At 42.3% G+C, this 144179-nt stretch overlaps 2 protein-coding genes across 3 annotated transcripts in view; both read right to left on the bottom strand.

The window, feature by feature from the left end:
- Nucleotides 1–17622, bottom strand: part of NMT2 (N-myristoyltransferase 2) — a 71322-nt gene extending 53700 nt beyond the window's left edge. For both annotated transcript variants that reach the window (XM_063452477.1, XM_063452478.1), the window contains exon 1: nt 17492–17622. In XM_063452477.1, coding sequence (XP_063308547.1) covers nt 17492–17601 — 110 coding nt within the window. In that variant the 5' untranslated portion in view covers nt 17602–17622. The remainder of the gene's footprint in view (nt 1–17491) is intronic.
- A 26030-nt stretch (nt 17623–43652) lies between these two features.
- Nucleotides 43653–140585, bottom strand: FAM171A1 (family with sequence similarity 171 member A1). The gene is made up of 8 exons (XM_063452475.1): nt 140270–140585; nt 93627–93854; nt 90351–90443; nt 82005–82163; nt 78994–79170; nt 49161–49277; nt 47229–47343; nt 43653–45865 (listed from the first exon to the last, which is right to left on the bottom strand). Exons 1-8 carry the CDS (start codon nt 140367–140369, stop codon nt 44254–44256), a joined length of 2601 nt encoding a protein of 866 aa, XP_063308545.1. The 5' UTR covers nt 140370–140585; the 3' UTR covers nt 43653–44253.
- Between the last annotated feature and the right edge of the window lie 3594 nt (nt 140586–144179).

Genomic DNA, 144179 nt, shown 5'->3' with positions numbered 1-144179 from the left:
TTTGTTTAGATTTGGGGAGTGGTTAAATTTAGGGTTAGGGGAAAAGGGGTGTGTATGGTGCATTTGTGTGGAGTTTAAAGGGTTATTTGCAAAGTATTCACCCTCCTCTGATTGATAGAGCTGCATGAGCTGGTATACAGCTCACCCTTAGAAAAAATAGGATATACCTAAACCTATAAAACAAAAGAAAATGCGCTCATAGGGGATTAACGTCAAAACATAAATTGCCCCTTGTTAATATGTTTCACTCACAAGATTGAAGTGATTTTCAGGCACATCAGATAAGTAAATCTTCACGACTTTCTCACAGTTGGAATGATGAGTGTATCATGAAAAAGATAAAAGATTGGCATAGTATAGCACTGTATTAAAGTATAAACTAGCTTTTAATGTTTGCACTTACAATATAAAAGGTATAAAAAGGCCCATCAGTACAAATCTGTTTGTCCCATCGCTGTGGAGTATGGTAACCCTCAAAGAAATATCCAGCAGGAGAAAAACAGGTATATAATAAAATAAAATAAATAAAATACAGTAACAAATAAACAGCTCACTCTACGCGTTTCGTCTGTCTTCCAGACTTCCTCATGAGTGATGAGATGCTTCCTCATCACTCCTGAGGAAGTCTGGAAGACAGACGAAACGCGTAGAGTGAGCTGTTTATTTGTTACTGTATTTTATTTATTTTATTTTATTATATACCTGTTTTTCTCCTGCTGGATATTTCTTTGAGGGTTACCATACTCCACAGCGATGGGACAAACAGATTTGTACTGATGGGCCTTTTTATACCTTTTATATTGTAAGTGCAAACATTAAAAGCTAATTTATACTTTAATACAGTGCTATACTATGCCAATTTTTTATCTTTTTCATGATACACTCATCATTCCAACTGTGAGAAAGTCGTGAAGATCTACTTATCTGATGTGCCTGAAAATCACTTCAATCTTGTGAGTGAAACATATTAACAAGGGGCAATTTATGTTTTGACGTTAATCCCCTATGAGCGCATTTTCTTTTGTTTTATAGGTTTAGGTATATCCTATTTTTTCTAAAGTTGTATTGAGGATTGAGAGGAATCCTTTTGCTATATCTTCACCTAACAAAAAGGAAGTAATTGTTTTATTTACTTTATATACTGCACCTGGGTGGTCTAAAACTTGTATTTTCATACAGCTCACCCTCCAAGTCATTTCCTGTGTGAGAGGCTGTTAGTGGCAGACAGGAAGTGATCCCTTCCACTTCCTGTCCAGCCTCACACACAGATACTGGAGGATCTGGCACAGCACTGAGTTTTACACCCTCTATAACTGTTACTAGTGCTCTGATATCAAGTATAGAATGCTGACTGAACTTCAGAGGATACTTTTCAAAATCCCTAGTCCTTTACTTTCTCCACCTAAGCTCAAAAAGGCACATTATAAGTGCTGTAAAAATGCCCTGCTATAGGACATGTGCCTGTAGCCAGGTACCTAATCTGCTAATGCGAAATGCAGCAGAAAAAAAAGAATGTCTAACAATTATACAGAAATCATATGACTGTCTTTCCCCACATTGTCACTGGCTGGATTCAATCAGCAAAACAAAGTGAAGCAATGATAGCATCACAGAGACCAATAATGGAGTCTTCCATTGGTCTTTAATAAAAAATTTTATTGTAAAATAATTTCAATGTATTTATTTAGTTAAACCCAGGGAGTTTATCTAAATGACAAAATATATTAATTTTAAAATGATTTTACAATATAATTTTAAAATCCTATATTCTATGTTCCTGTGTTACATATGAACTTTCTTTCTGGTGTAGATATGTGACGATTCTTGATGCTTGCTAAATCCATTGTACTCCCTGTCACACCATCAGTCACAGAAGAAATAAACATTTGAGGTATAAAGGATGTCTGTTCAGAGCCTCTTAGAATGTAATTTATAATTAATGAACAATAAACCAAACAACTTCGCTTATGCCGTTTCACTCCACTGGTCATAGATAAAATTACTTGTGTAGTGTCTTTTTAAACAAACACCCACAGTCGATGTTTGGCACTGCAATGCAGCGTGTCTACCTGGCTCAACGAGAGACACCTTAACAACGGAACATGCAGTCATAGAACCCGGGGTAAATAACAGTCCAACATCAATATCAAATTGAGGTTTTTTTTTTTAACTTCAGTGATCATGATCCAAAAATGTTACAAACTTTTTTTTTTTTTTTTTTTACTAACATTACTGCCAACATTAGAACAGTTACCACTGAAAAATTAATTTTATTCATCATTGTTATAAAGGAACACTCCAAGTAATAATTTATTTATTTATTATTGCCATTTATATAGCGCCAACAGATTCCGTAGCGCTTTACAATATTATGAGAGGGGGATTTAACTATAAATAGGACAATTACAAATAAACTTACAGGAACAATAGGTTGAAGAGGACCCTGCTCAAACGAGCTTACATTCTATAGGAGGTGGGGTGTAAAACACATTAGGACAGGAATTTGCAATCAAATAAGGTGGGCTGCCCTTTAGGAGAGGGCAAGAGACAGGTATGTGAGGTAAGGGTTAGTCTTGGAGGCCATAAGCTTTCCTAAAGAGATGGGTTTTAAGGCACTTCTTAAAAGATGCAAGACTAGGGGAGAGTCTGATGGCGGTAGGCAGGCTATTCCATAGGAAGGGAGCCGCCCGCAAGAAGTCCTGCAAGCGCGAGTTGGCCGTACGAGTGCGGACAACAGACAGGAGGTGGTCACGGGCAGAACGGAGAGACCGAGAAGGGACATACCTATGGATCTGTGAGGAGATATAAGAGGGGCTAGAGTTGTTCAGTGCTTTATAGGTGTGAGTTAGTACCTTGAATTGACTCCTATAGCATACAGGAAGCCAATGTAAGGACTGGCAGAGGGGTGAGGTGTGAGAGAAACGACTAGAGAGGAAAATCAATCTAGCAGCAGCATTCATTACGGACTGTAAGGGTGCAGTACGGCTATTGGGAAGACCAATCAGGAGAGGGTTACAATAATCCATGCGGGAAATTACTAGAGCATGGACAAGCTCCTTGGTAGTATCTGGTGCAAGAAAGGGGCGGATGCGGGCTATGTTTTTAAGATGGAATCTACAGGATTTGGCAACATGCTGGATGTGAGGCTCAAAGGTGAGACCAGAGTCAAGTATGACGCCAAGACAGCGCGCTTGCAAGGATGGACTAATGTTGGTACCACAAACTTGGAGGGAGAGCGAAAGATGAGGATCAGTATTAGGAGAAGGAAAGACAAGGAGCTCAGTTTTTGAGAGATTGAGTTTCAGAAAGCGGGAGGACATCCAGTCAGAGATGGAAGAAAGGCAAGCAGTGACACGTTGCAGGACGGCAGGGGAGAGGTCCGGGGAGGAGAGATATAGCTGGGTGTCATCAGCGTACAGGTGGTAGTGAAATCCAAAAGAGGTAATAAGTTTGCCAAGAGAGGCAGTATAAAGAGAAAATAGAAGGGGACCAAGGACGGAGCCTTGGGGAACGCCAACTGAGACAGGGCAAGGGGAGGAGGTATCATTAGAAAAGGAGACACTGAATGAGCGTTGGGAGAGATAAGAGGAAAACCATGAGAGGACAGAGTCACAGAGACCAAGCGATTGAAGAGTTTGAAGAAGGAGAGCATGATCAACGGTGTCAAAGGCCGCTGAGAGGTCAAATTTAGTGATTATTGTGCCAGGAGCGCCCTGCCGTCCACTGAGTACTGATCCTCGCCTTAACTGTCATAAATAAGAGCTGGAAGCTCCTTCTTAGAGCTTCCGTTAGCTCTCCTGAGCCAAGTCCTGCAGTGCAAGACCAATTCATTGGCTGAGAGTGCTGTAGTAATTATGGTGTTTGGAGTGTTTTTTTTTTTTTTTTTTTTTTTTTTTTTTTTTTTTTTAATATTTCGTTTTTATTGTGTGTTTCAGCACTTGTGTCACATTGCTTTCAAAGCGGAATGAATAACAGATAAACATTATAAACATTTTAAACATCCTTCCATGGTATAGTTTAACCAGATGTTACAGAGAGTGCAGCTTTACGGCCATATCTTGGTTTGCAAGTCACATATAAAGGGAGTAGGAACATTGGATGGCAGCAGGTGTCTTATCGCTGTCGTCTGGTGGGTATATAGGCAAGCCAAATCTGGCTATTTTGGATACCGTATGTGAGTACTAGGAAGGGTTTAAAAATAAAAATATGATACGAAAGGGAGGGGGTAACTAGTGTTGGGAGGGGAAGGGAATGTGAGTGGGGGGAGGAGTTTGGAATGCTGCATCACCATCTAGAGTGCTATCTCAGAGCGTTGTTCCAACTCACACTCTTAGTTCGCACAGGTTCTGCTCAGCCGCCATTGCCTTCTTCGTGAGATTTGAGGGAGCCATGTTGAGTGCTCAGTCTCGCATTGCCCTGACTACTGGGACGGGGTGGCTGATGGACCTACAAGTGTGTTGGGGCCAGGTTCAGCTAACCTGACCATTTGGACCATATTTGGTTATAACGTGTTAAGGCACCTTTGATTGTGTGTGATACTTTCTCTAGTTGCTGTGTTTGATTCACCTTGTTAACCACCTGCTGTATTCCCGGTGCCATAGTTGATTTCCAGAGGGAGGCTATGCAATGTTTGGCCGCTAATGTAATGTGGGTGGTTAGCGCCGCCTCAGAGTGCGAGAGAGTTGCGGGCAGCATGTGTAGTAGGTAGGTCTCCGGAGTAAGCGGGAGCTTCTTCCGTAGACTTGTTTCTATGAGCGATTGTACCTGGCTCCAGAAGGTGGTCAGCACAGGACATTGCCAGAATATGTGGCACATGGTACCCACCTGCCTGCAGCAGCGCCAACATGTCTGCTGCGCACCTGGGTATATCAGAGCCAATCGCTGGGGGGTGAGATACCATCTCATCCAGAGTTTGTAGGCAGCTTCCACATGGTCTAGGCAGTGCGAGGACTTTTTTACCAATGCCATTGCTGCTAACCACTTGTTCACATCTAGTGTGCAGTTAAGCTCGTTTTCCCATTGCACCATGTATCTTAGCTTATCTAGTTTGTCCACCTCTAGGAGTTTTCGGTAGCAGAGGGAGAGCGGCTTTGCTGGGGTTTTGAGGTTGCAGCATAGGGAGTCAAACATGTTAGGCACTCGGGTGTCAGATGCCGCGTGGGCGACGCCCTGCAGTATGTGCTTCACACGGAGGTAGGTAAAAAGTTCCCTACCAGGGAGGAGGAACGTCTGCTGAAGTTCGGGGAATTGCTTTATTCCCGTTTGCTCCAAAATTTGGGATACCCTTACTATCCCCCTCTCTGTCCATTTGTCTAGGGTCAGGTCTTGTGTGAGGTATTGTAGACTTGTTAGGGGGGCATATAAAATCATAGGGCGAGTTAGCAGCTTTGGAGCCCACCGCCGCCAAATGTGAAGGGCTGTGCTAGTAGTGGATAGCAGGCCAGAGTGTCGGGGTTGAGATTTGAGTGGGACCCATAGGAGGTCCAATAGAGTGTGAGGTGCGATAGTTGCGGTTTCCAGGTGGTACCACAGGGGGCGTGTTGGGGCCCTCAGTAAGCGTGCTATTTGGGATAGGACTGTAGCTAAATAGTATTTGGGAATGTTGGGTACTCCCACTCCTCCACCACCCATGGGTAGGGTTATGCTCGCTAAGGAAACCCTTGGCGGTTTCTTTTTCCAAATATACGCGTTGAGCATGCGCTGAAATCGTTGCAGTAGCCGCTTTGGGAGCTCAATAGTGAGGGCTCGGAAGAGGAAAAGGATTTGTGGGAGAATGATCATTTTGGCGGCATTGACTCGGCCCAGCCAAGAGGTGTTTTTGGCCCCCCAGCTCTCCAGCTGCGCCTCTGCTTTAGTTAGTAACTTTTCATGATTGTGTCGTATGAGGCAGTGCCGCGAAGGTGCCAGATGTGTACCTAAATAGGAGAGAGTGTCCTTCCTCCAGTCAAAGGGGTGTAGGGCTTGTAGGGCAGTGAGGTGGGAGGTGGCGACGTTCATAGGTAGCACCTGTGTTTTTGCCACATTATTTTTATAGTAGGATACTCGGCCATATTCTTGGAGTAGGGACAGGAGATGGTCCAGGGAGACTGTCGGGTTGGTCAGGAATAGGAGGATGTCATCGGCAAAGGCGGCTATTTTTTGGGGACCTATTGGCGAGGGGACTCCTGCAATGTTCCGGGCCATTTTAATTTTGTGTAGCAGGGGTTCTAAAGCTAGGATAAATATGAGGGGTGATAATGGACACCCCTGCCTCGTACCGTTCGTTAGGGCAAAGCGACGGGATATGAAGCCGGAGCTCATGACCGTAGCTGTCGGGGAGGAGTACAATGACAGGAGGCCTCCGAGAAATTTTTCAGGAAATCCGAATCTGCGAAGGACCTCCGTCATGTAGCCCCAGTGAAGCCTGTCGAAGGCTTTTTCTGCGTCCAGAGCCATCAACAGTCCTTGCGTTTTATTTTTGGACATGAGCTCCAGTACATCTAATGCCCTCCTGGTGTTGTCCTCCACCTGGCGATCTGGGACAAAGCCCGACTGCTCTGGGGAGACAAGCGTGCATAAAAGGGGGCGTATTCTGTTAGCTAATACCTTGGCAAACAGTTTTGTGTCGGCATTGAGTAATGAAATAGGGCGGTAATTTGCGCAGAGGTCCGTGGGTTTGCCTGGTTTGGGGATAGTGATTATGGTGGCCTCCAGCATTTCGGGGGGTATGCAGCCTGTCTCCATGATGTTGTTGAACAGGGAGGTCAGGTGTGGGAGCAGTAGGTCTTCAAAGACTCGATAGTAGTGGGTGGTAAATCCGTCTGGGCCAGGGGCTTTATGTCTAGGAGTGTCCTTCAGTGCTCTAGAGATTTCCTCGGGGGTGATAGGGTTGTTAAGGGGCGAGGCTTGGTCGCTAGAGAGCTGGGGGAGTCCCACCCCGTCCAGGTAGGTGGTTAGTTCCTGCGGAGTCGGTTGGTGTTGGAGAGGGTCTAAGGCAAGGTTGTAGAGTGCCCCGTAAAACGTCGCAAACTCATCCACTATTGTTTTGGGGTTCGTCAGTTTTGTTCCCGCGTTATCCACTAAGTGTGCTATCCGCATCTGGGATGCTTTTTCGCGTAGCTGAGCGGCTAATAGCTTCCCTGCCCTGTTCCCTTGTCTGTAGTAATCACACTTGAGTTTGCGGAGTGCCCTCTCCACTCGCTGAAGTTGCTGGGTTTCTAGGGCCGCCCTGATCTTATTAACTTCCCTTCTGTGTGTGTCTGTGGGTGAGGATTTGTGGAGATCCTCAGCTATCTTCAGGTCCCTAAGTAGTGCGGTACTGGTTTCCGCAATTTTGCGTCTCAATGACGCTCCCTTTTTAATCAGTACCCCTCGTATCACTGCCTTATGGGCTAGCCATGTCACTGTCTCGGGCGTGTCTTGACACTGGTTTTCCGCAAAGTAGTGCACTATGGTTTTCCTCACCTCTACATTATTTTCAGCTTGATCTATAAGCGACTCATTGAGGCGCCATGTTCCTCGTCCCCTGACTGGGTGCAGTGTGGTGAAGGAGGACAGCAGGGGGGCATGGTCCGACCATGTGATAGAGTCGATAGTGACCTTGGCCAGTGTGTCCAGGGTTTTTAAGTCTACTAGGCACATATCTATACGAGAGTATTGGTCGTGGACCATCGAGTAGTATGTGTAGTCCCTAGTTGCTGGGTACAATGAGCGCCACGTGTCATATAGGCCATGGGAGTGTATGAGGGCAGAGAGTTTTTCGCCGAGAGAGGTGGAGCGAGGGTGGGAGCCCGGCTTGTCCGATCTGTCGAGATCAGGGTCTAGGACACAATTAAAGTCTCCGCATACGTATGTCTGGCCCTGTCGTAGTCTATCCAGCTTTTTCAGAGATTTCCTAATGAAGGCATATTGGTTGGTATTGGGGGCATACAGGTTCGCTATCGTCACAGGGACACCATTGAGCATGCCAACTAAAATCAGCAGTCTACCCTCAGCACATTTATACTCCGTGGAGCAAGTAAAGTTCCAATCTGAGTGGAATAGGATACTAACTCCTCTTGTTTTGTTGGGCGCCAGGGCATGGTAGGAGGCGGGGTATCTGGCAGAGGAGAATTTCGGGGGGTTTGTGATAGAGAAATGGGTCTCCTGTATACAGGCTACTGCGGCTTGCAGCGCATGGAGCTGGGAGAGGGCGAGCCTGCGCTTCTGTGGTGTGTTCAGGCCACGGGCGTTTAAGGAGAGAACATTAAACTGGTGAAGGGGGGTCATCTGAGAAGGCTGGGGGGACCCTGTGTGGTGCCCAGGCGACAGCGCCTTTCCCGACTCCCTGTTTGCTGTGGCGGCTGTAAGGGGGAGGGATCTCCGCTATGTGCGTAACCTGAGGTGTTCAGCATCTCCAGAGGGGTGGGGGGGCTAGGGTAAAACATAACAGATAACTGAGGGGGGAAACAGTGAACAAAACAAAAGTATATACATCTCATAAAGCATAACAGCATTATGTCGAGGCTGACCCGCGGATGCACGAACCCCACTGCACTGGGGATGTAACACCGCAGGTGCGAGTCTCAGCGGGAGGCGGGGTAACGATCCAGGTTCAGAAGTGGCCTACATGGTCATGGAGGATACTTCTAGCGGGCATGAGGGGGACCCCAAAGATCGTTCATTCTCTCGTCGCTGTCCATGGCATGCGCACAATGTTCTGTGCAGGGGTACCACAGGTATTGGAACCAGATGGGTTGGAAAGCATGTGGGCAGCTCCGGGCCATATGGGGACTCATCTGTACATGGTCACTTGTGACAGCAGAGAGGGGGAAACAGCCCTAAGGGTGGGGTGTATTGCCCAGGGCATGGGGTCATAACATATAATGTTTAGGGCAGCTGCAGCCCATCCATGTGGGGTTATGGGGTGGCAGACAGTACTTTGCTTACTCACGCGGTGAAATACTTAATCGCCTCCAGACTCGGTCCCTCTCCTGCAGGCAAATTAAGGGGGTCAAGTTCATCATGTAGGGTCTCATGAGGGGCCCGGCAGGTGAGATTGTGAAATCCGTAGCAGGGGGAGGTGCGCAGCGGTCCAGTCATTTCTTTTTTGGAACTTTGGTCCACTCCTGGGCCACTCTTTTCGGGGATGCGGGGGTGCCGGTAGGCGCTCGGTCCGGGAATAGGCCCCAGGCTTTCAGCTTGTTCATTCCCTGGTCCGGGTCATCCAGTTTCGTTAGAGATCCATTTCTCCAGATTAATAGTTTCGTAGGGAAGCCCCAGCGGTAGGGGATCTTGTGATTGCGGAGGCATTTTGTAACGTTTACAAAGTCCCTTCGTCTAGCCATTGTCATGGGAGATAGGTCAGCATACAATGAGATATTAGTATATCCTGGGGGCATTGCCGTGGCTTGGCGTTGCGCTGTGAGTATAGCCTCTTTGGCGCTAAAGTAATGAAGCCTTGTGACAATGTCTCTGGGTATATCTTGGGCCAAGTTCACAGGTTTAGGTACTCTGTGTGCCCTGTCCAGTCGGAGGTCCGCCAGGTCCATGGTCGGCTGTATGGCTTTAAAGAGTTGTTGGAGGTATCCTGGGAGGTCAGCTCCTAATATAGTTTCAGGAACCCCACGCACCCTGATGTTATTTCGGCGCGACCTGTCCTCTAGGTCCGCCAATTTGACCTTTAAACGTGTTTGCTCTTCTTCTAATTTGTGGACTCTCTCCAGAATGCCATCATTGGCAAGGCAGAGATCGTCAGTTTTTTCCTCTAAAGCGTTTAAACGGCTGCCCACCTCATGTACCTCTCGGCGGATGTCATTAACCGCCAGTTGTAGATCCTCCTTCATAGAGGAGCGGAGCTCCTGTAGCATAGCCGCCATTCTTTTCTCCGACATGGAGATCTCCCCAGGGGGAGGCTGTGTGGTCTCTGTGTCTGATCCTTGGTCTGAGGCAGGCGTTGGTGAGTGGGAGCCGCCGCCATCTTGTTCCGGCCGCGTCTTATCTCGTCTGCCTTGGCGGAAGAAATCTGATGCACGCTGTGCTTTTGGGGGTGCCATCGTGTAGGGTGAGGTCTCCCCAAGTTAGTGCTGCTGTGACAAGTAGGTAGTTATCCGAAAGCCGCGTTTTTTTGTCGGTTTGGGCCACTATCATCACGGAGCTTTCACACCATGCGACCGTTCCGTGGGACCGGAAGTCCCGCCCCCTGGAGTGTTCTTTTAAGCACAATCTCGAGATTGATACTCCACGATTGTAAAATTAACATGAAATGCATATTTATGTGTAATTAACCTGTAACTCTATAATTACTACAGGGGCAATCCCAGAGTACGGAGACATATCAGTTTTGAGTGGTTTAAAACAAACTGAAGATTCCCCAGGTTTCTGTGGACATGCCTCTCACTCTCCATGTTGCCAATACAGAAGCTATAATTTTGCATTAGCAATGTAATTTCCATCCAAATTTGAATGGCATTGATTGGCTAGGAATGGTTATGGTGTTTTCAGTTGTTTATTAAGTATGTCCTTTTCTGGTGTTGGATTTGATTCTAAACATCTGATGGTTGCACTAATGTGTTAACGCTCTATTCAGAAGGATCGCAAACACATAAGCATAACTGTTTAAGGTACATGGGCCCCTTTTCACTGAACTGGTAGGTTGCGTGTCATTGAAAAGTATTGTGATGCTAAGATTGCGATAGCTATGACATTATTAAAGGGTTACTCCAACACTGGTTGTGGTTTGAGTAGCCCTTGCTCTGCTTGTCAACGGAATCCCCAAATTAAAATAATAGGGAGAGGCATGGTGCCATTGGCTGTCTGGCGTGTTGTACGTGAGACACCAAATTTGCACAAGATTCGCATTAGTCACCCTTTACTCTTGTCTTGGCTGAGGACAACCAAACAACGCAGCCAGTAGTGGAGTTAAACCTCCGGCAACAAAATGGTTAAACTCTGTGTGTGCGACGTTTCATAGTTAAAATACTGCATTTAGAGACTCCAGGCACCATGAGCACATTACACTCTGGAGAAATTCTGACTCTGGAGAAATTCTGATTGCCTATTTGTCTGTGGTTAATACCACAACAGCAGTTTAAAAACACGTGCTGCATTTTCCTAAACACCCAACAAAAAGTTAAATTGTCATTTGATGGGAATACCCAATCTATAGCCACCCATAAAACTTTTAATGCACACATAGGCTTTCAATGCACACACTCTACATTATTAGGTAGTTCGAAGATACATTTACAGCAGTAGAAAGCAGTGAGCTAATGTTTTAACTGCAATGTGAAAACGAGGAATAGAGATGTCGCGAACATAAAATATTCTGTTCGCAAACGCGAACTTCCGCAAATGTTCGCGAACGGGCGAACCGCCATAGACTTCAATAGGCAGGCGAATTTTAAAACCCACAGGGACTCTTTCTGGCCACAATAGTGATGGAAAAGTTGTTTCAAGGGGACTAACACCTGGACTGTGGCATGCTGGAGGGGGATCCATGGCAAAACTCCCATGGAAAATTACATAGTTGATGCAGAGTCTGGTTTTAATCCATAAAGGGCATAAATCACCTAACATTCCTAAATTGTTCAGAATAACGTGCTTTAAAACATCAGGTATGATGTTGTATGACGAATAGGGGGCGGACCGAACATCGCATATGTTCGCCATCCGTGGCGAACAAGCTATGTTAGCCAGCAAACTGTTCGGGACATCACTAACAAGGAATCTGGTTTGCTGCTGAGAAAACATGCTCTTAATAATTACATACATAAACACATTACAGCAAGGCAATAACTAGCTCTCATTTATAGTCGAACTTTTGTTGAATTCTCACGTATGCATCGCCTACCCATTGTACAGTGCTGTGGAAAACGTTTTAAATATGAATACACACACATTACTTGTCATTGAGGGTTTGGGAGTTAGGTCATATACCAAACCAGCTCAGTGTATAACCTTAACTTAGATCGGACGTGCCAAAAGGTAGATCCCCAGATGTTTTCAAACTACAGCTTCCATGATGCTTTGTCATTCTGAAGGCATTCCAAAGGCATGCAAAGCATCATGGTAGTTGTAGTTCTACAACATCTGGGGCTCTACCTTTTGGGCCCCCCTGACTTAAATTAAACATATAGTATAGATCTGTTCAGAATATTATTTCAAACGTATTTATATATAGTCACTTCTAGAAACACAGAATTTGTTACAACTAAACAATAAAAAAGTGTGTGTTTTGGAAACCTGTCAGAGTTTATTGAATAATCAGTGCTTTTACTTTACGACTTAAACTTGCACACACACAAAAAGAGGAAGGCAAGCACAGAGGCATCCCTGATGTGATGGGGATTAAACATACAGACTCTTGTGGTTAATAAAATTCACTGTGCTTAACCTCAACAAAGCACAAAGAATCATTAGGCAGGCTTCAAGGTTCTGGCTGTCAGATCGAGGGTGCTATGCAGGCAGAACCAGAATGCAAGCCCTATTCTAAGGGCAGCAAAATATCTGGTGTGCGACTTCCCACACAACAGAGCCGAGTGTTGTGACCACAACTGCCAATGACGCATGCTGAAACTGCAGTGAATCCCCTATCTGCAATACAATAAGTAAAGGAGACCAAATGACAGGCTAGCGGGGGTGTACATGACAGAAAGGGCACATTTCTCAACATGTGAGCTGATGGGGTTTCAAGTTGAATCATTCAGCGTTCACACTGAGCACCCTCTTCTTGAATTAAGGGTTAGAAGCATTCTCATTAGCATAGTTAATGCATTAGTGCTCTTTTAATTACCTTATACCAGTCCTATCTGATGGCATTCATCAACTTATATTTTCTGCATGCCTAAACCATTCATCATTCATCTTCAATTGGCTGTTTACTCATTAAAAAAACACTGCGTTCATGCTTTACAAACAACACAATAAAAAATATGGAGATAGCCAAAATCAGGATATATATGGCAGGCCTTTAATTGGCACCGGTTGTAAGAGTAGGGAAACCTTAACCTTTCCTCGACCGTTGAAATAGGGATCATTATGCAGAGAAAACGTATTTCTGATTTACATGGAGTATACTGCAATAATAAACATGTTACGAGCCTGTAATATATCACAGAAGTACTTAATTTGCTGTGTGGCTATATACGGTAGGTTATTACTAGCCAGCAAAGAGCTGGACATTTTTTTTATCAAAGTGATTGTTTCAGGACAATGTAGCAATTATTGTACAGAACTAAAACAAGATGAAGGTAATAATGAACAGAATTCTTGTAAAGATGCTAAGACAGATGCAGAGGCCTAGCATGGAAGACGGGAGGGATTTCTTGACTAGACCAGGATACAACAAGGCTAACAGGGGGATTGCAAATGATAGGCCGGAATAAATAGCTAAGCTGTTGAGGTTTTTCCCCAATTTGGCTACTTCAGTCTAATGCAACTCTTGTAAATTTTCGGAATATTCCTCGTTCAGTGGACGAACTCCAATGCAACAGATATGACACCATTATACAGATCCTGTGTTTGAAAAGTACAAATGTGTCGATAATTTTTTGATAGTTACAACAATGAAAGCGGCACATGGGAATTTCTGAAGCAATATAATAAAATGCAGACACTGGAAGCGGGATCGGTGGGGGAACGGATCAGAGGTCAAAGTACCAAAAGACACACACTATACGTATTTTAAAGTAAATAAAAACAAGCATAATGACGTGCGCAGCAAGTGTGTCCCAACGTATAATGAATGCTCGTAATTATCAGGCTGGATATGTATAATAACGCTATTAGATTAAATAAGGGATCATTAGAGGGTTGTGCCAGCAAATTAACATTTCCTGCTGCTGCCAATGTAACCCTTTCAATTGTCAGCAGTGATGGTGTCGGCCCCCCTGCACTTAATACCAAATAGTAAATAATAATTGCAGCTTAAAAACAAACTCTGAAGCAGATCAAAAATATATATACACATGGCTCAAAATTTCTACTCGCCACTAGCGATTGGCAAGTGAAAATTCCCCCTGGTGAGCCTGCCATTGAGCCTCCAAACTTGCAGTGGCAACTTTTAAGGCCCGGCTACTAGTGTATGACTCAAAATTGTAAGCCCTGAATACAAAAATGTGCCCCAAGACTAAAATGATCGGGTTATAGGAAACGTAATCCTCTATTTGGCCAAGACAAGTGATGGCTAAATTCTGGCACTGTAGATCCTGGAAAATATATTTCTTCTGATGTTCAGATAGTCACTCAACTTCATAACTCCTGCTGCTGGCTAAAAATAATGAGCAAGGTAGTCCTGGACTGCTGGAGAGCCATTGCTTCTTACAAGGAATAAAAAGGGCCAAAGAGTAATACAGATGGGCTGTATTCACCAGACTTTGTCAGGCAAACATGCCTCTGGGAATTACTAGTAGGAAAAGCAAGATGACACGTAGAAGGGGAACCAGACCTATAGCATGAGATGAGCAAGGGGTGATCATAAGAACACACACTACCGGTCACACACACAAAATATTAATAGAACAAAATTAAATTTAAAATCAAAATTAAGATCTTAACCATGCTTAGAATAACTGGTTCAATGAGGGGAAAAACATTGTTAAATTAACTGCATACCACCAGCATAATCTGGGCTTTAACCCATTCTACAATACTGTAATACATTGCCACATTGTTACTGAATTAAATGAAACAAAAACATAGGAAGGTGGGCAGTGTATTATATTCACAGTAATTGTGATGGCTCTCCAGGGTAGGTAGCTGCAAGGCCTGGCTTGCATTAATGGGAGCTGTGGGTTTGTAGTGATGGGAATTGTGGGTTTGCAGTCCCCAGGCCTGGCAGTGGTGAGAATTGTGGGTTTGCAGTCCCCAGCCCTGGCAGTGATGGGAGTTGTGGGTGTGAAGTCTCAGCCCTAGCAGTGATGGGAGTTGTGGGTGTGCAGTCCCTAGCCCAGGCAGTGATGGGAGTTGTGGGTGTGCAGTCCCTAGCCCAGGCAGTGATGGGAGTTGTGGGTTTGCAGTCCCCAGCCCTGGCAGTGATGGGAATTGTGGGTGTGCAGTCCCCAGCCCTGGCAGTGATGGGAATTGTGGGTGTGCAGTCCCCAGGCCTGGCAGTGATGGGAATTGTGGGTGTGCAGTCCCCAGGCCTGGCAGTGATGGGAGTTGTGGGTGTGCAGTCCCCAGGCCTGGCAGTGATGGGAATTGTGGGTTTGCAGTCCCCAGCCCTGGCAGTGATGGGAATTGTGGGTTTGCAGTCCCCAGCCCTGGCAGTGATGGGAATTGTGGGTTTGCAGTCCCCAGCCCTGGCAGTGATGGGAATTGTGGGTTTGCAGTCCCCAGCCCTGGCAGTGATGGGAATTGTGGGTGTGCAGTCCCCAGGCCTGGCAGTGATGGGAATTGTGGGTGTGCAGTCCCCAGCCCTGGCAGTGATGGGAATTGTGGGTGTGAAGTCTCAGCCCTAGCAGTGATGGGAGTTGTGGGTGTGCAGTCTCAGCCCTAGCAGTGATGGGAGTTGTGGGTGTGCAGTCCCCAGCCCAGGCAGTGATGGGAACTGTGGGTGTGCAGTCCCCAGCCCTGGCAGTGATGGGAACTGTGGGTGTGCAGTCCCCAGGCCTGGCAGTGATGGGAATTGTGGGTGTGCAGTCCCCAGGCCTGGCAGTGATGGGAGTTGTGGGTGTGCAGTCCCCAGCCCTGGCAGTGATGGGAATTGTGGGTTTGCAGTCCCAAGCCCTGGCAGTGATGGGAATTGTGGGTGTGCAGTCCCCAGCCCTGGCAGTGATGGGAATTGTGGGTGTGCAGTCCCCAGCCCTGGCAGTGATGGGAATTGTGGGTGTGCAGTCCCCAGCCCTGGCAGTGATGGGAATTGTGGGTGTGCAGTCCCCAGCCCTGGCAGTGATGGGAATTGTGGGTTTGCAGTCCCCAGCCCTGGCAGTGATGGGAATTGTGGGTTTGCAGTCCCCAGCCCTGGCAGTGATGGGAATTGTGGGTTTGCAGTCCCCAGCCCTGGCAGTGATGGGAATTGTGGGTGTGCAGTCCCCAGCCCTGGCAGTGATGGGAATTGTGGGTGTGCAGTCCCCAGGCCTGGCAGTGATGGGAATTGTGGGTGTGCAGTCCCCAGGCCTGGCAGTGATGGGAATTGTGGGTGTGCAGTCCCCAGGCCTGGCAGTGATGGGAATTGTGGGTGTGCAGTCCCCAGGCCTGGCAGTGATGGGAATTGTGGGTGTGCAGTCCCCAGGCCTGGCAGTGATGGGAATTGTGGGTGTGCAGTCCCCAGCCCTGGCAGTGATGGGAATTGTGGGTTTGCAGTCCCCAGCCCTGGCAGTGATGGGAATTGTGGGTTTGCAGTCCCCAGCCCTGGCAGTGATGGGAATTGTGGGTGTGCAGTCCCCAGCCCTGGCAGTGATGGGAATTGTGGGTGTGCAGTCCCCAGCCCTGGCAGTGATGGGAATTGTGGGTTTGCAGTCCCCAGCCCTGGCAGTGATGGGAATTGTGGGTTTGCAGTCCCCAGCCCTGGCAGTGATGGGAATTGTGGGTTTGCAGTCCCCAGCCCTGGCAGTGATGGGAATTGTGGGTGTGCAGTCCCCAGCCCTGGCAGTGATGGGAATTGTGGGTGTGCAGTCCCCAGCCCTGGCAGTGATGGGAATTGTGGGTTTGCAGTCCCCAGCCCTGGCAGTGATGGGAATTGTGGGTTTGCAGTCCCCAGCCCTGGCAGTGATGGGAATTGTGGGTTTGCAGTCCGAGCCCTGGCAGTGATGGGAATTGTGGGTTTGCAGTCCCCAGCCCTGGCAGTGATGGGAATTGTGGGTTTGCAGTCCCCAGCCCTGGCAGTGATGGGAATTGTGGGTTTGCAGTCCCTATCCCTGGCAGTGATGGGAATTGTGGGTTTGCAGTCCCTATCCCTGGCAGTGATGGGAATTGTGGGTTTGCAGTCCCTAGCCCTGGCAGTGATGGGAATTGTAGGTTTGCAGTCCCTATCCCTGGCAGTGATGGGAATTGTGGGTTTGCAGTCCCCAGCCCTGGCAGTGATGGGAGTTGTGGGTTTGCAGTCCCCAGTCCTGGCAGTGATGGTAATTGTGGGTTTGCAGTCCCCAGCCCTGGCAGTGATGGGAATTGTGGATTTGCAGTCCCCAGCTCCGGCAGTGATGGGAGTTGTGGGTTTGAAGTCTCCAGGCCTGGCAGTGATGGGAGTTGTGGGTGTGCAGTCCCCAGGCCTGGCAGTGATGGGAGTTGTGGGTTTGCAGTCCCCAGGCCTGGCAGTGATGGGAGTTGTGGGTTTGCAGTCTCAGCCCTGGCAGGTTTAATAAATAATCATGGTGTGCTGTGAGCCATACTGGCTGCACATGGAGCTATGTAGGAGAGCCCCAGACAATGCCAGGCAGGGGCCCAGATGCATTGTGGGCCAGGTTCCTGGGGCCCCTCGCAGTGCCCATGGTGTGATGGACACAATGCCTGTGCCCCCTCCCCGGGCAATGCAGCCACACTGCCAGGCAGCCATGCCACCCACCCAGCCAGCCAGCACTCCCCGCGGCCTCCTCACCCCTTCGCATGCTCCACCTCGTCCTCGTTGTCGCCGTCGATGCCGCAGGTGTCCTGGTCGTCCAGATCCAGGCTCTGCTGGCTCGCCGCGGACTCGCTGTCCTCCGCCATCACGGTCCAGACACACAGAGAGGGACTGCCAGAGAGCGCACCTCCAATACAATGCACCGGGGGCAGCGCCCTCTGCCGGCCACGGGAAGGACCTGCACACGGCGCCTCCTCCACTACAGTACCTTCTACTGGCAGAGCTGGGGAACAGCTGGCTGGGACTGTCTGTCAGTATACCCAACCTGGGACTGTCTGTCAGTATACCCATCCCTGGGACTGTCTGTCAGTATACCCCACCTGGGACTGTCTGTCAGTATACCCATCCAGGGACTGTCTGTCAGTATTCCCATCCCTGGGACTGTCTGTCAGTATACCCCACCTGGGACTGTCTGTCAGTATTCCCATCCCTGGGACTGTCTGTCAGTATTCCCATCCCTGGGACTGTCTGCCAGTATACCCAACATGGGACTGTCTGTCAGTATACCCAACCTGGGACTGTCTGTACCTCATCTGTCAGTATACCCAACATGGGACTGTCTGTACCTAATCTGCTAGTATACCCAACCCATCCCTGTGACTGTCTGTCAGTATTCCCATCCCTGTGACTGTCTGTCAGTATACCCAACCTGGGGGGGGGACTGTCTGTCAGTATACCCCACCTGGGACTGTCTGTCAGTATACCCATCCCTGGGACTGTCTGTCAGTATACCCATCCCTGGGACTGTCTGTCAGTATACCCATCCCTGGGACTGTCTGTCAGTATATCCATCCCTGGGACTGTCTGTCAGTATACCCAACCTGGGACTGTCTGTCAGTATACCCAACCTGGGACTGTCTGTCAGTATACCCATCCCTGGGACTGTCTGTCAGTATACCCAACCTGGGACTGTCTGTCAGATTACCCAACCTGGGACTTTCTGTCAGTATACCCAACCTGGGACTGTCTGTCAGTATTCCCATCCCTGGGACTGTCTGTCAGTATTCCCATCCCTGGGACTGTCTGTCAGTATACCCAACCTGGGACTGTCTGTCAGTATACCCAACCTGGGACTGTCTGTCAGTATACCCATCCCTGACCCTGGGACTGTCTGTCAGTATTCCCATAGCTGGGGCTGTCTGTCAGTATACCCATCCTGGGACTGTCTGTCAGTATTCCCATCCCTGGGACTGTCTGTCAGTATACCCATCCCTGGGACTGTCTGTCAGTATTCCCATCCCTGGGACTGTCTGTCAGTATACCCATCCCTGGGACTGTCTGTCAGTATACCCATCCCTGGGACTGTCTGTCAGTATACCCATCCCTGGGACTGCCTGTCAGTATACCCATCACTGGGACTGTCTGTCAGTATACCCATCACTGGGACTGTCTGTCAGTATACCCAACCTGGGACTGTCTGTCAGTATACCCATCACTGGGACTGTCTGTCAGTATATCCAACCTGGGACTGTCTGTCAGTATACCCATCACTGGGACTGTCTGTCAGTATACTCAACCTTGGACTGTCTGTCAGTATACCCAACCTGGGACTGTCTGTCAGTATACCCAACCTGGGACTGTCAGTATACCCATCACTGGGACTGTCTGTCAGTATACCCCACCTGGGACTGTCTGTCAGTATACCCAACCTGGGGGGGACTGTCTGTCAGTATACCCCACCTGGGACTGTCTGTCAGTATACCCATCCAGGGACTGTCTGTCAGTATTCCCATCCCTGGGACTGTCTGTCAGTATACCCCACCTGGGACTGTCTGTCAGTATTCCCATCCCTTGGACTGTCTGTCAGTATTCCCATCCCTGGGACTGTCTGCCAGTATACCCAACATGGGACTGTCTGTCAGTATACCCAACCTGGGACTGTCTGTACCTCATCTGTCAGTATACCCAACATGGGACTGTCTGTACCTAATCTGCTAGTATACCCAACCCATCCCTGTGACTGTCTGTCAGTATTCCCATCCCTGGGACTGTCTGTCAGTATTCCCATCCCTGGGACTGTCTGTCAGTATTCCCATCTCTGGGACTGTCTGTCAGTATACCCATCCTGGGACTGTCTGTCAGTATACCCAACCTGGGGGGGGGGGACTGTCTGTCAGTATACCCCACCTGGGACTGTCTGTCAGTATACCCATCCCTGGGACTGTCTGTCAGTATACCCATCCCTGGGACTGTCTGTCAGTATACCCATCCCTGGGACTGTCTGTCAGTATATCCATCCCTGGGACTGTCTGTCAGTATACCCAACCTGGGACTGTCTGTCAGTATACCCAACCTGGGACTGTCTGTCAGTATACCCATCCCTGGGACTGTCTGTCAGTATACCCAACCTGGGACTGTCTGTCAGATTACCCAACCTGGGACTTTCTGTCAGTATACCCAACCTGGGACTGTCTGTCAGTATTCCCATCCCTGGGACTGTCTGTCAGTATTCCCATCCCTGGGACTGTCTGTCAGTATACCCAACCTGGGACTGTCTGTCAGTATACCCAACCTGGGACTGTCTGTCAGTATACCCATCCCTGACCCTGGGACTGTCTGTCAGTATTCCCATAGCTGGGGCTGTCTGTCAGTATACCCATCCTGGGACTGTCTGTCAGTATTCCCATCCCTGGGACTGTCTGTCAGTATACCCATCCCTGGGACTGTCTGTCAGTATTCCCATCCCTGGGACTGTCTGTCAGTATACCCATCCCTGGGACTGTCTGTCAGTATACCCATCCCTGGGACTGTCTGTCAGTATACCCATCCCTGGGACTGTCTGTCAGTATACCCATCACTGGGACTGTCTGTCAGTATACCCATCACTGGGACTGTCTGTCAGTATACCCAACCTGGGACTGTCTGTCAGTATACCCATCACTGGGACTGTCTGTCAGTATATCCAACCTGGGACTGTCTGTCAGTATACCCATCACTGGGACTGTCTGTCAGTATACTCAACCTGGGACTGTCTGTCAGTATACCCAACCTGGGACTGTCTGTCAGTATACCCAACCTGGGACTGTCAGTATACCCATCACTGGGACTGTCTGTCAGTATACCCATCACTGGGACTGTCTGTCAGTATACCCATCACTGGGACTGTCTGTCAGTATACCCAACCTGGGACTGTCTGTCAGTATACCCAACCTGGGACTGTCTGTACCTCATCTGTCAGTATACCCAACCTGGGACTGTCTGTCAGTATACCCAACCCTGGGACTGTCTGTCAGTATACCCATCACTGGGACTGTCTGTCAGTATACCCATCACTGGGACTGTCTGTCAGTATACCCAACCTGGGACTGTCTGTCAGTATACCCATCACTGGGACTGTTAGTATATCCAACCTGGGACTGTCTGTCAGTATACTCAACCTGGGACTGTCTGTCAGTATACCCAACCTGGGACTGTCTGTCAGTATACCCAACCTGGGACTGTCAGTATACCCATCACTGGGACTGTCTGTCAGTATACCCATCACTGGGACTGGCTGTCAGTATACCCATCACTGGGACTGTCTGTCAGTATACCCAACCTGGGACTGTCTGTCAGTATACCCAACCTGGGACTGTCTGTACCTCATCTGTCAGTATACCCAACCTGGGACTGTCTGTCAGTATACCCAACCCTGGGACTGTCTGTCAGTATTCCCAACATGGGACTGTCTGTCAGTATACCCATCCCTGGGACTGTCTGTCAGTATACCCATCCCTGGGACTGTCTGTCAGTATACCCAACCTGGGACTGTCTGCCAGTATACCCATCCCTGGGACTGTCTGTCAGTATACCCATCACTGGGACTGTCTGTCAGTATACCCATCACTGGGACTGTCTGTCAGTATACCCATCACTGGGACTGTCTGTCAGTATACCCATCACTGGGACTGTCTGTCAGTATACCCAACGTGGGACTGTCTGTCAGTATACCCATCCCTGACCCTGGGACTGTCTGTCAGTATTCCCATAGCTGGGACTGTCTGTCAGTATACCCATCCTGGGACTGTCTGTCAGTATTCCCATCCCTGGGACTGTCTGTCAGTATTCCCATCCCTGGGACTGTCTGTCAGTATACCCATCCCTGGGACTGTCTGTCAGTATACCCATCCCTGGGACTGTCTGTCAGTATACCCATCACTGGGACTGTCTGTCAGTATACCCATCACTGGGACTGTCTGTCAGTATACCCAACCTGGGACTGTCTGTCAGTATACCCATCACTGGGACTGTTAGTATATCCAACCTGGGACTGTCTGTCAGTATACTCAACCTGGGACTGTCTGTCAGTATACCCAACCTGGGACTTTCTGTCAGTATACCCAACCTGGGACTGTCTGTACCTCATCTGTCAGTATACCCAACCTGGGACTGTCTGTCAGTATACCCAACCCTGGGACTGTCTGTCAGTATTCCCAACATGGGACTGTCTGTCAGTATACCCATCCCTGGGACTGTCTGTCAGTATACCCATCCCTGGGACTGTCTGTCAGTATGCCCAACCTGGGACTGTCTGCCAGTATACCCATCCCTGGGACTGTCTGTCAGTATACCCATCACTGGGACTGTCTGTCAGTATACCCATCACTGGGACTGTCTGTCAGTATTCCCAACATGGGACTGTCTGTCAGTATTCCCAACATGGGACTGTCTGTCAGTATACCCATCCCTGGGACTGTCTGTCAGTATACCCATCCCTGGGACTGTCTGTCAGTATGCCCAACCTGGGACTGTCTGCCAGTATACCCATCCCTGGGACTGTCTGTCAGTATACCCATCACTGGGACTGTCTGTCAGTATACCCAACCCTGGGACTGTCTGTCAGTATTCCCAACATGGGACTGTCTGTCAGTATACCCATCCCTGGGACTGTCTGTCAGTATACCCATCCCTGGGACTGTCTGTCAGTATGCCCAACCTGGGACTGTCTGCCAGTATACCCATCCCTGGGACTGTCTGTCAGTATACCCATCACTGGGACTGTCTGTCAGTATACCCATCACTGGGACTGTCTGTCAGTATACCCAACCTGGGACTGTCTGTCAGTATACCCATCACTGGGACTGTTAGTATATCCAACCTGGGACTGTCTGTCAGTATACTCAACCTGGGACTGTCTGTCAGTATACCCAACCTGGGACTGTCTGTCAGTATACCCAACCTGGGACTGTCAGTATACCCATCACTGGGACTGTCTGTCAGTATACCCATCACTGGGACTGTCTGTCAGTATACCCAACCTGGGACTGTCTGTACCTCATCTGTCAGTATACCCAACCTGGGACTGTCTGTCAGTATACCCAACCCTGGGACTGTCTGTCAGTATTCCCAACATGGGACTGTCTGTCAGTATACCCATCCCTGGGACTGTCTGTCAGTATACCCATCCCTGGGACTGTCTGTCAGTATACCCATCCCTGGGACTGTCTGTCAGTATACCCAACCTGGGACTGTCTGCCAGTATACCCAACCTGGGACTGTCTGCCAGTATACCCATCCCTGGGACTGTCTGCCAGTATACCCATCCCTGGGACTGTCTGCCAGTATACCCATCCCTGGGACTGTGTCAGTATACCCAACCTGGGACTGTCTTGTCAGTATACCCAACCTGGGACTGTCTGTCAGTATACCCAACCTGGGACTGTCTGCCAGTATACCCAACATGGGACTGTCTGTCAGTATACCCAACCTGGGACTGTCTGTACCTCATCTGTCAGTATACCCAACCTGGGACTGTCTGTACCTAATCTGCTAGTATACCCAACCCCAGGACTGTCTGTATCTCATCTGGCTTACCAATAATAATGTATGCAACTAAAATGCAATTTAGACCAAGAACAGTGTATCTTATTTACACAAAATGATTTCTATACAAATTTATTGCAGTTTAAAGACACATTACTGTGAGTATTATTGCTGTGGCACTCTGTTATACACTTAGACACACCAACAATATTGAGCTCCTAGAAAAGAGGGACAGAGGGATGAGCCCAAAATTGGGACTGTCACCCCTAAATAGTGACAGTTAGAAGGTATGCTACATTAAGCAATAGCTTTGGTGCTTAGAGTGTCACTTTATTTATTATTTCCATTTATATAGCGCAAACAGATTCCGTAGCGCTTTACAATATTGTGAGAGGATGGATTTAACTATAAATAGGACAATTACAAGAAAACTTACAGGAACAATAGGTTGAAGAGGACCCTGCTAAAACGAGCTTACAGTCTATAGGAGGTGGGGTTAGGGGCATATCTAGAGCATTTGGCACCTAAGGCGGGTCCCAACTTTAAAATACAACCGCAGTTTGTTTTACTGTATTTAGCACTAAGCAGTGTTTATGTTTTTGAATGTAGGCATGTTTTTGTTTGGAGTATGTGTAAGTGAATGTAGGGTGTGTGTTTGTATGTGGTGTTGGCATTTGAATGCAGGCATGCATTTTTATGTAGTATGGTTTTTGAATGCAGTGGTGTGGTTATATATAATGGTGGGGTTTGTGTGTAGTGTTGACGTTGAAATGCAGGGGTGTATGTTTGTGTAGTGTTGGCGAGATTCTGAGATGTATGCACATATGCACACTGACACACATGCACATACATAGACACACAGATACACAGCCACACATATAGACACAGAGGCGACTCTAAGAACAATATATAGGGGCGGGGCACATAAGATGCCACAGTCAAAACTGGGAGGGGGGGAGCGGCGTACTAAAACGTTTCACTAGGGGATGGGGTAATGTGCTGCCATTGGCTGCCTGATGCCAGCATGCTGTGCTCTGCATGCTGGTATCAGTCAACAAATTTGCATATAATCCACCCAGATTTCTTGCTGTGGGCTGGCTACCTCTTAACTTTGATCTTTGTTTATCAGATAACTCCCCTATTTGCTATCCTTATGTGGGATTGCCATATTTAAGGACATCACATAAGGGAGCTATCTGCTAAACAGCACCCTAATTTGGTATGTTTAAATATGGAAATCTCACGTAAGGGCGACCAATTTAGGGAATTATCTGTTAAACAGCTAAAAGATCACATTTTTAAAAAGCCCTTTTCTTAATTTCAGTTATTTAGTAGATAACTCCCTTATTTGTTATTGTTATGTCGGATTGCAATATTTAAGGACACCAAATAAGGGAGCTATCTACCAAACACATACATATTTATATACACACACAATAACACAATAGGTGTATGTCTGTGTGTGTGTTTATATACACAGACACTTAACAACAGAGATACACACACAAAAACACAGACATACATAAAAACAATCACATACACAGATATTTAGATATACACACACAAACATCACATACATACACACATTTAATAATTAAGAGGTCCACCCGCCTCCCTACCTTGCTCTGGGAGGGCTGGAGTGGATCCTCAGTCCTTGATGGTCAGTGGTTGCTACTGGGATCTCTGTGCTCTTCCTGCACAGGTCCCTTGCGCACCCTGTAATGACGCTGATGCTGGGATGATGTTATATGCCGGCTCACTGCAGGGAGAAGACAGTCAGGCATAGTCAGATGCACACAGTTATACACATATACTGCCAAATACAGCCACATGCACACAGTCCTAGGCACATAGTCACTCGCACACAGTTACAGACAGGCAGTCACACGCACACAGCTACAGGCAGACACATGCATAATTACTGTCAGACTGTAACACAGTTACAGGCAGCATTACACAGTCACACACACTCAGTGACATGCAGGCAGTCACACACAGTCACAGGCATACAGTCACAGGCAGTCACACACACTCAGTGACATGCAGACAGTCACACACAGTCACACATAGAGTAACAGGCTGACAGTCATACACAGTAACAGGTAAACAGTCTCACACACACAGTCACAGAAAGTCAGTCACACACACTGTTACCGGCAGACAGTCACACACAGTCCCAGGTAGACAGTCACTGGCATACATTTACACACACAGGCAGACAGTCACACATGCAGTCACAGGCAGACATTCACACACACAGGCGCAGGAAAACAGTCAAAAGCAGACAGTCACAGGCAGACAGTCACACACAGTCACAGGCAGTCACATACACAGTTACAGACAAACAATCACACACACAGTCACAGGCAGACAGTCACACACAAAGTCACAGACAGTCACATGCAGACAGTCACACAGAGTCACAGGTAGAGAGTCACACATACAGTCACAGTCAGACACAATCACAGTTATACACACACACACACTGGCACTCTCTCACTTACTGATGGAGTAGTGGAGTCACTGAAGTCCCTGGTGTGTTGTAGTTGTGGAAGCAGGGACTCCTTCCTGCTTCCCCTCAGTTTGCTGCTGTAAGAGCAGCGAGTGGAGACTACCTGTAGCTCCGCCCCTGCACCTGGTTTGGCTCCGCGCCAACTCTTCGTGCTGTATTCCTGCTGTATTTCCTGACCGGCCCCTGCGTGTGTGAGCTGTGTCGGCTGCCTGGTGCCTCTACTGCCATGGCGCCCTGTGCAGCTACACAGCACACATAACCCCAAGCCTGGCCAGCCCTGGTGGCACCCCCATACTTGGTGGCACCCAGAGAGGACCGCCCTCCCACCCCACCATTACCTCAGTACGCCACTGGGTGGGGTATAAAACACATTAGGACAAGAAATAGCAATCAAATAAGGTTGGAGTGAAGCAGAGCTGGAGAAGAGAGTAGTAGTGCTGCCCTTTAGGAGGGGAGAGTCTGATGGCGGTAGGCTGGCTATTCCATGGGAAGGGAGATGCCCGCGAGAAAACCTGCAAATGTGAGTTGGCTGTACGGGTGCGAGCAGAGGACAGGAGGTCATGGGCAGAGTGGAGAGACCAAGAAGGAGCATACCTATGAATCTGTGAAGAGATGTAGGAGGGGCTAGAATTGTTCAATGCTTTATAGGTATGGGTTACGGGGTTAGTACTTTGAATTGACTCATATAGGGTACAGGAGGCCAATGTAAGGACTGACAGAGGGGTGAGGTGTGAAAGGACCGACTATAGAGAAAAATCAGTCTGGCGGCAGCATTCATTACAGACTGTAGTGGGGCACTACGGCTCCTTAGTAGCATCTTGCGTTAGAAAGGGGCGGATGCGGACTATATTTTTAAGATGGAATCTACAGGATTTGGCAACATACTGGATGTGAGGCTCAAAGGTGAGGCCAGAATGAAGTATGACGCCAAGAGAGCACGCTTGCAAGGATGGGACCACTAACTTGAAGGGAGAGCGAAAGAAGAGGATCAGTATTAGGAGGAGGAAAGACAAGAAGCTCAGTTTTAGAGAGATTGAGTTTCAGAAAGCGGGGGGACGTCCAGTCAGAGATGGAACAAAGGCAAGCAGTGACATGCTGCATGATGGCAGGGGAGAGGTCCGGGAGAAGAGATATATCTGGGTGTCATCGGCATACAAGTGTTATTGGAATCCAAATGAATAGAAGGGGACCAAGGACAGAGCCTTGGGGGACTCCAACCAAAAACAGGATGAGGGGAGGAGGTATCATTAGAAAAGGAGACACTAAATGAGCGTTGTGAAAGATAAGAGGAAATCCATGAGAGGACAGAGTCACAGTTAAGTTGTTAGTAATTTGATAAGAGCGGTCTCAGTAGAGTGAAGAGGGCGGAAACCAGATTGAAGAAAGTCAAGGAGAGAGTTGGAACTGAGGAAGTGAGACATACGGGTAAATACAAGTCTTTCCAGAAGCTTTGAGGAAAAAGGGAGCAGGGATATGGGTCGATAGAGGGGAGGGCAGGTCGAGAGATGTTTTTTTCAGGATAGGTACTACAGTGGCATGTTTAAGGTCAGCAGGGGCAATGCCAGAAGAGAGAGCAGTTAAAGATGTGTGTTAAGGAAGGCACAAGACAAGGGGAGAGAGAAAGTTGAGATGGGACAGGATCAAGCGGGCAAGTGGTGGGGCGAGAGGAAAGGAAAAGCGCAGCCATCTCTTGTTCAGTAGCCAGGGAGAAAGTCTGAAGGGTAGAAAAGGCATGAGCTACCTGTGGTTGAGAAAGAGAACAGCAAGGTATGAGAATTCTTTCCTTAGCTGTTCAATCTTGTCGGTAAAGTAGTATGCAAAGCTATCGGCTGTAAGGTTAGTTTGGGGGTGGCCACAGCAGGGCAAAGAAGAGAGTTAAAGGTGTCAAAGAGACACCTGGGATTGCAGGAGCATGAAGTAATGAGAGAGGAAAAGTATGACTGTTTGGCGAGGGTATAAACACAATATATATGAACACAATATGAATCTATAATGGAGAAAGTCTGCCTGGGTGCGGGACTTCCTCCAGGAGCGTTCAGCACAATGGGAGCATCTTTGCAGGTAGCATGTTGATTTAGTATGCCACGGTTGGGGGCGTGTCCTCCTCGAAGTGCATGTTTGGAGCAGGGCTGCAGTGCTCAAGGCAGAGGTGAGGGTTATATGTGGAGATGGCCAGTGAGTGACAAGAGAGGGAAGGGATGGATAGCAGTTGTGAATCAATATCAGCTGACAGCTGCTGGAGGTTGTGGTGGGACCGCTGCCTGTTCGTGAATTGCTAGGAGATATTCCCAGTGTTTTCCCCTGTATTGTGTTGTATTCATGTGTTTTACCTGCTCCCTGTTCGGGAGGGCTCAATGCGAATGGGTACCACCAAGAAACTTAATTTAGAATGTTGTCTTAGAATGCTCACACCTCGTAACGAGGTGTCAAAACCACAAACCGCAAGGGAAGCCTCGGCGCATGTCGACTCTAGGTGGCGGCCCATTCGTTAGATGAACGCCATCTAGGGGGAGCATTCGTTGATTGGTTCCCGAACGGGGACCTCCCCGGTGTCCCTTGGAGTATTCACACCAATCAATTAGAACACTGGCAACTTGCAACATAGGTGTGAAACCGCAAGGGAAGTAATTGAGTGCTTCCCTGGGTGGCCGCCGTTCGTATAGACTAGCGGCAGCCAGGGGGAGCATTCGTATCCCGAAAAGAGGCACTTCCCTCGCCTGGTTTCACCCAGGGACCCAACGAGCAGAGGCAGTTACCTTTCTGGGGGTCTCTGAGATTGGTGGGGATACTCTCTTGGGGACAATGGTGGTTTGACAGGGTTCCTGTGGCTGGGTGTCACAGAGGCTCATGGGATGAAAACCCCCCTGGTCACCGGAGGTAAGAAACCCTGAGGATGGGTGGCGGGAACAGAGGACAAAGGGATTGGTTCCGGTTCCGTAAGCGACCCCTGGGAGGGGACATTGTCATTCTATGTGATCCACCATTTGCATGGGGAAAGTATAAAGCAGAGTGTGGTCAATAAAGTTCTTATTGTATCCCCAGGACTGTGTGTTGTCCGGTTACTGGGTGGGAAATGGGTCTCTACGTACTAGGACTGATTCCCTTCCAGGGACCAGATGTGGCTGAACAAGGACAACCAGGCGAATGGTCAGCAGGCCCGCTACAGCGGTCAGTAGAATTAAGGTTCCTCCTGAGTTGAGGGGGTTTAGGCAGAGGTTGTTGGATGAGGGGGTACTCGAGAGCAAATTAAAAGGTGTAGTTCAGAGAGAGGAAATGGAGTGTTGTAGATATTAGATACTGTACATACTTACAAGAAAATGAGGTCCAGGGTATTTAAAGGAACTGTATGGGCACCAAAACACCTTTATTAAAATAGGGTGTTACAGTGCTCAGAACTGTCTGGAGCTTCCTTACCTGAAGGTTGCTCTCCAGTACCAGATCTCCCTTTCCCCAGCGACATCCAGCTTCTTCAATTTAGTTTCAGGAGGGCTGCCAGGCAGGGATGTTACAGATTGCCTACAGTGGTCATCTGAGCTCTAACAGTTTAACCCCTTCAAGTGAAAAAGAGCCAGATATCTCTGGGCATTTTAATTGTTATGGTGTCCATAGTTTGTTTTAAAGCATAAAATGCTGAATGATGCACAGACTGGCAATCTCTACAAACCCCATGGCAACATTGAATTCTCAGTTTATTTTGTTTTGGTAGCTCTATACAGCCCTCCTGTATTTCCTTGACTGGGTCATTCTATTTTGGAATAGGATCCTTAAAATGTACTATTATAACGGCAGGCCGTTATTTGTCCTTAAGAAGTTAATCAGACTTTGGCTTATTTTCTGTTCAGTATTAACTCATAGTCTGTGTACACACCTGAAAATAGAATGATTCTCTACCTGCTCATAGCACATTCCACCTCTACAGTCTTATAGATTTTAACTCAAACAGGATGTTTTGTTTGAACCAAGGTCCAGGATTGAAGTAATTTAAAGCAACTCTACCAAATGTAAATAGTAGATCAGACCTATAACATATAAACAACATTTATTGAACAGGAAAGAGATCCAGACAGGCTTTATCGAACTTGGATAATTAACATCTTTGAAAGCAGAGAAAGTTTGTGTTTTTTTTTTTTTTTTTTTGCATCAAGGCCAGATGGCTGTGATTTATGACTGTAGTGTAATAAATCTGTTGTACACCCCTTGCCTAAACCACACAATATCCACCTGACAATCATGAGTAATAGTTTTTAGTGTTAAATAAGGATCTGGTTTAGAAATTACACTTTTTGGAGGTTTATCAGGCGTCAGCAGGATGAAGTTGGCAAAAAGAATTCCTGGATGTAGTCCCCCCTTTCATTCCCGTGTGGAATAGGCTAGCCAGCTGAGGAGTAAGAAAACCAAAAACTGTTTTGGTAATGCATCAAAAACTGCAAGCTTATTGGATGGAAGGGTTTTAACCCCTTAATGACACATGACGTGTGACATGTCATGATTCCCTTTTATTCCAGAAGTTTGGTCCTTAAAGGACCACTATAGGCACCCAGACCCCCCCATCAAGGTGACTAGGGGTCCCAAGCCCCTAGTCTAACCCCCCCCCCCAAAAATATTCTATCCCCTACCTACCCCCCTCACCCTAAAAATAGTGAGGGGGGAATAAAATAACTAACCTGTAAAAAAAAAAAAAAAATTAAACTTACCATTTGACGTCTTCTTTTTTCTAAATTCTTCTTTCTTCAGCCCCCAAAAAGGCCAAATAAAAATCCATCATACCCGTCGCACATAAAAAAAAATAAATAAAAAAAAAAAACGAGCGCAAAAAAAAAATGAATCCATGTTCACCCATAGAGGGCACGCCGCGTACTGAGCTCTGCAGGGCGGCCCCGCCCTGCAATTAGGCTTAGAATGCTGATTGGTTGGTTTAAGACAATCAGAGTGCTGTGTCATTTTACACAGCGTGGGAAAATTCAATAGAACTTTCCCACACTGTGTAAAATGACACAGAGCACTGTGATTGGATGGTTTTCAAGCCATCCAATCACAGTGCTCTGTGTCATTTTACACAGCGTGGGAAAATTCAATAGAACTTTCCCACACTGTGTAAAATGACACAGAGCACTGTGATTGGATGGTTTTCAAGCCATCCAATCACAGTGCTCTGTGTCATTTTACAAGCGTGGGAAAATTCCAAAGAACTTTCCCACGCTTGTAAAATGACACAGAGCACTGTGATTGGATGGCTTGAAATCCATCCAATCACAGTGCTCTGTGTCATTTTACACAGTGCGCTCTGATTGGGTGGCTTTCAAGCCACCCAATCACAGTGCTCTGTGTCATTTTACACAGCGTGGGAAAGTTCTTTGGAATTTTACCACGCTGTGTAAAATGACACAGAGTACTCTGATTGGCTTAAACCAACCAGAGTGTTCTAAGCCTAATTGCAGGGCGGGGCAAGGCTTTATAAGCCTTGACCCGCCCTGCGGAGCTCAGTATGCGGCGTGCCCTCCATGGGGGAGCATGGATTAATTTTTTTTGCGCTCGTTTTTTTTTTTTTTTTTTTTGAAAAGTGCGACGGGTATGATGGATTTTTATTTGGCCTTTTTGGGGGCTGAAGAAAGAAGAATTTAGAAAAAAGAAGACGTCAAATGGTAAGTTTAATTTTTTTTTTTTTTTTCAGGTTAGTTATTTTATTCCCAGGGGTGTGGAGGACAGTAGGGTCCCCCCCCTTATTGTTTTATTAGGGCCCCCCACCCACTGTGCAGGGGTGGGGGCCAGGGGGGAGAACAGTAGGCCCCCCCTATCTTTATTTAGAGCCCCCACCCACCGCTCAGGGGTGGGGGCCGGGGGGAGGACAGTAGGTCCCCCCCTATCTTTATTTAGGGTCCCCACCCACCGCTCAGGGGTGGGGGCCAGGGGGGAGGACAGTAGGTCCCCCCCCTTATTATTTTATTAGGGCCCCCACCCACCGCGCAGGGGTGGGGGCCATGGGGAGGAAAGTAGGTCCCCCCCTTATTATTTTATTAGGGCCCCCACCCACCGCGCAGGGGTGGGGGCCAGGGGGGAGTACAGTAGGTCATCCCCCCCCCCTTATTACCATTTTTTTTTTTTTTACAGTGAGCAGCCACAGGCTGCTCACTGTTTAGTGGACATGCCCCTACTCGCGGTATAGCGAGTAGGGGCATTGGGGAGATTTTAATCTCCCTTGTGCTATTATGGGGGTCATATTGACCCCCATAGAGTGAGGGGGGACCTGGGAGGCTTATGAAGTGGTGGGGAGCACTGCTCCCTGCCGCTTCTATATAGTTACATATTACAAGGAGAGAGCTGCATGCCGGTAGCTCCCTCCTTGTAATAAACTGAACGAACACCGATACTCAGTGTTAGTTTGTTCATCTGATTTTTTTTCCTATTCATTCGTCTATCTGATGAATGAATGAATAGGTGAAATTCCCGTTCGCATGTCCAGGTGTTTTACTGGGCATGTGCGGGAATCTCACAGTCTGTCTAGTGTGGGTAGATGACGTGTCCCACAGGGACTTCACCTACCCATACAAAGATGGCGGCGCCCTGAATAAAGATCGGGGCAGAAGATAAAGAATAAAAAAAAAAGTAATATGGGGGGCTTAGGGGCATTTGGGGGTGACTAGGGGGTCAATTGGATGTAGTGGAGCCGGGAGGGGGGGTTAAAACAAAAAACGGGATTCGGCATGACAGTGCCGCTTTAAAAACCCTGGTTCCTGTAAAATAATGATAGTTGTTTGCACCAAGAAGAAGCTTGTTTGTCTCTCCCTTGAAGTCTCACAGCTATATAGCTATTTAATGTCCTCTATAGAGTATTGCAAAATGACCAGATCGATAAAATACCCTGTATAACTGGAGATACAGGACCGTATAACCTGCATTGGCAGTGGATAAAGCAACTCAAAGCCTGAATCATAGCACTTGGTTTAGCAATCAGCTGTGCAAGTTAACGTTAAGTGCCTACGGACGATGTTAAGCCTGTCGTATTTTATTCAGAATGGGGTTGGTTTAATCTTTTTAGTAGCCACTTAATCACACACACGGGCCACAGTTCAGATTTGGTTTTTGCCTTTAAAAAATTAAAAACTGCCCTTTCACCAATGATACAAATGTCACTATACGTTTTACTGCTCTAAAAACACTCATGTGGTGAGCGATGTCTCACACAACCTACCATGTACATGTTTTAGGGGGGGTTCTGGAAAGTTACAAGGTCAAATATACAGCTTGCAAAAACAAATATGAACATAGAATAAAAATGTGTTATTTTTTTACATAGTTCTGTGGTTTTATAATTTACATGTTGGTGGATCTGCCTAACAACCCAGGCAGTTCCCCTGCAGTCAGTTTTGCAATCTGGCCAATATGACATGTGATCGTTGTGCTATTGCCATCACATGACTTATAGCAGTAGGATTGGGTGCTGGGGGATTGCCTCAGGCTGGTCTAGCCGATTGAATTCGGCGAGGAGGAGGAGTAAGAAAACTGCAGGGAGGGCGCAAACATTAGGACGTGATATACCGCCCCAACTGTGTTAAAGCCCTGCTTTAGTAGGACAGCATAGCACACCCTAATGTTGGGAAGGGGTTAGTGTTAGTCTAAATTCTCATGCAGGTACACGTAACATCTCGCGTTGTTGGGGGGTGAAGAGTCCTTCCTATATTATTCAGGTCATGGAGATCTATGACTTTAGTTTGTTTACAGTGAGCTTGTATGGTGTTTCTCTCTCTCTCCCCCCCCCCCCCCCTAGGAGTTGTGTTAAAGGTAGTGTGGTGGAATCTTAGTAAAAATAAATTTACTAGGACAAGATTGCCATGTGGCATATGTGTAAATGTTGGTGTATCAGTTACACGTAGCTAAGATACAATCAACACTGTATTGAGCAAATGCAGGAATGTAGAAACTGAAAACACTTCCCCTCCTCCATTGTTCTGGGTGAGCCATGTGGTCTAACAGGTAAGGGAAGTTAGGCTTTGTTCAGCTGATTGTGGGTAGAGTTAACTATAGGAGGAGCTATATGTCTATATCATGCATTTACACAGTCAGTTCTGGGCTCAGATCTTGTTGTATTTTGGTGACATAAGTCCCTCTGAGCCCCGGTCGGTGAATCGAATAAAGAATCTCTTCCTTCCTGAAGAAACCTGTGTCCACTTCTCTGTGCTTGGCTTCCGTCAGTTTCTCAGGTATCATTTGGTGCATTGGGCCGGGAAGCTCATCGTTCAACGGTAGCTGAGAAGCAGAGGCGTGAGACGGTCTATCTTTGCCCACGTTCTCTACGGCTGCACCCCTGAACTTCTGCGTGGACCTCCCTTCGTCTCGGCGCCACTGGTCTGTTGTCCAGGAGATCATCGGCCTCTACGTAGTAAGTGCTGGGGTGTCCCCGTCGATGAGTGTGAACCCAGGTTCAGGAACGAGGAGGTAAGACGACTGCTGTTTTAGACGGCGGACCCACTAGGGGTATACCGATTGTGCGGTAGGCCCATAAGGGGTTAATCTGTGTATGGAATCTGCCCCCTCTGTCGGAGGGAAGGAGCGAAGGCGCACCGCTCAATTGAACGCTCTTTAGTAAGACCGTTTAATTTGGTTTGGAGTCAGGCGGGGTTCTGTGTAAATAGCCCTAGCCGGACACCGGTGTCTTGTCTAGACTAGCGTTCTAGGGTGTACATTTTGTTCGCTAGGTCGGAGGGACCGGGAGACTAAGCGGCGTCTGTGTAAATTCGGTCCGCTAGCTCTCAACCTATCTTGGCTAAGTGGGAAGGCGTGTAAATTTGGAACCCACTAGACTTTTGATAGAGTAGATAGACTAAAAGGGTTCTGTTGTAAATTCCGCCCTCTAGTTCGCTATATGTGGTGCTTGGGCAGTGTGGCTAACCAAAACGGATGTAGATAGTTTTAGGTAGTCCATCAAGGTACTGTCCAATAGATTAGTTGGGAATTGTATATGTGATAAAGATTGTTTAGTAACGTGTATATCTTGCTAGATAGCGTGAGCTCTGCCGTCTAGCGAGAGTGTGAATAGTGTGTAACTGTATTATAGCGCACGGTACCATAACCATGTATAATAACTACTGATATTGTAAATAACTACTAATAACTGTTGTCTATGTTGTATGTTTAACACCATAACCACTACTAATTGAACTGTGACTTTAAATTGTACTCTAACCAATGCTAACCGTACTATAACTACTGTTTGTAAAGACGATGTTACTGGGGTATGTTATAGACGGGTAATTCAGATATAGGGAATTATAGCGTCGGTGACTGTATAGTTTCGCCAAAGGGCACAGTATTAGTTATTTACTGACTGGTGTAACAGCTGTGTGTGTACGGGAATTCCCTGTATGTTTTGTTGTATGAGTTTGACCTAGTAACTGTGCCAAATGGTGCTGTTGCCAGGGAAACGAGTGTGACTGTTAGAGGTGTGTTTGTTGTGTTTCTTTGAATTAGACGCTCCGTTGCTAATTATGGCAGCACCGGAATTTAAAGATTGTTGATCCTTTAGAATGTATGCTAAATAACTTTAAAAAGGGATATAATGTGTGTGATTTTGGGGACTACCTTATGTAGTAGAGAATGACCAGTTTTTGACTGTTAACACAGTTTGTGTTACTAGATGGTTACTAAAAACTGGTTTGTCCATCCTCAATGGAATCTGACCCATCTGACCATCCCTCAACTAAATTCTTTATCAAAAACTGGTGCAGCTGGTATGTCCCCCTGTGCTCTAATTGTCTCTGGCTCTCAGATGCCTGTCCCCTCCTATTTCTGTGCCTACCTACCCCCCCAACTGGTTCTTTGTATTCAGTTTTATTATTAGCAGTCAAAATTGTGAGGAGAATTCTTAATAACAGTAACTGAATCCACTGAAATCAGATAATTCTCAGCAATTACAAAACACCATAACCACTGATAATACCATAACCACTGATAATACCATAACCACTGATAATACCATAACCACTGAAAACACCATAACCACTGATAATACCATAACCACTGAAAACACCATAACTTCTGAAAACACCATAACCACTGATAATACCATAACCACTGATAATACCATAATCACTGAAAACACCATAACCACTGACATAACACTATAATTACTGAGCCTTGTGTGCCTTTAGTAACAGTAAATTAGTTTTGAAATACAACTGGATGAAATGGTCAATGGTATAGGACGCTGGAATACACTTTTACCATTTTTGGTTACTGGTCAGGCTCCTCCTAGCCCTGTCCGAAACATTTTGTTAACTAAGTTACTGACCAGTAAAATTAATTTATCAATTTCCACCTACCTCACCACTCCCCGACCGGAACCTATGACTAAACAACCCTATCTAAGTCCCACCCTAACCTGACAAATGACCGGTGCCCTCCAACTTTGACATTTACAAATGCCACTGCAGCTTACCCCTGGTCCCCCACACATTGATATTAATGGTCAATTACAGTTGGCAGACCCTGTATTTGTTTATGTCCCGTTCACCATGACTGATCTGTTTAATTGGAAGACCCATAATTCCTTTTCGAAAGCAGACGAGTCACCTAGTGCTTTCTATGAGAGATTGCTGGAGTCATATAGATTATATACTCCTTTTAATCCAGAGGCCCCTGAGAACTCTCGAATGAACAACTCAGCATTTGTCAGCCAGATCCAAGGTGATATCAAAAGAAAATTGCTAAAGTTAAAGGGATTTGTAGGAATGTCCATATCACAGTTCAGGTGTATATGAACAGGGAGATTGAAGCAAAGCAGGAGGAAGAACGTAAAATGAGGATGAAGGCAGATATGCTAGCTGTAGCTATCATAAGTGTAGAGAGACAGGGAAGGGAGGTGAATAGAGGAGTTGAGAATAGCCTGAGTAAGGGAGGAAGTAGGAATCACTGTGCGTATTGTAGAGAGGAAGGATATTGGAAAAGTGACTGCCCACAGAGGGAATATAAAGCAAGTTATAGATAAGACAAGAGAGAAGGTTACGAGATGGTTACAGAGGTGGCTATAGAGAAAGTCTTTGAGGGAATGACAGTAGTAACAGAGGAGGTGTTCAGGGAAGTAGATACTATTCCCCTACCTAGAGATTAAGGGATAGAGAAGATAGAGATTTTGTCGGTCTGGCTGACACTGTCATGGAAGACTATTGATACCGACTGGGCTCCATCCCCCTTTAGCCGAGTGCAGCCTATGGTCGATGTATCAATAGAGGGAAAGAGGAGCTCTTTCATGATTGACACTGGTGCTGAGTACTCTGTGGTAACTAACCTAGTTGCTCCTCCTTCAGGAAGACTATAATTATGATAGGAGCTACTGGGAAAAGCGCTGCTAGACCAATTCTCAGGAGTCATACTTGTATTCTAGGAGGCCATTTTGTTAAGCACCAGTTCCTATATATGCTGGAGTGTCCAGTTCAGCTTCTAGGACGAGATCTATTATTAAAGCTTCAAGCCCAGATAACTTTTAAACCCAACGGATCAACGTCTCTGAAGTTTAATAGATCACCAGGCATAATATCAGTATCGGTGCAAAGGGAAGAAGAAAGGCACTTCTACTCTATAATAAAAAATACAGACCCTAAGAGTGATGAATCCTTATTTGACATTTCAAGAATATGGACAGAGAATAATCCTCCAGGACTTGCTCGCAATATTCCACCAATACACATTGAATTAAAGCTTGGAGCGTATCCTGTTAGCCTTAGTTAGTACCATATATTATAGAGGGCTAAGGAAAATATACAAACCTATGTGGATAAGTGTGTAAAGTACCTGTGAATATTTATCCACCTGTTCATTCTTACCATCCAGGGGATCAAGTGTGGATAAAAGAATGGAACACTGTTCCATTAGGTTCCAAGTGGAGAGGTCCCTATGTTGTTCTTTTATCTACCCCAACAGTTGTAAAGGTTGTAGAAGTGACTCCGTGGATTCATCACTCTAGGGTAAAAAAAAACAGCGGCAGATTCCTGACAAGCTACCATAGATCCAGAGAATCCTTGCAAGATCCAGTTGAAGCGTGTGACCGAGTTGGATTAAAAGTGTTTTTTGCGAAGATAATATTGTTAAAAGGGAACATCAACAAAGATCTACAAGTGAGTGTTTTTGACGGCCATAATAAAGCCTGACCACTCACCCACGTATTATAGCCAGGGTGTCTCGAAGGGACCTCTGTGAAGAAGAGCAGAACTCCATTCCCTGCAGCCCTTACATCCTGGAAGCTGAGGTGCCATCGCACGGACGAAGACTGAGGATGAAGACGTCGAAAGAAGTGCTTTTGATAATGTATATTTTTGTGTCTTTTTATATTCAGGAAGGTAGAGGTACCGACACTCCTAGCTGTGAGGTTTGCATTAAGACTACTAAGACAGGTAATCATATTTCCCAGACCCTAATTTGGCATTCACAATATGAGTGGAAAGGTGATGTGTGTAGGTGTATATATCTAGGTATAGAATATAGTGTATGCCATTTAGGAGTAGGAGAACCTAAGTGCTTCAATCCGGAGTATCAACCCCGTACAATTTGGTTGACCCTCAGGAATGGAGATCCACAGGGGACCTTAATAAATAAAACTGTATTAGAAACCATACATTCTTCGGGTGTTCTGCTATTTGATGCATGTAAAGCAATATCAAGTGGTAGAAAGCCGTGGAATGTATGTGGGGATCTTAAGTGGGAGAGAACGTATGGGTCTAATGATAAATATATTTGTCCCAGTAGTAAGAACAAGTACGTAAGTCCAAAATGCCCAGATAGGGAATATAACTTTTGCCCATATTAGTCTCGTGTGGGGTGGGCAACTTGGGGACAGACAGCAGATAAGGATATGATTGTTACTAAGTTGCCTACCAAGCCATATTGTAAGTCTAGGGAGTGTAACCCAGTCCATATACTTATCAATGACCCAGAACGATTCATAGATAGGTTTGGGAACTTATTTGGGTTCCAGATATATGGAACAGGTTTGGATCCTGGGACAATATTATTTATATGAATAGAGACCGATACCGTAGCATCCCAAACTCATCAGGTTTTCCATTCTTTTTATGAAGAGATGAGTGTAGAAAATTAGATCCCCCCATAATGCTAAGAACTTGTTTATAGATTTAGCTGAGAGTATTGCTGGTAGTCTTAATGTAACCAACTGCTATGTGTGTGGAGGTACTAACATGGGAGACCAATGGCCATGGGAAGCAAAGGAGGTAATGTATTCCGGTTCTGAGACAGTTGAACAGTTAATATCTTCTCAAGCCGATTATCAAATGAGTGTTAGAGGTAAATTTGAGTGGCGATTAAAGACCTCCATTATAGGTTATGTTTGCATAGCAAGAAAAGGAATAATGTTTAACACATCTGTAGGAGAACTAACTTGTCTAGGGCAAAAAGCTTATAATGATAGTACAAAAGATACAACTTGGTGGTCAGCTTCAAATGTCTCAGAACCACCTAACCCGTTTGCAATTTATACCAATTTAAAGGATGTGTGGTTTGACCTATCTGCTACATCTAGTTGGAAAGCCCCAGCAAATTTGTACTGGATCTGTGGTAAGAAAGCCTATTTGGAGTTGCCACAGGACTGGGAAGGGGCATGTGTATTAGGTATGCTCAAACCATCCTTCTTCTTGTTGCCAATTGAAACAGGAGAGACCTTGAGAGTTAAAGTGTATGATGTGAATCATAAAAAGAAGCTAGCATCCTTGAATGTAGGTAGCTGGGAAGATAATGAGTGGCACTGGCTACCTTAGCGCGCTTCATTGCCAATAGGAGGGGTGTAATATGTGAGGGAACTGGTTAACAGCCAAACTGTATGCCCATGAAGTGTTATTGTATTCTAATACAGGGATTCAAGCCTCATTTTACCATCAGGCAATTATGGATTCCTCTGTAAAGCACATAGCCTTCTTACCAGGTAAACCAGTTGGGCTGTTGATAAAGTCCTCCATTCACTTCCAGTGCAAATAGAAGGAGGTGTATGTGGAAAGTTCAATCTCAGCAACTGTTGTCTGCACATAGATGATGAAGGGCAGGCAGTGGCTGATCTCACAAGCCACATGGCTAAACTGACGCATGTACCGACTTAAGCCTGGAACAGGTACAATTCTAGTAGTTGGTTTGGAAGTAGGTACGAGCAGCTTGGAGGGATCAAGACATTGGTAGGAGGAGTCATGTTGATTATAGTGTGTCTCTTTCTACCATGTTTGGTTCCATTGGTAATTAGGTCCATACAGAGTGTCATAGAGAGCACGACAGAAAGGAAACCAGCTGCGCATGTAATGGCTGTTTGCAAGTATGAACCCTTAGCCCAGAGAGAATATATTCAGAATGAGGAGTGCTGAAGGAATTTGTAATGATGCTAAGATGCTTACGAGGTCTGTTCTGATTCATGGCAACCTGAGGTGTAAGCAAACTATGGTTAAGTGATGCATCTGGAATTGTGAAATATCAGAAGCATCAAAGGGGGGAATGTGGTGGAATCTTAGTAAAAATAAATTTACTAGGACAAGATTGCCATGTGGCATATGTGTAAATGTTGGTGTATCAGTTACACGTAGCTAAGATACAATCAACACTGTATTGAGCAAATGCAGGAATGTAGAAACTGAAAACACTTCCCCTCCTCCATTGTTCTGGGTGAGCCATGTGGTCTAACAGGTAAGGGAAGTTAGGCTTTGTTCAGCTGATTGTGGGTAGAGTTAACTATAGGAGGAGCTATAAGTCTATATCATGCATTTACACAGTCAGTTCTGGGCTCAGATCTTGTTGTATTTTGGTGACATAAGTCCCTCTGACCCCCGGTCAGTGAATCGAATAAAGAATCTCTTCCTTCCTGAAGAAACCTGTGTCCACTTCTCTGTGCTTGGCTTCCATCAGTTTCTCCGGTATCAGTAGAGCTATTCAATATGAGATCTAAAACAAAGTCAATGTTCTACAAATAACTGACTTACCCTTTCACACTAAAAGGATCACTTTAGTGTCAGGAAAACAAACTTGTTTTCCTGACACTATAGCATCCTTAGGACCCTTCCACCCTAAGGGTCCCCCTCCCTTGGCGCTGAAGAGGTTAAAGCCCCTTCAGCTACTTACATTTATACAGCGCCGGTGATCTCTCCTCCCCCACAGACATCAGCTCCCAAGTGGAGCGGAATGCGCATGCGCGGCAGGAGCCGCGCGCGCTTAAACAGTCAAAAGGAAAGCATTTCTCAATGCTTTCCTATGGACGTTCTGCACGCTGGATGCGAATTTCGCATTCCATGGTCGCAGATGCGCCTCTAGCGGCTGTCAGGAAGACAGCCACTAGAGGTTGGCTTAACCCTGCTATGTAAAACATAGCAGTTTCTCTGAAACAGCTATGTTTAAATCTGAAGGGTTAAAACCTGGGGGACCTGGCACCCAGACCACTTCATTGAGCTGAAGTAGTCTGGGTGACTATAGTGTCCCTTTAAATAAGAAACGAAAGAAAAATATTATTTTCATCTACATTTTGGGAAATATACATTACATCTTACATTCAGTTCTTTTTTGTGGAATCATCTAACATTCTAGAATACTGTGAACACTTGAGCTGGATAACAGTATTTGCACATGTTCCACAGCCAGTTCTTAAATGAACTTCAATTTAGGGTAAGCGCTATCCATCCATAAATCTTTCCATCTCCTGTGCCACGTGGCTGCTTCTCACTTATAAATCTCTAACAAACTTAATTCAAGTGTAGCCCTGTAGTAAAGCCTAGGGCAGCATGCTTTTGTGAACATTCTTCGGTAATGTCTTAGCCAATTTAGCAGACAATTTGTTTTACATTTGGATTCTGGATAGGCAGCCTGTCCAATCAAGGTTGGAGATCATTACCTCCAGAGTGCATGGAAAGCATTTAGAAAGAAAATGGTTTAATGCTATATTGTATATTATACATACACATGTGAATGGGAGGAGGTCAACCAGCTCCACTGTGCTTAAAGCGGCTCTGCAAAGATCCCAACGGCGACTGCTACCGGGGTGCAGAGGATGGTGAGCTTTACTTATCTTATCTAAACCTGTCCTTAGTGGCTGTTGCCATGCTCTTCTTGCTGGACTTCTTGAACTCCAGGCGCCCAGGTTAGTGTTGTACTCTAGCACAAAAGCAAAACATTGAGGTCTATGGTGGACTTCCATAGACTGAGCTTTTTCTGCTACAGTCGTCACTCGAAACAGCTGGGGAAAATGACAACTTGACAAAATTTAACTCTGCCTTTTGTCAATCGTAGGAAAAATACTAAGACAGTAGTCATTACTTTGTCTTTGTATATCTTGACTGCGTTGAAATTTCAATGATATTCGAGATAGTGGTCTGGTTGACTATAGCGTGCTTTTAAAGTGGCAATTAAGGGGTCCCGATGCAGTGGCCCTTTACTTTTTACCATGAAATGTTGAATTTATTTTTTTCAAATAAACTGATATGTCTACATCGCAGTGTTAAAACCACCGCTAGTGCACTTCCTCCTCCAGACAGAGTAAAACGCTTCCTGGGAATCAAATGCTGAGGACATCATCATTTGATTGGAGGAGCACACAGATGTTCATTTCCAATCCATTGTTTATTTTTGAGAAGCAATGGATTGAAGGACATTGCTGGTGATGTCAGATAAGGACAACACCGGAGGCAGAGCTGGAGGCTGCAGTGGAGAGGGTCACAGCGCTAGAAAAATAGGTGAGTGAACTCTTTTAAACATTCATTTTACTAGCGAGGGGGATTGGACAGAAGGGTACCAATTGTCATGAAATACTGATTACTTTTTAGGGACTGTGGGTTACCTTTAATTATGGGGTGTAAACGTATATTATGTAAATTTTGCTATTTTGGTATAAATTTCATATTGGATTTCTGGAAAATCTCACTTTGGTGAATAACCCTGAACATTTTTACACATTTAAACCTAATATTTTGTAAAACTATTTTCTGACAAATACTGTCAAAAGATATTTGCTTTTTCCTGATTATTTTCCCTGATAAATTGCTGTGGCTTCAAAAATTTACATCTAGAAAAATAACGGAGGTCTTTTTGAAAAGGTCTACGAAGGCAACAGAGGCCAGATATTGCAATAAAATAGATATATTTTATTATTGCAATAAAATAAAATTTCTACAGAAAAATAACCACTTCCTAAGATAATAGGGAAGTAAATCCATTAATCTGAAACAAACAGTACAAACAATTACAGTAACAGAAAAAATAAAAAAGATTAAAAAAAAACAAAAAAAAAACACACACCTGAGCCCCCCCAATTTTTTAAAGTTTTATTATAATTCTTGTATAACCAAGCAGTTCTTTAAAGAGAATGCACAGAGAGTCATTCTAGCACTTCAGAAAGTGGCAGAATAAAGTTTTCACTTTTTCTGCCCATGTATTCAGTTCATGATAAAAGAACATTTTAATCAACTTCAAAAGCAACAGAAACTGTATTTACACAACATATGTTTTACGGTATGAGGCTCTTTACATGTGTTCTAGTTTATCAGCTAAATGTAATCTATAGTACACAATGATATCTATAGCATACATCCTATGGAAATGAGAAATGCAAAGCAGAAAATGACTCACGGTGCATGCAAAAATAAAAATTTTAATTAAAAAAAAAAAAAGGGTACAAAACAAAAGAAATCAGAACTCCATGATTTAGACATTTAAGGAGTAATTTGAACTGTAAAAAAGGCACTTTGAGAATAGGGACCAGACTTCTATGGATGCAAAGCAGACAATACTTTGTTTGGTTTTTTCGAAAGTTCAAAACTAAAATCTCTAATAACGCAAGTTTCTACCATCAGCTTTTGTTTAGAAATATAAAAAAATGAAAGATGGGGAGAAAGGAAAAAAAAAAAAAGCATAAAAAAAAAAAAAAAAAAACAAACAAAAAAAAAAACCACACCAGAACGAAATATGAGAAACAAAACGTTTTTACAGCTATATAATAAAATAAAAAACGAAGCAATGCCTAGGCAAAATGTCACTTTGTGTAAAAGCAGCAATGCATAGCCTGTTTTTAGAGAATGAGTACTTCATGACAGCATCCTGTATAACATGTACAGTAAACAGGAGGTTTGTATTTTATCCAAACTAAAAACACACAGAGCCATTGGCTCCCAGTACTGGAAGGTTAGTGGTCAGAACCTAGCAAAATAAAAATTGTCCTGTAGCCTTCAAATTCATTATGGCCATTAAAATCCCAAAATTAAAAAGATTAAAAAAGGTCTGAAACCTTGGAATCACATTTGTTTTCCTTTCCTTCCTATCCGTAAAATCCATTCTGTTTTTGTTTCTTTTTCCTTGTCTTCAGTCAAAAGAGCAAAAACATTTTTCAAAATACAGATCAGCTTCACTTTTTACAACAGTTTTTGTTTACTTGCAGAGCTCAGGATCTCCCCAAAAGTAAGCATTTCCAATGAAAGAATATTTGGCAATTTACCAATCCACTCTGCAGTGAACATACTTCAAGTCATTTCATATTAAAAGCCAGAAGTGGTCTTTCTTCTCGTTTTTGCCAAGGACTTTTTTTATTTTCCCCTTGGTCTTCAGCACAATCATCATCATCATCATCATCATGCATGGACAATTCATGCTCCGGGCTGTTTAATGGCACTGGTGAAGAATCCACAGTTCTTTTAATAGTCTCTTCTTGAAGGCTTGGTAACTGTCCACCACTTCTCCTTCCTGGTACCTCAGTGAAAGTTTTATTATCCTCGGGGCTACAGACCGCTGTTCCACATTCACTGACACTTTGGTTCAGGTCATCTAAATAGACAAGTTTAGTGTAGGTAGGACTGTTGGAAAGAGTCGCCTCGTTATGCTGGTGCTCTGGTACAGTTGGATGCTGCTTAGACTGGTGACGTTGCAGCATTGAAAACTTGTCACTTCTTCCTTTTCTGCCAATTTTGGGTTCATTCATGTCAACACCTGAATCCAAGCTTGCATCGTTACTACCATTTTTCCCAGCCCTTTGAAGATCAATGTACGAATGTCTAATATGTGCATTTGACCGTCCATCTAAAGACACAAACCAGGCACGTGGATGCGGCATAGGCCGACCCCCACCAAGCTCCATCAAAGCCTTTTCTGTTAAAAGCTGCACTTCTCCATTCATTTGAGCTATGGCGGCATCATTTAAAGATGCAGGGATAGACACAGACTCCGACAGAACAGTGTTTTGTCCACTCCACTCAATACCGTCTCCATCCTGCAGATGTTGTTGTGATATCGCTTGAGAGCCCAACTGTGCATTTTGCATCTGCTGAGGTGCTTGCTGTGCATGAGAAGAAAGCTCAGCTTGTATCCTTTCTATTTCAAATTGCTGTTCAGCAGAGATGATCATCTGTTGGCTTACAAAAGGATGTTCTCCAGATAGCTTCATGTAGTGAGCTGGAATTACCAGCGTGGGCAACACATTGCGGTAAACATTATCATTCACTTGATCAACAGAATTGTAGCATATGAGTTGACCTGGCCGAGGAAAAGAAGTTGGCCTTTCAAGGTGATCCACAGATCGGGACATACATTCAGTTGGCCGTCGGTCTAACATCTGCTCTGTATCAGTAGCAGATTGAACGGGGTGTGTTTGTTCCTGAATACTTGGTTTACTTCCTGTCATAATGCGATTGGAAGAGGATTTATGGTCTTTCTCCTTGTTGTCAAATAAAGACTGACAGATTACTGAATTGTAACTCCTTCGATATTCATCTTTTCCGGGAGAACCGTATCCATCTGATATTTCTGCAGATTTCCTTGATTTTAACAGGAACTGATCCAGTGACTTATTGTACACCTGTCTTAACGTCCCACCTGAAGTTAGGTTATCAAAAGACATTCTACTTTTTTCTTCCTGATGAGAAAGCAGCTCCTCTCTTGAGCTAAATTCCCGTGAGGTATTATAAGAAGGTTTAAGCATTGGAGTATGTATATCTGCCTCACCACTAGAAGACATCATTTCCATGTGGCCTGGGCTAATTAGATTGATGTGGGACATAGAGGTGGCCTGGTCCTTCTTAGAACAATCCAAAGCTGTGGTAAGTTGGAGTTTCCTGTGATGCTGACGTGGTTTCAAGCACTTTCGCCTGAGGAAGAGAAAAAGAAAGAAGGAAAGGAAATTAAATTCTATCAATGTTGTCAAGAATCAAACATCTATATACTCGTGGTTATGAAACTTGCAAAATTCTAGTGTACAAAACAGCTGCAAAATATCCGCTCCAGCAGGTGAAAGAGAAACACATAAACACAAGCAATATAAAAACTCTATAAATTTGGAAGAGATAACGAGTTAAACAAAAACAATACAATAAGTATTCCCTCATATAGGTGACAAGCAATACAAAAATATACCACATACTGCTCTACAGAAGTGGAAGTGATAAAGACCTAAACAAACAAGAAGAGATCATATGCGTTTAATGGTTTTTTAGCCTTATGTATTTTCAGTTTATCTAATCACAGTGTATTTAAGAGCTCTGTGTGTACACCGATTCAGGTTTTCAATGTGTTGTATGCAGTAAATAACATAATTGGTAATTTAGGTACCTCTAGTGCATTGTATACTCATACTTGTTTGAATGTATAGAATATATACATATACATATACATATATCTCCTGCCAGTCACCTATAGCCACTAGCAAAACCTTGTATTAAATTTAATAGTTAATATTATTCATTTGTGGGACCACCGGTGTCAGGAACCAAAACGTCTAGTTCTATATGGACTTCACATCTAGTAAAAAGATTTGTGATATTATATATATTTCAAATAGCGATATTAGATTTTTAAAGGTCAAACATGCACATAAACTAGCCAGTGTAACATAACAATAAAAGCGCATTTTTGTACACTGCCACATGTTGGGAATGGACTAAGAATCTTTAACCACTTGCAATCAGGATATTAATGTGCTTAGACGGGAAGAAAGGAGATTTAATCTAAGGCAAAGGAAAGTTGTTTTTTTTACTGTAAGAACAATAGGGATGTGGAATTCTCTGCCTGAATAAGTGGTTTTATCAGAGTCTGTACAGATATTTAAAACAGCAACTAGATGCTTACTTTTACAACCTAATGTTCAAGGATATAATTTTTCAACTGTAGGGTAATCGCTTCTTGATCCAAGGATAAATCTGACTGCTATTCTGGGTTCAAGAAGGATTTTTTTCCTAGTTTGTTGCAAAATTGAAAGTGGATCAACAGCAAAAACCAGTTGTGAAAAAGGCGGAAATTGGACACGTCTCTTTTCAGGCTATGTAACCATGCAATGGGGATTGTAAATATGAATGTCCCTAAATAGGAACTTTTATACACAGTCACAATACATACATTAAATATTAAGTGATTTTTCAGGAACGGGTTTTGCTCAAATAATTTTCTTCTTTTTTTTCCCTCCTTCCTATTCCTACAGCTTATAAACAAAGAGCAAAATGTTGACCAAACATTTACCTGCAGTAGTAAAGCAGTAGGCATAGCAGAACCAGCAATATGAAAGCCATCCCACCGAGTATTGCCAAAAGAAACACAGTGTGATACGTAGCAATGTCTTGGGTTACCACGGGATCTAAAAACCAAAAGGAGATAGAAGATAAGAATGATTTTTGAATGATCCATTTAATTGAAATACGCGTTTGACATCTAAAGACACCCTGGCGTTGAGAGGTCTACCATGTACATTGCCAATGCTACCTGAAAAAGGACTGGGGACTATTCTTCCCATTTATTTGTCTATAAGGATCCAAAATTGGTTACATTCTTCAGGCTAGTTGTGACTAATCCGGGCATGCAGAATACAATTTTCAGAAACCACTCCAATAAATAGGAATAGACTATTAGTATATTTAAATTTTGTTGAGGGAGGAACATACTTGCAATTGCAATATACTTAAAGAAAATCAAATAGGGTGTCTAAAATACCCGAAAGAACGGCAACATAATGGAACTAGATGCCCAAAGAGACACAACATGAATCTCGAATATCAGTTTATTGGAAATATTTAAAGGAACACTAAAGTCACCAAAACACCTTAAGCTTAATGAAGCAGTTTTGGTGTACAGCAGTCTCACTGCTCAATTCTGTCATTTAGGAGCTAAATCAACTATTGTGTCTGTCCATGCAGCTCTAGCCACACCTTCCCTGGCTGTGATTCGCACATCCTAAATGAAAAAAAAGTTTCATTTTCAGATGTTAATTTACTTTAGACATTTTAATATCCTGCACTGTAAACTGAACTTTAATTACACAAGAAATTCGTAATTAAACAATTTGCAATAACGAAGTTTAAACAGTAGATCTCACTTTACAGGAAGTGTTTAGAAAGCTGTGCAAGTCACATGCAGGGAGGTGTAAGTAGGACTATATAGACAGAGTGATTAACTCCTAAAGGACAGACTTTAGCATTGAGACTACAGGGGCATGATCTATACAACAAAGTTGTTTTGGTGCCTATAAAGTCCCTTAACGCTGCTAAAGTGGCTGCTTCCTGCGGGAAAGCTCTTAATACAGGCCCTAGCAAAAAAAACAAAAAAAGACCATAATATACATCACACATACACGGAGCAGGGCAGTTATAAGGTTTGTTTATGAAATGTTTCCTATAAAAAGCATTTTACATTGATTTAAGCTTTTTTTTATATTGAATAAACAAACATTTACGAAGAAATAATATGGTTCCATTGTAACAGGAAGCTCTGTAGGATGAGCAACTGGCCTATTGCAACCATGGGTTTGCTACACCACAAATGTAACAGAAGGTGGCGTGTTGGAATCAAATTATAATTGTCAAAGAGAAAATCATGTGTTTAGTCATTGAGAGGAGAAATTCTGGAAAATGAGAAAATTATACAGACATCCCAGCAGTTAAAGGGATACTATAATGCTAGGCTGTACAGCTCACTCTGCCTCCCCCCCCACATTGTAAGGGTTAAAAAGTCCTTGCTAAACTCCCCCGATTTCAGCACTGATCTCCCTCCCCATAGAAAGCATTGCTGTAGCGTTTTTCTATGGCGTTATTACGAGCGCTGGAGAATGAGGACACCCAGCGTCAGTAAGGTGACCAAAAGTTGCCTAGCAAGCAGGAAGTGCCTCTAATGGCTGCCTGATTGACAGCCACTAGAGACAGTCTTAACCCTGCAATGTAATTATTGAGTTTATCAGAAACTGCAATAATTAATATTGCAGGGTTAAGGGGACACTGCACCCAGAGTTCAATGAGATGAAGTGGTCTGGGTGCTTATAGTGTCCCTTTAAGAGAGATTTATAGACTGCACAAGCTAGAAACACTTTTTTCTCCTCTCTTTTTTTTAGATCTAATTCTCATAAGTAACTGGAATTTTTAACTCCACAATTCAACGTATGTCCACATATGCAAAGTCTCTTACCCGGACTAGAAGGAGACATGGCTGCAACCCAATAACCCATCTGTGGGGCGATGTACGTCCAGGTCAGTTGGTTCCCCTCTTGCTGAATGATCCCAAGGCTACTTTTCAACCACGTTCCTGTTGAATAAGGAGTAAAGAGAAATTGTTGAAACTATTCAAAATATTCATGTGTACAATTATTGGTTTTAAAAACAAAAAAATTATTACAAAAATAAGCCACAGGTGTAGACAGATTTGACATTTTTGTAAATATAGTTCCATATGTTACCCATAGTATTGAGTACAATATGGATCTATCTATAGATCAGACATTTTAAAATAAATTTTAAGCAATTTGAGGAAAAAACGTGCAGATACACTCAGGTTTTAAGTGGATTATAATCACAAAACAATGAAGGGGAAATGAATGTTACCCAGAAAACCACAGATCAAGGCCTTTTGTCTTCACATTGACTTTTGACACACCACACACACTCACAACACTTTCTCTGCAGTAAACAAAGTGCAGTTTGTGTGCATACTAAATCACCACTAGGTGGAGCAGCTGGCAAGGACATTAATTAGTAAAATACATGATGTAATGATATCAGAAATGTTTTGGTGTAATACCAAGTACCAGAAGGGTAGAAAGTTCAACTTGTTAGTCATTTATTTTACTGGACAAGTGGGCGCTTCTGCAGAATATTTAAAAAGCATTGTTATGAAATCGGCAACAGATTGATTCAAACAGAGTGCTTACTAATGGAAGTAAAGGTAAATTATTAATAAATCAGAGCACCTAGAGTTTCACCACATTAATTAGAACCATGTATCATTTGATTATCGATTATAGTGTCTGAAGCAGTGTGTTCGTGTTCAGTACGATTATTGATACAGAGTAACGCAAGAGTTTTGAAACTGCAATAGATTTTACTACAAAACTTGACTGGCATAGGTTTACAGTACCGGCCTCAATTCAACCAACTTACCAACAATCTCTGTCGCAAACAAAAAATACCAAGGGCAACTAAAATATCTGCGACCGTGGAAAATTATGTTAGAAATTATCTTTTAATGGACACTCTGGAGCTCTAAACCACTTTAGCTTGTTGAATGGCTTTATTTGCCAAGAGTGTCCTTGTTTTTCCATTTTATAAAACGTGCAGATTTAAGTAGAGGCAGCAATTGCCCAGGACACATGCCGCGCAAGGCCTGATTGAATAGCCACAGAAAGGGGGTAGCTTACAAATGCTGCAGATAAGAGATCAGTAGCTTTTGCAAGCTGTTCAATATACCCTCAATAAAATAATGAATACGTAAATGCTTCATTGGGGTATATCTGCTAAACAGTTTATTTTGTATTTGGGCGGTGGAGCGTCCCTTTAACTATGCAATAATCCACAAAACGTCACTTTAGTGAGATGGTTTTCTATTAAAGGGAAACTTCTGCACCACTCTCCAAGGCCTCTGGTTCCAATCACAGCCCCAGATGTCACTGAAGCATTTAAATACTGCAAAGTGTGCACACTGCACTAAAATATAAAAAATTCACCAAGTCAAAATATACCACTAGTAGCAAGTTTCACGTTCTTTCTGGTCAAATGAACCACAGTAGTTGAAGAAGGGCACTTCAGGTCAGCGCAAAATAACAAATCCATTGAGTTGTTTTTAGAAAAATACACACACAGGTCCCAGCACTCAATGAGCGGTTACACACACACATTATATATATATAATATATATATACACACACACACACACACACAAACAAACACCAAACACATATATATATACACACACACACACACACTTAATTGGGAATAAAAACTTTTGTTTTCAGTGATTGGAGAGCACACACATACTTGAAGACTTGCACAAAGTCAAAGTAAGTCTGAAGGTTACCAATACAGAAATATAAGTGATATTGGATACATTGTGCTATTCCCCTACTGGAGTATTGGACTAGCTGAGATCATTAGTACTGGTGATCGGAACAGAGTAGTGGTGGCCACTAAGAAAGGCATTCCAGGAGACTACAGGTAAGTAAAACTTCTTTATTTATCTAAACAGTCCCTAGATCACTTTGACATTTGGAATACATGTTTGTACTCCTAACAGTATTCCTTTGCTATAGGGGCTAAAGGAGCTGAAGTTCTAGGTCAGGGGTAGGCAACCTTTTAGCAGCACTGTGCCGATATAGGAATGTGATGTCCCGTAGCGTGCCGGTCTTATTATTTTTTTTTTAATCGAGGTGTGTATGCTGCCGTATTCTGCTTGTGTTATTTTTACTGTAATGGCTTTGTATCGTTGTATTTGTGCGTATATGCAGGGCCGTCTTTAATAGTAACTGGACCCTGGGCAAAGCATTTGCTTGGGGCCCCCTGGACCTTGTCCTCCCTCCCCGGGCATGCAATCACATCCTCCACCTCAACGCAGTGGCGGACCTAAAGTAGAGAGGTGCAAGAATTTTTAGGGGTCTCCCTGTTGCCGGGTGATTAAAGAGGTAGATCCCCATCTGTCGTGCAACTCCAGAAATGCATTGACAGCTGGGGCTCTATCATTTACCCATGTTTGCAGCTCTGTATTTAGCACTAAGCAGTTTTTGTTTTTGAATGTAAACAGGTTTTTGTATGGAATATGTTTGTATGTGGTGTTGGCGTGATTGCAAGCATGTATTTGCGTAGTGTTGGTTTTTGAATGCAGGGGTGTATTAACATATAATTCTGGTGTGTAACACAGACATGTGTTTGTACATAGTGTTGAAATTTGAATGCAGGGGTGTATTTGTGTGTAGTGTTAGTGTGTGAATGCTGAGATGTATGCACATATACACACACACAGAGATATATATACACACTGAAATTTACACACAGATACACACACAGACATACTGACACACACACACAGACATGCTGACATATACAAAGATATACTGACACACACAAAGACATACTGACACACACAGATGACACACAAACTGACAGACATACTGACACAGACATACACTTTAAAACCCACCCTCCAGTTTCCTACCTTTCCTGCTGGTGGCTGAAGGTGTTGGGAGTTGGGGTCTAGCGCTCTTGGCCAGCCCCCCTCCAATCTGCCTACTCTTCTTTCCCGTGCGCTCCTCTCTTTGTGGGAGGAAGTGATGCGCGGCCATCACTTCCTCCCAGCCTGCTGCCGAAAAGCAAAGGGCCCGCTTGCGCTGTTAAAGTGCCTCAGTGTGCAACCGGGCCCCTGCTGACAGAAGCCCACCGGGTGGTCCTTTGTGCATGGGCCACCCGGTGGGCCTCCTTAGTGTGCGGATTACCGGCCAGAGGGTTGGAAATAGTTGAGGCCAGCAGAGCTCACGGAGCAGCTGGCCAGTTTGCCCCGCGTTAAAGACGGCCCTGCGTATATGAGCTATTATATTGTATATGTTCATGAGTAGTTTATGGTATTGTGTATGATACATATGAATGTGGGCTGTGTATGGGTGCTGCTTGTGGCATTGTGTGTGTGTGTGTGTGTGTGTGTGTGGATGGATATGTCACAGTGTGTGTTTGGTAGTGTGTGGGGGCTGTTTGAGGTATTGCATGTGAGAGACTGCATGTGGGGTTGTGTGCATGTATGTGGATTGTTAGTGGTGTTTCGTTTGTGCGGATTGTGTGTATGTTTGTGTGTTTGTGTGTGGGCTGTCCGTATTATTTGTATGAGGGGAGGGTTATTCTGCATTTCTGTGTATATCTAGCAGTGTGTGTGGCTTCCAGTGGAGACTAGGCCAGCCAGGTACATGTCAAGGACAGGAGCTGCAACAGCAACTGCGAGCTGCTCTACTACAGTGTGGCTTCCTATTCACAAGTGCTGTGAGGAAGTGATCTGAGGTCCCTTCCTCTATGTGCTGCAATGCATAAACTGAGGATTGTCCTTCACTACCTTTTCGGATTAGCAGATATCTGAAGTTTTACTAGGACTCCTGATAGGCCAGAGCCTGTTTGGCTCTAGCAGCCTTGAGTGCCGTGCAAAGACACCTCGAGTGCCGTGCATGGCACTAGTGCCGTAGGTTGCCTACCCCTGTTCTAGGTCAAAGTATTGCAATGGGTCTAACCAACCAGATTATTTTTTTTCTTGTGATCTGTTGCTGCCCTGAAATGCTAGGTGTCCTATTCTGTGCGTGGCCAGGGAGACATATCTTCGTGGCCTCCCAAAGCCTCAACAACTAGAGGTAGCTGGTACTGTCCAAACTAGTCTGATTCTTCCATTTCCTTTGATTAATGGGCCCTAGGCCCATTGCGATAGATTCTCTGTGCCCCTTGTATCACTTTTTCCAGCAAAGTTTTCTGTGCTTAACTTCTTTGTGAATCTAGAAGTCATATGTAGGACATGTCCAGTTTATAAACGCATGTTGGCTTTCTTTTATGTACATTGCTGCCAAATCTAGTTGTAGATGGAGGTCAGGCACATAATGGCAAACACACAATTTACATTTAAAAAAAAAAAAAAAAAAAATATATATATATATTTTTTTAATTTTATTTAGGCCAGTTCAATTTTCAGCTTCAGACTCATGAAGTCCTTAAGTCAACACTTGTTCACCGAGATGTTCATAACAAAATATAACTTTACTTCATTGCAAGGAGCCTTCACTGAAGTGTAAACAGACATCTTGAATGTGATGTGTCCTAACAAACGTGGAAAATTCGTCCAGAACTAGAGTTGACTTTATACAGAGAACATAGACTTTAACCTACTCTTTTACACCAGTGGGATTCAAACTCTGTCTGTTGCAGACACTTTGCAGAGCCCAGGGTTAGCATATTCTCTGACCCCACAGAAAATATTTTATCCACTTCCTGATCTCTTTATACATCACGTCTTCCTGCTGGCAAGAGCCTTTTAACCCACTTTGATTAGTGCGCGGAAAAGGTGGAGTTCACATTTGTACATGGATCAATGGTCATCTCCATTGCACAGATGACAGATCTGGCTTCTTATAGTTAAAAGAACAATAGGTATTTCTGTAATTCTAATGAGTCTTTCAAAGAGTCAAAGGCTGAAGCAGCCGAGCCCCCCCCCCCCCCCCCCCCCCCCCCCCCCCCCTGACCTAGTCTGGTTCACCCACCTGCTTCCAAAACCCCCATCCCATATATTTGCTTAACATCATTAGAGCAGAGAAATCCTTAGCAGGAATGTGATTTATTAAAATTGCCTATTCCTTATTCTGTGTACATCATCGGAAAGGTTTCATTATTGTAAAATGTTTTTATCATCAAAATTCCCAAGCAGAGTACTTATAGAAGAATTTTGCAATTCTGAATATTTAATAATCCAGAACCAGAGGACATGCTCTCCTTTGACACAACAAATGTCCCTTTGTGTTCTTCAATCACACCCGTGTGCCATCTGATATGTTCCATATTATTTTGCTAATATAATATTAAGCGCAAAATGACACCGGCATGCATTTTTCTTACTTTGTAGATATATCAAAATGTCGAACATGAGAAGAGAGAAAGAAAATAAATAAATAGAATAGTGTTAAAGATTTTGTATTTAAAAAAAAAATAAAAAATAAAATAGCTTTAGCGTTTTCACTTGGAAAAGAAAGTAACTGTAAGTGGCACGGCTTTGTAGTATAAATGAGGACAAAGATTAAGGGAAAACAGCAACAGATTTTTCTAAAAAAAAAGAACGTCATTTGTAGCAATGTTGCACAGTTCATTTTGGATTAATAATTCAGCATTCTGTGCTAACGTACAAAAGACATTAGAAATAACATTGACGCCTGACAGGCTTCCTAAAAAAAAAAAAAAATATATATATATATATATATGTGCTCACCGTACACCAGAATTCTTAAACTATAAAACCATGACAACAAAAAGGGACCACTATTTAAAGCACAACTGTCAACAGAATCCTTTTTTTTTTTTTAAATAGGAATCCTTGCAGCATGTAATGAAGGGCATTTAAACAAAAAAAATAAAAATACCAGAAAATCTTTAACAGAACACTAGATCCCTCAGCCATATTCATACACGTTCCATCGGACGGAGTTCGAATTCCACAGTTGGGCTCCTGCTTCACTCCCTGCAAAACCGGTGACATCAGCCGTCTGCCTGGTCCACATTACAATCGATTCTGAAACATTGGTTCTGATTCCCGTTATTCTGAACTCATCTAAACCAATCGATAGCACTGGAATCAGATGTCCCTTGGCGCTGGTCGCAGCTCTGCCCCACCTTCATCCCACGGTTAGTGGGCACTAATGTGCTTGCGCGACTAATGTCGCCCGCATTAGACCTCCCCATAGGAAAGCATTAAACCAATGCTTTTCTATGAGGGAAATCTGACGCTCGTTGCCTACATGCAGAACACAGGGACGTCAAGTGTCAGATAACCCAGGAAGCGCCCCTAGTGGCTGTCTGGTAGACAGCCACTGGAGGCAGACTCCGTGCTGCAATGTAAACATTGCAGTTTCTCTAAATGCAAAAGGGACATTGCATCCAGACCACTTCAATGAGCTGAGGTGGTCTGGGTGCCTATAGTGTCTCTTTAAGATATTTGTGATCTTCGCAGACTTGCAAGATCTATGGACTTACACAACAAATTAAGGAGTGCCTGTTTCTTTTGATTCACCCATAATATTTGAAAGTGGATTGGGTGGGGAGTGGGGGAACAGTGACTATTCTCTTTTAAGTATTTAATAAGATATATTCCTCATCTATTTTAGTGTAATGAGCCTATAAGTTAATTATGTGGTGTAATTTTTCAGCATTTCCAGGGTTCAGAATGTTTTTGCTTTCATGATATAACCATGATAAAAATTCAGGTACGAGCCTGTCGCTGGTAACGCCCTGTCTCCCATCCAGTTTTGGGAGGTATGGCTACTGGGTTACAGTTTGGGGTACAACACAGTAGTGACATGCTCTATTATAAAGGCACCATGACTATTCGGCACAGATATGAATTCAGTTTCATTATATAATCTCCGTATACGTATGCTCGACACTCCAAAGTAAATTTTCATGCAAGGTTTCACCCCTTTCAATCAGTTCGCTTCAAACGGTTAACTGATTTGGTTAAATTACTGGATCAATAATATGATAATGATGCGAAAGATCCTAATATTTCAAATAAAGGAGAAGAACCCATTTAGATTTAACAATTTGTTATGTAAAAAAAGGACCTCAAATCTACAATTCCCTAGTTAATTTCAGATGTTTTCAGGTTACTGAATGACTCTCACAATGTATCTATCACGCCAGTAATCTGAGATCCCCATTGTGCTACATAGAACAAGCAAAACAAACATTTTGCAATTGTTTAACAAGCCTTGAATGTAATTGTGATGCCATCCAATCCTTATTGAACTAGTAAACATTTAAGAAAACCAAATCTAAAATAAATCTAAAAGTAAAAGAATGAAAAAAAAAAAAAAAGAGAAAAAGGGTTTCTCTTCTCAAATTAATTTAGTATTACGTTGACATATCATTGTTCTCCAACCTGGTGACACATGTACAGTGTTGGAGCACTGCCCAGGAGAGCCAAAAGGACAGTTCTCTCTAATACTGTGGTTTAAAAGTTAACATTTGTAAAGTGCCAAAAATTCTGCAGTGCTGTACAACAGGTGGACTAACAAACAAGTAGCTGCAACAAGACAAATTGGACATACACCAATAGAAGGTGCCTGCTTAAACAAACTTAAATTCCAAGGGTACTGATTATTAGCTACACAAAAGCTAAAGGTTGTACTACTGAAGTCTTGATCTGGTGGGCAGAAACACCAACAGGTACTTTTATGACCACATTTCCCTTAACATATGTTTTTTGTTTTCCTCTGCATTTGGATAAGTGTATATGGAGCCATTGCTCTGAAGGTTGATTCTTATAGATGCACCAGAAACAAAATCATAAGCCCTAAACTTAAGCAGGCACTTAAGATGGGGGGACTCCCTCAGTACCCCAAAAAAGAAAAGCCATAAAACAGACCGTGTCTAATGATGTACAAGTAATAAATATGTTCAGAAAATTATGAAAAAGCCCAAGGGACATAATCCCCAAAATTCCACTTACTGGGAGATATTTCTGTGGCACATATTTATGCAATTGTTTTCTCTTACTACCTGGCCCAGACTGGCCATCGGGAAATGCCCGTTGGGCCACGACCGGCAGGGGAGTTCACAGGATCTCCCCAGCTGGTCCATGCAGGGCCAGCACTATCCGAGTGCCGGCTCTGCTGTGTGCTGCCTTCATGGGCCGGTGGGGAGATCAGAGATCTCCCTCACCAGCCCACAGGCACGGATTTGCAGCCTCTTGCTGGGGAGGGAGGCAAGAGGACCTATGGAACCGTTACCACAGCAACGCTTAGATCTCGCGAAAGTGAACTCTAGCCTCACCAAGACCACAAGGGATGGCAGCACAGTTCCCTCCCTTCCAGGCTAAAAGGTAAGAAGGGAGGGGAAGGGGAGGGGGACTGAACTGTGCCACTACACACATTACGCTCCAGATACACGTTAGATCCCTTACACTATATACATTCTGAACACACACAAACACTCTCCTATATAAACTCTGGGTCCTTTACACACTAGATCCCCTACACACACTGCACCACCTATACACACACTACATTACTGATACAAACTCTGGAACCCCTATGCACACACAACATTCCTTGTAAGCAAACACATACTACATTCTCTAAACGCACACTCTCTACAAGCAGGCTCCAAACACATGCACCACGCGCTCTCCTGGCCCTGTTGTCCTCTGGTATCCCACTTATGGAGACACCAGAGACAATTTAAAAGCAAACACAGCGCAAGCATGTTATTAAATTTGCTTGCGCTGCGCAGAACAAATACAGGGCAATTTTCTCATGCTAGAGCTCTTCAGTGGGGCTCTGCACATTGAGCCAACATGCTCACTTTGAGAGGGGGCGTGATGGTCATTAGTAATGACAAAACACACCCTCTCTAGCCAGCCCCCTTCTCAGGGGGTCACTGTGATTGAAAAATGCCAGGGCCAATTTTTTCTCAGTCCGGCCCTGCTTACTACTGTATATCTCTACCACTGAACATCACTAAGACTACAAAAGGAGCATAAACATATAAGTGAGGATACCACTACATACTATATATACTATAACTAGTTGTGAAGCTCCTTAATACGAGGATGGGCACTTCTACACCTATATGTTGTACGTCTTTCACATATCAAGAAATACACTATTGGTTCTTTTTTTATCCCATTTTCTTTTATGTACCCATGGAAATATCACCCAGCTCTATAAGACAAGTTGTCCTTGCAAAAAGTGGAAAAGAATTGGGACTGTGTTCCTTGGACTTTCTGATAAAGTTTCTAAATATATTTATGACTAGTAGTTAGGCACAACCTGTTTTTTATTGTTTGTCTGATATTTAGGTTATCCCAATAAAGCAATGTTTGTGGTTTCTTTTTACATGTGTTTTGTCAGCTATCCAAGTCCTGTTTGTCCCTCAAGATCCAGTTCCTATATTTTCCTCATCCATGGCCTCTTGTGTGTATCAATGGGATTTCCTCCAGTGTATATATTCTAGTGTGATGTAAAACTATCTTTATGCCAAGCTTTAGGTTGGAAGATCCCAGATTTAAGGGAACACTATAGTCACCCAAACAACTTTAGCTTAATGAAGCAGTTTTAGTGTATAGATCATGTCTCAGGTTTTACTGCTCAATCCTCTGCCATTTAGGAGTTAAAGCAATGTGTATGAACCCTAGTCACACCTCCCTGCATGTGACAGCCTTCCTAAACACTTCCTGTAAAGAGTCATCTACAGTTTATCCTTCCTTTATTGCAAGTTCTGTTTAATTTAGATTTTCTTGTCCCCTGCTTTGTTAATAGCTTGCTAGATCTCTGTAAGAGCCTCCTGTATGTGATTAAAGTTAAATTTACAGAGAAAGAGATACAATTGTTTAAGGTAAAATACATCTGATGCAAAGTGAAACCAGGTTGTTTTTTTTTGCAGGCTGTGTCAATCATAGCCAGGGGAGGTCTGGCGAGAGCTTCATAAACAGAAACAAAAAGTGAGGCTGCAGTGGCATGATCTATACACCAAAACGGCTTCCTTAAGCTAAAGTTGTTTTGGTGACTATATAGTGTCCCTTTAACTACGGCTGTACAATTGTAAATATCCATCACATCTCTATTCATGCTGCTAATTTTCCTTTTCTCTTTTACCAAATCTCACAGTTTGAACGCGTATGCCTCTGTCAAAACTTGTGAAATTATTGATTATGCTGTGCAATTTTGGGCTCTAGATGCATGCTTGCAAAAATATTCAGTTATATAAAATTTAAAATGTAGGGTAATAGCTCATTGATCAAAGGATAAATCTGACTGCAATTATGGCGTCATGAGGGAGTTTTCCCCCTTAGTTTGTTGCAACATTGGAAGTGCTTCAAACCGGGGTTTTTGCCTTCAAAAACGGTTACATTGGCTGAAAAGAGACATGTGTCCATCAAGTTCAGCCTTCCTCACATGTATGTAACTATATGCTGGAAACAATGTTTTTTTCTGGCAAATGGACACCAGAGGAGAATTTTTTTACTGCACTTTAAAACAATGTTCATAAAAAAACAAAAATAAACTGTACATGTATTATGGTTTAGATAAAATAAGACATTTCCAACTAGACAGGAAGGGGGTGGGGGGTGTCTACATAAAATATTTTTGACCAGAAAATTACTCGGATTGTCTAGTGGTATATTGTTCTATATTTTGCCATTAATACAGTGTTGACAGAGATAAAAAAAAATAAATAAAAAAACAACCCATCAATAATAATTTACTGGCAATAGTCAACATCACGTGGGTTCTAAGCTAACATTTTAATATGACACACTTTACACTGCCTGGAAAAAGCACATCTCTGTATTAAATCAGCATATACCCAGCCCACCATCGTATGATTCATGATGAGCCAAGACTGACGTGGTTAACTGTTAGAGATTAGTAACCACTATGTACAGGACACAAGGTTATATCCCACACAGAAAGGACTAGTTGTCAATGCATATCAAGTATCCAATTGTAGCCACATTACACAAGGGCAGGGGTGCTGAACCTTCGGCCCTCCAGATGTTGTGGACTACATCTCCCTTGATGCTTTGCAAGTGTTATGGCTGTATTCCCTGCATTAGGGAATGTAGAATGTTTACCCTCCATCAGAACAGATTACGCTTGTCTATTGCCTCACCCCACCCAAAAAATTATTATTTTTTTTAAATAAAGTGGGTGGAGGAGAAGAATGTTAAAGACATTTAGGAAACGTTTTGGAGTTCTTCAAATTAATTTTAAAAAGTAAGTAAAAATGTTAGATTTTAGTTTTATACATTTCACAACCATTACATCTATTGGTGCCACTATGCCATTCATCAAGTGGTGTGAAAGTTGTTTTTTTTATGAATTTTTTTTTAAATTCTTTATTTTTGCATAAACGGAAAGGCATTTAGACGACAGTGAAGACTTTTGCGGAAGCCGAATCACAATGCAAGTCTTGTGCGTTTTACAGAAAGGAAACGTAGTTGGTTAGTGCAAATTAAAAACAGAACTTTATATCAAGCACGTTCTTATCCCCAGCTATTTGCTTAGTTTTAGCAATTATCACTTACAGGGGCTTGACTGTCGATCTGTCGCTAATGGTCGTCATGTTGCTTCAGTTTATGTATTGGTTACATAAAGGTAAATTAAAAACCAATAGAGAACTAAAACTCAAGATAAGGTAACAGTGAGTTAATAAACCATGACTTCGGTAAGGAACACTATCCACACTCTTCTATGACCTCTTCACTAGATCTCTTCCCTGGTCAGCTTCCTTCCTCTTCTAAGTACTGCTCCCACAGCTCCCAAACCCTGCTGAATTTTTTGGTGGCGTGTTGGACCATGGAGGTGAGCTTGTCCATAAGGTAGTTATCCTTTATTTTGTCCGTAACTAGTGCAAGAGGGGGTACCTCTGGGCATGACCATTTTTGAGCTAAGGCCCTGTGGGCCGGAAGATATATCATAATTAGTAATTGCTGTTTGGGTCGTGTGAGGCCCTCTGTTGGTCTGGAGAGGAGACAGGCCTAGGGGTCTAATTGTAGCTGTCTCTGCATTATATTAGAGCTAAGTTGTGTTATGTTGGACCAACAGGCCTGTACTGAGGGGCAGGTCCACCACATTTGTATATACTCGAGTATAAGTCGACCCGAATACAAGTCGAGACCCCTAATTTTACCCCCCAAAAACTGAGAAAACTTATTGACTAGAGTATAAGAATAGGGTGGGAAATGCAGCAGCTAGTGGTAAATATCTAAATAAAATTATATCCCCCCAAAATTATATGAATTGAATATTTATTTACAGTGTGTATATAATGTGTGTGTGTGTGTGTGTGTGTGTGTGTGAGTGAGAGATGCAGAGTGTGTGTGTGTGTGAGTGAGAGATGCAGAGTGTGTGTGTGTGTGAGTGAGAGATGCAGAGTGTGTGTGTGTGTGAGTGAGAGATGCAGAGTGTGTGTGTGTGTGAGTGAGAGATGCAGAGTGTGTGTGTGTGTGAGTGAGAGATGCAGAGTGTGTGTGTGTGTGAGATGCAGAGTGTGTGTGTGTGTGAGATGCAGAGTGTGTGTGTGTGAGATGCAGAGTGTGTGTGTGTGAGATGCAGAGTGTGTGTGTGTGAGATGCAGAGTGTGTGTGTGTGTGTGTGTGTGAGATGCAGAGTGTGTGTGTGTGTGTGTGTGTGAGATGCAGAGTGTGTGTGTGTGTGTGTGAGATGCAGAGAGTGTGTGTGTGTGTGTGTGAGATGCAGAGAGTGTGTGTGTGTGTGTGAGATGCAGAGAGTGTGTGTGTGTGTGTGTGAGATGCAGAGAGTGTGTGTGTGTGTGTGAGATGCAGAGAGTGTGTGTGTGTGTGTGAGATGCAGAGAGTGTGTGTGTGTGTGAGATGCAGAGTGTGTGTGTGTGTGTGAGATGCAGAGTGTGTGTGTGTGTGTGTGTGTGAGATGCAGAGTGTGTGTGTGTGTGTGAGATGCAGAGTGTGTGTGTGTGTGTGTGTGTGAGATGCAGAGTGTGTGTGTGTGTGTGTGTGAGATGCAGAGTGTGTGTGTGTGTGTGTGAGATGCAGAGTGTGTGTGTGTGTGTGTGAGATGCAGAGAGTGTGTGTGTGTGTGTGAGATGCAGAGAGTGTGTGTGTGTGTGAGATGCAGAGAGTGTGTGTGTGTGTGTGTGATGCAGAGAGTGTGTGTGTGTGTGTGTGATGCAGAGAGTGTGTGTGTGTGTGAGATGCAGAGTGTGTGTGTGTGTGTGTGTGTGTGTGTGTGAGATGCAGAGTGTGTGTGTGTGTGAGATGCAGAGTGTGTGTGTGTGTGTGTGTGTGTGTGTGAGATGCAGAGTGTGTGTGTGTGTGAGATGCAGAGTGTGTGTGTGTGTGTGTGTGAGATGCAGAGTGTGTGTGTGTGTGTGTGAGATGCAGAGTGTGTGTGTGTGTGTGTGAGATGCAGAGTGTGTGTGTGTGTGTGTGAGATGCAGAGTGTGTGTGTGTGTGTGTGTGAGATGCAGAGTGTGTGTGTGTGTGTGTGTGAGATGCAGAGTGTGTGTGTGTGTGTGTGTGAGATGCAGAGTGTGTGTGTGTGTGTGAGATGCAGAGTGTGTGTGTGTGTGTGTGTGTGTGTGTGATGCAGAGTGTGTGTGTGTGTGTGTGATGCAGAGTGTGTGTGTGATGCAGAGTGTGTGTGTGATGCAGAGTGTGTGTGTGTGTGTGATGCAGAGTGTGTGTGTGTGTGATGCAGAGTGTGTGTGTGTGTGTGATGCAGAGTGTGTGTGTGTGTGTGAGATGCAGAGTGTGTGTGTGTGTGTGTGTGAGATGCAGAGTGTGTGTGTGTGTGTGTGTGTGTGTGTGTGTGTGTGTGTGTGTGTGTGAGATGCAGAGTGTGTGTGAGATGCAGAGTGTGTGTGAGTGTGTGTGAGATGCAGAGTGTGTGTGTGTGTGTGTGTGAGATGCAGAGTGTGTGTGTGTGTGTGTGAGATGCAGAGTGTGTGTGTGTGTGTGTGTGTGAGATGCAGAGTGTGTGTGTGTGTGTGTGTGTGTGAGATGCAGAGTGTGTGTGTGTGTGTGTGTGTGTGAGATGCAGAGTGTGTGTGTGTGTGTGAGATGCAGAGTGTGTGTGTGTGTGTGTGTGTGTGAGATGCAGAGTGTGTGTGTGTGTGTGTGTGTGTGAGATGCAGAGTGTGTGTGTGTGTGTGTGTGTGTGTGTGAGATGCAGAGTGTGTGTGTGTGTGTGTGTGTGTGAGATGCAGAGTGTGTGTGTGTGTGTGTGTGTGAGATGCAGAGTGTGTGTGTGTGTGTGTGTGTGTGTGTGTGTGAGATGCAGAGTGTGTGTGAGTGTGAGATGCAGAGTGCGCGCGCGCGATGCAGAGTGCGCGCGCGCGATGCAGAGTGCGCGCGCGCGATGCAGAGTGCGCGCGCGCGATGCAGAGCCTTGGTGGTGGGTGGGCATTTTGATTATTTTTTTATATCATGATTATTATTTTAATATGATTATTATTTTCAGTATTAATATTTAATTTAAATTTTTTTCGTCCCCCCTCCCTGCTGGTTAGCTGGCCAGGGAGGGGGGCTCTTATTCCCTGGTGGCCCAGTGGATGGGCTGTAGGAGGGAGGCTGGCAGGAAGCTCTTACTTACCTCTCCTGCAGCTCCTGTCAGCTCCCTTCTCCTCCGCGCCAGTCCGGTCAGCTCCCCTGTAAGTCTCGTGGTCTCTCGCGGCTCTTGCGAGACTTACAGTGGAGCTGACAGAGGAGCTGCACGGACCGGCGCGGAGGAGAAGGGAGCTGACAGGAGCTGCTGTGAAGGCAAGAGCGAGCTCGCTGCCAGCCCCCAAGAGGACCGCCGGGCTTGTAATGAGCCCGGCGGTCCTGTCTGTATTATGGCAATGTAAATTGCCATAATACAGACATTGACTCGAGTATAAGTCGAGTTGGGGTTTTTCAGCACAGAAAATGTGCTGAAAAACTCGACTTATACTCAAGTATATACGGTATGTTCCTTTCTCTCTGCAGGAGTGCCAACAGACGTCTGTGGGGGGTTAGCTTCATATGAAACGGTTTTACTGGGGTGGTATACCGGAATAGTTTTAAATTATTGCTCTTGGAGGGTTACACAGATTGAGGATCGGGTTGTAGACTCCCATATGTCCTGCCAATCTGTGCCCTCCAAAGTTTCCCCCAGGTTGGCTTCCCAAAGGTCAGTATACCGGAGCTCTCCCCACTCGTTAGACTCTATGCTGAGGTGGTTATATAAGGAGGCGATCAACCCCCTAGGGTGCCTCTCTTGGAGGCATATGTTCTCAACCCAGGTGAGTGGGATTGCGGCTGTCTCTTTAACTTCTTTGTTGACAGCGAAATCGCCTACCTGGATATAGTGGAAGAAATCCTTGGTGGTTAGAGTTCCCCGAGTCCCTCAAACGTGACTATTTGTTTGTTAATATATAGATGGAGATATCTTTGGAGACCTGTTTGCTCAAGACCCCTAAAGTCCCCTGTTCTCATTCCCGGTGGAAAGGCCCTGTTTCTGAGCACCGGGGTCATTGGGGAGGTAAATGTACTAAGGGAGTATTTAGTGTGAATTCGGTTTTATCCAAAAGCGAGACGTTATTACAAAACAGCAGCCAAAAGTTTGTCTGGTCATGCTCTGATGGGAGAAGGAACTCCCAAACTTTTATCCAACATCTATCAAAACGTTTCCTTCTGCACTAATCACCATACAATATAAATAATCGTAAAGATATATCCAGGAAAAGAGTAGAGCACTCCAGAGGACTTGTTTAAAGTAGTTTATTCCGTGAAAAAATTGACGTTTCGACCCTCAGGTCTTTATCAAGAAGGTCTTGATAAAGACCTGAGGGTCGAAACGTCGATTTTTTCACGGAATAAACTACTTTAAACAAGTCCTCTGGAGTGCTCTACTCTTTTCCTGGATATATATATAGATATAGATATTTTTTATTTTTTTTTAACCTCATTTATTCTTCTTCCTGGCTATTTCCTTGTGATTTATCTTCCTTTCTAGTCCCTATAATAATTATTTCTTTGTATTCTTTCGCAAGCATCAAGATATCTCCAGAACAGGTCAAGCAGACGCCCAATACAAATAATGAATTCAGAATTACAAGCCAAACCAACCTGCGATATTGTTCTCAACAATAATACATAGCACAATAGGACAGAAAGCGGTCAGCAAAAATGTTGTACCGGCTTTGTCAAGAAAAATAAATAAATAAATTTAAAAAGCGCAGATTTTGTACTAAAGGAACACAGAAAAAGAAAAGTTAGACACATTTTCCTTATAACTTAAAAGTCAGACAATCCAAGCATCTAATATATTTAGAATGATCTAGAAATTTGTGCATCTGGAATAATGAACGCAAAAATTTAGAAGTCAGCAGCACCTTTTGTTCCTTCTGTTGGTCATTGGGGTAATGGCCACTTTTAATGCGGACAAACTTGCAGCAGTTCACTCTTGGCTACTGGATATGGTTAAAAGGCCACACTGTACTTTAGTGGTTTAGGAGGAAATCCTTCATTTAAGTCACATTAAAAATACATTTCTGTTTCCAGAGCACTGCAGAGTTTTATGTTAATACAAGTACGAAGGAGTGGATGTTCTGCTGCTGACAATGTGTTCTTTGTATTCCCAAGATGCAAGCATCAGAATTTGTTTTAGAAGTAGTTTAACTTTTCTTACATTAAGTCAATTCATTTAGACCCGTGACAGGCAACCATTATCGTTTGGCCTAAATAATGCTGAAAAACATGTGGTTTAGAACCTTTTGCAAGAGTTCAAATATAGGCGGCCACGAATAATTTTGGATAAGCTTTTAAAAAAGGTTTAGATATTTAGAATTTTTTTTTTTTTTTTTTTATATATTTTTCGATATTTTGAAAAAATAATTTTAAAAGTTTATCCAAAAATATAGTAAATCATTTTAAAAGCTCACCGACAAAATATTAAAATCGAAAGCCAAAATATTATAATGGGAAAATGTATAATGGGAATATGTTGTTGTAGGTGAAAGACCTAGGGTTGTATCCAATAAACTGGAACTTGACCCCATTCGGCATATTGCTATAGCGCCAAACGTCCTATCTTGGCTCATCATTAGACACTCTCAGCTATTAAGATAGCCCTAAAAGACAAAAGTGGAAACCACCAAGAATACGTATAATGAATAAAATACAAAAGGACAACCTGATATAGGTCAAATTTCCTAGAATGGAATCTGTGTAAAAATTGAAAACACTTTCATAGCGTAAAAAAGTAAATATAAGTGGTGTTTAAAGTGAGATTAGAAATGCACTCACAAACAAACGATTATTCAGGCCTTTCACCCTCTCAGGGGTAGTGTGATGAGCAAAGATGTCCTCCGACACGATATATGTGAATGTAAAAAATGCAATATAGTGAAGTATGTTTGGAAATATATAAATTCACATTTATTCATTGCACTTACAAATTAGCAGCATAAAAAAGGCATCTCTCCATAAACATATGGAACTCCTGGTGGTGATAGTCGAGTATCCACAATCCAGAGTCAGGGAGAAGATACAGCATTCAAATAAAAATAAATAAAAACAAATATAAGTACATAAGAAGTGTTATAATATCCAACGCGTTTCGTCCTATTGGATGTCGGACTTCTTCAGGGATAATTGTGGATCCACTTCTGAGGGTTTTTATACCCTTCAACATCATCTTCTTGATCCGGTACACATGCAATCAAACATGCGTTTCACTGTGAACCGCAGAAATCCAGCGCGGAATACAAGGAGCTTCTCAAACAGTTCCGGGAAAATAATGCGCATGCGCGTAATGACCGCGCATGCGTCAACTGAAAAGACCGTTGCCTGTAGGGGACAAAAGGCATAGAAAGGCGAAAAAACGCCTGAGAACAAAACCGAGCACATATTGCTACAAATTCTAATAGAGTGGAAAAATTGCCAATAATATTACAGCATACATTTTAGATGTATCTAAAATGTATGCTGTAATATTATTGGCAATTTTTCCACTCTATTAGAATTTGTAGCAATATGTGCTCGGTTTTGTTCTCAGGCGTTTTTTCGCCTTTCTATGCCTTTTGTCCCCTACAGGCAACGGTCTTTTCAGTTGACGCATGCGCGGTCATTACGCGCATGCGCATTATTTTCCCGGAACTGTTTGAGAAGCTCCTTGTATTCCGCGCTGGATTTCTGCGGTTCACAGTGAAACGCATGTTTGATTGCATGTGTACCGGATCAAGAAGATGATGTTGAAGGGTATAAAAACCCTCAGAAGTGGATCCACAATTATCCCTGAAGAAGTCCGACATCCAATAGGACGAAACGCGTTGGATATTATAACACTTCTTATGTACTTATATTTGTTTTTATTTATTTTTATTTGAATGCTGTATCTTCTCCCTGACTCTGGATTGTGGATACTCGACTATCACCACCAGGAGTTCCATATGTTTATGGAGAGATGCCTTTTTTATGCTGCTAATTTGTAAGTGCAATGAATAAATGTGAATTTATATATTTCCAAACATACTTCACTATATTGCATTTTTTACATTCACATATATCGTGTCGGAGGACATCTTTGCTCATCACACTACCCCTGAGAGGGTGAAAGGCCTGAATAATCGTTTGTTTGTGAGTGCATTTCTAATCTCACTTTAAACACCACTTATATTTACTTTTTTACGCTATGAAAGTGTTTTCAATTTTTACACAGATTCCATTCTAGGAAATTTGACCTATATCAGGTTGTCCTTTTGTATTTTATTCATTATACGTATTCTTGGTGGTTTCCACTTTTGTCTTTTTGCTACATATTTCCACAGGTGGTTGTGAAGTTCACCTGGAACTATCTCAGTATACGTGTATTCTCTTAGTGTATATACTTTATTTCTTTGTTTCATTAAGATAGCCCTGCATGGTTTAGCTCAGGAGGGCCAACAGAAGATTCTGCTTAGGAAGTTCCAGCACTCCGGCATTTGTAGTGGAGGTGGGAGTTGCACCCGGAAGACCCCAGGTAGAACTTCAAACTATTTGAAAAAGTTTGACTACTGGTACCATGCACTATAACCACTTTAGCAAGCTATAGTGGTTCGAGGTGTTTTGACTGTTCCTTGAATGGAACTAGCGTGTGTGTGTGTGTAACTTCTCAAAACAGAATTTTAAAGGTTAGACACGGCCCTGTATAATTAAGAAATAAATACAAGTTAATTCAGGTTCTTTGAAAATACAGTGCATTTTTTATGTGCATTATTTTTCCATCCCCAGCTATTGCCCATTTGTCATCTGCAGGAATTCCCTCCTGTTGGTTTGGCTGCACTTGTATAGCACTCACACCTCAGGGATCGCCTATTAATGTGCTTCCTGTCTGCGCCGAGCGCTTTCATTAATAGGGACATAAAAGTAAAGTAGACCAGAGAATGAGGTTATACATGAGCACCGATAGTTCACTCGTAACAATGAGCGTTAACTTCTACCCACAATCCACCTGTGAATTGCTAGTGGGCAAAAACCTTGTTGCTTGCCCACCGCAGGCTTCCAGAGGAGACCAGAATAATACGTTAAAAGGAACCTCACACAACCACAGTATGCCTTAGGATGATGGGAATACACCAGTACCAGGGAAAGGCACAGGCAAAGTACAAGATGACTAGACAACACATTTATTATCCAATTAATGCTATACAATAAATAAAGCACACTTCTATAAACAATCTGAACAAGTGCTAAAAATTATGTAAGCTTTATTTCAAAAAGCAGAATTTCAATGTGTGCTTTGCAAGGTCCATATTGATCACACTATACAGGTGCCAAGCACAGACCTCAGCATCTTTATTAAACAAAAAGGGAAATAATATATTAACCTATGGAAGCCTGACATTTGTGGGGTGGGGGGGTGGGGGGGGGGGGGAGGAGAGGGATCTCTGGAAGTATTGGCAGCACAGGAATCTGTCAATTTAAACACACAACACTTAGTGCTGCTGCAACAATGTTTATATGTAGACTGCATCGTAACTGACGGTCCGGTATCCGACACTGAACGTCCTCACGCTTTACAAGAGGACATCCAGCGTCAGATTTTTTCCCCCTGTAGAAAAGCATTGATTTAATTTTTTTCCTATGTAGATGCCTAATGCGCGTGCAGCATTTACTGTACATGCGCATTAGCGCCCGCCGCTGGACGTCGGAGGGGGTGGATCATTGACAGGGAGACCAGATACAGGATACTCTGTACACAGTGACACAGTCTATGCAATGTTGCCAAGTTGTTATAGTGCCCAGAGTAACTCTTTAAAGGGTTACTCTAAGCTTCATAACCACTTCAGCCTGCTTTATTGCCAACGATGCCTGGTCCCACTCACCGGGCTCTTGGTTTGCTCTGAATCAGGATTTACCACAGAGTTCTGCAGAGCCACAAACTCCAGATGCGAATTCACTGGTTTAGAGAGTCAGCTGACTGCTCTCAACCAACAATTTTGTACATGGAAAGATGCACAGAATTGACATTAGCTAGCCCAGAACTCTAGTTCCAGGCTGGCTGAGGACACCCCAATAGCGCTGCCATGTATGGAGTTACACCTTTGTGTATATACGGAGAATAACTCCTCTGCGGACAGTGTTTCATAGCAAGACGCTGCACATACAGACTCAGGCACCATGGCCACTTCAAAACAATTAAGTGGTTGTGGTGTCTGGAGTAACCCTTTAAACATGTGTTGCAAAAAACATGTCAGTTTTGAAGGAGAAAGAAATTAAAATAACACATGTTTACGAAATGACAGAATGTCTCTTTTCTACAGTTTTCTTAACTTAATTCTGGTTTATTACCAGTTCTCAGAAATAATGAAAGACCAGACCAGTTATGGAGCAAATTAAAAGGTGAGACAAAACCTATTTATGCGGCATTCATCACATTTACAGCCCCTCGGGCACACGGCTTTCTACTAAAATTCAACGGCTCATACATGTGACCAGATCTAATTAAGTAGAGGAGGAGGCAGGGGGCAACTAATTGTACAATGTACATAGTAAGTGGTCAGTTAAAGTCCAGCAGTTATTTACAAAAACAGAAGATAGATTCTACATAATTGTGGCCCTTTTGCACAGATATTAATGCTTCAAAACTAGGAGTTAAAGGGAAACGTCAGACAAATAAAAGTACAAGAATGTTTTCTGAAGGGGTTTTATGTAGAATTATTCTTTTTGCATCATGAGTCATGCTATGGATTTTTTTTTTTTGCAAAAAACAAGAAACAAAGACTGCTTACAATCTGTGTTAACCCATGCCTCCACTTCCACAACAAAGTATGGATATAGCTTTCCCATAGATTTCTTTCAAGAGCTGTGTATCAGAGCATTAACACAACATAGTGTCAAATTATTTTCAATTATAAAAGAATGAAAATAAATACAATTTATGTCAACTAGTTACATCAGGATTATTTGTACAAACTGGTCCAAATTTGAATGTTGAAGATAGACTGAGTGCACAGGGTATTTAAATTGACCCTATAGGCACCCAAACCACTTCGTCTCGTTGATGTGGATTGGTTGAAGTGCACCTGTCCCCTTTACCTGGCAATTGAAAACTCTGCAGGGTTAGGGGCAGCATCTAGTGGCCGTTAACTAGACACCCCCTAGAGTCAGTTCATTGATTTTCTGGAGTTTAACGATATGAAATGACATTTAACAGCCTCACGCTTTGTGTGAGGACATCCATCATCTTCACAAACTCCACAGTAAAGAATTGATTAAATGCTTTCCTATGGTGAAGGTCTAATGCTTGCACATTGGCGCCAACACAGCTGGATGAGGAGAGCGAACAGACGCTAAGGAACCTTGTTGCTAGAATTAAGGGATGTGGAAAAAGTTTTTTTTGTTTTGTTTTTTTAAAAATCTTTGTGCTTGTGAGCAGTGGGCCCAAAAGCTAGGGTCAGTGGCATACTATAGCCTTGAGAGCACAGTTTTGTATTCTTTACGCTATAGTGTTCCTTTCATTATGGTCCACAAACCTTTGATGGATTGCTATGGATAATAAGGGAGTAAAACTTCTGTATTTCCACAGTGGCAGCAGAGGGGCTGGACAGCTGTGGGAGGACCAGGATTGGCCAAGTATGGTTCAACAATTTCTGGTTAAAGAGTACGAAAAGAATCTGAACATTTCCTGTTCTCTGCATCCAAATTCTACAAATAAATTAGGTCGACAGGAATATTGTATATACTTGGGCCATAATTATTAGTATTACTGCCACATAATTTAGATTTTAAGAGTCTGTTTTTTCCCCTTGCAAAAGGCTCATGTAGTCATGAACTAGGAGATCTAGTAAGACAGGAACCTCACTCATCCATCAAGGGCCACCATTCTTACAACTTTATTACCAATCCAATAGATAAGGCACACTTAAAAGCCACAAGGTCAAGACCTTTACACTTGCATACTTTGCAAGGCAATGGTATATTTTCTTGGAAGTATTTAGCTTTTTTTTTTCTTCACCCAAATCACTTTGCGGAAAAACTCAAATCTGTTTCCTTTCATTATGAATACCTTTGAGCAATTGTCAAGCCAGGCATATACATTTCCCAAACGGATTACTGAAACAGCAGATATTTTATTCCCCATTTCCTCGTAGACATAGAAACATAGCCAAGGCACCATAACAATGGGGGGGCGGAGGGGAGGAATGACGGAGGTCCAAGTATTAGCCAAGGGTCACAAGACACAATTAAGAGTTGAAAACCTCAATGTGCAGATAAGTATTAAGATCCTTCCTGAACTTTTAAAACTGAAGCAACAATTCAGATATTTGGGTGAATGTCATTTAACTGGCACTGCCTGACAGTTTCCTTCCGAGGATTTAGGTTTGTATTTAAAGATCTTCGTAACACCCTTGGTGGCATCCCAGATGAAGCAAGGATCACCGATAAATCATGGATTTCACAAAGCAGATTAAGTTTGTGAAATCCTTGAGTGAAGCCTTGACTGCTGTTAAGAGAATTGGATTGCTTCACGTATTTGCTGGGACTAATTGACTACTATTAACAGAGCAATCAATTAGTGCAGCTTACATTTCATCAAGTGTGCACATTAAATAAATACATTTTAAGAAGGGGGAAGGAGAGAATTGTGGAAATATTACTGAAAAGAAAGAGTCCACTTCAACCATATCTGAAAGGACTATTCATAAAACAAGTGTCTGGTTCTGCGTTTTAACTGTATTAGTTAATAGGATCAATTGTATTGGTTATTAAGTGAAGACCACCCCATTAGTGGCAGAGCATAACAGTATGGCGATAGGGTCAGATCGGAGATCCCACTTCCAAAAAAATGACGATCATAAACAAAGACCACATGAAACAAAACAAAACAAAGGAACTTGTTCACTAAACCATGAACCTTTGTTTATATCACTTTTTATCAAGTAAAACTTTTTCTACTTTAATATATTCCGCTGTGGTGTCTTTTGGTGTGGAAAAGTGCCCTATCACCAGGAACCGGTGGAGATAGCTGGAATAAGCTTATTATTCACATGCTTTTATAGCTAGAGCCTGCTTTCCAAGGCTCTGCAGATAGTGAGTGACCCATTACCTCCGATTTTATTTACTTTTAAATGTTACAGTATTATGCTATGGATTTCTTTTTATTTTAGGTTGAAATCAAGACATACCTAACATAAGTATAAGTATAATCTGTTTATTATCCATCTTTTGACTGCACCTCCCTAAATCCAATTTGCTATTTTTCTATGAACTTGGGAAACTGACCATGGAATATTTCAAGTTAAAAAGAGCCAAAAATAAATAAATGTAAAAAAACAAAAAAAAACAAAAAAAAACAATCAGGAAAATTCTCCAAATTGGCTAAATTTTCCACCCTGTGTTTTTGGCCTAAAATGTGCAATTTCTTAAATTTATGATTCACAGTCTAGTGAAAATAAATGTTAAAAAAAAATTTTTTTGGAACAATCTCAATGGTCTGGTGCTCAATCAACTACATGGTTAAACAAAGTTATACAGTTTCCATAGTAATTTAATAATGTTTAAAATGACAAGCTATGCTAAGCTCATTGACTGCTAACTAGAGTCACACAGTAACCTTGAACTGTAAATACAGTTTAATTATTGAAAGCCAACAAACAGATCGTTTGAGCCATTCATAAAATGTAACCATGAGCTGTCATGGCTCTGACATATCACACTGGAATGCATCAGTGATTGATTGTTCCATTCCTTCGGTTTGTGTGTTTTATACATGGTACGTTCATGTCATTATAAAATCAGGCACAGTGAGAGTTGGGCGAGGAGGGAAAAGTGATAGGAAATGAGGGTTACTGGCTCTGCTTATCTCCCTATCTAAACAGCATTTCGCCATGCTAAAAATAAAATTTAAAATAGATTAGAATACGTTTTCTATATTCAACTAAACGCCTGTTAACAAGACTAATAAACAAGGGCAAGGGAAGGGTCTATAGAGTGAAAGATGAGGGGTGAATTGCGTTTACTCAACGCCAGTCATTTCATTAAAACCCAATATAAAGGGGACATTCCACCTTGCATTCCATCGGGTTATGAGATGTGTGTGTCAGATGTCAGCACTAGTTATTTCTAATATTCCCCAACATACAGGCACTGAAAGGGCTTCATACAAAAGTTACACAATTATTTTATATTCCTGCAGGGATCATTGTTAGGGGTGTGGGAAAATTTGTCTCAAAAGCAGAAAAAGAATAACTAAAAAGTCTTTCTTGACGAGTGTTCGGCAAATCCCTGGTTAGAACCACTGTTCTGCTAGGTCGCTGGTCCTGCTGCTATTCAGCTTTTACAGTTTGTATCCATCCTTTGCCTGCACTTTTACATTTGGAATGTACCTTATCCTTTGTTTATAGGTAATGTATGTAACATCATGGGATAGAATAGGCTATTGTATTCCATCTGGAAAGAGGAAGAGTTGATGCCAGGGTTGCCCACTGCGCAGGAATATTTAGGGACAAAGTCCTGGTTTCACTGCAGTCAGGTGTATTTACGTTACCAAGGGAAAGTCTATAACTGGTATCTCCTACTTGATGTGTTAGATAGCACTCCATGCTATACAGACAGTTAGGGTTTGGTACAGAGTCGATTCACCTTTGCCACTTGCTGTGGATAATCCAACTGCTACGGCACTAAATCTGGAGTTAATTGCCCCAGTGCTGTTTAGCCCTTTACCAAGATCTTAATCTAATCATCTATTTGCAGTCCTTGGGGGGGTAGGTTGTCAGCAATCCTGTCTGGGATTATGTTAATGTAATCCAATCCAATCATCTCATTAGCATGTATTTAGATGAAGGAACTCCGGGAAATAAGTAATTTGCATGCAAATTAGTAATCCTAACTGTTCCAAGATCAGATATAACTATGAAGCACTAATAAGGACAGGTTGCAAAGCACACAGCGATCTGCAATCCATGCCAACGTGTAGTATTTGTATAGATCATGTGAGTGGGCAAGGCTGTGCATAACCAAGCTGGTACAAAAATAAACATTCAAAGGCAAATAAAAAATAAAATAAATCCAAACAAAATGTTATGCTACAGCCTGTTCCCAATAGCATTTACACTTTATAGTGCACTATATGAAAAGGTTAGTCACTCTACACTACCATTTCTATACATTGCGGTCAAGCAACACTAAATCAGTGACTTCCAATCTGGTATGCAATGGTTAATTTTTATTTTTAAAGGTACAACAATTAGTCCGATTAGGATGTTATTATGTAACTCCTTAAAGGGACACTCCACTACCCAAATACAAATTACATTTAAAAAATCACTGTTTAGTAGATATACCCCAAATGAGAACTTGCATGCATTTAATTATGCATTTCTGAATTTGGAGTTCTATCTAAAAACAGCTTGCAACACCTGCAGATTTCTCGTCTGCTACCTTGCAAGTCCTCCCTTTCTAACCCCGCCCAGACTCTGTGACTGTCCAATCATAGGTTTCCCAATGTAGCTCAATGAGAAGTCTTTCCAAGGCAGGCGCTCCGAGCAATTGCTGCCTTGAGTTCAGTGCAAATAAGCTAATCAAACCAGGAAGTAACAGAACCTGTTGTCTGCTTTTAAAACCAGGTGGGTGTACCTAGGTTAATTAAGAAAACTTTACATTTCTAATGAAACCTGCACTATTTCCATAATGAAACAGACAGGACAAACTCTTCACATATGAAGCTTTTCAGAAAGCTAAAGTGCTTTAGCTGTTTGGAGTGTCCCTTTAAGGCACCTGGTATTGGGTAACCTTACGAAGCTTAAAATGCTCTGCTTCTTTGACACCAGCAAGACACCAGATTTTTTTTGAAAATCCAATGCAATCAAAAATATGAGGGATACAAATAGGGGAATCACTTTGTCTCATGCAGAAGCTGATGTGGCAGATGAAGTTCAGCCTATCGTCACACAGGGCCGCAATAAGGGGGTGACAACCATGACTGTTGTCACGGGTCTCTGGCAGTCCTGGGCCGCACTTTCTTTGCCTGCACACATAGATAGCGAATATCGCTATTTATGTGTGCAGCCGGGGGCCCCCGGCTCCCTGTTACCGCAGAGGGGGACCAGGCAGCACACAGCTTCTCCTCTTCTCTCTAATAACTCTCGTGAGACCCGTTGCCATGGCAACTCTTAGAAGAGAGAAGAGTAGAAGCTGTGTGCTGCCTGGGCCCCCTCTGCGGTAACAGGGCGCCGGGGGCCCCCCACCGGACCACCAGGGATGGGATCTCCCCCCTCCCTGGACACAGGTAAGCAAGGAGGGGGGAGAAACATTTACACACACACTGCATACGCGCCCACACTCTGCATTCGCTAAACTACGCGCCCACACTCTGCATTCGCTGTACACACAGCATCCACTACACAAATCCTGTATTCACAGTACACACACTACATCCACCACAAATTGAAATACTCTGCATTCACTATACACAGACACTGCGTATAATACACACACTACATCCACTACAAACACTGCATCCACTAAACACATTTCATCTAGTACATACAAACACTACATCCACTACACAAACTACATCACTGTACACACACTACATCTACTACTCAAACACACTCTGCGTTCACTATGCACACTGCATCCGCTACACAAACACACACTCTGCATTCACTGCACAAACAGTATCTAATACACACAAACACTACATAATTACACACATTCTAATTCACTTCCACTATAAACACCACATTCAGTCCTGAATCATTGTGAGTGGACTAGGTAGGGCGTGGGCGGGCCCGGGAGTGAGTGGGGGGGGGCCCAAACCTTGTGCTTTGTCAGGGGCCCCAAAATTTCTGATGGCGGCCCGGTCGTCACATCCTGACATTTATCATCATACCATCAGTTGAGAGGGTCTATGGGAACAGGCATCACCTCAACAGATGCCCACGGCACACCTTATACCACAAGCCTTGGAAGATCCCTAGGAAGGTGAAGCTGCCTTGAAGAAGGAAGAACTCCATATAAGTATATCACCCAACAGACTAACCCACCTTCCTCGAATTTCACCATACAAGTGAAAACCTTTTTCTCCGCTGCTTGTACAGGCTCCATAACCTAGGAGTACCGTACGTGGCTTAGAGTTGCTGAATGTACTCCTAAATTGAATTTCTTAGGAGTAACCAGCATGCAACCCACTCTTCTTGATAGAACGATGGCTGCTACCAACACAGGCAGGAGTTGAAGTATATCATCGATATCTCATTATCAATGTGCTCATTTTATTCTTCATTCAATGCTCCACAGTTTGCTGAATTTCAATAAAAAAAAAAATTTGTGAACCTTGGTTTTAGTCTTTGCTCAACCATGAAAGTTGGTATGCTCGAACAAATAACTTTTAATGTTAAGTGTTCCAGTTGGAAACCCACTCAAGCAAACTCGCTTGCAACATTATCTAAATTCAAGGGAATCTTACCAATGGTTTTAGAAAGCCCATGTATCTGAATTCAAACGCACAACAAAACCGCTCAAGCACATTTACCAAATAACACCTTCAATTTTCAACAGTGATACATTGGCTTTTGTCTCTTTCCCCTGTCTATTCCCAAATGTTCTATTCTGCCCTTGTAGAAGACTCAAAATTATGAAAGTTTTTAAGCAATATCATAGCAAGGATTCTAATCACTGAATTACATTACTGCGGAGTTTAAATGGTGCAGGGCTTTAAACTGCTGATTAAGCTCAGACAGATAAGAAAAGGGAAGTTAAAGGGAAAAACATGCCAGTGTCAGCCAAGAAACAACCTACTTCAGTTAAAATAAACATGAAATACAAAGGAAACAGTTAAAACAAACATTTAAAGGTGACCTTGCTCCTCTATTGTTAATGAACAAGAGCCAAACTTTAACAATAAGGACTTTCCAGAACCATAGAGATCTTACCGCAAATCTCACTGGTCTTAAAGATGCATGTTTTATAAATTAGGATTTTCCAGAGCTAGCCATGGCTGCAGTTAAAGTTTATTTATAATGCAACTTGATAGGCACCTTCACTCCACTCACTCAAACCCATATTTTTGTGAATTTTCTGCAACTTAAAGTGAATTAAAATTTCAAGATTTAGACCAAAATAACTACCGAAAACAGTGAACATGGACTTTTTTTTTATAAGAATAACAACCTAAAATTAAGTATAGTTTTAAAAGGTGCATAGTATAGTGTTATGGAATTTCTAAAAAAAAAATAAAAAATTGAAGGCTACCCAGGCGTAGCTTATGTCCCCAAGAAGCACACACATAGTGTGAACTATTTATTGAACATCTTCACACTGACCCAAACCAAGCTCCTGTTGAGTGGCATAGCAGGAAGTTTAGGAGTTCATACCAATCAAATTTGAAATTGTGTTTCTTAACTCATGGCCTCTCCATTCACTGTTAAAGCATTTTCAAGCAGCTTAACACTGAATGAGGGTTCCTGTCCAAACACAGATCAGCCCCTACTGGAGGTGTGACTAAGGCAGATATTACACACTTCCTTGTAGCCATACTCATTGATACTGGGTTGGCTGAGTGTCAGCTGACTGCTTTAAATCCTATCACAGCTGCCCTTTGTTGCCCAGACTAATAGTTCCTCATTACCAAACAACAAAGAAGCAACTAATGTTTCCCATTAAAACATAAAAACATTAAACGTCACAAGCAACTGAATTAAAAAAACACAAAAAAAAAAAAAAACTAAATGTACCCTACTAATGTATTTACAGCCATTGCCATGTTCTAGCCCATTTGTAGACTAGAGCAGAGAGACCTTGCCAAGCCCCCTGTGATTTTCTTCTCAGTGACATTACAAACGTTGCGTCATTGTGCATTGTAAAACACCTACTTTGTGTGTACATCCAATAATTATATCACTTATGACAGTTTTGGTAGGGATAAGGCTACCAAAATCTCAACAACCATTATGAAAACCCAATGCGAAAGGAGTATAGAAGCTCCAAGTATACAATTCAAGATTCCATGGAATATAAGAACACACATGAGACAATAACCAACAATGACTGGTCTACAATGTCATAATTACAATTGACTAATTCTATGTGATGAGTGGAACTGCAGCTTGGGATATAAACTGCTCTAATATGTGATAGGATTAGACACCATGGACCAGAATGAGAAGCTACTTCTTGGGTCATTTTTTTTTTTATGTCTTTTCCAACAGTCTCCCTGTAACTTGTTAAAACGAGGTAGGATAACTGAAAATGGTGTGCAGTATTGATATAAAGCATAGAGTACTAATGCAATGAACATTATCGGGATCGTAGGCTCTCTTACCATGCTTCTGGTCGAATCTCCATGCTGGGACATGCGCATTGTGTTTCAAGTTACTGTGAGTTGGCAGTGGTACAGTTACGAAGATCGGGCCATTAACCGGTATGTTGGTCCCATCACCGTTGAGTAAGTGGATGCTGATAGCTGTAACAGGGGTGAGATCAAACCGGGTACTATTCCCTAGAGAATACAAAAAGAGGGAAGATAGAAATGGAAAAACAATGTCGGTGAGAGAAACGTGTGTAAATAAGTTCAGACAGAAGTGGTAGAGACCAACAGAGAGAAAGTTCATATAAGACTAAGACAGACCAACTTTTGAGTGTGATCTTATGTAAGAATCACAAATCAAAAACACAGATTGAGCTTTTAGACAGGACACATAATAAGGCAGGTGCTATCAGACTAGGTTTCAACCAGAAGATAGGGATTATTAATCTAACTTAATGGGACTGTAAGGTCTAGTAGGCAGAGACAAAAAGGAAAAGCAAAGGAAAATAAACTTTTTTACATATTTAAGTTTCCATCAACCATAAAATTAGTTAGGTCTTTATTCAATAGGCTTTTATTTAGAGAGCCAATACAGGCCTGATCACCTCAGCGTGCATTTCACGGCAATATGGGACTTCTAATAGACACGGATGCCCATAGACATCTGACTCCATCTACATGTGTTGCTGTTTGTTATATTTTACATATATTGTACCTATTGCAGAAATGTTACACAAAAAAACTGTGGCAGTATACGCTTTATTTCGGATTGTTGTACGAATATGCAATGCTACAATAAAAGTTCGACATTAAAATAAAAAAGATACATTTAGAGGTAAACCTGAAGAACATTTTTTGGTAATTTAGGTTTTATTTGAATTCATTTTAGGAGTGCTGCCAAACTCTGATCTAGTGAGTAACGATTAAGGAAATAAACAATATGGAAAATACTTGGTGGGTGGTTCCAATATACCAAAACTCTCCTCTAAAACAAACAACTTACAGGCTACCCAAGTAAGTACTCAAAAACAATAAATAAACTGTTCACAGACCGAAGTTCTGCCGATTGGTCAATAAACACATTTGATGAGTGCTGCCTTAAGTGATTGTTGATTTAATTTCTGCCAGTTTGTGTACAATCCCGTGTAGACCTAGTCATTCATTAATTGTATACTCCTTAAATTGCATAAGTAAGTCTAAATGGATAGCGTACGTTTTTGGGCCATGATGTGATTGTAAATACAGCATGCCAACATTTACAGGTTTTTCTGCCAATTTCTCCTAAAACAGAAACTTTTACAAATAAACTGCACCATGACTGAAAGCTCTCAGCCGATCTACCAACATTGGGGTTTTTCAACTCACAATTCATCAATAAAATCTATTGATAAAACCAAAACATCTCACAAACCTAATGAAAGTCATATAGACTTTCAGAACACTAATTTTAAAATGTAAATTTTATTTGAATAACAAAACTGTAGTTAACAGGTTTGTAAAAAAAAAAAAAATTAAAATAAAATAAAAAAATCTTTGTACGCCATTTTAGCCTCAGCTTTACAATTTGAATTTAAAATGCCATTTGAGTTATTTTGCATATTTCGCAAAACCTCCAAAAGTGACAGATTGAGAGTGGGTCTAATGGCCACGAGGTTCAGGGGAAGGCGGGTTTTACTTACCTCAAACGGTCCCTCATGGCCACCGCCATCTTCTTCCTGCTGGCCCTCTTGAGCTCATGGTGCTTCATTTGTCAGAAACTACAAGAACACGTCACTAGGTCTATGGAGGATCCAACAAAACCACGGTAGCCTCCATAGCTAGTGCCTGAATCCCACAACCTTCACTTGTGACGGCTGCCGGAGTTTAACAAAAGACAATGGTGGAGCTCCTCTTATTGTCACGCTCATGCATATTCATAAGACAAAGTATTCCCTGTAGATAGTACATGTAGGTTCTGGTGCTGCAGTAAGAAATATGCAAGCACGAGTGAGTGGGAGACACGTACCACAGGAGCTCGAATGTCATGGAACAATATAAAAGATAATTCAGGTGTGAGAACAAGTGTCTTATGATGCTTTCAGGCTCCACTATGGCACGGATTTACCATAATAGACATTTCAGTGTTACGTATCCTCTCTCTTACTAAGAGAGATATTAAAGAATCTTGGTGACCTAGATGGTTGTCTAGGACCCAAGGGACAGACAAGCACCCAGGAACCATGAAGATTGGCCCTATTCACCATCCTTCTACAAAGATGGAAAGAGGGTATGGGCAAACTGGTAGCCTGTCTAGGGCACTGTGGGCTCTTAATCCTTCTCTGGTCTCAATGCACGGTTACGAGGTTTTATTTATTTAATTCTAATTCAATTATATGATCTTCTTCCAAGCAATAAAGTGGCTGGGCAGACCAGAGCCAAAAGTCACACAAAACACTGCCATCGGAAATTAAGGTTGTATAGGAATTCACTTTATTAAGAGACAAACTGACACAACTACAGCTTTAGGTCACGAGCAATAAACGACTGGCTTGTACTTTGCAATTCCGGGGTTATTGAAGTGGAAGTGTAATTAAGCCCAGCAAAATCAGCCAGGGATTCCGAATATGGCTCATTTTATTCAGAAGGTGACAGGTCTGGCACATCAGCAGTCATCTCGAGAACCTAGCACTGACATTTTTATACTTGGCAAACTGTGCGCAACAAAACTAGAAAGACTGACCGCTTGTTCACATAAAACTGCCAAAAAGATCTTGGTTACAACTGGTGTAGCTGGCATGGTCCCTACACGCGAGATATACAGATTATTTCCATCTCCTCATCTTTCCAATTGCCATTAATAACGTCACGGCATGGATCTCACACTTGTTTTAGTATAGTGATTAGCAGGAGTGTTTGTGTTATTTATGATGATCCTATAAGATATAATCTTTCAGACCAGTTACAGTGACTCCCTCAATAGCCATCATTCATATTACTTACTCTGATGCCATTTACTTATACCCCAAACACAATGTGACAAGCATTACCAGTGGCGTTTCCATCGGAGCCTTGCAGATAAGGGAAGCTATCCACTTCCCACGGCGTACTGGCAGCTGTTAGAAAAGCAGCGAGATCCTTGTATGTGGCATTTGCGGGTAGATCAAGCGCTCTTCTCTCAAAGTGAACTCGAGGTTGTAACTGTGAACCTGATAAAGAAATGGCTACAGTTATTTCAACAGCTACATGGCACAAGAAAACAACAACAAATGTGGCCAATCAAGCAAACTTTTTGTTCACTTGCGAAATTGGTCTGTAGCTAGTTAAAGTTAATTTACTGTAGGACCCTACATAAAAACAAACAAACAAACCAACACAACACACATACCCAAAGAATAATAAAGAAAGAGACATGTTAGAAATTAGTACTAGATGGCACAAATACAAATATATCACACGTTCTGAAATGTCAACTTTACTGTGAATTCACTCCATGATCTACCTGTATATACTTGGCTAGTGAAAACAAGAACATGTGTTTGGAATGTTAACAGATGTATACAATGTATAGACATAAAATTCGAACTTTCCTGAAATGTGTTTCTTCCATCACAAATATGGCATGAAACTGTATGGTGCATGCTTAGACGATCCCACAATGCCAAGAGCCCAGTCACACTCTAGGTACTATGGGTGCAGCATTTAGCAGTGTAGGTAGAAGAATAAAATAAAATAATTGCACGTACACACTTCAGTGACCAAATGTGCACTTTTATTTACCTCTAGGCTGCACTAATCTATAAACTAATGACTTAATTTTTAAGTAAAACCTAATCTGTAAACTTGTTAGAACTTTGGTTAGCATAATCTACATGTACAAATTGTATTATCTGCATGTTAATACTACAAATCCAGATATTCTGCCAACCTCAAGGCTAATAAAACATGGGAGATGGGAGATCTGTAAATGCTGGAGGCCTACCTTCCAGTCATCCCTGCTCTAGAACATGGTGTTTGACGACTCGTTAGGCAACTGTGCTCTTAAAGGGACACTATAGTCACCTGAACAACTTTAGCTTAATGAAGCAGTTTTGGTGTATAGAACATGCCCCTGCAGCCTCACTGCTCAATCCTCTGCCATTTAGGAGTTAAATCCCTTTGTTTATTAAGCCTGGTCACACCTCCCTGCATGTGACTTGCACAGCCTTCCATAAACACTTCCTGTAAAGCGAGCCCTATTTAGGTCTTTATTGCAAGTTCTGTTTAATTAAGATTTTCTTATCCCCTGCTATGTTAATAGCTTGCTAGACCCTGCAAGAGCATCCTGTATGTGATTAAAGTTCAATTTAGAGATTGAGGTACAATTATTTAAGGTAAATTACATCTATTTGAAAGTGAAACCAGTTTGTTTTCATGCAGGCTCTGTCAATCATAGCCAGGGGAGGTGTGGCTAGGGCTGCATAAACAGAAACAAAGTGATTTAACTCCTAAATGACAATGAATTGAGCAGTGAAATTGCAGGGGAATGATCTATACACTAAAACTGCTTTATTTAGCTAAAGTAATTTAGGTGACTATAGTGTTCCTTTAATTACAGCTCTATCGAAAATGTATTTTTTCTCCAGATTTTAAGCAAGGATTGGATTTGCAAAACTGCACCAATTATAAGGTTTGCTATAAGACAAGTGTGAATGTCCTTTTATATGTAAGGAAAAAAAAAATATTTCTATAGTTTTAAAAAAAAAACTTATGTGTTTACATCATTAATCTTGCAATTAAGATTTATTATTAAAAATTAAATCTTTACAAAAAGAAACCATGAAGCACCACACGTTAACATTTAAACAACAACATATAGTCATCAACCTCAGGATTTGGAGAGAAAAAAACCTCAAAAGAAGAAGTTAAAAATTATTTTTTTTAAATGCACCAGCTCCTCCAACTGAATTAACCAACTTCCAAAAAAATCACGCAAACAAAAGAAGATAAATCTATTCTGCAAAAGATATTTCAAAAGCATAAGCAATACTAACAGATACAGAAAGATTTAGTAGGGAGTATTACTTGGCAGTAAATTGTAAACTCGCATAACAAAGCACGCCAGTTTTAGGGACAGACCGCAGCCTGCAAAACGCATTAGTATTAAGACAGCATTTTGTTTCAGGCAGCTTTCCCAGACTTTACATTGCAGTTGCTTCCTTAATAAGAGGGTTGTATTGCTCTTGTTGTAATTCTGTGTACGCGGTTATATATTTCCACTCTGCTTCCTATTAAACGCGATTCCTTGACTATCACCACCAACGGAGGACAAACGTTAGATCTTTCTCAGCTCTTTAAGAACAATTCGAGCTGTAGATCTGAAACAGATGGGAGCCAATCCTGTGGCCAACCCTCGTTTACATCTGGCACCTGCACGTCAGTGACGAACACGTGCAATATTCTCTGGGTCAGGGATAAATGACCTTGGCATTGAAAAGGATTGTGGTCTACACTGTATTTCAAAATCCCTGCAATTCCAAGGTTAGTCATCAAACCATGACTGCTTCAGGTCTAACAGCTGAGCACTGTCAAGGAATCTGGTAATTATTAATTTAATTTCAGATGGAAAACCATGAAGACTGTTTTTGGAATTTAAGCCCTAAAAAAAATAAAAATAATAATTATTATTATTACAAATGCTTAACCCATCCCTCCAGGATACAAATGTTCCAGAATGCTTATTTTAATGCATACTAAAACAGGTTAAAAACTAGCGGCATGGTGCCCGTGCTGGTAATGTATCTATATTTTAACTCTTGGTTAGCCAACAAAAATCTTGCTTTCATCAAAAATAGTTAATGGTTACAAAGGATATTTTGGTTTTGTGTTGACCTCACAGTAACTTTAGGACAATGACATCCAGATGTAGCAGACGGAAGCCAGGAGTCTGCTAAGATCCAAAAAAAAAAAAAAAAAATGCTGGACGTTCAGAAGCTTTTACATATGGTTACACAATCAGTACAGAATACGTAGATACTTCGAAAAACAAACTTTGTCCTCGCCAGTTTGGAATTATTTATTTGGATGGATAAATGCAAAAATTGACTGTATGTAGCAGGGTGGCTAAATAAAAAAACAAAAAAAAAAAACTTAATTTTTGCCTGTTTGGTACAGAGATGTTTTCCTGTTCTTTTATGGAAAAATCTTTCAAGAATATAAAACGTGTAGATAAAAAATAAAATAAAATATAAATAAAGTTTATACTATGAAACAAGTATTGGGCTTCTGGGAACGGATTGTGAATCGCTTCACAAAGAACACGAGTGAAGACAGACCTAACTATATTCTAGTGACCCCTCAGTTCACATTTGTGTTTGACAGAGTATGGAAAGATTTGCCCTGAAGGAAGCACCTCTCCCAGCTGTGCCTACAAGGCAGAGCCTCATTTAATGTGCATGGGGAAAGAGTCCCAGCTCACTCGCTCCCTTGCTTTGTTACACCCACTCTGCATATACTGAACATCCTCCTCTTTTGTCTTCACCCTTCCCTGCTCCACCCCCACAGGGCAATTTCAAGGGGGAAAACAATCTAGGGGAACTGTGTAGATCTGGTTAACGATCATTGCAAGTTTTGGAGCAAATTATCATAAATGGCAGATTTTACAGAAATACAGAATTAACAACTTAAAATTTAGCCCAAGACAGCTGCATCAATAAATAAATAAATAATTAAAACATGGTGCAAAAAATAATTTTAAAAATATCTCCAATTCAGAGTCTCTCCCCCCACAATTCCCAGTTCAATGAATAAAGCCTTTTTTTGCTCTAAAAATAAGCAGTCACTACAGAATTAGCTTTGTCTGACAATATCCACGGCAACTACATTTTCTGGGATATCAAAATTGCGCTGCACACTGCATATCTTACATGTTTTATATTTATAGTGCCAAGCTGAAGCGTTTACCACTATTCTTCCTATCACTTTAAGCCCCGGGGAAGGGGGGGGGGGGGGGGGGGGGAGAATAAATAAATAAAAACCTGATTAACATGGAGGAAGACAGACAGATATTGAAAGCCATTACAGTGCCTTTAGTGATTACAAGTATGTCAGAACATGCAAGAATACAGAGTACTGGCAAGCTGGCTATCAGAATGCTTTAATTTCTGTGATATTAGTCATCACATCTTCAGTTCTGCTTATATAAGTTTGATGACGACATTAATAGGTCATTGTTGCCCTTTATGCAAGAATCAGCTACATGGCTCCTGAATGTCTTTAACATTCAGTCTTTAACCTCCTCTGTGTCCAATACTATACACAGAACAATATTACAACCACACGCATTTACCATTATGTGCTTAGTCTGTTATTAGGGGAACTAATCAGAAACAGAATGTTGATCCTTATCTTGGAGGCTTTGGCTCCTGTTTGGAGAAGCTATAAAATATATAGATTATTTCCTGCACCTTTTCACCCTGAAATTAAAATATTGCATGGGTGTATTTTTTTTTTTGGACATTAATAAACGTGCTACTTACTGGCCAGAAAATGACAGAATCAATAATTCAGGAAGAATTCATCTCACCGGGAGCTGTATAATTGCCTGCTCTAGAGGGGTTGAAAAGATGCATACCATAATGCTTTTAACTCTTAACGTGCAGGACATTGCATACATCTGGCAATGAAAGATTAATGATGATGTTCTCATACAATTCCCATCTTTCTCGGCTGGAGGAATTGGGACTCTTTGTTGTAAATGGTCAAACATCTGCTTAGGAATTAAAGGGGACATGGCTGGAAACCGCCATGTTGAGAGTTTCTTAAGCAAAATGGAATTCTACTATATATATATATATATATACCCTTACTATACACTGTAGTAGGAATAAATTAGGTAGAAATTGTAGGTCATCTTGTGCCGGATGAGCAAAACAAAAATAGAAAAAGGTGTTCGTTCTAAACATGTTGAGCAAAGACAGGAAATCAGCCAAATATTACTGGTCCCAAGACCCATTCATTGGGGAAGCACTCCACAGGTGGACTGCACCAATTCCCAATACCGATTATTGTAGTGTTAGCTAGCTGCTAGCTATGAGCACGTGGATCACAATATCAATGTTTCATAGTTCTTTAAAAAACAACCTGGCTGGCTAACTGTGATTACAAAGGTTTTTGGATAAGCTCTTCAAATGACTTAATATATTTGCCGATTTAATATTTAGATCGGGATTTGTTTTATAGGATATAATTCAGTATTTTGAAGACCATTATAAAAATGTATAAAAAATATTTAAAATCATTTGAAAAGAAATATTAAAGCTTAACCTCTTATTTATTAACAATAATTATTTGGTTTTGTAAAAAAATTGTTCAGTTTTATTTTTTATGTTGAGAAAACTACAAAATAGTGAATGTAACAGCTTCAATATCACTTTTCAACCACCAATGATCCATGACTGCATTTAAGTTGTCATTCGTGCCGTATTTTTGTATCGTGCATACACAATAAAAATTGTTTTTTGAAAAAATATAATTTGAAAAGCTTATCAAACATTGCAAAAAAAAAAAAAAGAACCCCCCCCCCCCCCCCAAAGAAACAAGGCCTCCACACAAAGATAGGGAAACTGAATCACTCTGCATGATTGATCAGGTCAACACACCAACACGGCCAATGACACTCCCAACCAATCACACAGTGACCAAGACTACATGACATGAGAAAGAAATTTTATTTATGACATCTCCCAACGTCTTGCGCTACACTCCTCACAAAAGGAGAAACTATGCACACACAAATGAACCATCTCACGCAAAAGAGTGTGAAACAGATTGTTTCAGCAAGAACAGAAGCGAAAAAAACAAACTGAGTTTTTATAAACCAGTTATTCAGCGCACTAGAGGAATTACAACTACAGTCCATAACAATGTTTTGACCTAGATCCATAGTGCGCCCTTTCAAACGATCTGATGCACACCCCACTCCCCCCAATGGTTTAAATGAGCAACAATGATTTCTTTGCAGAAACTGTATGCTCAACTACCTTGCAAAATGGTATGTAACCGGAACTACATATTATGAACCACTGTAAAGCTCTAACTAATGTATGACAATGTGCAAATCCCCCGATGTATGAACGCAGATCTTTAACGCCTTGTCTGTAATGCGACATGTTGATGCTCAAAAAATTTCAAAAAACAAAACCAAAAACAAATACAACAAGGCCTTAGTTTGTTAACCAAACCATCCCGTAGTAGAGAACCTGGGAACATTGCAGTGCCTTCATACCAGCAACCTCAATCTAGCAGTAGTTCACTATACACATAATACATATCCTTCTGCCTCTAAAAACTGCCTGTGAAATTCCATGTTAACCACAGGAATGGACACATAATCCGAGTAGCAAACTATACATAGACAGTTGGACCGCAGCACATCCATCATTCAGGAGAGAGGTCTATTGCCATCCAAAGACTGGCCATGCAGGCGCAGTGTGTCAAGGATCATATAGGGTTATTGGTCGAGGCTTGCAAATTATAGGTTTGGTTTTCTCTTTTGGAACAGCTGGACTTGCATAAATGCCCCAATTTATACATACATATCCAATCTAAAGAATATTAAAGTGTTCGCTAAAACAAAACAAAAAACAGTTTTCATAAAAACGCTACTTTTGGTTAGAATAACCCTTGCTGTGCTGGTCTGCCCAAATGAAAATAAATAAAAAAAAGGTTTACCTCCATTCCAGCATGGAGGCCAAGCTCCCCCTGCAGCCCCATCCTCCTCCACGCACATCACTGCCAGTTTGAACATTCACAATTCCTTGACAATGCACTGGCAGGGTGCCAGAGCACTCCTGGCACCATAAACAATACAGTGAGCTATAGTGGTTAAAGTGGCCCTTTTAAAAAAAAAAAAAAAGTTATAATATTTTTTATTCCACTACGGATTGATGTACGACTTGCTAATCTGTAAAGACCAGACTCCAATGCTTTTCAGTTGAGCTGTAGTACAGCTTATTGAGAAGCGAGGACGGCCGACGCTCTAACCCAGCTTGTGTGCCACTTTTGTTAGCTATTCTATTGAAATTAGTTAGAAACTGTTACTCTGAACAAAAGTGCTGGCTGACCACTCAATTCTGTGCAGAGTCCAAGGTAAATAACTGAAATCATTAGCCGAGAGCACTCCATTGACACTCAACCAATGAATGGGCGGCAGAATCGGCATTGGGCTCTGCACGTCACAACCAGCCTTCAAGGAGACCGGATGCACAGCAGAACCAGATAAAGAGGCAAACCTTAGCCGCACAGTTTCTCCCATTATAGCAGGCTGTAGTAATTACGGTATGCTGTGTGGAGTGACTCTTTAAGAGGTTTGATTTTGGAATAAGGTAAAGGATACAATGTTAGAGTGAATTAATGACTTGGAAGCCTGATATGGTAAAAGTAAGATCTGAAATTCATTTAAAATTTCTGTTAATTTGCACATTAGTGTCTTTCCCTACAAGTCCCATTTGCATGACAGTATTGACGTTAAATAAAACGCAATACAAAATATTTTTTTTCAAATACAGACTGTATTAAAATGCAGGGTAGGAGTAGTAGGAGGGATGATCAAAGTGTTATTATAAGGCCTCCGTTTATCAAATGAATGCATGACAGGTTCTGACATCCATCAGCATGTACACAATAATTCTGTTATTAGCGGTGGCAGGCTTTACCTAGGAATTACGCAATATGACGTGCGTAGAATTGAGATTAGGCTTTACAGTACTTGACACATCTCCCCTATTGTATTTTACAAGCAAACATTTAAAGTTCGGAATTTAGTGAAGATCCCACTATCAAGATTCTAAAGTACGACGATGTATAAGGAGGTCTGGACTTTTCTGTGTAAGAACCTTTTCTGTGTAAGAAGGAAAATGTAACTCACACTGGGACATGAGAGCAACATGATCTAAGGGTACGGGTTCACATAAACCAAAAAAAAGTCAATACGTAGAGTATATTGAATAAAAAAATAAAATAAAAAATAAAAAAAGATGTATGAAGATAAAGGGGGGGGGAGGGGTATCTAGAGAACTCATGGAAATATCAGCTAGAATCTAAAGTGATTGATTGTACGCACAGATATAAATATCCCTGCAAGGCATTCTGGGTAGAAACCCATTTTCTGAATTGCAACACTTAAATGTGTTTAAGTACATCAGTGTGCACATGACATGATTCCAGCACTTTAGCGACTGTAGAATGTACATAGGGTGGGTGTTATTTAACTTTTTTCCATAACTTACAGAAAATAACTATCGCCAAGAAGCATTATCCATTTCTACTGTCAGTCTGACACTTTAGGTATGAGAGTGTTTTGAACTATCTAAATAACCAATTTGAATACAAGCCATAAAAAGAACATATATACAAACCTTGAAATCCCGAGACTATCTGTACAATATCATCATACACCATCAGAGTGGCTGACCGCTCAGGAAGTAAACAGAGGCTTAGCGAGGAGAAAACTAAAAAGGTAAACAAAAAAATATATATAATGAATTATAACGAGACAAAACAATAAGGTCATTAAGAAAATAGATTTTGCATAAGTACTTTTTTTTTTAATGCATGAAGAAATTGGTATTTTAAGGGACACTTTAGGAAGCTTAGCTCAGCCCACAATAATATCGTTTTCGGTTTGTACGATCACGTCCTTATCAGTTAACATACAGAGATTGAATACTTACACTAGAGTTTGGACTACACTGCAGGAAGCCAATTAGAAGGAAGAGGACACAAATTCCCAAGCAGTATTTTATTCGGAACCCTCCTGCAATGGTTTCAATCCCAATAAGGATTTTTATCGAATCTCGGTGTGGCTTATCCTAATCACCACAAGACCATCCTTAAACTGATAATAGCTCAATAAATAAATAAATAAATAGAATTTAATGGCGATAGGTCTGAACAGATCATGAACACGGACCGTTTTGTGACTGTAGCAAGTAATTGAAGTTCTCCATATTTTAATTCTGATTGGGATTTTACTTTGCTATAAATTATAATTTGTTATAACAAATCTGCATTGCTCTTACTTTGCTGAATGTAAAGCTCTCTGCCCTTTAAGCAGGCAGCACAAGGACAGTGAACCCTGCCTGTCCTACAAATACCGATCCAGAGTAAAAGCCCAATATTAATTTAAACATAGGGACATGTTTAATCAATGCCAGACTCTTCAGGCATTGTATAGCAGCAGTGCAGTCAGTTGTCACAATCGGTTCAGATAGCCCTTTATTTTTAGTTAAAAAACAAAACAAACAAAAAAAAAAACACATTAAATGCAGTTGTAAAATGGGATTGGGGCTGGTAGGAGATGGAGTTGAACGACTACTGTAAATTCCCCACCAAAAAAATGCTAACTTCTCATATAGAATCATGTACGGACAGGTCATAAAACTGTCAGTGTAAGCTGGCTGAGGCTGAAAATTTCCTAGAACGTCAGTAATAGCACCAGCAAGAGTGGTCCAGTGCAAAATGGGTGGGATCCACCTCCCAAATAAGGGGGTTTCCTTTTGTGACAGAACAACTTGGGACGATAACGCAGTCATCCTATCTGCCAACAGACGAAACTAAAAATGTATGTACACTCACGAGCAAGATACCAAGACTTATGTATGTCAATCTGTATCAAAGAAGACACTCAAGTGGAGAAAGTGGACATCTAAAAGATTATTTATGTGTCGGGTTTGCAAATTCACGTAACAAAAAATGTATAACATTACAAATTCCAAATTTAGCTCTACAACAGGTCCCGGTGATGGAAATCTAGCAAATACCGCAAAAAACAAACAAACAAAAAAAAAAAAAAAAAAAAAAACCCTTTCCTTCGTGATAATCACGTATTGACAACCACAGTGTTGTCAATTTATCAATTGGAAAAAGCGTGTCTGATGTGGTGGTTAGCATACAGCAATAAGCCAAAATGTGGCTGTTCCAACCACAGACATAGCAACATGAAACTATGTTGCTGCCCTTGTGATGGTCAGATGTCGAAATGCTACAGTGTGGCTACCTTAGATGCTTAAAAGCCACATTGCAAAGTATCAATCTAGTAGCAAGCAGCAATGAGGATGCAGAATGTTTTTACACAATACAGTTAATTAGGAGAACATTGACATAGAACTGCGTCAAACGTATCATTCACAGTGTTGACATTTACACAGCAGGCATGCAAGAACAGAGCCTCCATCATCAACTGTCTTGTGTTTGGCATCCTAATAACACTGACCTCTTTCATTCACAAAACAGAATGGGAAGGACATGCAATAGTGTGTGTGTGCGCATATTATATAGCTTTACATTTACGGAAACCATAAACTGACAACTCTGGTTTAAAATAATCGACTAAGGGGAAAATTTGGGCTATGTAGCATATTCTGTTCCCAAGTTCCTTGCATTCCTGTGCCAGGAGAACTAAGAAAATAAAAATGTTCCATCTTCCTACAAGTCAGATGCTGATGTCAGCAAAGTAACCAAGATTACAGTTTCCGTTTAGCAAGAAGATATTTAATTATATACGACTCACTCAACCATCAGGGCTATGAAACTACCATAGATATAGGACATCATCCAAATTTTTATTAACCTCGAGCACACACACACACACACCGACATATGCTGTTCAACTATGATAGCCTGCCCAAAAAGACGCTAAATTAATCAGGGGTCCAATATTCTGATCTTTGGGCTTCTTATTATCCAACAAAGGCCTGTCCAGTAGAGGTTTATAGGATAGGTAGTTCAGCCACAGCTGCATTTCCACTCAAATCTGATAAGTGAAACTGCTCAAAAATATGACATGCAATTGCCATCAGCCATTTTCAGGGTTTTGTGAACATCAGTCTAATACGCAACTGCTTGGGGGTTGGGTGGGGGGTTTGTAGGGACTTTAGCAATGTGCACCACCTGGACAGTTTGAAAGGCAAGAGAGAGCAAGTAAACCTTCTGCTCTCTACATCAGAGGGTGGTGTGTTCTAGCTACAGCAAATTGTGCAAACTATTCCAATGTGCTTTGTGCAGAGAGAAAGGGACTAATGAACCATATGCAAGTAGCATACGTTGTTGGGTTGCTCAGAAAGTAGCTTTAAACTCTGGCTGGTTAATTAGAAGCGACAAAAGGTCAGAGTTAACTCAAGGCACCAAACCAACTCTGCATTAGGTGACACAGTGACTAAAGAAACAATAGCTGCAGCCCTAAGACAGTCTGGGATGCAGAATGCTCCATTCCAGCAGCACGGTAGAAGTGTTGTCCAAATTTTGCGTGCAGTAGGAGCACTCAAAAGGAAAAAGCCGTGCCACAGAAAAAAAACACTCAACTGATGCACTAAATCACGGCATTTCTGAAATTTATTTTTTAGGTAATTTCGCTTTATCTATGTTATGCGAGGAAATGCTCTTGGGGGATAAACTACTTATCCCCTAAACTCCTACTAGACTTGAATTTATGGGATAAGATTCTTTTCCTGGTTAGAGAGGGGTTCGCTTCGGCCTGCATGCATTACCACTATATACCACTACACAGGCATGCTTACATTTTATGCATCTCCTTTTTATTTCATTTGTAAGCAGATTTTACAGATTTGATGCGCTATCAATATATTATTACCCCACAGATTCCTTCTAAATTAGATGAGAACAATATCCCTTACCTGGCAATCTGAGTGGTCTCCAAGGTGCGGAATTTGGCACGTAGGCATGTTTGGTTGCAGTGACAATCAATTGGCTGCCCAGTCTGTACTGGAGTTTAATTATAGCCGTCCCATCGGTTCCGGTTTTCCCAGATGCAGCAGACACCTGGTTGGCGAATACCTCTAGGACAGCATCGCTTATTGGTTGATGAGTACTGACATCACTAACTTGAACTTTCAATGTCACCTCTGCAAAAAATAAAAATACATTTTAGATTTTATTTTTCAAGGCAGACAGGCCGTGAATATCAGAAAAGCCCTTTAACAAAGACATTCAATAGGAAAAAAACCAAAAAAAGACTAAACCCATTACCCACTAGTATTAATAATCAGCCATTAATATAAATTGTACTAATCAAAGGGGAACCAGTTCAAAACCGGTATTGGTTTTTCCATCATGCACAGTTAAGCTAGTTTTAGGTTATTATTAACTATATTTAAGATACATGCAAATGATAGTTTGCATAAAATATTTTGCCCATTAACAAAAACATTTTTAGAATTCTTTTGTTCTGCTAAGAAATGCTAATTAAACTCTGCAGTTTTATTATAAAAGTACTATGATATAGGCCTAATTTTATCGATTTAAGCATACGAAGCCAGCTTATTATTAACCAATAGAATTGCTGCTGCAATTATGAGCTTGTGCAGAATTTCCTGCTGAGATTCATTGCATGTAGTCGGTGCTTCCAATAAAAACAATGGGGGACCCATGAAAACAGCCCATTCGGAAAATATGTTACATACTTTGTGGAATTTTGTCCTCAAAATTTGAAATTCACTTTGTAAGTCGCCTTGAATGTGACATTTCACACTTTAGTGAATAAGTATTTGTTATAAAGCAAGGGGGTTTGTTCACTAAACAACTAATCGTGAACTGAAAACTGCATTGCTAAATTCGTACTAAAACAGCCAAACAAATTATTACACTTTTTTCCCCAATACGACACAATTGCCTAAATTGTGTCGTATGTTTTTTAATGCACTTTCAAGGCACACTCAAACCCGATTTTTTTGTTTTGTTATTTGAATAATGCCCTAGACCCCGGCACATAGTTGCAAATATCTCTGGATGTGCATAGTTTCCAGGTAGAAACACTGAACATCCAGATTTATTCCACCATGACTACTAAAAAAAATAAAAAAAAATAAAAATTAGAAATGGTTATGGTGGTTGGAGTAACCCTTTAATGAGGAATATGATTACACTGTAGAATACAAGGACACAGTTGACGAATTCAGACACTTCCTAATTTCAGTTTTGTGAGACAACAGGTGGAGTGTGTAAACATGGACTGCAAGAGGAGAGGAACGTCGAATAAAACCTGCATGAGAGAATTGTGTCATTTCCACACTAAAGCCTTAACAGTCATATCAAAGACTTTGTGGAGAGGTCTGTCCAAGAATACGTAATAAGAGAAACAGCTGTTCGGCTTTTACACTCTTCGCCAAAAAGAAAATAAAAAGCCCCTCTCCCCCCCACACACCAAAAAAGACATACTGGATTGTTTATGTTTTAAGGTATTATACAAATATTATATACTATTATATGCACAAAATAATACAGAGAGAAGAAAAAAAAAAAAAAAACAACCACAGAAAAAGTTGTGGTCAAAACATGAGGTTTAAGATTTAAACCCCTCTTAAAGCTTCCAATCCACAAAAATGTCCTTCCTCGGTGCGAATGGAACAGATTAGTAAAAAAGTGTATTTTGCTTTTTATATGATGTACAGTATTCAATAGCCACACAGTCTTGATAGAAAACCTGTAGTTACAGCGCGTCGGGACATTACAAAGGGTTAATATGGATCAAAATTAAATCCAGGATAGATGTGTGGTTTACTGACATAATGTAACCGCAATAAGACAAGTTGATTATCCCACCTGGCGAATGGTTAGAAAAGCTTATTATTGGGTATTATTTATATAGTGCCAGCTTATTCCACAGTGCTGTACAATAAGAGGGGAATTTACCAAATGAGACAATAACAAAATGTAACAGGAACAATAGGTAGTTGAGGACCCTGCTCAAACGAGCTTACAGTCTATAGGAGGAGGGGTATAAATACACAATAGGAAGGGTATTGAGAGAGAGACAGCAAATAGACATGGTGGGAAAGTAGCAGAACTTGAGGTGAGAGTGGAGAGTGGCCCTTTGGGAGAGAGCGATAGGAAGGTTCGAGAGATAGAAGTTACTCTTGGAGACCATAATCAATCCTGAAACGTTTTGAGGGACTTCTTAATGGATTGAAGACTAGAGGAGAGTCTGACAGGGGTAAGCAGGCTGTTCCAAAGGAAAGGAGCTGCCCGTGAGAAGTCTTACAGTCGTGAATTTTCAGTAAGGGTGCGAGCAGCAGACAGGAGAATGTCACCAGTAGAGCGGTGAGACCGAGAGGGGGCATACCTATGAACCCGTGAAGAAATGCAAGAGGGGCTAGATTTGGTTAGGGCTTTGTAGGTAAGGGTTAGTATTTTAAATTGACACCTGTAGGGTACAGGAAGCCAGTGTAAGGATTGACAGAGGGGTGAGGTGTGAGAGGAGCGACAGGAGAGAAAGATCAGTCTGGCAGCAGCATTCATCACAGATTGTAGGGGAGCAGTATGGCTTCTGGGGAGACCAATTAGAAGGGGAATTACAGTAATCCAAGCGAGAGATTACTAGAGCATGAACAAGCTCATTGGCAGCATCTTCCATAAGAAAGGGACGTATACGGGCAATGTATATAATTTAGAATCGACAGGTTTTAGCAACAGACTGGACATGAGGCGCAAAGGTGAGACCAGGATCAAAATAATGACACCAAATCAGCGAGCTTGAAAGGATGGGGTGATGCAGGTACCGTCAACCTGCAGGGAGAGTGATGGAGGAGGATCAGTGTTATGAGGAGGAAAAATAAGAAATCCAGATTAGAGAGAATAAGTTTCAGAAAGCAGAAGGACATCCAGTCAGATAGAAGAGAGGCAATTGTGACACGTTGGACAGCAGGGGAGAGGTATATCTGGGTGTCGATGGCGTACAGGTTGTAGTGGAATCCATATGAATTCATGAGTTTGCCAAGAGAGACAGTATAGAGGGGACCAAGAACTGAACCTTTAACTAAGACAGGACAAGGAGAGGAGGTGTCGTTGGAAAAAGACACTGAAGGAGCGTTGGGAGAGATAGGAAGAGAACTATGAGAGGACAGGGTCACAGAAACCAAGAGATTGAAGATTTAGGAGAAGGAGGCCATGATCAACAGTGTCAAAGGCAGCAGCTTATAAACACATGGACCAGCTCTCAAAAACTAGTTCATTGCTTTGGTATGATGAACACTACAATACCATAAAATTAGAGTTCCATTTCTTTACTAAAATAAAATGGTTCTTATGGTTTAAGCTAAAAACAAAACCCTCATAATGAAATTAGTGGCTAAAAAAAAAAAAAAATGCTCAATAGCATTGTGTTAAATCCACATCAGATACAGTTATATACAGTAAAATCTTACTCCGCAATTTCTGGTTATCCCCTTCAGGACACATGATGGAAATATTCCGTCATGATTCCCTTTTATTCCAGAAGTTGTGTCCTTAAGGGGTTATGAATCTCCATTATACAAATGTAAACTAATTTGGAATATGTTGGTGCATATTATTTATATAACAGAATAATAATGGCGTTTATTGGCTAAATAGCGAATTGTAGAAATAGTCAAATTTAAGTCAGAGTAGTAGGAAAACATTCCGCCAAATTTTGGCCCAAGTTTTGACTGTTTAAACTCACCACAGGCTGCTAATTAATCAACATCTCACATTCTAGAACTATCCAAAGTTTCCATTAGTAACTGGCATTGCTTTTGAAAGCTATGCAACACATAATACGTTTATTAATGAGGAAATCAGAGCACTAATGTGAAATACTCCCCGCCCCAGTTATTCACTGATGTGAGAAGTGTTGAGAGTTCAAAGTGAATTTTAAAGTTAATAGCCAAAAAAAAAAAAAAAAAGCCAACTTGGTACCTTCCCCCCCACCCCCCTATTCGGTACTTGTGGCCTACACTCCACTTTAAAACTACCAATATTTCACGCACAATTTAGAATTTACCCTTTAGTGATTTGAAGTGGCCATGGTGCCTATAGTCTGTATGTGCAGCATCACTGGGTTTCATCAGCTCACAGTAGAGTACTGGACTGGCTAATGATAATTCAGTGCACAGCATTGCATTCATTGGCAGAGAGTGGTCAGCTGACACAGTCAATGAATGCGGACAACAGCCATGGCTTTTAGCTTCTGTGGCTCTATAGACACCAGACCACCAGGGGACACGGTCAATACATTACTGAGCAATGGGGCTAGGGTAATCCGCAGTAACGCTTTAAAGGAATACTATAGGCACGAAGACCCCTTCATCTCAATGATATGTCAGCCCTCTACCCACACTGCAGTTGAAAACACTGCGGTTCTGTAGGAACACCAATGTTTTCTTTGCAGGGATAACTTGCCTCAAAGTGACAGGCTCTTGAGGCACTTTTGTAAAATTTTAGTTAGATGGTCTAATTTTAGTTAGCAGGAGACCATCTGATCATGGTAGTGTGGCATTTTGCCGCACATGCGCACCAACCTCCCAATGCTATCCTACGGGAAAGCATTGGATTGACCAACTCCTCGAGTTGGAGTTACACAGAGAACACCAACTCTGGTGGTGCTAAAAAGGTAAGTAAATGACTTATTTTAACCCTGGCACTTAAACGGCGACTAGGGCATTATAGCATCAGGAATACAGACTTGTATTCTTAACTCTATAGTGTTCCTTTAAACACCACCAATTTGTGGCCCCTTTGTCATTTTAACCAGTGAAATGTATGTTGAGCTAGCTCTGAGTTGGGTGGTCACATTTGTTACTATGACTAAAACTAATAAGTGCTACAAAAGTCTGGATTGAGCCTCCAACAAATGTCTTGGGAGTGGCCCACAGATGTCACTTAAAGGACCACTCTAGGCACCCAGACGACTTCAGCTTAATGAAGTGGTCTGGGTGCCAGGTACCTCTAGGATTAACCCTTTTTTTATAAACATAGCAGTTTCAGAGAAACTGCTATATTTATAATAAGGGTTAATCCAGCCTCCAAATCCTCTAGTGGCTGTCTCATTGACAGCCGCTAGAGGCGCTTGCGTGATTCTCACTGTGAAAATCACAGTGAGAGCACGCAAGCGTCCATAGGAAAGCATTGTAAATGCTTTCCTATGCGACCGGCTGAATGCGAGCGCGGCTCCTGCCGCGCATGCGCATTCAGCCGATGACGTCGCGATCAAGATGGAGAGGAGGAGGAAAGCTCCCCGCCCGGCGCTGGAAAAAGAGGTAAGTTTAACCCCTTCCTCTCTCCAGAGCCCGGCGGGAGGGGGTCCCTGAGGGTGGGGGCACCCTCAGGGTACTCTAGTGCCAGGAAAACGAGTATGTTTTCCTGGCACTAGAGTGGTCCTTTAATGCCATGTTCATTGATCTAAGAGGACGAGCATCCAGGAAAGGTCTGTAAAAAGCAATTGTCAGTTTTGTCCTGGAAAAGCAAACAACAAATGGCATGTGCAGTATGCAACCAGAACTCTTTAACATACAGCCTTTATTACAATAAGGGAAAAGGCTCTGAACACATCTTCACTGAAAACAGAAGCATGGTGAGATGATGGGAGTGATGTAAGAGTTTCCTATGCAGTTATATGCAAGATACAATACTCTTCAAATACAGACAATTTAAAAACAAAAACATGGCAACAGTCTCTAAATAAAAGAACACTTTCTATTGTTCCATTAGACAGGGCAATTCCTTTTTTGTTTTACTCATTTAGTAAATGATCTTGTTTGTAAGGTTTGTCACACGGACCATGAACATTAAAATACAGCGATCTAATGAAAGGGGCACTTTAAGTACCACAACCAGCACAGCTCAATGTATTTTTTATTCTGTCTATGGGCACTATCCCACGTTATTCTGGAAAAATTCTGAAGGCGGGGGGGGGGGGGGGGAGAAGTTTAAAAAAAAACAAGGCTTTCTAAAGCACACAGACTGCTCCCTCTCGAGCCACATTGACAAAGCATACTTCCCATTTCAGCAATACCAATTACATCAACATGGACAGCACTTAATGGCTGATAGAACTCAGAAGTGGGTAACACTGAGCTGTAGTGATTATGGTACTTAGAGGGTTTATTTAGAATGGAAATAAAAAGCAGCTGCACTCATCGTTCATATGCTAAGCAGGACCCAAGCTAAGGAAAAAAGGAAAGAAAAAAACCTTTTACAGATTCTGTATCATATAAACAGGCAGCAAACTGCAATGAGTTTCGTCCAAAACAGACCCAATTGTTGACAAGGCAATGCAAACAGGATTCAGAAGATTATAAACCATGTTAAACGCCTCCCATCAGTTACGAGCAAAGAACGTTAACCAACTTTGCTTGAATGATTGATACCATATTTAATAAGATATGCATGTTGAAAGACCTATATTAATCCTTAAAAATGTCTCACTTATAAAGTCCAGCCATTGTAATAAAAATATGTCACAAGAGAAAAAACCCCAAAAAACCCAAACTAAATAATTATATACATACACACATAGAAACATGCATGGTCTCATCCCAAGGCACAGTCCAAGATACTATACCAATTTAGCATATTATGCTCATGACCTGTTTTGATAAAGTACTGACTATCAAGAACTCCTATCACGGTCAAGAGCTCAATGCAATTAAAACACTTCCAATCTTTTGAAAATTATAAAAATAAAGAACATTAAAAAGCAGTTCAACATTGCCTGGTTTACATTAAAGAGACACTCTAGTCACCAATACAACCTTAGCTTAATGAAGCAGCTTTGGTGTATAGATCATGCCTCTGAAGTTTCACTGCCATTCAGGAGTTAAAGGGACACTATAGGCACCCAGACCACTTCAGCTCATTGAAGTGGTCTGGGTGCACTGTCCCAGTACCCTTAACCCTGCAATGTAAAACATTGCAGTTTTAGAGAAATTGCAATGTTTACATTGCAGCACTAAGAACATCATCTAGTGGCCATCTGCCAGACAGCCCTTTATTGGCCAGGAGGCCACAACAAGGCAGAGGGAACTATAGTGTTAGGAATACAGGTTTGTATTCCTAACACTATAGTATCACTTTAAATCACCGGTTTCTGTTTATGCATCCCTAACCATACCTTCCCTGGAAGTGAGTGACACAGACTGAATGAGAACAAAATGGTTTCATTTCCAATCAGATATTACATACTTTAAATGTTTTTATCTCCTGCTCTGTAAATTGAACTTTAATCCCAAACAGGAGGTCTAAATTCTAAATAAAACAACATTTGCTATAAATAGGAAATGTAAACATTAGATGACTCTTTACAGGAAGTCTTTAAGAAAGCTGTGTAAGTCACATGAAGGGAGGGGTCACTAGGACTGCATAAACAAAGTGATTGAACTTCTAAATGGCAGAGAATTGAGCAGTGGGACTGCAGGGTCATGATCTATACACCAAAACTGCTTCATTAAGCCAGGTTGTTTTGGTGGCTATAGTGTCTCTTTAAACATCATTACATTTAATCTACAAATTAGGCTAGCAAAAAGGCTGACAAATCCATCGATTTTAAATTTAAAAAGATCCTATAGTGCCAGGAAAACAAACCAATTTTTCTGGCACTATAGGCTCCTGGAGTGCCTCCCTCGCTCGCACCCCCCTCCTGCGGGGCTGAAGGGGTTAGAACCCCTTCAGCCACTTACCTGAATCTAGCGCCGATGTCCCTCGATGCTGGGTCAGGCTCTGCCAACCACAGCAGGCCGGGAGATTACCTCACAGCAGCTCCTCCAGCTCCCCAGTGTAAGTCTCGCGGGCAGTGTGCCGCACGGAGCGTTGCCACGGTAACCCATGGCAACGTTCTGACGGCCGCGGGTCTCGCAAGATTTACACTGGGAGGTGAGTAAACGCTTGCTTCCCCCCAGGACCGCCAGGTTTGTAATAAGCCGGGCGGTCCTAGGAGGTATTATCGGCAATATCGGTTTCTATATTGGCCGATACCGATATTGCCGAAAATACAGAATATCGGCCGATTATATCGGTAAAACCGATAATCGGTCGATCCCTGAAGTGGTTTGGGTGCCTAAAGTGTCCCTTTAAAGCACTCCTGTCCGTTCCCAAAGCCAACAAAATATATTTATTATAATAAAAAATATTTACTGTCTTGGGAGCGGTTAGAACTAATAAACATGGAGTAGCACATTCACTTTAAATTGGGGTACCTGTTTCCGGTGAACATAAAAAATTACTTTAATACTCATCAAAAAATATCTTCCTAGTTCAGTCATTGTTTGACAACTTTAGAACAAACAGGTTTGAGAAATTTGTGTTGAGATTTCAAACGCTTGGAAACCAAAAAGTAACTGAAAATATAGTCTTGGTTTTGAAGGATTCTAAATTAGGGCAGAGGACAGGACTCGGCCTGCCAAGCACCAGGTAAACACATTTATTCGATTTAACACAGATGTCTTGTCTATTCCAACAGCAGTAATCTGTCCCAAAACGCAACTGAACAGTAAAGAAAGCCATTGTTATTTGCAATTCTAAGATGCTTTTTATAATAAGATGTATCCTATCGAGCATAATTAGCCATTTCCTCTCTCTGCATGTTTTCCAAGACAAATTTTCATTTTATTTAATTTAAGCGGTAAAAAAAAAAAAAAATTTAAGAGTACTCCAAAGTGATTCTTTACTTTATAGAAATGCAAAATGAAAATACTACTTTTGATAAACAGTTCAGGTTTTGGTACATATTGCGCATAGCATGCAATCTAATATATTTATACATGTCCCAGTGTCCCATTACTCTTGATAAAAATTAATTTTACTGTATGTAAAAGCAGAAAAGGCATGAATTTGATATGCTTGTTTCAAGTTATTATAGGGTTGCATATATATATATATATATATATATATATATATATAAAAAAAATTTAAACAATTACTAGCTAATGTATATAGTTATATATGTGTGACATCACAGGGCATGACCTCACCAGATGTTATGTAACATCATATAGAAATATTCCCAAACACACAAAAAAAAATAAAATACATTACTTTCAATACGTGTAAATGTATGAAGTGGCGGAACTACTGCGACCGGGGGTCCCGCCAGCTAAGTAATGTGGCTCCGGCCCGCTCTGTGTAACTGCCGGGGCCACATTGAAGGGGCCCATTGCGTGGCCCATGCTGTTAGGGTCACCCGATGCTATGTATTTCCAGGGGGCCGGTCAGCACTTTAGCAGCGCGGCCATGCCCCCTCTGATGAGGTCAGAGGCTAGGAGAAAGCGACTGCCCCAGTCACTCCTCCCAGCTTAGACCGGGAGCCGCGTGGGAGGAAGGAGAGGAGGGAGTCAGAGTGGGAATTGACTCCCATCAGGCTGAGCCACCACTGAATCCCAGGGAAAGGTATGTGTGTGTAGATCTGTATGTGTGTCTAGGTGTATCTGCATGTGTATCTTTTTGATGTGTGGGGGGAGGGTTGGAGGAACATATGTGGGAAGAGTGGCAGGGGTGTGGGGGGCCCAGGTCAATTTTCGCACCGTAGCCACGTGGTTTCTAGTTATGTCTCTGAATGTATGTGTAGCAGTGTGTTAACAGTTTCCCTGTTTGTGTGTTTGTGGCAGTGCATCGTTGGATCTCTACAGTGTGTGTAGGATTGTGTCATTATGTGTATATTGTGCGTTTATGGCAGTGTATCAATAGGTATCCTGTGAGTGTGTGTAGCATTGTGTCATTGTGTGTGTGTGTGTGTCAGTGTATCAGTGTGTATATACTGTGACTGCATGTCTAGTATTGTGTCCATGTGTGTACACAGTCTGAGTGTGTGTGCGCGTCGTCATGTATAAGAATGGTGGTTTTTATGGCTCAATTTCTCTAATCTCTAGTTAGAGAAACATACCATTGGCCAGACAGCATCAAATACTGTCTGTCAGTAAAATACTGGCCTGGACCATTTTTTAATTTTTTTTTAGCAATCTCAGAAGGATCAATGGATGAACCAACACTGGCATCGAAGCTGTGACTCAGGTATTGCAGCCACAGGATTCTGTCCGAAATGATCTCTCATAGTGACATTGACTCCACTGAATACAGTAAAATGCTAAACAATTCTGGTTTATGTGAACAAAGCACAAATTCTATTTTAATCTTGTGGGTCATGAACTCTGTACTGATGGGAAAAAAATAATATTTGGATAGCAAATCGAGTCCTTCCCAGATAATGTATCCGAACACACAGACAAGTAAAAATGAATGGCTACATTCTGAGACATAGCTTAGCTTGGATGCAAATCTATTTGCTTAAACACAAGAATAATAAAATAAAAAAAAATAATAAAATACACACACACACAAACACATAGTGCGGGGCTTAAAGGGTTACTCTAAGTGCCATGAGCGTCCCGGGCTGGCTAATGTCCATTCTGTGCAGCTTTCATTTCACAAAATGTTAGTCATCGGCTGAGAGTGGTCAGCTCACATTCTCAACCAAAGAATAGCTGAAGCCGGAAGCACGTCCCTGGACCGGCAGGGAACACCGGAGCTCAGCTGCAACTCAGGCAGAGGGGGCAAATATTTTTGCAAACCACTATTAACGGGGAACTGGGACAGGATATTCATGGAATCATAACTACTTCAGCAGGCTGTAGCGCTTACAGTGCTTGGAATAACCTTTCCAAATCATTCGCTCCTAGGTAGGCTTTAAAAAAAAAAAAAAAAAAAAAAAAGTCAACCACTGCAAACCTGAAAGCTTCATAGTAAACAGAAAAAGGCATAGTTTACATTAGTGCCTAGGAACACCTCTAGTAGCCACTAGAGGAGCTTCCTGGGTTGCAGTACTGCCATTCAGTGCTGCTCTGCATGAAGACTATGAACGCTCCCCATAGAGATGTATTGAATCAATGCATCTATATGAGGAGATGCTGATTGGCTAGGGTTTGGCCCTTTCTCCGCCTCCATGGCTGAGATAATCAGAATTTAATATCTCAGCCAATCCAACTCTTTCCTGTTGGAAAGCATTGTGATTGGCTGAGATCATCAACTCTGATGAGCTCAGGCAAGGTGGCGGACAAAGCCAGCACCAGCAGACCCTCGCGGCACTGGAAATGAGGTGTGTTTTTAGAATTAAAGGGGGAGGGGAAAGGGGTTGTAACACTATACGTCAGGAATACATGTTTGTGTTCCTTTAAATCCTTTCGTTACCAACATGATCTATACAGGTTTTAACTTTTATTTGTGTTGAAAACCAAAATCTATTCAAGAACGCTTCACTAGTCTAGATTTATACTCTACGAAGGATAAGCTTGTAGAGGAAGACATTTTCTCTGCCGGCAACTCCTTTTCCACCCATGAACAGCAATCTACACACAAAGTTGTTCTTTGTTATTTTTGTGCTAGCTATGCATATCATGTTTCTAATAAATGTTATGACTTTTTTCCCCCAAAATAATTGCTTTATAGTCAAGTGTATCATATACACAGGCAATCATTACATTACAAGTCATAAGTATTTCATCACTGACATGTCTGCTTGCACGACATCATCGATGTTCATGCTTAGTGCTACACCCTGGACAGTGGGGCCAACAGTCTTGATGTTGCTGGAACAGTCACACATTCTGGGGTAGGGTCACAGCAATAATAGGTGCTGGGGACCCGTCCCTCGTTTTAAAATCTGCTGGCAGACCTCAAGAAGCAGAATGAGACTGAGCACGAGGACCAGCACTCCGTGCATGGTGTGCCTTGAGGGAGTAGGCAGTCAGTCAGCTTAGGCACCCCTTTATGGAAGACCTTCCTCTTGCACAGTACCCTGTGTGGCTTACTCTCTGACCTCTGGCTTGGAAGGTGGGCATGGAAGATTGGTAGGTAGGGCACTGACTAATTAAATCACATCCTTGTTGCAGCATAGTGACTATCAACATGAAACCCAGCAAAGTAAAGTGAACTACTAGGTTTTAAATTTTGTAAATTTTTTTCCATGTTATTTTATATACACAAAGTGTGTGGGGCAAGGGGTCACTTCCAGGCTAAAAAGACCCTTTTAAAATGCCCTTCAAAATTAAAACCAATCAAACGCACTCGGATTATATTTAAACTCTACTATTTATACTGTATTTAGCTTATCATAGACAAACCCCGTTTCTATAAATGCATGCAAGATAAAGTCTGCCATGAACACACACAAAAAAAAAAAAAAAAAAAAAGTTTGATAACATGTGATCACCCCATTAATCACTAACTTCAAAGGGATCATGATAGTTTCTTTTTTGCAATGTTTCTGCTGGAATTCCAGTAAGAATATTTCCGCCTTTAAAAGATAGCACTTCTCAATAATTGGTGGTGCGCAACTACCCTTTGGTAACCCAGCTTCTTAGAGAATACAACAATATATGGGTCAAGTAATACACAATGAAATCATAAAAGAAGTGGGTTGCTTCACACCAAGAATGAGCGACTGTAATATGGTAAATCAAAACACAAAATAAAGTGTGAGCGCTCCTTATATAAATCTATAATACAATCCGTACAAGAAATATTATATTAGAGGGACACTACAGTCACCCAGACCACTTCAGCTCAATAAAGTGGTCTGGGTTCCAGGTCCATCAGGTTTTAACCCTTCAGATGGAAAAATAGCAGTTTCAGAGAAACGGCTATGTTTACATTAGGAGTTAAGCCAACCTCTAGTGGCCGTCTTCCGGACAGGCGCATCTGCAACTTCGCATCCATCGGAAAGCATTGAGAAATGCTTTCCTATGGACTGTTTGAATGCACGCGCTGCACTTGTGCACTCCACTCAGGAGCAGACGGCGGGGGAGGAGAGGTCACCTGCGCTGAAATAAGGTAAGCTGCTGAAGCGGTTTTAACCCCTTCAGCGCCACGGGAGGGGGACCCTGAGGGCCATATAGTGTCAGGAAACCGCTTTGTTTTCCTGACACTATAGTGATCCTTGAATAATAGAAAAACAGATAAACACACAAGATGCTCCAAGGTAGTAAACACTATATAAATCGAATACACATCGCAACATCCAAGGTAGCAATGCCGACTAAACAACTACAACCTAGAATGTTGCAATGTAGAATGAAAAAAAAAGTATCAGAGAAGTATAAATAAATACACAACTAAAAGTTACAGTGGGTCAAAAAAAAAAAAAAAAAAAGACATAAAAATATAATACATTGGTAGAGGCCACACCAAACACATATCCTGCCCTTTCTACCATACATGTATTTAAATGTAAAGGTGGCAGGGAAGCATTAGAAATGATCCCACTTGCCCAAGATCTGGTCTACTGGAAAACCTACAGATTTGTGCCACTGGCAGCACAGATCTCTTTCGGATCCTCTTCTTGGGTCTAATGCATTTGGTAAATGGTAGAAGGGTAGAGCATTATATTCTAGAGCCATTTGACTGTATTTCAGAGAAGAGATGTATGCCCTATATGGGTTCACAGATCACCCATTCAAAATCTAATGTATGCAATGATTCCAGCACATGGATCTGCTTTAACGAGGAGAATTTAGAGGCATCACCAATAGGGCAACATTTCGATCTCACAACCTTTCTCAAGCACTGACAAACATGGAGGAAACCTTTCACCTCGCATTTATAAATACATATAAACAACTATTATTACAAAAGGGAGTGGCTTGCATCACTATATACAAAAATAATATTACAAAGGGTCAAAATCATTAATACATTTTACTATGGGCTTCATGTTAAGCCACACTTAAGTCTTTTAGATTCAGAATAAGTCAAATAATTTTAGAAGAGCACCCCAATTCCAAAAGGAAACTCCTTATGCTACATAATACAAATGTTTTGTGCGAGCTGCCCACACAAGTAAGCCATATTGGAGAAAAAAAAAAATTTATAATTAAATCATCCACATCAGTGATAGGACTCCCTTCATCTACAGCGATACTGAATTTGTTGGCGCTTTATAAATAATAGCAGAAAAGCAATGCAGACAGAAACCTAGAATCTAGTTTTGACTACATATGATCTACCAAACCTTCCTCATCCTTAAAGCGGCACTGTCATGCCGAACTTACCTTTCCTCAATCTCTTCCTCTTCTCCCCCCCCTCTCAGGATCTGTTCTCTGTTTCTTCCTGTCTGCTCTAGTTTTCTTTAAAATCATAAGACAAAGTAGGGACTCTTTGCCTTATGGAGAATTCCTCCGCTTGACCAGCTCTGACCAGCGGAGGAGCAAAGTGTGCTTCATTTCCGCTGGTCAGAGCAATTTTCCCATAATTCTTAGCTTTCCTCCCTGTTCCCACGATGCTTCCTTTCATTTTAGCCGAAACTGACGAATTGCGTTCTAACTGAATGAGAACAGTAGGTTCGTTTGTTTTAGAGCGCAATTCGGCACTTTGTTCGGATCGCAATTTCATTCGAATGAATGAAACTCCGATCCTATTCGTGCCGTGGCTGCATCTTGCAGCCGCTTAGTAGATAGCTCCCTAATACTGTGGGAATTAGGGAGCTATCTACTAAAAGGCTGAAAGACCTAAATTGGTCTTTCAGCCACATTTACTAATACCAAGTAAAAATTACTTAGTATTAGTAAATAATATGCCCCTACTCGCGAGTAGGGGCATGTCTAGTAAACAGTGAGCAGCCTGATTTTTTCTAATCATTCATTCGTCTGTCTGATGAATGAATGGATTAAATTCCCGTTCGCATGTCCAGGTGTTTCACTGGGCATGTGCGGCAATCTCACAGTCTGTGTAGTGTGGGCAGATGACGTGTCCCACAGGGACTTCCTCTACCCATACAAAGATGGCGGCGCCCTGAATATAGATCGGGGCAGAAAATACAGATTAATAAATAGGTAATCTGGGGGGTTTAGGGGCATTTGGGGGGTGACTAAGGGGTCAATTGGATGTAGTGGAGGCGCGAGGGGGGTTAAAAAAAAAAAAAAAAAAAGATTCGGCATGACAGTGCCTCTTTAACTGTACTGGTGATTCCCCACCAACATACTTAATTCATAGAATCAATGCTCGCCCTCCGGCTATTGATGAAATGGGACACATATCTCAAAGCAGTCTTGGTATGCATTCAGTGCATCAACTGATCTGTCAGGAGGCTTGGCTGCAGCTAAGCAGAGCCAGCTGGTTTGCATTTCTTTACATCCTTTATGTCCGTAGTTTGCAAGTAAGCGGCTGCTTGCCATGTGTCACCACTTAAAATGTTTTGTTTGTTTTTCTTTTCTGCATTGTAGCTTTTTGAAAAAAGCAAAAAGTAATAAAAAAATTATAAAAAAAAAAAAATCTTTAGTCATGTATTCCCAAACACATGCATCTTGTAAGTAACCATATTTAGCTTTGTGAAAATTTTCATCTTGAGGGTATTAAAACAGTCAACCACATTTTCACCTTGGGGAATTCTCCAACATTTTTTGTTAAAACCAATAAAAGTTTCTCACAAAAGCCCAGTTTGGGGAATCTCTACTTAATTCAGCTGGGATTAAGCTTGGAACAGCTTGGGAGACCAGATACATTGACAAACAACTCAAATTTAGATAAAAGCAAATGGTCTTGTTGTGTGTTGTGTATCCCAGACTTTGAACAGCACAATAAGTGAATAACTCTCTAATAGGTGAATCTCCGAATATAACAAAACACTTTGGCTATTAAAAGGGATTCAAACTAGTTTTCCTGGCACTAGAGAATCCTGGAATGCCCCGATCCCATGTCGATGAAGGGGTTAAAACCACTTCAGACACTTACCTGAATCCAGCGCCAATGTCCCTCGGCACTGAGTCAGGCTCCGTCCACGCTCCTTCCACCGCCGACGTCCGTGATTTAATACTTTACTATGGGGATTTGGGCGACGCTGGAGGTCCTCATGCATAGCGTGTTTAGGCGACCAAAAGTGGTCTAAGAAGCTGGAAGTCCCTCTAGTGGCTGTCTGGTATAGAGCCACTAGAGGAGGACTTAACCCTGCAAGGTAAATATTGCAGTTTATAAAAAGGGTTAAGGGTGATGGGAGTGGGCACCCAGACCACTTCAATGAGCTGAAGTGGTCTGGATGCGAACAGCGTCCCTTTAATTATGACGAATTGGGGTTAACACAGACCAATTAAATTGCTTAAAACCACTTGGGTAACAGAATGGGCAGCAAATAAAAAAAAAAAAATTAAAATCCCCAAAACACCAATGCACCAATATTTTCCCATTTAGAAGGGTCAGTCCCTGTTTTGGGCCCATGTCCCTCTTTTCTATACCAATATTTTTTTTTCTTGTAACACCATATTGTATGCTCCCAGTTATATATTTTTAAACTACAATAAATGTGTTTAGAAATCAGTCTGTATAAATAAGATACATTGTTCTTGATCTAAATCACATATTAATTGCATAGTTAGTTATTGGCAAGATGCCTACAATTTCTCAGAACTCCATTCACACTCACACCGCTAAAATGAATGTGCCCTTTTAGACTATTTAAAAGGTTTCAAAAGCATATTTGCACAATGTGTACGGCCAACCATAGTCTATAAAAGTTAGTAGAAATCAAAACACATGGTTTACAAAAGCATCCATACTGTTAAATTTTATATATAAAACAAGAAGACAATTTTTTGATGAGCAGTAGCATTTGTATTCTCGATAAATCTTACCGAGAATTGTATGTGATCAGTCTTTAGAATCACACAATGAATTTTAAGTATCCCCTATGTATATGTTATAATCACTCTAGAAAATATACAGTTATTCATTCCCATTAAGATTCTTTTAAAAGGTCACTCCGGACACCACATCAGCAAAGTCCGCTGTAGTAGTTACAATGCTAGGAGCACCCTGGTGCAGTTATCTGGTAATGGGGAAAACCGTTTTGCAAGTTTGCCCTCTTGAGTTCCCGCTAGGGGTCAGGTTTCCTGGAAAGTTCGTGCCGTGTATTTGTCAGCTGGGCGTTCTCTATAAACGACACTCTGTGCGCAGAACATTGACACAAAACTGAGGTTAGCCAGCCCGAAAAAGTCTTGTTCTGGCCTGGTTCATGACTTACTAATGATGCAGCTAGGGATGGAGTTACACTATCAGCCTCATTACTAAATATCTGTGTGCAGCGTTTAATATTAAAAAGGCAGAATTTAAAGACTCCAAGCACCATGACCACTTCAAGTCACTGAAGTGGTCATGGTTGCTTGGAGTAATCCTTTCTAACCATACAGCATAATTCCTTAGGATATACGATGCTATATTGCACAGACCAGTTAATGCGGATATTTTATATACACAAAGATGCTTGTTACATAGGAATCAGACAGATCGATGGAGTAAACTAAAGTCACCAAGCCAGCAGATATATATACACACCCCTCAATGTATTACTTTAGACAGGAGTAGAATGTGGCCATACGGTGATCTATTCAGTCAATAACAATGTTTGGGTGTGATGTGAATTCAAATAAATTATAATACACAATTTAAGGACCTAATACATAATTTAAAAAAAATTTCACACCATTAAAACTATAGTTATTGGTCTGTACCATATATCCATGGGTTTTATTTCGACATTTACAAATTTTTTAAGAAGGTATAAGAGAACGATTCTTTTGGTACAGACAATGAGAAATTATGGTAATGCTATGCTTTAGATACGTTTAGTATAAAAGAAGAGGAACATTACACGCTAAATATGTGCATCCGGATTGCTATTTGGGTACGAGAGATGGTGCTCAAGGCTTTCATTAGCTTGTCAGGATTATAGTGTACAGGCTTTTCTAATCATTTGTGACATTAGTATGCGTTGAGGTTCATGCTTAAATTACGTGCTAAGTAAATTAACAGCAATAGTAGGTGTAGGACTGAACAGTGTTATTCAGGCTTGCCGGACATGTCTCAGCCTTCGACCTAGAGAGGATTTTAGTCATAGAGAATATAGTAGACATGGTGATTGCAAAGACAAATTACAACATGCTTGCAACTAAGTCATATACCATATTGTAAGATGCAGCACTGAGACATGTTAGGGGTACCTGCTAGGCACAACCAGGTAAACATTACTGCAGGAGAGAGAGTCCCAGTGTGTGAGTATGTAAGGCTTATTCACTAGTCATCCGACCTGCCCGCACCTCATGGTAGAGGGCTGATGTGTTGATGGTACAGCAGTCTCAGCCGATGCCCAGCTTATGCAGGAGTGTTATAGTTGGAGAGGGTGTCTGACCGGGAGCCGCTGTGGGCGTCGTCGTGTGAGGCAGGTCAGTCTCTTGGGAATGAGTTTGCATGGGCCCTGTGTGTGTGCGGCAGGGTTCCACTTTGGGTCTCTGCAGCTTCTTGTGTGGATTCCCCGCATAGTGAGTGCTGGTCTTCCGGAGGATGGTAAGGCAGTGAAGGGGAAGAACCTGCTGTGGAGTAGGTCGGCTCACCGCTAGTCGTGGTCTGCGGTTTAGAAGTTTGTGTCGGGTCGTCTGCTTCCTCCTTCCCGCCATCCAAGCTTTGCCATTCTCCCGTTCGGGAGCCGCGGGTCTCAGCACGGCCTCTCCTTGGTTTATTGCAGGTGTGGCCTCCTCTTCGGTGCCCCGGTTGCGATAGATTTTGGCCCAGAAGGCGGCGAACAGGCGATCCAGCCTTTCTTCAAGAGAGGGCAGCGGGACACCGTTCAGGGGATTGCACGTGGTGACTGCCATCTTTTTCAGTGCTGTTCCGGCAGAGTGAGACAGTCACTGTTGTTGTTTTGCCGCTTTGACTCAGGCTTTGGTTACCGGGATATCCCTCACCGGTAGGGGTGGGGGGGAGAGAGTGTACCGGGGAGACCTCCGGGTGAGTGGGCTGCAGTCAGCGTAGGGAGCAGCCGCCTCCCTCGCTTTATCTGAGTAGGCCTCTCAGGTCTATCCCCGGGTAGAAGCTGCTGATTTTGGTTGGGATACTTGACGATTATCTTTGAGGTCTTGGGCTCCCTTATACAGGTCATTTGGCTGTCAATTTGGAAGGTTTTTGCCCCGATTTTGCCTGGTTGTGAGCGTTTTTGCACGGAGCTCTTCTAATGTGCGACCGCTCAGCATGGCTGCTAGGCTCCGCCCCCTTCGACATTCTGATTCACCATTTGCAGTAATACATTTAATTTTTTTAGGTAATCCTACACAGGGCTATTTATGCAAGTGTATAATGTACCTTTTTATTTTTAAAACTTCCTGAATATATTCATTTGTTATGAAAAACTAATAAAATGGTCTTTGACTTTTCCCCCAACCCTTTTTCATGCAAAGCATAAAAAAAAAAAAAACCACACACACAAAAAAAACTAAACTAAACACCACACACACCAGTGATAGAAGTCACATTTATCCCGAGATAATTTATAATATTTCACTGAACATGATAAGGAGGACTCGTACCAGAGTGAATAACTCTCTAAAAAGGTGTATCTTCAAATATAACAAAACACGTTTGCTATTAATTGTGATGTATAGGGGTTAATACAGGCCAATTAAATTGATTAAATCCACTTGGGTAACAGGATGGACAGCAAATTAAAAAATAAAAAAAATTAAAGATCCTGAGCAATCTCTCAACTAGATCTTATTCTGATTTCTATAAAAATTTCAAAAAAACAAACAAAAATAAAATACATTTCTGGAAAAAAAGGAAAGATGGAACTACACAAGTGACAATCGTGGAGCTAAAAAATAACATTCTGGAATTCTCTGACCTATAGACTAGAACTTGTTGACAATAAGGAGTCTAACTACTCATGTCGGATTGAAAAAGTCCCCTCTCAGCTGCTCTCTTTATGAATTTGAAGGGAAGGTAGGGGTGTGTGAGCTAAAGTATTCCGTCTCTGGGGAATCCTTTGCCATTCAAATAATTAAGTGATGCAATAAAAAATTAAATACAAACATAATGGAATTTAATGGTCTATTTACGTCCTTGTGGCTTATTCACTAAACAAAGAATTGCAAACTGACAAAATTTGGGCTAAAATTGGTAAATTGTACATCAGTATAGCCATAACTTGACTATTTCAAGCGGAATTTAGGAATTAATTTTTCCTGGGGACAGTTTCTCAGTGTCCCCAAAAGTGGTAAACCAGGGAAGAAACCTAGCACAGAATGCCAAAATTAGGACAGTAGACAGGCTAGTGACACATTTGTAAAATATATTAAAAAATTATATATACACACATAAAAATGTCTCTGAAAATAGGATTTGAGAGCTGCAGTGGCTTGGCAACAAAACTGGCAATTCAAGTTAGCAGAATGAAACATGCTGTTGAAAGAGGTCACCAATGTGACCAGCATGTGTCTGGTTTCAGGCTGTAGCTGCACAGAGTCCTTCCATGCAGGTTTTGGAATTAATGCTGCATAGACAGGCATTAGAATCCAATCTAACCTTTCTTAAATCCTGTTACAGTCTAGAATTATAGAAGAGAACATTCTAATGTGCCGGTTGCAGATGCTGGTCTGTAAAACCCCATTAAGGGAGGAAAAAGCCCTCTCGCATTGTGCGCACAGACAGGTTTCTTACTTTCCCGTATCATTCCAAAACAACTTAATGCAAATTCAGACACCTACAGACAACACGGTGCATCTTTGCTTTTCTTGGTACAATTTTTTTTTTCCCCAATGAGGACATCTGACTGAAAAATCTAAACAGAAATAAAAAAAAAAAAATATATAAAAATTTTTTTTTTTTTTTTTTTTAAATAAAGCGATGCATTTATTCAATCACTCTCAATTAGATAGACAGACCAAAGGGACGACAAAATACAGCTTGCTTTCTCAAGTGGTTGAGTCATCCCAGTTGGACATGTGGAGTCACAACCAAACGCAAGCAATTCATGGAAGATAATCCAGCAACATCAATTGCGTTAAGCGTTTTTGAAAAGTTCAATGAAAGATACAAAATGCCTCCAAGCTGATGTGAGGGATAGATTACCAGGTACAGAAATATTTTGTCTGTAATCAAAAGTTGCTAAATAGAGTCGCTGACAATTCTAAAAATCAGCCAACAAAGACCGTAAATGATTAAAGGAAAACTCCAGTGCCAGGAAAACAATCTGTTTTCCTGGCACTGGAGGTACCCTCTCCCTCCCACCCCCCAATCCCCAGTTGCTGAAGGGGTGAAAACCCCTTTAGTCACTTACCTGAGGCAGCGATGACGTCCCTCGTCGCTGTCTCCTCCTCCGCGACGCTCCTCCTACTGTCTCCGTCGGCCGGTGGGCGAGACTGATCCCACCCACCAGCCGAAGAGACCTAATGCAATGCCGCGCATGCGCATTCGTGCTCCCCATTGGAATGCATTGAAAAATATTTTCAATGCTTTCCTATGAGGAAAGGAGCGACGCTGGAGGTCCTCACACGACGCTCTAGCAAAATCTTTGCTATAGACCAGGAAGTTCCCTCTAGTGACTGTCTAGTAGACAGCCACTAGTAGTGGAGTAAACCCTGCAAGGTAATTATTGCAGTTTATAAAAAAACTGCAATAATTACACTTGCTGGGTTGAGAGTAGTGGGAGTTGGCACCCAGACCACTCCAATCAGCAGACGTGTTCTGGGTGCCTGGAGTGTCCCTTTAAGAGTATTTTGAAGTGGTCATGGTGCCCAGAGTATGTACGTGCACATACATTTAACCCCTCTGTTGCTGTAAATACAACTCAACGGCAGCGTCATTGGGGCAACATTTTGGGGAGGGAGTGGGGTAGGCAGAGAATTTATCTAAGAGTTCTGAAAAGTGACAGTTCCATTCCTACTCTGATCATATGTATTAAAGTGATAGTTAACAGTGGCAGGAAAAGTTCCATCTCTTCTGAAAAAAGGAGTGGGTATAGGATAAAAATACTGTAATTTGCCCAGTATGGTTAACAAACATTTCATATGAATGTGTGTTAAAATTAATTTTAACTATGATGAACGGTACAGAGATTTTAAACACAAACAGAGCCAGCATATCCCCCAAGTTAGGATTTTCCAATACTTAGGGTGTATTACAGATAAGGGAAAAAGAGTATTGAACCCCTGCTGATTTTGAACGTTTGCTCACTGACAAATGATCAGTCTATAATTTTAATAGTAGGTGTATTTTAACAGTGAGAGACAGAATTTAAAAATAAAAAATAAAAAATTCCACCAAAACATGTAAAAAAAAAAAAAAAAAGTTATAAATTGCTTTGCATGTCGAGGAGGCGGAGCTTAGCAGCGAACCTGGATGCTAGCAAGCTCTCTGTGCTCTGTTCAAAACTACCCAAAAACGGCTGAAAGTGCAGAGAAAGAGACCTGCTAACCTCGCAGAAAACCGCTCCCTGACTGCAAGAACAAGAATGGGCCGTAAAAACAAAAAATCAAAGCCAGACAAGAGCCCACCGGGCCGTGACATCGGGGACCTATTCCGGAGCTCACAGAGGGCCGCATGGGACAAAATGGCGCTGGCGGACGACTGCTCTTCATATTCCTCGGAGGACATGGCTATTGCCCCGATGGAAAAGACCACTGGCTACCGCAGCGCAACTTAAGGCAATGTTGGCGGAACTCTGCGCGAACCTGGCAGGTGACTTCGCCCCCCTCAAAAAGACCGAACACACGACTACCAAACTGGCCCAACTCGAAACTACCCAGAGCATGCATGATAACCGGCTTACTGTGGTGGAGAAGGGTCTAGCTACTCTGGATCAACACTGGCTAAAGATCGACCGCAGACTTGACACCACAGAGGATCAGAGGCGAAGGTACAACTTAAAACTCAGGGGAGTGCCAGAAAATGTGGGACTGTCGGACTTACCTCACTTTATCAGGCGGTTCTTTGAGGCCCACCTATCTCCGAAACAAGCCAAGAACATGAGGCTAGACGGTATGTTCCGTCTCCACAAACCAACCAACGCACCGCCCTCCACTTCTCCAGACCTCATCCTCCGCCTCAGCTCCCTACAGGACAAGGCCCTCTTGCAAGCCGCGGTGAGGGGAAAGACGCCCATTACCTTTTAGGGCGCCTCACTGCTCCCTTTTCCCGGATCTAGCTAGGAACACACTCCTGTGGCGCCAATCCCTACGACCACTACTTCAGCAGCTACGCATTAAAGAGGTGCCATATCGATGGGGCCCCTCCCGCACGGTCCTAATAGCCCAAGACACTACTCTCCGTGCAGAAACCTATCAGGAGCTGGAGGAACACTTGCGATCGCTGGGACTCCCCCTTCATGCCACCCCTGAAGGCAGAAACCTGTCACAAGTGGACTTAGCTGCGATCAGGGAGTTCATACCCCGGGCGGCAGGACCCATGTCATCCACAGGATCCGGGACTTGACTGAGGGGATGCCGGGTCTCAGTGACTGCTGAGCCCTTACCCAAGACCCTCTATACAGCCAGGAACTGTCCCAGTTGTTTAACCCTACCAATTCTGATGACCCCATGATCATAAGTTGGATTTACATTTTACTATTGTTATATAATTTTTTTTATTGATATGCTTTTACTATTTTACTTTTGCCGTACTTCCTTCTATTGTATATGCTTTTGGCTAGCGGGGGTACAGAGCGGATCAATAACACTGCGGCTCAGAATAGAACATACTCAGCAGTACCGTCCTCTTCACCCGTATACACACGGCATAGATTACGCACAAAAACCATCCAGGCACTTAATGGCAACACTACAGAAAATCTCTCCCCCACCCCTTCCCTACCTTTAAATGGCACACAGGTCCCACTACCTTTTCCTGAGGGAGGGGCATGCACATCAGCCACGGATATACCCACCACCTGTACCGCACTTATGACGAACAGTTATGTGGCTACACCACTCACACGACATTTAGGCAGGCTTATACCACAAAAACAAAAAACACCTCAATTCACTAACACACTCACAAGCAACGCTACGCGGCTTTTATTTCTCTTTTGATGTGTAACCTACTCTCCAATATGATGTTCAAGAAATGCTCAAACAGCATACACTATATGAACCCATGTTGATAATTACTGTGATTTGAGAAAAATAAAGAATTTAAATTGCTTTGCATGTCAATGAGTGAAATAAGTATTTGATCCCCTATCAATAAGAAAGATTTCTGGTTCCCAGGTGTCTTTTATACAGGTAACGAGCTGAGATTAGGAGCACTCTCTTAAAGGTAAAGGTAGTGCTCCTAATCCCAGCTTGTTACCTGTATAAAAGACACCTGTCTACAGAAGCAATCAGATTCCTGTCATGACATGAAGGGGTGCTGCCCTGCAACAGCACTGTCCCTTTAAGTGTGGGAACCAACTTAGTAGAGAAATAATTCTAGGACACGATAAATGGAGTAATAAAGAAAATGTATTAAGGCAAACCAAAAGGATATAGATATATATAATATATACAAAACAAAATATGACAATGCCACAAATATATAAATATATACAATAACCCAATATATACAATAGAGCAGGCAGAGTCCACGATAGTCCTAGGCAAAGATAAAGGCTTAGTCAGGTGAGTGCAGCCACCAAGTACAAAATGAACATCAAGGGGCAAAGTCCTAAGCAGGTCACATAGAAATAATGCAGCAAGGTCAGAATCACTGGAGAAGGAGTCTAGACAGGAACACTGCAGGCGAACACTGGAACAGGAGGCACAGGACACAGGACCATAAGGACATCGGAACACCGGATCAGGAAACACAGGATACTCAGGATACACAGGATACACAGGAAACAAGACACAGGAGACAGGAGCAAGGAGCCAGAATCACGGGAACCAGGAAACAGCAGGTACAGGGTCAAGGATAGAGGATAATGATCTGACCAGGAGTGAGGGGAGAAACCAGAATATATAGGTGCTAAACAAGGGCCAGGTGTAGTGCCTAACGAAAGGAAATGAGAAACAGTGCCAAACAGAAAGAGTGGTGAGTGCAAGTACTGCACGAGGGCATATTGACTAAGGAGTGTCGTGACAGTACCCCCCCCTTAAGGAGCGACTCCCGGCGCTCCAAAACCCAAAGATCCCCCACGGGTGACAGAAGAAAATCAGGGCCACCCAACCAGTAGAGGAAAACAAGGAGGAGGCTTAGGAGGAATGAGAGGTGGACAATCCCATGGGAGAAACCAACGAGGCAGAATAGAAACATACAAAAGCAAGGACTGTAGAGTAACATTTAGCAATAGAAGGGCAGACACAGAAACAGAAGGTAAAGGCACATAAGATAAGAAACACTCCATACCAGTGACCGACAAATGTGTTAACCCACTAGATCTGGGACTATTGCTAGTAACAGGTTCATCACTCAGAAGTCCTGGGTCTGACTTGGTTTCTGGCTTGTGGGATCCTCGGAACAAAGACTGCGATGCAACTTCAGTCGAAGGGAGAACAGTCTCTGCGTAATCTTGGGTAGGTACCACTGGAACCAAACAAGGAGAATCCCCTAAATTAATAGGTACAGGATCAAGAACATTCTGCGAGCCTTCCTCCACAGACCGCAGATATGCATCAAGGAAGGGTTCCCCAAATTTCTCCGAGCACGGGGCTAACCGAAGCAGAGACGACTCTCTCTCAAATTGACATTTTTCTGTAGCGGCTAGAGATACCTGGTTAATGAAGTCATTCTCTTCTTCCCTTGTGAACTCAGCTCGAGGTAGTTCTTTATTTGTCGTAGATAGACTTTCAACTGAAGGCAAGTCTTCATTTAATACTTGCTGGAGTTTAGGGGGAGTGATAGACATCATGGTAACTGAAATGTCATAGAAGGAGCTTCCTTCATCATGGGAACAGGTACCTCCTTGTTCGGTTACACTCCTTTCCTTTGGCGTTTGGTTAAGCGGCTGATCCATCACGGGTTTGTCACGTTGCACCCAGTTTGAGTCTTTGTCTTCTATTTGAAGATAACTGTCTTTTTTGCTTGGCGACAACTCATTTTCCACAGTTGCGGTTGGGAGAGGGGTGCCAATCTTCAAACCCCCAGAGGTAGAAGGGTTAAAATTGGAATCATCAAGCCTCCCCACATCAACGTCATGAGCTGCCTTTGGCACAATAGCCTCTTCTTCCACTGGTTGTTCTGAAGTTTTCACCTTTGGTTCTTCAGCCTTCTCAGCCAGTGTCTTGAAAGAAGTAGGTCGTTTACCACGTCTCCTACGTGGTGACTTTTTGACAGGAGATTCACCTTCAACGAGATTGGTCCCCAATTTCAATGGTCCAACCTTGTCGTCACTTGCATCACCCGGAGCACCTTTTATAGGTGACTCTTCTAGTTCGGATGCATTGTCCTTTGTGGGACAGGCCTTCAGATCAGACCCTGTTACCTGGTTCAGGTCACTGGTGGTCTCCTCAATTGGCACGGTGAGGTAGGAATTCGTATCTCTAGTTGCAGACTCAGGGGAGTCTGTTTCTGCTTCGTGGTTGGGCAGAGTTTGCTTGAGACTTTCTCTGACCAGACATGTACCCTCTTGAACGGTGTTGAGATCGTTCATCTTGGTAGCCGGTAGCTTCACCTTGGGAATAGGCGAGTGGATCTTGCAGAAAAGAGATGGTAATATATGGGTACTATGTGTCTCTGGTACTGAGACAACATTAGGAAACTGCGTACTGGTACTACCTTCCCATTCAGACTGCTCGTCCTCTAAAGCTGCTATGCAACGAGCACCCAGTTCATCAAAGACTTGGTCCATGAGGGGATCGCCAGTGCTGTATAACCCCTCAACATCTTCGTCTTTTGTTTGGGCAGGAAGGCATTCAGCTTTAATTTCCAGAGGGACTTCGGTTTTGCAGTCGGGAGGACCAACAAGCCATTTTCCCAAGTCAGAGTCAGGAGGATTTGTTATGCTATGTACATCAGAAAAGGGAATACCATCATTATTATCAGGCATAAAGACAGTCATTCTTTCTTGTACAAGATCAATAATAAATTGCACTTCAGGTAACAAGGCAACAAGATTATTGTGCATTACTCTCACTTGTCTCTGCAAATATGACAAAGATTTTTTATGTGATATCTCTTTAAGAGACATACGGATAAGTGTATACACCCTACTTATCACAGGAGGCTCTCTCAACCATATATCGCAATTAGGTAACTGAAAAAGCAATGAATCACATATGTTTTTGTGAAAAGTTTGAAGTTCATAGATAAATCCACATAATACAGATTTCTGGATTTGACAGGAGACATCGATAATAGATAAGCATAAATTAGAGGCCTTTCCAATCTGCCGCTGAATTTTTCCTAACTGATTACAACAAGTCTCAATGAGAGCACACTCTTGCTGTGAATCAGCATGAATACCAACAAGGTTCTTCATTGTGATCCTAGACATTATACTCTGCCGGTTCCAAGTGGTCAGATCATTCTGTCATGACATGAAGGGGTGCTGCCCTGCAACAGCACTGTCCCTTTAAGTGTGGGAACCAACTTAGTAGAGAAATAATTCTAGGACACGATAAATGGAGTAATAAAGAAAATGTATTAAGGCAAACCAAAAGGATATAGATATATATAATATATACAAAACAAAATATGACAATGCCACAAATATATAAATATATACAATAACCCAATATATACAATAGAGCAGGCAGAGTCCACGATAGTCCTAGGCAAAGATAAAGGCTTAGTCAGGTGAGTGCAGCCACCAAGTACAAAATGAACATCAAGGGGCAAAGTCCTAAGCAGGTCACACAGAAATAATGCAGCAAGGTCAGAATCACTGGAGAAGGAGTCTAGACAGGAACACTGCAGGCGAACACTGGAACAGGAGGCACAGGACACAGGACCATAAGGACATCGGAACACCGGATCAGGAAACACAGGATACTCAGGATACACAGGATACACAGGAAACAAGACACAGGAGACAGGAGCAAGGAGCCAGAATCACGGGAACCAGGAAACAGCAGGTACAGGGTCAAGGATAGAGGATAATGATCTGACCAGGAGTGAGGGGAGAAACCAGAATATATAGGTGCTAAACAAGGGCCAGGTGTAGTGCCTAACGAAAGGAAATGAGAAACAGTGCCAAACAGAAAGAGTGGTGAGTGCAAGTACTGCACGAGGGCATATTGACTAAGGAGTGTCGTGACAATTCCAAACTCTCCACCATTGCCAAGACCAAAGAGCTGTCCAAGGATGTCAGGGACAAGATTGTAGACCTACACAAGGCTGGAATGGGCTACAAGACCATCGCCAAGCAGTTTGGTGAGAAGGTGCAAACAGTTGGTGCAATTATTTGCAAATGGAAGAAACACAAAACTGTCAGTGTCCCTTTGTCTGGTGCTCCATGCAAGATCTTACCTCGTGGAGTATCAATGATCATGAGAAATCAGCCCAGAACTACACAGAGGATCTTGTTAATGATCTCAAGGCAGCTGGGACCACAGCCACCAAAACAACAATTGGTAACACTTTGCCGTGAAGGACTGAAATCCTTCAGCGCCCGCAAGGTCCCCCTGCTCAAGAAAGCACATGTACAGGCCCGTCTGAAGTTTGCCAAGAACTGAAAGTGTTGTGGTCAGATGAGACCAAAATGGAGCTCTTTGGCATCAACTTAACTTGCCGTGTTTGGAGGAGGAGGAATGCTGCCTATGACCCCAAGAACACCATCCCCACCATCAAACATGGAGGTGGAAACATTATGCTTTGGGGGTGTTTTTTCTGCCAAGGGGATAGGACAACTGCACCGCATCAAAGGGACGATGAACTGAGCCATGTACCATTAAATCTTGGGTGAGAACCTCTTTCCCTCAGCCAGGGAATTGAAAATGGGTATTTCAGCAAGACAATGACCCAAAACACACAGCCAAGGCAACAAAGGAGTGGCTCAAGAAGAAGCACATTAAAAAAGTCCTGGAGTGGCCTAGCCAGTCTCCATACCTTAAAATCGCATAGAAAATCTGTAGAGGGAGCTGAAGGTTCGAGTTGCCAAACATCAGCCTCGAAACCTTAATGACTTTGAGAGGATGTGCAAAGAGGAGTGGGGCAAAATCCCTCCTGAGAGGTGTGCAAACCTGGTGACCAGCTACAAGAAACATCTGAACTCTGTGATTGCATACAAGAGTTTTGCCACCAAGTACTAAATCGAAGGAGTCAAATACTTATTTCACTTATTGACATGCAAATCAATTTATAACTTTTTTGACATGCGTTTTTCTGGATTTCTCTTCTTCTGACTCTCACTGTTAAAATACACCTACCATTAAAATTACAGACTGATCATTTGTCAGTGGGCAAACGTTCAAAATCAGCAGGGGATCAAATACTTTTTTTCCCCCCTCACTGTATGTGGAGATATAGAATAGCTACTGATGAATTAAATGCACAGTGAAATGTTGTGATTAAATAGAATTAACATGGGGTATGGAAAGAAAGATGGCACTTAATGCATGAACTATGGAAGAGCGTTATGGCATTTGACATGAAATTTAGTAAACTAGTCATGAAATAGGTTAACGGAAAGTGGCAACAACACACTACATAGCAATATTTTAGCAAAAAGGGAAAAACTGCAAGCCAAGAGGTATAGAGGGTGAACATATATAGACTAAAACCATATATTTTTTAGAATAAAACAAAATTATATACATTTATAATAATCACTTTCCATAACTAACAAACTACACATTGCTCCTGTACTAAGAGGGCACCTGGAGTGCCCTTTCATCATAGTTTATTTTTTCTCCCCAGCAGTTTCTTTAAATTCCGAAATAAACCGGTTAGGAGAAAACACACACACACACACGTCTCCAAATGACGCAGATGATTCCCTGTTTTTAGTAGTCATTTTACATATGCAATAAAAATGGTTTCTTTTTTCGTTGTTATTCCAATGAAAAACAGGGACTTCTAAAGGCGACAATTCCTCCAAGAGGTTTTCAGTATAGTACCAAGTGAAATTTAGTTATGATAGCTTACAATCGCACTTATTCTGTCATTCTGTAAGATTAGTATTTAAAATTGGACACCGGTTAAATGGTCATTCTCAGCACCATAACAACTTTGCATTACTGTAAAGGTTATGACATAATGAATACCTTCTATATGTGTATGAGTGTTGATATAACACTTGCATTTGTCACTTTAGTTGAGATTCATAAACAGTGTAGTATGATGCGTTAGTGTCCCTAGGAGACTTGTTCAACAAACAAAATAAAAATAAATAATGCATCATTTAGCTGCTCTAACCATTCTGTCTAGTTACCGTGTTTTAACGCAGACAGAATGAGCTCAATGACTGCCAGTAAACAGCAGTTAGATAATTAGCACTCCGGGTACAGTAAGAACATTTTAGAAAACGACAAAATTAGGTCATCGTTTTGAACAGGACAAAGCTTGAAGAATCAATAAAGCAGTCTTCTGGTGTACAAAATGCTTAGTGCATAAGATAATTACACTACTGCTTTAAAACAATCTCTAATCAATTTTAACCAGTGCTCAACTGTTAAAAAAAGAAAAAAAAAAAAAAAAAACAAGTTGCAGTCATTTGTTTTACGATTTTTTTAATTTTTATTTATTTTCTTATATTTCAACTGTGGGGTAATCACAGCTCTGCAGTTCACTCTGTACAGTATGGAACTTCGGAGATGTCAAGCAGGACATTTTTAAAAGTTTGTTACATTGTTCCATCAATACAGTCGTGCCTCCTTAACAAAGCAATGGATTACACGTGTCACTGGGGCATTCTGTCATTGTGTTTAACATAACAATCTATAAGCCCACGCTGCAATGCTCAGATTCTTAACGCTTTATTCTTTGGCATGTTGGCTTGTTCAAGTGGGCAAGGCATTTGGCACGGAAACAGACTTAATTAGAAAAATAAAAGACAGAGCATGCAGTGGGGGTCAGGAGGCAGGGTGTTCGTGGTTATTGTCCTTTACAGAAGTGCTTGTGGCATTGGTTTCATAAAAGCTCCATTGTTCTCAATAATAACTGACATTATGGAATAACATGAACTTCCTCCTATTCAAAAATATTGTGGCTCAAAGCAGTTTTTCCCTCTTACTAAAGTGGCTGATTTAGAGTTTATTGGGCTGGCAAATAACACAGAATGATACACACAATGGGAGAAACCACAGGGCTCAAGGTGCCATTAACAAAGTCCCAACTGGAAAACATAATTTAAAGGGTTAGCCAAACAAAACCAAAAGTGATTGTCAGAAAAGAAACAAAACAAACAAAAAAAAAACACAATACATCTATTTTTTCACTTAACATTAATGGCTGGAGCTGTACATTAGGAGGAAGACACCACCATGATGACGCTTACAATTTTAATGCCGGATTGGCACTTCACGGACAAAATGCCCATGAGACCCTGGTTTCCAACAGGGTCTATGTAAAATAAACTACAAACTTTATTTTATTTTTATTTTTTAAAACAGCAAAAACACAGATCCATTCTCTGGTTTCATTAAAGATCATATACATCACTTTCTCTGAAATGGATTTCATTGCGGTCAAACCCAACCCACAATCTCCTAGTATTCCTGACTAGCTGTCCCACTTTGTAACTCCCTCAACTACTTTCACACAGACATGATCACAGCAGTATATTCAGGACGACCACGCTGACAAACCAAAACATGTCAGGAGTTGGAAATTAAAAGGACACCTAAACATAAGAAAAAAAAAAAAAAAAAAAAAAGTCCAGTACTCCAATAATTTTATTTCAGTGAACAGCACTCCAATTTATTGTGCACACACACGGGCAACGTTTTTCCCCACATGGGGGTCTTTGACAAAAAGGTTCTTTTGTCAAAGGCCCCTGTGTGGTTGGAAACGTTGCCCTTGTTAGGTTTTAGACTTCATTTGTTTTGGCAGGGGTTAATTCTGCACCCTTTATCAATCATTTTAGGTGTGATCTGAGTGCAATTTTGCTCTTGTTTAACCCTGCAATGCACAACACCGCATAATACATGTCTCTAGTGACTAAGAGACCATCTAATTGGCGTAGTGCGACTTTTTGCCTTGCAGCAGGCGAGTGATTAGAACTCTATAGGAATACACATTTGTATTCCCAACACTATAGTGTTGCTTTAAGGTGCGGCGGGGGGGGGGGGGGGGGGGGGTGATTTTTTTTTTCTTGCTTTCTCATTTAAAGCACATGGAAATTACATCTTGTAAAGCAATGAGCAGGTTCTATACAATAAATGCATGTAGTATTTAATATGGTGTTCAGAAAATCTCATTTAATAGTAACCATTAACAAAAATCCCAGTGTTTTAAAGACATGACTGGCAGCTCATGGTTTACTTTGCTTAAAAGAGGGCAAATCACATTAGATATAATTTATTGTAAATGCTTGGTTGGGGGGAGAGAACGTCTGTCATGAAAGATTCATTAGCCAGATGGTTTGGAATCGAATACATAGAATCCGTAACAAAGAAGAAGAAATTGTGAATTATGTGTCTGGTTTTCCTATACAGAGTGCGCTGATCACAATGTCGTTGAGAACTTGTCTTAATGCAAATGTTTAACGTCATTAAAAATGCAAAGATTCCTTAAACTTCTAAACACAGCAAACAAAAATTTGCCTAAAAACAGTGCAATATACAAGCAAAGCACTGAAACTGTGGGAACCTATTCACCAAGAGGTGGAGATGATCCATGTGCATGGAAATTACAGAGATTCGCCAAGCGAGAAGGACCTGGACAACCATGACACAATGTTATTGGTAGCTCCCACGCAGTGGCGCAACAAATTTAAAGAGGACAATGGTGCAAGATTATTCTTTTTTGAGCGCCCCCTTTAGTGCAAGGGTGCCCAAAAGGTAGATTTCCATCTGTCATACAAATCCCATAATGCTTTGCCAGTTGGAAATATACCATTTAGCCATCCTTGCAGGGTTGTATTTGTGAGCAGGGTTTGCATGTATTGGTGAATTTTTGTGTTGTGTTGGCATTGGAGTAAGAAGTGCGCTTGTATGTACTATTGCCTTTAGAAAGATGTAGTGTACTTGTGGGTAGTGTTTGAAATGGAATGCTGGGATGTATGGACATATACTGCCAGATACACAGATAAGGCAGTCAATTTCCATACCTTTTGAGATGGTGGCATCCCTGCAGTCCAGAGGAATCCTGCTACGAGCGGAGGGGAGTATGGGGCTGGAGCAGGCTCTCTCCTCCCAACCTCCCCATCCGACCTCTCGGTCCAGGCTCTCAGTAAGCTGGAAGGATGTGACCTGAACTCACTTCCTCCCAGCCCTGCCGATTTCACAGGGGTCTGGTTGTGCTGTTAAAAGGGCCACGGGCCTCTGATATGCTCATGGGAATCGGCCTAAATACCCAATATAGAGTAGATAACAATTCACAAATAAATTGCATTTGCAAAATTGATGAACTGAGGGGAGTATTTTTTGGTCAGTTTACTAAAAAGATTGCTACCAAAATAGATCTCCAGCAATACACGCAAATGTAATACAAAAAAAAAAAAAATTATAATAACACCCCCCCCCCCACACACACACACGAAGCATTTTAAATTCTTTATTTTTCGCAGTCAATATGATATAGACATTGCATATAATACATACAATGAAGCATAACATTGCTTTTAACCATTTGCATACATTGGTGGAGTAGCGATGTTGGCTGCGGTTTTTATTGTTTATGGTAATGTAGTGTGTTACCGCCATGATCATGCCTCTAGCAGTGGTTGTAGTTGGTGTAGGTGTCAGGGACATGTATGGCTGTGTGGTAACAGAAAGTGAGAGAGTGTGCGATATTTATCTAAGGCTGGATGCTGAGTGGGCACAGCTCCACTTGGTTGAGTGGGTGTAAGCGGTTATTAGCGCAGAGCTGGGGGGGGTAAGGTGTTTTTTCCTTTTTTTTTTTTTGGAGCTAATGTTTTCCAGGTAATCCCGGTTATGGGCTGTTTATGCCTGGGAGGTGGTAGAGAGGGGTATGGCCCGCTGTTGGTGCATGGCATGGTATGTTGTGTGGTATATAAAACACAAACCAAGGGGTATACAATACGAATGTTATAACTTATACGGTCTACATTTTCTCAGCGTGAGGTTGGCCCTGCGAGGTGCCTGTTCCTCACAATCCGAGAAAAAAAAAAAAAGGGGGTTAAGTAAAAATATATAAAATAAACTATATAATTTCCATAGTCAAGTAGTTGCACGGCTGGGTATGTTCTGATTTGCCGGGATAAACGGGGCAGAATTGGCCGGGTCCCATGCTGTTGGTGCCGGCGTTGTTCAGGCCCAGGGTGGTCAGGGTTGCCTCTATCTCCGATGCCGCTGCAGGAGGCTTGGGGAGCCGGAACATCCCCTCCAGTGTGATGCCTTTTGCTTGTTTGGGAGATAAAAGGGCTGTAAAGAGCCTATGCAGGCAGTGTGGCAGTTCTGCTTGTGTTATGTTGTCCGTGAGTCTCCTGATCTTCAGGTGTTTCCACCTTCTCTTGTCCTCCATTGCTGCTAATTGGTGGCTTAGAGTGGTGTGAGCTGTAGTGATGGTTTAAATCTGGTTCTGTAGCTCTAGAATGTGGACTGCATGTGGTGTGGTTGTCTGCGCGATTGAGTTTAGGCGCCCATTAAACCCCTTGAGGTCTTCTCACCTGGGAGATTTCTGAGGAGAGGCTTTGACAGAGGTCCGTCAGGAGGCCAGTATGTACCCCTGTGGTGAGCGGTTCCGACCCTTTGGCTGCTGGTAGGGGGGGGTTGGAGGCTTGATTCCCCGTTCTTCTATATTGTGGAGGAAATGGCTGAATTGTCGGAGAAGTCTCCCAGATCCGCCGCAATGTCAGCTCTTCCTGCGCCATGCGGCCCCCTCAGGAGATCACCGATATCGGCGCAAAATCTTGGTCAATCCGGACGGGGTTTTTTTTTTTTTTTTTTTTTTTTTTAAGTCTTTCTCCCCATCATAAGTAGAGCTGTCCGGTGCTCGTTAGGGAGTGTTATACCCCGGTTGTCAGCAGGTTTTTGGTGTTTTTCCTTCCCGTTTGTCGGAGGTCAAAGAGAGTGCGACCATTGCCGTTGGGCGCTAGCTCCGCCACCCCACCAGAAGCATTTTAAATAATTTGTGTCTCTATTTGTAGTATCATTGCACTGTTTGGCATATTATTATTTATAAAGGCACCAACAAAATCTGCAGCGCTGTACAATGGGTTGACTAACAGACATGCATTTGTAACCAGACATTACTAATTTACACTCCATTTAGTAGATTTGGAATAACGTACCGTATATACACTAGTCTATACTTAGAGTACAGTGTTTTGACCAATAATTGAGATACATTATTATTATGCCATGACTCGTGCATAAGTCGAGGGTACTGCATTCGAATGGAATTGTTGCCAGTCTGTTCAGTTATCGAACAGACTGTGTGTGATCCCCTTTGTTAACACCTCGTAATCACCGACCATCCCTGGCTGTTAACCACAAACAAGCATTCCCTGGGTGGTCACCATTCGTATATACGAACGCACGTGTTCAAACACTCTTGTTTACCGAACGCAGGCAGCGGTACATGGTCGTCGACGGCATGGATCTCTGAGTAGGCTATGCAAGCCCGCAAATCCCACAGAAACTTGTACCCTGCCCGTATAACTTCCTGAACAGCTGGGAGAACGGCATTCGGGAGTCGAAATTCTATCGAAACTAGCACTGACCCGTGGATAAGTCGACTGCATTTTAAAATAAAGTTTACAACTAAAATCTCGACTTATACGGTAAGGAAATATTTGATGTATATTTTGAGGATATTGACAATTTCCGTCAGCGCTCAAAGCAGGTGCACAATTTTAACATATGGTGCACATCCGGGTAGCCATCTTTCAGTAGCTCACATAAAAATGCAATTTTTGTTAAGGTAATACAAAAGTTAAAAACACACACCAAAAACCCCACCACATTCAAAGCATTGATTGAAATATTTTCAACTAGTGGGCATTGCAAAGAATTAAAGGGAAACTCCAAGCACCATAATAACTACAGCACGCTGCAGTGGCTATGTTGCCAGTAGGTGAGCACTGCAAGTCTCCCTTCTCTTCTATCCCACCCTACACCCAAGCACTGGTGTGACTACTTACATTGAGGGAAATGCTTCCAATTCCCTTAATGTAAGTAGTCACACGGTGCGTGAATGTGGAGTGGGACAGAAGAGGCACAGAAAAGCTGCAGGGAATTTTGAAGGGAGACTTACAGTGCTTCTCTAGCAAGCCTTAATGAGGCCGCACCAACCCCCAGCACCTCCCTTCTTAATTGAGTTACTAAATGGTTTGACTACTTTTATTTGCAATGGTGTGTGCCAGGTACTCTTGGTACTAGAACCACTGCAACACACTGAGGTAGCTATGATGCTTAGCATGTTCTTTAACAACTTTAAAAAAAATAGTACCATTAATCTGGTTAAGTGGATACAGTGACAAACCAACTCTGCTAGCTCATGTTTACCATTACATAACTGAACATGCTGTGTAGCAGTTTATATGCCTGTCAGGCTATGAAAAGTAACAGCATTAGCAGGTCAGTAAAACAGGCTAAATTAGGGATGTGCAATTAAATGAAAGAGCAAAGTGTTTTTCCTAATTGTGCTACAAGGACCAGAACTCCTACAATGGCTGTTAAACTCTACATGCTTAGCACATTTTCACTTTCCATAACCTGCAAGTCATTCGGATTGTTCGTGTTAACATCACCGTCTTATGCTCTTTAGAGATGTTCATATTCGAAAAAAAAATAAAAAAATATTACAATGAATCATCAATTTTAGATGTTCTTGCACTGCTCAGCTATGGACGAACACAGGCATTATTGCAGTGCAGCCGCCACACAAAAGACGTCACCAAGAGACCAACATCACAGGTTTTCAAAAGGCAAGCATCTGCCAGGAGGATTAGATAACCCTAAAAATACGCAGTCTGCACAGATTTTTTTTGGGAAGGTGCGGGTTTTAACTGCTGTGAGCTGTAGATAAACAGGGAATGCAAAAAATCCACACATCCCTCTTTACCGGCACACAGGAAAAGCCTTTTATCCCGTATAAAGTGCATCAATGGAAGGGGAGCTCAGGTACATGCTGGGAAAACTGGAACGGAAAATGGATATATGTTCCAAAGCTGGGTAGTTTTATGAAGATATTAAAATCTGACTTTGTACAAAACTTGTGTGTGCACGCAAAGTTAAACGATCGGCTTTAAAGGGACACTGAAAATAAAGCGTCGGTTTACAGCCCCGAGTGCTGTCATAACTGGGACTACTACTGCCTTCACTTTCCACATCCTTTCTAGCTTCACTTTCAGTCTTTGGTATTTTTCCACTTTCTCGATGTTATAGTCACTGAGTATTGCCACATCTAAAACAACTTTTAATACATATTAAAAACAGAGGCCAAAATTTGTTACGAGCAAAAATATAAATAAAGAGGAAGAAAATGTTTAATATAAAAAGATTTACGTGAGAGAGGTGCAGAGAGACAGAAATCCACAATAGTTTGAATTCTGGTTTTTTTTTTTTTTTTTTTTTTTTTTTTTTTTAGACAGGCCATTGTTAAGTGACCAATAGAAAATTTACAGTAGGAATATATATTTTTAGACCTTTAGAGAGAAGGAATGAGCAGAGCATTAGACACAAGCATTCATTATCAGTATAGATCATCTGATGCGCATTGATGCATTGCTTTGTAAAAGTAGCAGACTCCCTTGGCAGCGCAGCTAGTAATGTAAGAGAAATTTATTTTTAAGAAATTAGAGCAGGGTTTTTAACGCTGGTTTGGTTTTCATACTTGGGTCTCCCATGCGATTTTTGGTAACCCCAATGAAACCAGCACACTGTAATCATGCCCCAACGTCCCACACTGGAGTTTGTTTGATATAGCAAATCTCTCTCCCCCCCAAGCCACTTTTTTTTTTTTTTTTTTTTAAATGCATTAACTTATTTTAGGTTGTATGTCGCTTGAGCACATCACTCTGGCACCTGTGTAGCAGTCAGCTGCATTAAGCATGATCCTCCCCAATTGTATTCAGGGTGAACCTACTCTGACTATCCTGCAAGTAACCCATATTTACTACCTCTCCAATTCTCAATTATCCCTTTGCCCCTTAACGACACATGACATGTGTGACAGGTCATGATTCCCTTTTATTCCAGAAGTTTGGTCCTTAAGGGGTTAAATGGACACTCCAGGCACCCAGACCACTTCTGCCCATTGGAGTGGTCTGGGTGCCAACTCCCACTACCCTTAACCTGGCAAGTGTAATTATTGCTGTTTTTTATAAACTGCAATAAATTACCTTGCAGGATTAACTCCTCCTCTAGTGGCTGTCTACTAGACAGCCACTAGAGAGCACTTCCGTGTCTATAGCTAGAGCATCGCTGGACGTCCTCAAGCTGTGTGAGGACCTCCAGCGTCATTCAATTCCTCATAGGAAAGCATTGAAATGCATTTTCAATGCTTTCCTATGGAGAGCTCTAATGCATTTGCACTAGGTCTCCCCGGCCAGCAGGCGGGATCAGTCACGCCCACCGGCTGACGTAAGAAAGGGGAGGAGTCGGCGGCAACCCGAAACCACAGCCGAGGGACATCGGCGGAGGTCTCAGGTAAGTGACTGAAGGGGTTTTCACCCCTTTAGCAACCGGGGATGGGGGGTTGGAAGGGAGAGGGGACATGCAGTGCCAGGAAAACGGATTGTTCCTGGCACTGGAGTTTCCCTTTAAAAATAAGCTCAATTCGTATTACCATGTATTTTTTCTACATCCTTAAAAAGGCCAATGTAGCAGGCTGGGGCAGCATGTGAGGGAGCAGTCTTCCTGCAGCTCCTCTCTGCTTCCTTGCGCTGTGTAATGATGACGGGAGCCGGAATATGATGTAATTACGGCCCCAGCATCACAGCAGACAGTGCGAGGGAGCAGAGCGTAGCGTCAAGGAAGATCATTGCTCCCTCGCACACAGGAATAGCAGCCCCACTGGACCCCAGGGAAAGTCCACTCAGGTCTTACAAACGTAGGGAGGCTGGGTGGATAAAAAAAAAAAAAAAAAAAAGTAAAATTTGTGTGCGTGCGCGCGCATGTCAGTGCGTGTGTTTAGGCACCTGCACCCCTTCATCACGAGAGAGAGGTTAACACCTTCTTTCCCACGCCGTGCCAGTTTTCGACTGACACAGGACTCTCGTGGCTGTCTGAGTGACTGTCACTAGAGGTTTAACTAGGCAGCAATGTAAACACTGCCTTTTCTCTGAAAAGGCAGCATTTACATTAAAAAGGCTTCAGGGACAACAGACTATAGGCACCAGAGCAACTACATTAACCACCCCACTAACTTTTTTTTAGCAGTCTCCTAGATTCCAAACAAATTTGTCAAGCCCTACCATAACCACTGCAGCCCACTATAATGTACATGATGCAAGTCCCCTGCCGCAACTGTTTGGAGTCAAATAATTTACATCAGTTCCACAGGCATCTCATTTTCTTAGAATGCCTAAAAATTAAATTCTGTTGTGCGTACATATTGCGCAATAGTATACTTCCTTGCACAAGCTAACCATTAAGAGCTGCAGAATAAGTTAGCGCGATAGAAATGGCAATATTATTATTATTTATTTCCAGTCTTTAAGTTTTTCGTATAACCATTATTCAATGTAAAATACTGTAAGCTGAAATAAAAGGCTTTTTAAATAAATCAGAGATCAATAGAAAGTATAGGTAACTTTTATTGAAGGCTATAAATGAAGTAGGACTGAATAAATTCTCGAAAGTTCATTTTAAATGGTGTTTATCTGTACGCTGTGTAAAAACGTATACCTGAAATGATCTATAAAAGGCATCACCACATTAATTTACATGACAGGTGCTCTTGCCTGCCCTGTTTGTAATAGCTGGTAAGGATTAAGCATGTGACTTGTATGCTTGCGATGCATTTTTTTTTTGTAACGCTTCCAGACGTGAAGTAGATTCCTGTGGCTTCCCAATCTATCACAATGTCCAAAATACACATACCGTATATGCTGACAAACACGAAATGATCATATGCATTCCATCTCAAAGTATCTCCTCAATTAATGCATGGCCAATGAAAAGAACCTTAAATATGCTGACAATTTACATTCCAAATATTGATGCAAATCACAACAGCTGTTTTATGAGAAATGGAAGGGTTTGTAAAAAGGCAACAGGTAGAACAATGGGATCTGAAATTACAATGATCTAAATGAGTTTTAAATATCTGTAAAGCAAAACACGTACTCTAACTTTGCATTAAAATACATTAATTACAAAGTAAATAGCACAAAAGGTTTAGGGAGGTTGAAAATCAGATAAACAGGTAAAGCATATAACACTGGCGGGACCACTACCTGTTCATGCATTGCCTTGTTATAAGTTGTGTGTTTCCCTGCTACTTCGTATAAAATGTGCCTACTCCCCGTTCGGTTGGTTTTCCATGAACGCAATTCATTCACCTCCCGAACAGGGACCACTCGAAACTTCATTTAGAATGTTGGATTAGAACACCTCGTAACAATGTGTCAAAACCACAAACCGCAAGAGAAGCCTCGGCGCGTGCCTCCCATGGAGCATTACCGGATTGCTTCCTGAACGAGGACCTTCCCTGTGCCTATTGGAATGTTCGCACCAGTCAATTAGAACGTTCACAACTTGCAACACAAGTGTGAAACCGCAAGGGAAGTAATTAATGAGTGCTTCCCTGGGTGGCCGCCGTTTGTATAGACTAGCGCCAACCAGGGGGAGCATTCACACACCGAAAGGAGACAATTCTTTTGCCTGGTTTCACACGGGTACCTCACGAACGGAGGCTGTTCGAGGCAGGTACCGTTACGGGGGTCCCTGGGGATTGGTGTGGACATTCTTTGGGGACAATGGTGGGTTTGGCTATCTGTTCCTGGGGAACAAACAAAGAGGCAGGGTGTTTCCCACAGATACAGAGGCTCAGGGGAGGAAGACACTGAGTGGCGGGCTTTCCATGTCTGGGAGACAAAGGGACAACGATCCCCCCTCACCCCCCTGTACTTTGGATCCAAGGCATGAAGGATCCTGGGAAGAAGACCCCCTGTTCCCAGAAGTGGAAAACCCTGTGTTTGGGTGGCAGGAACGAGGGACAAAAGGGACCAGAGTTCTGGTCCCGCGCCAGGTCCCCTGGGAGGGGGCAATGTCATTGTGTGGTGTTCACCGCTTGCATGGGGAAAATTATAAAGGCGAGTGTGGCCAATAAAGTTGTTGTACACCCTGGAACTGTGTGTCGTCCATTACTGGGAGAGGAATGGGTCTCCACGTAGGTTGACCGGTTCCATTCCTGGTGAACGCCATATATCTTGGCTTAGGTAACCGAACGAGCTAACCATGGCCCGCTACAATAAACTACACATACACATAGAAACTTGTCTTTATTTCCAGGCATGTTCCTTATTTAAAGAATGCATTTATTAGAGGCCAAGTAAGAGTTTGCATATCTACATTTACAATGGAAATCCATTACACAATGATAAATATGGCACCTGATGTATCCGTAGATCAATGGCATACCTCCCAACAGTCCTACACTTAGGGTACTGTCCCACTGTCCTATTGAAGCGACCAGAGACCAAGTTCCCATAAAGCATGAGCGGATCATCAGACATGCTCGATATGAGCAATTTAACAGCACTCTGCACATATTGCCGAAAGGCTGACATTAACATATTTCAAATGGGCTCCCCTCCTGGCATCACCACTGGCGCTGCTCTTTAATCTTACTATGTATGCCCCCATATCTCCAAAGACAAGAGGTAGTCAACTGTATAATGCTGTATTCTTTTTTTATTTTGATAGTGTCCTGAAGGCTATAAAATGTGCTTGGTGATTTGGATTGTAGTTTCCCTATGTGGCTTTTTCGCTCCATCCATAGACCTAGAATGAAAGTTGTGTACATGTCATCCACGAAATCCAACTATGATAAAATGTAAACTAGGTGGAGTGTAATGAGCATCACGTGCGAGATTCGCAAGTAAGCCTGGTTGCCTCATAGTTTTTAATTAGGAAAGATAGCTATGATCAATCCAAAGACTGTGTGGAAACTTTCATTGAAATATAAACCACACATATGTAGTTGGCAATACCATCGATATTACATTTTCAGATGCATACACTGTCTATAATCTCTACAACACAATTTCGTCTCTCAGATTCCACAATTCCAGTTCTCTTTTATACCTTCAACTGTTCTATATTCTGCTGTGGCCATACCGCAAAACTAACCTTTCAGTCAATAGCTTTGCATGCTACTTTAGAAAGAATTCTCACTCAGCTCTCAACACTTCAACCATGCCTTTCCTATTCTTCAGGCCTTCTCCCCATCTACTGAACAAGAGGTGGCTGCGCTTACCCCACCAGTTGTCCGCTTGATCCTGTCCCATCTCACCTTATCTCGATCCTTAACACACATCTTCAACTGCTCTTTCTTCTTGCATTGTCCCAGCTATCAGTAGGAGGAATTTTAAAACTTAATAGAGCTCTTCTGCCATGACAGCATCTCTGACACATTCGTGACTATACCTCACTTTATAAACTGCATTGTGACTCAATGGCATTAAATTTAGAACATGTAACGGAAGCATTTCAATATAAAAACCAAACAGATTTACGGTCATCACAAAGATATTCATCGGAACATCACAATGCATTTTAAAGGGCCTGAGATTCCAGTCAATTTACGATACATTAGCAGCAGAGGGCATCTGTTATATTTAGTTCCAGAGAAAAACAAACCAAATCCTTGCTAAATGGACTGATACGTCATAGCTTGAACATTATAGTCAAGCCCTAGAACTTTTAAATATATTGTGAGGAACGTTAGAATTGCTGGCAAAAAGAGATTTAGGTTATATTACCATGTTCGAAATACAGATCTAGATATCCTACAAAAATGTCAGCTAATCCAATTATGGAGATCGCACTAGGGATGGTGGGAGAACGCTGATGCCGAGCTCACAGCAAAGGTATAGTTTAAAAATATATTGAAACATCTGTACAGTAGTGGAGATTCTGCTTTCTTAAGGTATAGAATAATGGTAATATGTCATCCACAAATTGCACAATGCCACGTTCTTCATGTAGGCACTGATTTGGCCTATTCATGGATTTAGCAGAAATCACCAGCAAATGTATAGTTGAAAAGATAATGGCCTGAAGACCACATGCAGACACACTGAGCCTGAAAAATGAATTGGACGATTACATTTATACGCCCACACACATGCACAGGCTTAAAATCACTTGAGAAGTTTCAGGAATTCATAATGTATATCAAATGTAAAGCACTATAGCGTTCGAAATAAAAACCTGTATTCCTAATGCTGTTGTTTCCCTGTCACTAGTTATAAACTGTACAGGATAACCCTCCACCAAGTCTCACTTTCGTAATTAACCCTGACACATATCGGAGTTGGAACCAAGTTGTACGAAAATCAAGAGATTTAGCCATCATGCAGAAACGTCTATGAATAAAGATTGGATGATTTACACAAGGCTTTCGTCATTACTTGTGGCTCTTGGAATATCTCATTAATAATGATTTTCTTTATAACTGGAAAAAAAGAAGTTTGCAGGCCAAGATTGGCTGAAGGGGTTCTCCAATATATGTCCATCATGTTCAGGTAATAGTACCAAACATAATCATATGTTGTCCCGTGACCTGAAACAGCAACAGAGCCCTCTACTCTTTCGAACAGATTCAATGTTTTTTTAAAACCATCATAAGGCATATTACACTATAACATGACATCTCCTGACTGATTGAGATAGAATGGGTGTAGAGAGTCTATTCATTCTGTAAGACTGGAGACATTATTGTATGGTTCTATGGATCAAAAAGACAATTTCACAGCACCAAGATTAGGTAGGACCACGGATATTGAAGGGATTAATACCGAAAAGGATGTCTTATTAGAATCACATTGTCACCAAGAAAAGAACACAGTCAGTTCTTGACTTTCATGTGTTGGAAGCAGGACTTTGGCAAGGGCTAAGTAGGGATGGCTAGACTACTGGGTCAGAGCATCTCTAAAAACGCCAAGTTTTGTGGGGTGTTCCCCGGCATGCAATGGTTAGTACCTACCAAAAGTAGTGCAAGGAAGGATAAATCAGTAAGATTAGTTTCAGGGGTGCCCAAGGCTCATTGCTGCACATGGGCAGAGAAGCCTATCTGGGCCGATCACACAGAAAAGTTAATGTAGCTTGACTTGCTTAAAAACATAATGCTGGCCATGATTATATAAAAAAGAAGAAAAAAAAAAAAAGGAGGTATTGGAACACATGGTGCATTTGCTGCTCAAGAGACTGCCTAGCTACAGACAGGTCAGAGTGTCCATGATGCCCCCGTGTCCACTGCCTTCAATGGGGACATGAGCGTCAGAACTACACCATGGAGCAATGAAAGAACGTTGGCGGGTCTGATGAATCAGGCAAAAAAAAGTTGCAGTAAACATAAAAACAACAACAACAACAACTACTACTACAACATACAAAAGCAGTGCATTCTTACAAACATGATATACAGGACACATTTGAGATGCACAGTTAAGCCTTTACTGCAAGACAGCCAGCGGTATATTCTGCTGAGGTATCACAAATGTGCTGCACACCTGCCTTATAAAAAACACACAAAAAAAAATAAATAAAATAAAACAGCGTGTTCATAAATATTAATCACTTTGCTACCACATGCAGGGGGGGGGGGGGGGGGGGTTAACCTCTCCCAAACCCTGCTGAAGGAAAGCAATGCATGACAGATGTCATGAACTGGAGCCAAACTTTTAACACTTTCCCCATCAGAGATGAAGTCACCCCCCTCCCACCCCAAAAAATAATTATTGTCCACAGCTGTCTCCATCAGCGAGAAAGGGTTAAGAGAACATAAAAATGATGTAATGGATCAGTAAAGGTTCTAGAACATTCTACATAATAATGAGATCATGAAGCTATGGGAATACACTAGAGAAAACGAAATGGATGCCAGAAGTAAAAAGCGCGCAGGAAAGCCTGAAAGAATAATAAAATAATGGGCGTGAGATTGGCAGGAGGAAGACCATGCTCTAAACAAACTTTGCAGTTCAAGTGATGAGTAACCAAGTTTTTCCACCAAAGAGACAGGACAACATAAAGATGACAAAAAAAAAAAAACCATCAGTTGCAGATCTTAAAGGGATGGAAATCAACAACAATTAGCAGCCCATTTAAGGAGGAAGGATTTTTCATTTATTTGTTAAAAAGGACATGCGACAGCATTGAGTACAAGGAATAAATATATGGAAAAGGGCCAGAGCCTTCCCCTCCCCAAATAGGGGAGCTCGGCAACCTTTGCCCCACTCCCCAAATAAATGGAATCCCTTATAGCCAAGGACGCCTGTCCAGAAACACCGCATTCTATCCATAGCACTCTGCAATGGAAGTAGAACAATTTCCTTAGGGATCAAGGAGAGGGTAGGTGCCCCCTCCTCTTTGTTGCCAGACTAAAGGGGAGGGCCAGGAACATTTTTAAAAAAACTGTGTTCATATTTAACGGCTTATATTAGAGTGAAGGAGGGGAAATAACAGGTTCTCCTATTTCCACTGCAGCAGCAGCAATAAAATAGAACCAAAGTTTCCTGGACAAAATGACACAGGGAACAATAGAAGGAAACAGTTATCAGTTAGACCTTTCCTACTGGGAAAGAATTAAAAGGGGATTTTATTTTTCATAAAAATTAAATAAATCCTCATTTGAAGAATGTGAAAAACATTTAACGGTTAGCCATTCCCAAGTTAGTAAAACTCACAAATGCAGTTAACACAGAACAGAATATATATAAAAAAAAAAAAAAAAATGTTTTTAATTATACACGATAGTTCTACAACAACCAATGCACATTATCAATTTTTATTTTAAAATAGTAGATATAAAACAGGTGAGTTTACTAGATAAAATAATTTTGGATAATGGATTCTGGAACTGCAAATATTTGAAAAAAAATAAAATATTTGAAATGGGACAAAAATAGCTCTATTGCAGATTCTAAACCCCCCCCCCCCCCCCATTTTATTTTTTTTAACTTTGTCAAGTCAACGCAATTCAATTTCTCAGTGAATATATCCCCTAATGCATGGGACTTAAAAAATACTAATACTAATACTAATACTAATAATAATATTATACCATAAAATAACAAGCATCAGAGAGCACAGTTGGAGAATGTGTCCAATGTGATTCATTTACCCCGAATATGACAATTTTTAACCCCCTTATCAATTCTACACAATTTCTCGCTTAGTGAACAAACCCCCAATGCACATGACTGATTTTTTAATTTAAAAAAATAAATAAAAATAAAAGGTAAGAAAATAGAATTTCTATGTAACCATACACGATTATACCAGAATATGTATAAATTAAACACATTCTCGCTATAGATACATTTTATAGAGGGACATAACATTGTCTCTGAATTCTAAGGGGGTGTGTATGGTTAAACAATTAAGAGACTCAATGGGTTAATTAACCCTGCCAGTACCAGAACCCATTCATTGCCAGGCATGTATTATCCACTGCAGAGCCCCCCTCCCTCCCCTTCACCCTGGTGGCACAGCAGAGGGTGTGCACTGAGTGATGGCCCTCTATTGTTGTGTGCATGCAGTGGAGGGGGATGAGGGATGACCCAGCTGCACCCACCGACCTTGAACCCCTGCATTAGGCTCCTGCAGGGTCTTGGTGACCGCTTTCCACACGTTGCAGCCCAGCAGACAGAGGAGGATAGCCGCCGGAGAGCTGATCATGTCCTCTCCTCTGTCTCCCCTGATGTGCCGCAGCCCTCACTGCCTGCAATGGGTCCTGGAGGAAGGAGCAAAGCATGCACCCAGGAGGGCTGAGCACAATGCTGCATCAAACACCAACCTCCTCCATGTTGCTTTTCTTTCTGTAACAGAGCAGCACTCCTCCTCTCAATGTATTGTATTACCCTCCTAGCATCCCTCCTTCACTCTCTATAAAGCACTCACTGATTTCTCCCCTCCTCCCAGAACAATTGCAAATGCTCCACCAGGTTTAACTATTCAAGAGCCAGGCTGGTGTGAATAGGAGACAAGGGAGACATCTGCTGGACCTTGAGCTAAGTGCAGTTAGATATCCCTGGCTGTGTATACCAGGGGTCCTCAAACTGTGGCCCTCCAGATCTTGCTGAACTACAACTACCTTGATTCTTTAACCCCTTAAGGACCAGGGCCGGCGCGTCCATAAGGCGGCACAGGCGGCCGCCTTAGGGCGCACCGGCTCTGGGGGTGCAAAATTCCAGTGACCGGCAGGAGGGAAGTGCTCCCTCCTGCCTGGTCACCTCCTGGATCCCCGGAGCGGCGCTGAAGTTCATTAGGAGGCGGCGAGGGAGCTCTCTGATCTCTCTGACCGGCTCCCTCGCGCGCCTTTTGCTGATGCCGCGGGAGCCGGAATATGACGTCATATTCCAGCTCCCGCGGCATCAGAAAACAGCCTGCGAGGGAGAGTCAGAGAGATCAGAGAGCTCCCTCGCCGCCTCCTAATGAACTTCAGCCGCACGCCTCCCAGCAGCCCCACTGGAACACCAATGAAAGACCCACGCCAGCACTCCAGGTAGGGAGGCTGGGTGGGAAATTTTAATTTAATTTAGATAATTAATTACTGTGTGTGTATGTGTGTGTGCATGTGAGTGTGAGTGTGTATGTCAGTGTGTGTGTCTGTCAGTGTGTATGTGTTCGAGTATGTGTCTGTGAGTTTGTGTGTGTCTATCAGTGTGTGAGTGTGTGTGTGTGTGTCTGTCTGTATGTGTGTGTGTCTGTCAGTGTGTGTGTGCATGTGAGTATGTGTGTCTGTCAGTGTGTGTGTGTTCGAGTATGTGTCTGTGAGTTTGTGTGTGTGTAAGCCTGTCTGTATGTATGTATCTGTATTACGGTATGCCTCTGTATGTATGTATGTGTCTGTATGTCTTGTACGTATGTTTCTGTATGTCTCTGTATGCATGTATGTAACTGGATGTATGTTTGTCTCTGAATGTCTGTATATATGTCTCTGTATGCATGTATGTAACTGTATGCCTTTATGTCTCTGTATGTACGTATGTGTGTGTCTCTGTATGCCTGTATGTCTTTGTATGCATGTTTCTGTATGTATGTATGTGTCTGTATGACGGTATGCCTCTGTATGTGTCTGTATGACGGTATGCCTCTGTATGTATGTATGTGTCTGCATGCCTGTATGTCTCTGTATGTATGTTTCTTTATGCCTGTATGTCTGTATGTATGTGCCTGAATGTCTTTGTATGTATGTTTCTGTATGCCTGTCTGTATGTATGTGTCTGTATGACGGTATGCCTCTGTATGCATGTATGTCTTTATATGCCTGCATGTCTCTGTATGCATGTATATCTCTGCTTGTATGTCTCTGACTGTATGTGTCTGTATGTCTCTGTATGATTATTTCTGTCTTTGTATGACAGTGTACCTGTATGACTGTGTGACTGAAAAATGATGCCTGTGTGCCTGTGGCTTGGGAGGAAAGACACACATTTTTTTTTTTTAATGAGGGTTGGGGGCGCCAAAATGCATCTTCGCCCGTGTAACTAAAAATCCTAGCACCGGCCCTGTTAAGGACACATGCCATGTGTAACATGTCATGATTCCCTTTTATTCCAGAAGTTTGGTCCTTAAGGGGTTAAATTACATAGATAGCAAGAGAATCATGGGAGTTGTAGTTCAGCAACATCTGGGGTGGGGCAGGAGTTTGAGGACCCCTGGCGTATACTGTATATTGTCAGGGTTCATCACTAAAGTCAGAATTCAAGGTGGATTTGAAATTTAAAGGAACACTATAGCGTTGGGAATACAAAATGTTATTCCTAACTCTATAGTGTCCCTCTGCAGTTAAGAATAGGTCACGGCGATAGGGGAACTTAATGCGCATGCGCAGCAAGCAGCATGTGAACATTGGGTTTTCCCCATAGGAAAGCATTGATTCCATGGTCTCCTATGGGATTTGAAGACGCAGGAGGTCCTCAAGCAAAGCGTGAGGACATGCAGCATCGTTTCATGGAGTTAAACTCACTGAAAAGCCAGAAAGCGCCTTCTCTAGTGGCTGTCTGGAAGAGAGCCACTAGAGGTTCTCTTAATCCTGAAATAAACATTGCAGTTTCTCTGAAACAGCCAGGGACACTGCACCCAGACCATTTCAATGAGATGAAGTGGTCTGGGTGCTTATAGTGTCCCTTTACAGTGAAAATAGCCAAATTGGAAATATTCTCTCAGTTCAAATACTCTGGCCTCAAATTTGAAGTTCAACTTGAAGTCACTATGAATATTTACTGTAGTGAATAATCCTGTACATTTTAAAGATCTACTTTGCAGCCTAGTGGAGTCTTCTTCAGGGATATTTTTAGCTAAACCGGGAATACTGGAGGAGGTAAAAGAGAATAGAACAATTTAGGGCATAAGAACTAAATAAAAAAAAAAAGTAATTAAAGATTTCGTTTTTATTTCCAGTACACACAGGGTTATTCAATAAAATGCGAATTGTGAGGAATTAAAAATTAATTAAACTTTTTTCAGTCTACAATAGTCAAACTAAAAAAAAAAAAACATCCACGTATTCGATTGAGCTATTTTGGACTAAAATGTTACATTCACTTTGAATTCCCAATTGTTTATTTTAAAGCGTTACCTGTACGGTGCCCTCAAACCTTGCGTTTTTTTTTAAAGTGCATTAACTTCTAGCTATACATTGTGCTTGCAGGTCTGCTAACTAATGTATAGATTGAGGAAAAAAAACTACTTAAAAATTGATTTTTCTCCCACCTGTCAGTCAAGTCTTCAGCAGAATTGACTGACATGGGTGAGCAGAAGAGACCTCCCACAGGCACTCCTGCTGCTCTCCAGGCATATCAAACACAACGCATGCGCTGAGGTTTCTATGGTAACCCACTAGCTGTCACTGCTAGCAATGGTTAGGAGTATAAATTCTGACTGACTAATGTCCTATCCTGGCAATGAAACCTCTGGTGTCCCAGAGGAGTTTTGCCCTACATGAGAAAATATTCCCAAACAGGGCAAATGAACAAAGACTGGGGGAGGAGTGATGGCAGACCAGAAGTGGGTGTTTACAGTAGATGAAATATACAGTCGTTCTATTTTATAAAGACATAAACAAAGCATATCTTTATCGCACGTAATGCAAACATAGGGATATATTACATAAATGGCAACTGAGTATAACATTTTTGGAAAAATAGTCAACTTGGAAATGTATTTAACCCCTTAAGGACACATGACATGTGTGACACGTCATGATTCCCTTTTATTCCAGAAATTTGTTCCTTAAGGGGTTAAACTTCATTCACCAATTCACTGAAACTCACAATTTTATCAAATGGTGGAATTTAAATATTTTCTTTGTCAATCACCAACAAGAGATATGTGTATTGGAATAATGTCAGCTTAAAATGTTAAACTGCAATTGATGTGTGTACTAAAGGCGAGTTGGAAACACACTGTGAAATTATGAAATTAGCCGTGAATAAACACAAATGTTATGGTTCTTTTTTTTTTTATAAATATATAGAACTCAAC

This window comes from Pelobates fuscus, chromosome 4 (genome assembly GCF_036172605.1).
Source record: "Pelobates fuscus isolate aPelFus1 chromosome 4, aPelFus1.pri, whole genome shotgun sequence".
Taxonomy (NCBI): domain Eukaryota; kingdom Metazoa; phylum Chordata; class Amphibia; order Anura; family Pelobatidae; genus Pelobates; species Pelobates fuscus.
Note: the sequence above shows the minus strand (reverse complement) of the source record. Positions and strands in the feature narration are given on the sequence as shown.

What these genes read in the sequence shown, in the direction of transcription:
- FAM171A1 (XM_063452475.1), bottom strand. Translation starts at nt 140,369, where the DNA reads ATGATCAGCTCTCCGGCGGCTATCCTCCTCTGTCTGCTGGGCTGCAAC. An exon ending in GATAGTCTCGGGATTTCAAG is followed by an intron (nt 82,164 to 90,350) that starts GTTTGTATATAT and finishes TTTCTTTATCAG; the next exon opens with GTTCACAGTTACAACCTCGA. An exon ending in CATGTCTCCTTCTAGTCCGG is followed by an intron (nt 47,344 to 49,160) that starts GTAAGAGACTTT and finishes TTTGGTTTTTAG; the next exon opens with ATCCCGTGGTAACCCAAGAC.